At 52.3% G+C, this 141,227-nt stretch overlaps 3 protein-coding genes, 2 non-coding genes and 1 pseudogene across 5 annotated transcripts; 3 read left to right on the plus strand and 3 right to left on the minus strand.

The window, feature by feature from the left end:
• Window positions 1-2,739: 2,739 nt before the first annotated feature.
• GDPD5 (glycerophosphodiester phosphodiesterase domain containing 5) lies at window positions 2,740-92,939 on the plus strand. Its single transcript, XM_060018258.1, has 17 exons — window positions 2,740-3,487; window positions 37,636-37,718; window positions 49,589-49,765; window positions 63,248-63,351; window positions 67,144-67,237; window positions 67,855-67,914; window positions 77,209-77,307; window positions 77,615-77,708; window positions 78,084-78,229; window positions 82,096-82,178; window positions 83,298-83,448; window positions 84,002-84,220; window positions 84,868-85,025; window positions 85,266-85,413; window positions 86,654-86,736; window positions 89,567-89,679; window positions 92,429-92,939. The coding sequence occupies exons 3-17, from the start codon at window positions 49,649-49,651 to the stop codon at window positions 92,575-92,577; spliced, it is 1,818 nt and encodes a 605-aa protein (XP_059874241.1). The 5' UTR covers window positions 2,740-3,487; window positions 37,636-37,718; window positions 49,589-49,648; the 3' UTR covers window positions 92,578-92,939.
• LOC132430245 (protein SET-like) lies at window positions 46,550-47,855 on the plus strand (annotated as a pseudogene).
• A 5,911-nt stretch (window positions 92,940-98,850) lies between the features above and the next one.
• KLHL35 (kelch like family member 35) lies at window positions 98,851-108,495 on the plus strand. Its single transcript, XM_060018259.1, is given in 6 exon segments — window positions 98,851-99,884; window positions 100,942-101,126; window positions 101,639-101,757; window positions 102,401-102,589; window positions 104,012-104,200; window positions 105,125-108,495. Coding segments are annotated over 6 exon segments (1,905 nt in total). The 3' UTR covers window positions 105,314-108,495.
• A 5,051-nt stretch (window positions 108,496-113,546) lies between these two features.
• Window positions 113,547-118,356, minus strand: RPS3 (ribosomal protein S3). Its single transcript, XM_060018260.1, has 7 exons — window positions 118,291-118,356; window positions 116,958-117,088; window positions 116,588-116,681; window positions 116,038-116,132; window positions 114,687-114,874; window positions 114,072-114,268; window positions 113,547-113,619 (listed from the first exon to the last, which is right to left on the minus strand). Exons 1-6 carry the CDS (start codon window positions 118,318-118,320, stop codon window positions 114,075-114,077), a joined length of 732 nt encoding a protein of 243 aa, XP_059874243.1. The 5' UTR covers window positions 118,321-118,356; the 3' UTR covers window positions 113,547-113,619; window positions 114,072-114,074.
• Window positions 114,379-114,523, minus strand: LOC132430430 (small nucleolar RNA SNORD15). The gene has a single exon (XR_009520519.1). It is a non-coding gene; the product is annotated as a small nucleolar RNA SNORD15 (small nucleolar RNA).
• LOC132430431 (small nucleolar RNA SNORD15) lies at window positions 117,245-117,394 on the minus strand. The gene has a single exon (XR_009520520.1). It is a non-coding gene; the product is annotated as a small nucleolar RNA SNORD15 (small nucleolar RNA).
• Window positions 118,357-141,227: the final 22,871 nt, after the last annotated feature.

Raw genomic sequence — 141,227 nt, forward strand, 5'->3', positions numbered from 1 at the left:
CTGCAGGAGGGCCGCGTCTGCCTGCACCAAGCGCAGAGCCTGCACGTGGTGGGTGCACTGTAATGATTTGTTGGAAGCAGATCTCACAGGGTGTGAAGCCTTACGCAATTCGGTGGCCCTATTCAAGAAAAAGAAACGTGAAATTTTTAATGTAAATGTAGGCATGAAAGTGAATGTTCATTTGTACTGAGATTGAGAAGGAACCTGCAACAGAGCTGAAGCTGCAGAAGAAAGTAAGGTCAGAAGAATGTCAGGAGGGTGAAGGTTCTTGGAGCCCAGCACCAGGCTGACAAGGCTAGCATTTCCTGTCAGCCCCGAGGCGCAGGTTCAGAGCCGGCCTCTGAGCCCTCAATCACCCTCAGACAAGCTACCGTGACCGTGCCTCTGTCACACTTCATGAGCCTCTCTGGCCACAAAAAGGCCTGATTCTCCCGCGTCAGGAGACTTTCTCCCCCGGAAGGGTAGTCAGAGGGCAAATGTGGGCGTCTGAGAACTGTGTGCTGGTCACCTCCTGGTGACCTTGGGCACCTCTCTCCAGGGCCTCAAGGGTCACGGAGGGTCTGTTCTGAAAGCCTCCTTTTCATGCAGGCATTCTGCTCATCTGACCCGCTTTGGGGGCTCTGTGAGAGCCTCATTCATCTCCCAGTGCTGAGGTCTCACAAGGGCGCCAGGCTCTCTGCTGGTGATGGGTGGGGGGCGCATAACCACGGAGGTGCTCCTGGCCCAGTGGGTCCAACTAAACACGAAATACCTGATTACAGAGACTTCAAGCCGAGAGATGCCCAGACAGAGCACTGTCCATTCCCTGAGGTTCCCTCCTAAGCTAACGAACCCCTACTTCTGGCCCGAGTCTGCCCTGAGGGAAGACTCTCCTAATCCCCCCAGAATAGGCCAGGGGTCCCCAGAGGTGTTTTCAGACTCCATGCTTTCACACATGCTATTTCCTCTGCCAGGAAGACCCTTCCCTCCATCCTCTGAAGCCTGGTGCCTGCCCAGTTCTTGCCAAGTAGCAACATCTTTATTTCGCCCCAGAGGCTCAGAGGGGTTGAGTAACCTGTTCAAAGCCACATAGCTTTGCCCTAGAATGTTAGTGGTTGTTTTGTTGGCCACGCTGCGCGGCATGTAGGATCTTAGTTCCCCGACCAGGGATGGAACCTGCACCCCCTGCAGTGGAAACATGGAGTCTTTTTAAATTAATTAATTAATTAATTATTTTGTTTTTGGCTGTGTTGGGTCTTCGTTGCTGCGTGCGGGCTTTCTCTAGTTGCGGGGAGCGGGGGCTACTCCTTGTTGTGGTGCGCTGGTTTCTCATGGCGGTGGCTTCTCTTGTTGTGGAGCACGGGCTCTAGGCGCGTGGGCTTCAGTAGTTGTGGCACACGGGCTCAGTAGTTGTGGCTCGCGGGCTCTAGAGTGCAGGCTCAGTTGTGGCGCACGGGCCTAGTTGCTCTGCGGCATGTGAGGTCTTCCCGGCTAGGGCTCGAACCTGTGTCCCCTGCATTGGCAGGCAGATTCTTAACCACTGCGCCACCAGGGAAGCCCCTGGAAGCATGGAGTCTTAAACATTGGACCGCCAGGGAAGTCCCCTGACCTATAGATAGTGATAGTGATGAGTAGATGGCATCCTCTGCCAGCTGTATGGTCTTGGGAACATCATTTGGCCTCTCTCTGCTTTGGTGGCCTCATCAGTGAAATGGAGTACCTACTGCATAAGGTTGGTGGTGAGGCTTACAGATAACCTGTCCTCTGCGGCCTCCATTCTTTCGCTCCCCAGACCAATTAGTGGCTTTCACTTGGCCCCTGCAGGACATTCAACACTCATTCATTCATACATCAAAACCCTCCAAGACCAGCTCTGTGTCCCGCCCTGTGCTAGGTGCTTGGGACTCAGAGATAAATCAGACACAGCTCCAGCCCCAAGGCTGGGGGGGTGGGGGGCGAGGGACAGAAGTTCAGGGCAGAACTCAGTACTCTTGAGGGTGTGTGTGTGTGTGTGTGTGTCTGTGTGTGTGGTCCTCACACATCTCTGCTCTTAACTTATTTTTTAAAACTGACAACGACGCACCTCCCAGCGGATGGGCGCTGGAAAAGGCGAAATGTTGAAGGAAGATCCGCGCTTTATCTTCAGAAACTTGTTTTTCACCGCTTCCTGAAACCTGAATATTTCACTGCATCCAAGCTCGCCTCCTCGCGCTGAGCCCTATTAGCTGGGAAGGAGAAGGGTACTGTGAGGGTGTGTCCCACCAGTCCCGAGGGCTCCACTATCCCTGGGGACTCCACTACCCCGGATAACTCACCTAGCCTACATCCTAATCCTTTTCCCACCCCGACCCCTGTTCCTACCCCATGACTCCCCCACCCCAGGTCCCAGACAAACCAGCCCTCCCCACCTCTCCCTCCATCCGGGTCCCCAGGTTACCCTCTCCTCTCGCTCAGCTCTTTAAACCAACCTCCCCCTCCATTGTCCTCTCTCGGGCGGCACCTCTCCACTTCTGCCCCGCCCTCTCCGAGGTAGAGCCCACGTTCCGCAGACCTCCGCTCTTTTCCCACTCTCTGATTGGCTCCCGCTGACCAACGGCGCGGGACCGTGGGGAGGGGATCTGGAGCTCGCCCCGCCCCTTGCCGGTGGCCGGGGTGGGGCGGGGCCTCAGGATGACCCCGCCCTCACTCGGGCGGGGCCGCGCTGGCAGGCGCTCCGGCGCTGAGCGGCGGTACCTAGTCTCTGCTCGGCTCCGGCTCGACTGCAGCTCCTGTGGGGGTGGGCGGCGGGGATGACAGCGGCGGGGGTGGCAGCGGCTGCGGCGCGGGACTGAGCGAGCGGCTAGCGAGCCGGGGAAAGAGGAGGAAGTATAGCCGCGGCCCGGAGCTCTGGAGTCAGCTGCCGCGCCGAGGACCGCCCCATTTTGCAGAGCGAGCCGAATCCGAACCTAAGAAGACTTCCCCGCCGGGCTCCGCGCCTCCTCGCCGGCGCCCTGCCCTGCCCCGCCTGTCCCAGACCCGGGTTCCGCCGGGACGCTCCCTGCCCTGCGGTCCGGGGCGTGTGGCCGGGGCGCCCCGAGCCCCAGACCCTGATCCAGTGCACCGGCGAGGGACGCTCCTGGCCCACCATACGGCTCTAGGGTTAAGGGCTCATTCCCAGCCTTTCTATAGTGTGTGTTGGAGCCCCCAGCCCTCCGACCGCGGTTAAGGCGGGGTGCCCCCAGCCCCGTGACTGAGTGCAAAGCAGCCCGGACGCCACCAGACTCTGGTTGCCCGAAACCCGAACCTTCAGCTGCCTCCAATCCGGTGCTTCGGACCTGGGACCGTGCGAACATCCAGGAAACCCCGGCCCGGGTTCAGCGCCCCGTGAGGGGTCCAAGGCGGGCTGGATAGTCGGACTGAACCAGACTGGGCTGGTGCTTCGAGTCGAAGCTGCCACCTTCCTGCCGCCCCAGGCGAGAAGCTGAGCGCTTGCCCCCAAGAGAGCACGAGAGAGAGCCGAGAAGTGCAGGTGAGAGAGCCCCGGATGCCGGGCGGCCTCCGACCCCATCCCGGCAGCGCTGGGGCCACCTGCGGGTGTGCACTGGGTACTAGCTGCGGCTGGAACTGGCTAGGAGGGGGCGCGGGAAAGGGAGGAGGAAAAGGGAGAAAACGGGCACTTATTGAGCGCCCATTGTGTGCCGTTCCGCGCCCCACCCTTGCGCAAATGGCTCACTACTCCGTGTGATAGAAGGTGTTGTGTGCTGTTAGGAGCGCTTACAGATGGGGAAACTGAGGTTCAACGGGGTTGATTGACCCTGCTCTTTTTACTCTGGTGCTGAGACTGGGGAGGAGTGTTATGCTGGAGAGGGAAAGGAGCAGAGAATGGAGAGAGAAAGAAAGGAAGTGCAGAGCCGCATGGCAGGAGGTGGGGCGGGGGGGGGGGTCGAGGTGGGGGCCACTGGGGCATCGGAGAGCTGATCCTGAGGCTGGGACGTGGCTTCTCCTGGCCTCTTTCCCTCCCACTCCATTGTCATGTCACCTCCCAGGAAAGGTGACCCAGAGTTGAGGGCAGAAGTGGGAAGCTTCCCAGTTCCACAGCTTCCCTCTCTGACAGAGCAGCTGCCCCTGTACCCTGTGTGCCAGACTCCAGTGTCTCTAAGACGCTCCGGAGGTCCTGACACGCTGCTTATCTGATGGGAGAACACACTGTAGAGGTCCCTAGGTCACAGCCCATCAGAACTGCAGGAGATACGGCCCCTCAGCACTCACCCAGCTCACATCCTTCACATTAGTAAGGGGGACACTGAGGCCTGAGGACAGGGGGTGCCAATTGCTGAGGTCCTAAAGCAAGTGAGTAGTTGAGCCAGAAGTACACTTGAGAAAACCTTCCCAAACATCCTTCAAGGTGTCCCCTCCCCCTCCCAAGTTAGCATCTTCTGGGTGGCTGGCTGGGGTTTTCCCACCCCTGATGTGAGGTCTGGGTGACCCTGTATCAGGCTGTTGTGAGAATCTGTGTGCAAGGTGCTGGGGCCTGAGACAGACCAGCAGCCCCATAGCCTTTGGCCCCAACCTCAGGTCTGACCTCAGCCTCTCCTGGACAAGGGAACCTACAAGACACCTCTGGTCCAGGCGGGGAGCGGGTTGCACAGGGTCTCAGAGCTGGGGCTGCTAGGGCTGGGGGAACAGTCTGAGGGTCTGGATTCCCAGGCAGGGGCTTCTTCTGCTGCCCCCCTGGGGCTGTGCAGGGAGAGGCACGTTGTGAAAGAGTGCTTGGTATGGACCCTGTGGGCTCCTGTTCTGGGTGGGGAGGGGGAGGGGGAGGGGAAGTGGCCTAGGTAAGAACCCCGGTGGCCTTGGCCGGGACTGGTTAACCCCTGCTGTGCCCAGCTTCCTGGAGTCGGGGGGAATCCACCTTGGAAAGCCCCTGGGAGGTGGGGGAGGGTGGAGAGATCGGCTGGAGGCTGGAAGCTCGGTCCCTGGGGGTGGAGTGTTTGGAGGAACTGGAAGGGAAAGTGACTGAGGGGCTTGGGATTCTCCAGCCTCACCCCCACCATCCGTGGGGATTCAGATTCTCATAATAATCCCTGCATCTAAACAAAGCTGCTCTTTGATGAGATAATTTCACACCTGTGATCTCATTTCACGGTGGGGTGGAAAGGAGCTGGAACTTGGAGTGAGGCAGAACGGGGCTGGGGAGCCACCTGGGACCTTTTGCATGCATCCAGGGCTCCAAGCCTCACCTGTAAAATGGGGTCAAGGCAGGCTGTTTGTTACCTGCTCAGATAATGGAGACATCACATCCGGCACACTGTCAATTGCTGAAGAATTTTTGCTGTTTGCCAAGACTGGGCTTGTTCCTAATGGCTGCCTTGTGCGGGAAGCTGGGGGGCAGAGAGGTGAGACCTCCTGCGCAGGGCCTTGGAGATTGCTTCAGGAACTGAGTGCTGACTGCGTCCCAGGTGCCCTGGAAGCTACCCAGATGGAAAAGGCGTTGTGGTGACTAGCTCCCAATGGGGAGGGCTAAGCGGCACGGGCAGACGGCAGTGAGTCAGACAGACCAGGCGGCGTGAATCTGCTCTGATTCCTCCCACTGGCCATGTGGTGTTGGGCAAGTCACTTCACTCCTTTGAGCCCCAGCTGCTTCTCTGTAAATTAGAATTCCTCCCTTACAAGGTTGTTGTGAGCTTTAAATGAGATATAAATATACAGCACGTGGCCAGATAATTTATTTCCTTCCCTGTAAGAAAAGGAAGCTTGGATTTTGACCAGGAAATCCAGAGAAATTCTCAGACTTGCCTTGGTTTGGAATGGAGGCTACTGTTGCAGATTCGCAGACATGGGTTTGCTCAGCTGTATGGGTCAGGCTACCCTGTGCTACCTCCCTGGGCCCACAGCCCTCAGAAATCTGCTTGGGGACCCTGGCAAGGGGCTCTGGGTTCCGACCCCTCATCCCAGGGCTGCTGGCTTTCTTTGGGATTGTGGGGAGCGGGTGTTCATTCCCTCTGGCCTCCCTAGGCACAAAGGTGCGGTGAATAATTTATGGCTCGCCTCGCTGCGAGGCGGGCTTAGGGAAATTGTTTGCTGTGTGCTCAGCTGAGCTTCTGAGCCCCGCCAGAGGAGGCAGGTGGTTCCCGTCAGTGCTAGACAAAGTCTCAGATACGGGGGAAAGGGGCGACAGGAAGAAAGTGACCTAATATCAACCCCAGCTCTCTTACTGGGGGGCAAGGTGGACCCGCAGGAAACAGTGGAAACCAAGCTATAGATGAACCAGGCTCAAGCTGTGGGCCTCCGATTCCAAATGGGTCAGGAGGGGTGGCCCGGAGAGGCTCTTGGGGACTGGAGTAACCCAGAAGGCTTTATCAAGGAGAAAGGGGTCTGGGCTAAGACTAGAGGCAACTTGCCTTAGAGAGTAGGGGTCCCGACATCAGTTCAAGGTTGAATTCTGGCTGTGCCACTCACTCACTGTGAGACTGTGAGCAAGACACCTGACCCAGCCAGGCCTCTGCTCGCTCCTCTGTAAAATGAGGGTAGTTACGGGTGACTGTGAGGTCATATATGTAAAGCAGATGGCACGAAAGGTACTTAATGAAAGGGTGTTTCACTGTGAACGAGAACCGTGAGGTGGGCTAATGGTGGAGAAGGTGGGATGGTGTAATAAGCAGGGAGGTGGGGAGAACTCTGGGACGATGATGGTGGATCTGTGGGGTCAGAGAGGGGTGTGGAGAAGAGGGGTGGGTGAGTGACCAGACGGTGGAGGGCCTTGAATGCCAGACAGAATTCATATTGCAGAAAGCACCACGGGGCCCCCATTGAGAACCCTCTGTGACTCCTTCTTAGCAGTAAGATGGAGACCAGGCCTCTTTGTTGTGCATTCAAGGCCTTGCCCACTGCAGCCACTGCGTGGACCCCTGGGCATTGCTCACCACTGTCTCCTAAACACATCATGTGTGGTCCCTTTGTTTATGGGGCTTCTCCGCTCTGCTCACTTCCACATCAGTCAGGGCCTAATTCAGGTCATAAATCCCCCCAGAAACATTCCTGGATTACCCAACCCTCTGGTCACACCCTCTCTGAACCTTTAACTTCACAGTACTAGTAATAAACAATACCTACCATTGCATCACATGTTACAGTTTGTAAAATGCATCTACATACTCATTTAATAATATTGTGATGATGATACGAGCAATTGTTAATGCTCTTGAGAACTTATTCTGAGCCAGACACCGTGTTAAGTGTTTTACAGATCCTCTCATTCACAACTCTGGGTGGTAGCTGCTGCTACACCCTGGAAGACAGGGCTCAGAAAGGTACATTGTCTTGCCCAACGTCACACAGCTAGACAGTGGGGAGTGTCTAGAGCATACTACACAGGTAAAAAGAGCGTACTACGCAGGTAAAAAGAGCGTACTACACAGGTAAAAAGCCTGGAAATGAGCCTTCTTCTCAGGGCTAGGGAAGGACAGTGCTGGGTTGAGCAGAGGGCCTTGGGCTCTGCACTGGCTGACTGTGTGACTTGGGGTGAATCAGACCCATGCTGTGGTCCTGTTTCCCCGGGTCTGTGGTGAGGGGGATGGTGTCTGAGCTTCCAGAGGTCCAGCCTTCTGCAGTGTCCTTCGTGACCCTGGAAGGTAGGAGAGGAGACCACAGCCTCAGGGCCAGAGGATGTGGTGTGATGGGTGGCTGTGATTTTTGGCCCGGCCACTGTCTGGGCCAGCAGGCTCTGAAGTTAGCTGCTGCCTCCCCCGAAGGAGGGTGGCGGCCAGGGCTGCTGGCAGCATGGTCATTAGCTGGGCAGAGAAGACCCTGTGATTGGGAGCCGCCTGGGCCAGGCCAGGTTGGCAGGGCTGGAGGCAGGCCGGCCCTGGCCACGGTGGGGTCATTGGCAGGACAGCTGGCTGGACAGCTGCTTCTCCTCCCTTTGCAGCCTCCAGGGCAGTACCCGCGGGGCACCAGAGCTTTGTAGGCCAAGGCTTGCCCTTCTTCCTGTGGCGGTCATGGGAGTGCAGCAGTGAGGAATCTAGCCAGGCCTGAAGATGCCCTCCTTCCAGAAGCTTCCAGGACTCCTCCGCTACAGATCCACAGCCGTCACTCGCCTACTGTGGTCTGTGGGTTGGACTTGTGTAGATCTGCTTCCTTTGCCAGCCAGTCAGAAATAGATTCTCTGCCACCCCAGTTCTCCCCTTCGCCCCTCAGAGTGCCTAGCAGGGTGCCTGGCGCAAAGTGGCTGCCCCCACCCCTATCCAGGAGAGGCAATGCGATCTGCCCCTTGGGCAAGTCGCTCAACCTTTGTACCTCTGCCGCCTTCTCTGTAAAGTGGCACTGGCAACCACAGTGTTGTGAGGGTTAAATGAGACAATGGGCGGCAGGTGCCAGGCCTGACACAGAGGTGGGTACTCTGTCAGCGTGAGTCCCCTTGCCCATCCCTTCAGTAGCTTCGTGATCAAGTGACTCAGTAAGAAGCTGATGGAAGAGCCCATCCAGTGAGGCTGGGAGGGAGGATGTGCCAGGCAGCAAGGAGGGCTTCCCAGAGGAGGACACTTTGCCGCCTGGGGAGGACTCTGTCAGACGGGATTGGGAGAGCTGCCATTCCCACCGCCTTCCCAGTGAGCAGGCCCCAAGCTAAGTTCAAGGCAGGGAGCAGGACTGGGATGTCCAGGGACCTGGTTCTTCTCAGGCCTTAGCGGCAGGAATGACGCAGTTGGGAGGAGCCATCTGGGGTCCAGGTAGCAGATGCTGCAATGTGCTTGAAGATTCCTTCAAGGGAAGCAGTGTTCATTTGGTCTCCCTCTCCCCCTGCATACACACATGATTACGTATTACAAAACGTAACATGATGGGAGGTTTTGGTCTGTGGGGGAAATAGACATTCAACAAGTAAACACAGATACAAAACTTCCAAATTGTGAAGAGCGAGCTCCCAAGGCGGGGGCCGGTCCCATCGACATCTGTAGATGGTGGTAGAGGGCAATGCTCAGATCACAGCCCGAGTGCACACTTACTAGCCGTGTGACTTGGGCAAGTGATTTAACCTCTCTGGGCCTCAGTTTCCCCATCTGTAAAATGGGGACAGTTTTAGTTGTGGTGAGGATTAAATGCATTATACATGTAAAACACTCAGAAAAATACCCAGTGCATAATAAGCACTCAATGCATATTAGCTGTTGTTGCCTGTATCTCCTAGCAGAGTCTGAAAGAACAGGTGCTCAGGAAGTGCATATGGAATGAATCCCAGGCACAGGGCAGCTGCTCTGTGTAATGAATGAATGAACGACCTCATCAGGAGGGGAGAACGCAGAAGCAGTGACGACACTGAATGTGACAGAATGTGGCAGAGAAGGCCAGGGGCTGGGTTTGTCCAGTGCTGGGCAGGGAGGGAGTCAGGAAAGGCTTCCTGGAGGTGGTGCTCCTGGCGCTAAGTTGGAAAGTATCATTTAACACGCATGTGCGCACACGCACCCGGGCACCACTGTGAGGTCAGCACGAGGCATGAGGTCAGAGAGGAGTGGTTCCTGTCCAGGGTGGCCGGCTAGGAGGAGCGTCTGGGCAGACCCCACGTCTGCTGGACTCCACAGGCCTCCCTCTTCCCACCACCCCACGCTGTCTTGCCATCTGTGGTATTCTGCTGGAGGGCACAAGGAAGGCAGGTGGGAGGAAGTGTGGGCCGAGGTCTGAGAGTCCCAGCTCTTCCCAGGCCTGGAACCAAATCTCCTACAGAAAAGAATAAACAGGCCTCACTCGGAGTTCTTTTATCTTCTTGCTCCCAAACACGCCCACCGGCGGAGGTGGTCTTCCAGCATTAATCCTACAGCTGTTTAGCTTTTGAATGAGTGAACTCTACTAAAGAGGGAAAAAAAGGCCATGAAGAATTCGCCTCACCCTCCCACCCAGGAGGCTCAAAGGGAAAGTTTTCTTCCACTGACAAGGGAGCCAGGACCCCCCAAGTATCTTAAAGGAGTTCACCTCTGAAGTCAGGGTCCCCTCATGTTGCCTACACTCGGTGGTTGGTGGTGGGGCCCCGAGGACACGACCTCGGCCCTTACGTTTTGCCTGTTTTTTGCCCCTCTCGTAAATGGGTCAGAGTAACAAAGCCCTTCTTTCCTTCAAGAGGTGTGGGGTGGGAGAGGTTGTAGTGGGCATCTGGGCTCACGGCTCTCAAATTTGCTGCACGCGTTAGAATCATCTAGGGAACTTTTAAAAATTCGGGCAAGCCCGCGTGCCTAGAGCCTGTGCTCCACAACAAGAGAAGCCACCACAATGAGAAACCCGCGTGCAGCAAGGAAGACCCAATGCAGCCAAAAGTAAATAAATAAATTTATTAAAAGAAAAAATTGGGGCAAGACCCAGGCATCAATAGTTTTTAAAGCTTTGCAGGTGATGTCAAAGCACAGCCAAGATTCAGAGCCACCTGGCCACCTCCTACGGCATCCCCAGACTGTACTTGCACATCCCCAGGACAGGGAGCTCATTGCTTCCAGGCTGCTCCCTCCTCTGCGGTATTGCTCTCCCTGGAGAAACAGGGAAGTGGAAAGACTTTGCAATCCGATAAACCTGGGTTCCAACACCCCTCTGCTCTCTGCTTGGGTGTCTTCTCTGAGCCTCAGTGTCCTTGTCTGAAAACAGGAATAACAATAATCTCTCATAGAGACCAAATGAGGCCGTGCGCAGAAGGCACCGGTGGTGCAGTACCGGACACGTCGGCAGTGTGCAGTAGGAGGTCACGGACAGTGGCAGAGTCTGCTGGACTCAGACCCTGGACCCCCCTGCAGTGCTCTCTCTAGTGCCCCAACCACCTGAGGCTGGCGGGGGAAGGATCAACACCCAGTCTTGGGGCCCTTCCCATCCCCCTTCTCTCTAAGAGATAAGGCAGTAAGCATTTTGTCTTGCTTGGTTTTGTTTAAATGGCCAAAGAGTCAGGCTCCCCTTAACAATGAAGCCTTGTCTGGATCTGCTTGTTTGTCCAACTCGGACACCCAATTGCGCCACCCACTTGGGGCCCCCATCCCACCTGGGAGAACTGAAGAACGCCAGAGGGTTTTTTTCATCTTGGGGGAGGGTACTGGGGAGACACTGGAGGCCTCTGTGTGGCCCTCACCAATAATTGACCCCGTTTAAGTCAGCTGTCTCTGTTGAAAGCCAATCCAATAAAATTATTTCAAGGTAGCTACCAGGATGGGTTTTGGAGGCAGAGAAAGTTGAATTTGAGTCCTGGCTTTGTCACTTGCTGGAAATATGACCCTGGGAGAGTCATTTCAGCTTTCTGAGCGCCCGTTTCCTCTTCTGTAAAATGCACAAATAGGGCATACCTCCTTGGCCTCCTTGGGGGGGTTTTAAGAAGAGAATGAAGTACTTGGTGTGTAGTGCACAGTGCCTACCGTACAGTGAGCGCTCACGCTGGCCGTGGCTGTCCTCACCGAACTCTGCCTCCTGCCCCTCCCTTCATGGCCTGCTGGGCCAGGCCGGGCTGAGACAGTGGAGGCCTGCAGGCTTAGTGTGGGGCACCCCTGCAAACCGCGATTGTGTAATCATTTGTTCCATGCACATTCAGAGGAGGCTCTGAGGGCGAGAAGAAGACTGCAGAAAGGGGCCACTGGCGATAGTACCTGGTCTCCTCTGCTCTGGCCCCGCCAGAGAGGGTATATCAGCCCCGGGTGAGCTGCTCCGACAGTGGGGTGGAGCAAACCAACAAAGGGAGTGCAGCACCTGGGGGCAGTTACCTCCCAGAGCTGCAGTTGCCCTGGAGGAAGGTGTCAGCTGTATGGACAGAGGCTGTGGCCAAGGGACCCTGTTAACCCAGGAGACCTGGCAGGGGAATAAAACCTCCACTCTCTTTCCTCCTTCCTGCAGTCTCCCACTGGGGCTTCCCTCTGGGTGAACCTTCTGGAAGCCAACGACACATTAACTCAGGGCAGTCCGTTGAGATCAGCCTCTGGGGCCCCACGTAGAGGGGACTGGGCCCAGAGAGGCAAACGGAAGGCATTCCTCACTCTGTCAGTCAAAAGCCATGAGGTCCACTGGACTCACCCTCCTTGGGATGCAGTTTAAAGCTCATCTGTTGGTACTTGAGCTTATCCCTTGCAAAGGGGGTCTCAGCCCCCACCCCAGAGATGAACCAAAGCATCCCAACTGTCACATCCTCTCGGGGAGAGGAGTTCTGGGGGCACCCATCTTTCCAGAGGTGCCTTAGCACCCCTTTGAGATTGGTGCCCTGGCCCCTGGCCACCACGCCCACCACTTGGCCCAGCTCTGCCGCCACTGGTCCTCAGAGGACCTGGCTGTGAGTTTTTTCCAGCCTGTGTCTCTGTCCCTCTTTGTCTGGAAGCATGGAGTAGCAGTTAGAACGCAGGCTCTGAAACCAGACATTTTTCCTGAAATCCTGATTCTGCCATAATATGGCTGGGGAACTCAGCGATGTGGCCCTTAATCTCTCTGTGCCTGGGTTTCCTCATCTTTGGAATGGGAATAACAGAGAGTACCTCACAGGGTTGTTGTGAGGACTGATGAATGAATGAGCGGAAAGTGCTTAGGATGGTGCCTGGCGAGCAGGAAGTGCCTGGTAAATGACAGCTTTTACCATGATCACAAATCATACAGGGGGAGCCCAGAACCCACGGTGTGGCCAGACCTTTAATGCGAGGATGGGGACCGTCACCGCCTTCAGTCTAGACTCTGCCCCAGTGATGAGGCTGTGACAGTTCCCCACAGCCTGGCCCCATTATGGACACTCACCTGTCAGCTATCCACCCCTCCCCCCAGTCCTCTCCCGCAAACCATGTCCTGTGAGAAGTGGCTTCTCATTCTGTCAAGCCTCAGTGTCCCCATCTGTGAAAGAAAGCAGCTGGACAAGATGTCCCCAAGTTCTGCTGCCCAGTCTGTGCCGGGAGCTGGGAGGAAGAGGACACTGGTGTCGCTGCTCCGGAGGAGCCCTGAGGCCAGAGGGGCAGGGAGTGGTTGGGGCACAGGCCAGGTCTCTTCCTCACCGGGCAGGCCAGGCAGCTCCGAGCAGGAGACAAATGAAAAGAGAGGAGGTCAGATGAGAATGAGAGAAATCAGGGGGGGCTTCATGGAGAAGGGGGCATTTGAAATGAGTCTTGAAGGTAGGCTAGGAACTCTGCTGGCTCAGATTGGATGGGAAAGGCATCCTAGGATGGGGGAAGGGTGAGTATAAAGCATGGAGGTGTGGCCCTAGGGGCCGTGGCAAGCGAGCAGCAGCTGCACTCAAAGGCAGAGTGATGTGCTGGCGAAACACTTGGATTCTGGAATCAGGCAGTTGTGGGTTTGAATCATGGCTCGGTTTCTGATTGAATTATTTCTTATTCTTTGACTGTGGGCAAGTGGCTTGGCTGCTCTGACCCTCCGTTTCCCCAGCAGTAGAACAGGACCAAGCCCTCCAGGGCTGGGACAGTGACTCACAAAGTGCTGAGCGTGGCTGGAGGAGCCAGGCCTCCCCTCCACCCTGTTGCTGCAGAGCAGGCAGGGACCCCAGGGGCCCTCGTTGGTCCATGCCTCCTCCCCCAAATCAGGTGCAGGTAGCTTCCAGGGTGGCCTTGCTGGAGACAGCCTTACCTCCGGAGTGGGGCAAAGGCTGTGTACGGGGAGGTTGGTGTCAGGTGAGCTCAGGTGCACAATCAGACAGAAGATGTCAGGCCACATCGCATGGAAAGCATCGGCGAGGCCCCTGGGGCGTGGCGTCTTGGGGGCAGCAGGGCAGGCCTGGGACGCAGAGCCCTTTCCTTATAGCTGGCCACCACTGAGCACTCCCTCTTCTCCCTGGCGGGAATGCTCGTGGCATCTCTGACAGCTCAGCCCTGGGTGTCTGAGGAGGAGCGCTGAGATGCCCGTGGTGGGTGTGGTAGTGCCTTGATCTCAGAGGCCTTCCTGAGAAGGGAGGAGTGTGGGCTTCCGAGTCAGTCCTGGCTTTAAAGCCCAGCTCTACCTCTTTAGAGCAGAGCTTTGAAGACACTGCACGAGTCACTTAAACTTTCTGAGCCTCAGTTGCCCACCTAGAAAATAAGGACAGCCACACTTACCTTCCAGGTGTTTTGAAGCTAAAAGGACATGATGGATGAGATAGCATCTTGTATTCTACAAGCGACTCCATAACCACCTTCATCCTGCTCCCTTTCTCTGTGCACCGTTCATTTCTAATGCTGCCTAAGGAAGTTCTTTCTTGTGTCTAATTTAAATCCACTATGCTGCAATTGGAACCTCCTTCCTCTTGCTGAGGACTCTGCAGAAGCAGACTGAGCCCTTTCTCTATACAAATGTGCCCCATCAGTACCTGCAGTGAGCGAGGCAGGCAACAACAGAGCAACTGGGTGTTGGTTTTCACCTTGTGTCTTGGGGGCCCCCGCTGTCAATGGCCAAGGCCTCCTGACCAGCATGCCTTGGGGGTGGGTGCCTCATCTTGACTGTTTTCACTGTTCTTCCCCTCTGAGTCTTACCCATGCTCCAAAACTGGGACCCTGGGGCAGTGGAGAGAGCCCTGGGCTAGGCCTAGAAGGCCTGGGTCCCAGCACCCACTTGACTCCTGACTTGCTGTGTGGCCTGAAGCCAGTTAGCAACCTCTCTGGGCCACAGTAGGCCTGTGAGGATGTCTGTCCCCTGGGGCCCAGGTGTCTCCAGTAAAGATGAGTGCAGTTCATCTGAAGCCCCTTTTCCTCCCTCTCATGTACCTGGGCCCCAGCCACCCTGGGAAGCCAGCAGATTAGGGTCCTGCTGGTGCCGGAGGTGGTAGGAGCTGAGTCCACCCCTCGGGCCAGGGCTCCCAAGGGCAGGTGGCGAGTTTAACGTTAGATAGATGGGGGATTCCTGGTGGGTGAGATAGCGCCTGCCGCCTCAGCCAGGGATTTTGAGAGCCTGGATTTCCTGCGGCTCACCCAGTTAAACTCATCCAACCAAAGGTCAGTGATGTTTGTTGAGTCCCTCCTTGGAGTAGTCTTTCCCAGGTGAAGTCTCCTTTAATCCCCCACTCTGTGGGTGGGAAACCCAAGGCTCGGAGAGATTAGGCGACCAGCATGTCAGTAGGGCGAAGGAGCCTGGGGCTCTTGATTCTGCACAGCCCCCAGTGCCCCCGGGCCCAGCCATGCCCTCCGGGTCCTCAGCAGGGTGGAACACAAGGTGGTCAGGAGTGAGGCCGTTTCTGGTCTAGGAGGAGGCCCCATGGGCTGTGGGGGGTTAGCTGGGGCTCCTGGGACTGCCCTTTCCCTGGGAAGAAGTTGGCCAAGGAGGTGCAGGGCTCAGGAGCCCAGGCGTTCTGGGCTGTGGCCAGTTCTGAATGCCCCTGTGAACTATAGTGTGTGCTTTTGTGGAGGATCAAGACTGATTTCTTGTTGGTTCTGGACCCATGATAGTTTACCTTTTATAAAGCTCTTTGATATTCATGATGTCACCGAATCCTCCCGGCAATCTGTGAGAGGCGGTGTGGGACTTGTTTGGGAGGGCCGGAGAGGGTGAGCTTTGGAGTCAGACCAACCTGGGTTTAAATTCCAGCTCCCACCGCCTCTCTGCCTTCAGGCAGGTGAGTACCCAGCCGAGCCTCAGTGTGTTTATCTGTGAAAGGGACAATCGTACCCCCACGCCCCCCCCCCCCCCCCCCCCCCCCCCCGCCGCAACAAATACCGACAGCTGTCTCGCTGGTTGTGCACATTAGATAAGGTCTGTAAGCACTGGTCCAGTGCCTGGTGCAATATAGTTTTTGTGATTTTTTATCATCCACCCCACTTTCTGGATGGGAAGGTAGAAGCTCAGAGGAGGAAGGTGACTTGCCTGAGGTCACGTGGTGATTTAGCTTCATCCTCCAGACTTCCTGCCTGTGGCCTTTTTTCTCCAACACCTCCTTCTCTGTCCTCAAGTGACCCAACACCTCATGGATCTATCCAGGTCTTTAATGTGTGACACTGAAGAGGCCTTGTGTCCCATCCGCCCAGTGCCTAACAGCACTTGCCTGGCACACAGTAGGCACTTTAAAAATGTTTATCCTGTGCCTGAATATGTTGATGAGATGGTATAAAAATGTAAGAAGTATTTTTTCAGGCAGCTACGGCTTGTGTCCCTGAGGCTTCCTCTTGCTCCCTGTTCCCTTTAAAAACAACCCTTTAATAGTTTGGGTTGGAAATCTTTGTGAAAAGGAGTGATTGCTTCCTTTCCCTGCACGAGGCCCACGTGGTTAAAGTCCTGGGATGGGCCCTGTGAACACTGACTGAGCTGCTGGGAGAGCCGAGACCAGCTGGTCCCTGCACCCCGTGGCCCTGGGCTGCTCGCCTGTTCAGCAGCAGCTTCTGCCTTTGTAGGTTCCTGACTCTTCTCCCCCTGCACCTTCATTCTGCTGCCCACAGACCTGCCTCCAGCAGCCCGGCATCTCTTTTTCTTCCCCTCTTGCTCTTGTGTGTGTTTCCTAATTTGCTGCTTCTACCAGCTGGGGACTGAGAAATGGGACAATTGAGCTTATTAGAATTGGTTCATTGATTCATTCATTCATAACTATTCATCCAGCCATTGTTGACCCTGGGTCTTGCTAGGGATTCCATCCATCCATCCATCCATCCATCCATCCGTCCATCCTGATTGAGGACCTCTGCAGTGGCTTGTGATCAATCAAGACATGACCACACCCTCCTGGCAGCACATGCAGGGAAATCATGATGTACATAGCAAATGCCAGTACAGGACTTTACAGTTTATAATCTGCCTCTGCCTGCAGTACCACACTGCATTTTCACAACAGCCCTGAGAACGGCATTATCCCTGTTTTGCAGACAATGAAAGCAGAGCTCAGCAGGAGAAGGTCCCTTGCCTAGTGGCCAGCAGTGAACACAGAATTGCAATGGGAACTCAGGTCTCCAGGCTGGCCTGTTACCTCTTCCCTCCTCTGGGCTCCGTTTACAAGCCACGTGATGCCCCGTTCATTTACTGCTTCTGTCACAAAGGAGTGTTGTTAGTGGCTTGGGTGGGATCTTCTGCCTCTGGAATGGTCATCGCGGGGGAATATGGGCTTGCCTCAAACACCCTTTAGTGCACATACTTGTCCTGCAGTGGTCGTGGGCACACCATCTAGTCCACACTGCCCGGACTAGGGCTCTGGGGAGCCCTAGTTCCCTGGGATGGTTAGGGGTCCCAGGACGCATACAGATTTGGGAAATGCGAGGTCACATAAGTCAGAATGGGACTTCTCCCTTTAATGTGTTGATATGAATGAGGGATCCCCGGCAGGTGGCACGGGTGCCACCAGCCTTTCCCAAGCTTGTCTGAACATGCAGCTCCTTTGTCACAGAGCAGGGTCTAGGGCAGATAGCCTAGAGAAGATGCTGGGCAGAGCTGATCAGCGAACCCTCACTTTCCGATTTTGCACAGAAGCCTCCAGCTAGAGCTTGTTTCTTGCCCGGGGCAGCTCACCTTTTGAGAGAGGATCCCAGGGAGCACCATTTTGCCCCAGGAAAGAATTGGTAATAATGGCGGAGTTTCAGGCAGCAAGGGGAAGTGGAAAGCGGAGCTATTTTGATTCTTTCAGCCACCAAACGCGCATATCTCAGACATCTACTGTGTGCCAGGCACAGAGCCAGCGTTTGGAAATGCCAAGACGCGTCTGACTAAGAACCTTCCATTTCATTTCCCCGGGCACACTAAGGGTTTTTAAAGAAAGACAAATACTAGTCTTAAAAGGAAGAAGTGATTTTTTTTTCATTGTTCTGGGTCTTCGTGGCAGGTGAGTGGGTGACACAGTTACTTCAGTGGCTCTTTAGTCCCGGGTCCTGAGGGGTGTAAGGGAGATCGTACCAGGAGCAGTTACCCCGGGCAGGGAGTGCAGCTATTGTCAGGAGTGTGGGGAAGCTCAGAAGAGGGAGGGAGGGAAGCGGGGGGACGGAGCACTTCCGGTTCCATCAGCCTGAGCTGGGGGGTGAGGGAGCTGGGGTGAGGCTCTACACAGAAGAACAGAGGTTTACCTGGGGGTTGGAGGGGGTGGGCAGGCTCTGGCCAGCTGGGGAGGACACTCTTGGAAAAGGTACAAAGGTGTCAACAGGTGGGTTACACCTTCAGGGCACTGTGAGGAACCCGGGGTGATGGGGGCAAGAGGGAGGAAAGGGGGGACATTGGAGATGGGGCTGGAGAAGCTGGCTGGGGCAGCTCACGAGGGTCCGAACACCAGCTGAGTGGGTGCCTGCGTGACTGGGAGCACCTTGAGGGCCAGGCCATTCATCCCAGTGTCCCCAGCACCTGGCTGCTGCCTGGTAGGTTTATGGACTGACTGGACTCTTCCGCTCTGGGACCTTGGACAAGTCCTTCGCTGCTCTGGACCTTGAGTTCCTCGTGCTCATAGTCAGGCAAGGTCACCTAGCGTGTCCCCTCCAGCTCTGAAGGGCTCTCAGGAACTCTTGGCATGTGCGCATGGGAGGACCAGACTGTTTCTTCCCCAGCCTCGAGGTCTCCTGGGCTGCCCTAGCTGGGCAGGGGCAGAGGCTCCCTGGTTGGGGGGGTCAGACGTTTGCTGGGGCGGAGGTCAGGCTAGCTCTGCTGGAGGAATCTGCTCCTCATTCTCTCTCTCTTTCAGCAGTTAGCCTGCTGAGCTCAGGATGTCCTCACTGATGGCTCTTCGAAGGCCCCAGACTGGGTAGGGGAGGGGCGTTGAGCCAGGCTGGGGTTGAGGGTTGGGTGCATGAAGCAGCTTGCCGTAGGGCAGGAAGTTCTGCCGCTTCCTTCTGTGTGAAAATGGGTAAGTTACTTGAACTCTGAGCCTCAGTTTCCTCATCTGTAAAATGGGAACGATATTAACTCCCACACTGGGCTTTTGTGCCAATTCAATGAGATAAAATTTGTGAAGGCATATAGTAAACCAACCCCCCCCCCCCCCACAATCCTCTAGCCCTCTGGCCCACTCACTCCTTTCCCGGAAGTGCTCCCGGGTGGCCACGCACTCATCTCCGCGCGGGCTTCTGTTGGGTACACTTTATCCAGGCCAAAGCGATAGGAGCCCATGAATTATGTACACGGTGCACATGCAGGCCATGTGCGTGTTTGCACTCCTGTGTCTGTGTGCCTTCCAACTGGAGGAGAAATGGCGCTGCCCCTCCGGTCTCCTGAGCCCTGGGACCAGACACCACCCCTCCCCAGCTGTACCCCGGAGGCCTGCAGAGTGTTGGGTCTGGCTTCTGGGGAAGGGTGAGGGGCATATGTCAGGAACTCTCCCTCCCCACCTTGTCTGTTCTGCTCACAGGCTGGGTCCAACAGGGCTTGTCTTATACAGGGGACTCTGACCTATGTCCCTGGGGGCAGAACAAGACTGTCACCCTCCGTCCCTCCACTTCCCAGGAGGCATCAGTGGGAGCGACTCAGGTCTCTGGTGTGGATGCTGCTTTATTTCAGCAGGGCCTAGGGTACCCCCTCTGGGAGGCCCACAGCCTGTCACACAGAGTGTTTAGTCAAAGCCACCCTGCCCAGGATCGGGTGCAGGGCTGGGCTGTACCCAGCCTCCTTTCCCCAAGAGTTCTGAGGGTCCCTCTCAATGCCCTTGTCCCTAAGGGTCTCCCAGATGGTGTCTGGCCCCACCAGGGCTGGGGGTTGGAGGCAGACTGGGATCGGCTGGCCCCGGAGGTATCACGGATGCTCCCTTGGCCTCCGCTGGCATGGAGTTGGGGGCAGGGGGGGCAGGCAAGGAGCAGGATACTAGTAGAGTAGCAGCATAAACTTAAACGGTTTATTGAAGAGCCCAGTGAACATAAACATCTGTCCCCCTCTCCGACCTTAAAAAGCCCTGACACGGGGCTTCCCTGGTGGCGCAGTGGTTGAGAGTCCGCCTGCCGATGCAGGGGACACGGGTTCGTGCCCTGGTCCGGGAAGATCCCACATGCCATGGAGCGGCTGGACCCGTGAGCCATGGCCACTGAGCCTGTGCGTCCGGAGCCTGTGCGTCCGGAGCCTGTGCTCCGCAGCGGGAGAGGCCACAACAGTGAGAGGCCCATGTACCGCAAAAAAAAAAAGCCCTGACACACCTGGATTCCGGTCCCAGCTCCACCCCGTGCCCGTGCAACCTTGGATTTGTAACATGACCAGTCTGAGATTCAGCCTAGGCTGAAATTCACAAGGTTGGTGCAAGGTCAAATCAAACTACCCAGTGGGTAGGACACCTACTAGGGTGCTGGGCATGTAGTAGGCCACCTATTGGCAGAAAGGATTTAATTCCAGCCCAGAGCAAAGCAGTTGGGTTTTTAGATACCTGGCCTGTGATTTCTGTAAGCAGGAAAGAGGAAATTTCACTCAAGGCTCCGTGAAATGGTCAGCGCAGCTTAGATACATTCTCACGCTCATGAGCCCAGCACAGGAGGCTCTAGTTCGCCGGGGCATTCAGGAACTCGTCTCTGGGACCAGGCAGCCCAGCAACCCTGGGTGTGAGTCCGGATTCTGCGTGCTCGCCAGTGGCCTAGGGCGAGTCCCTGGTCTCCTTGTTCCTATAAAAGGACACCTAACCCTCAGGGTTGTGAGATTCGGATGAGAAATTACCTGTAAACTCTATGGGAAAACAAAAAGCACTACTGATGCATAGTGGGTGCTTGGGGGAGGGTGGCCTGGGGTGCGGGCCAGTGGCTCAGGAAGCCGAGACTGTTTGTTCCCCGTTCTGGTGACCAGCAGGCTCTGCGACAGCCAGCTCAGTGGCGCCTCATTTGCTTTGCTTAATGGGACAGCTGGTTAATTAACCTCTGAGTTTTCCTGACAAGTGCCCCTGTGAACTTCCCGACATGTGTCAGGGTCAGCCCTCTCCAGACCTTGTCACCCTTGTGCTCAGCTGGCCAGCCTTGGGCATGAGGCTGTGGCCCACCATCCCATCCCCTGATTCTCAGCTCATCCCTCAGATGACCCTGTGGAGCAGTTGCTGTGCTGGGGACCGAAGGAGCAGGAGACAGCTCTGCCCCAGGAGCCCGGATCTGGGTGGGCAGAAAGGGAGGATCCAGAGAAGGATCAGTGACAGGCACCTGGTCAGGGGATGGGAGACAGTCAGTGGGAACAGTTCTGCCTGGCTTGCTACCAATTCCCTGTGACCTTGAGCACCTGACCTTTCTCTCTCTGGACCTCAGTTTTGGATCTAAAAGAGGATGTTGGGAGAGGTGATCCCAGGAAGCTGTGGGCTAACACGAAGCAGTGTGAGGCGAGGAATGATCTCTGAAGCCAGCCAGGCCTGGAGTTCTCACCCTCCATGTCCCAGCCTTGACCTTGGACAGGTCCCCCAGCCTCTCCAAGCCTGTGTGACGGGGGTATGCTGGCCCTGCTAGCACAGGGCAGACACTGATAGTGGACGCCCTGCCCAGCACTGTCTGGTGAGGTGGGCCTCAGGGCAGCTTCAGCCTGTCCCCTCCTCCTTTCCCAGTGTCTCCAGCAGCACCCAGAAATTCCCCAAGAACTCTTGCCCGCAGCAGATCTGGGTGGCCAGGGAGCATTGCTGACCTCAGTGCTGAGTCCACCAGGGCTGTATGTGTCGCTCGTGCCAGGCGCCCCAGGGTAAGGATGGAGCTGAGGATCCTCTGCCTCTTAAACGGACGGGGATGTGCACACACCAGAGCCAGCCTCCGGTCTTCTTCGGTGTCTTGGAAACTTGATCCTTTAGAACCACAGAATCTTTCCCAAATCTTGGAAACATTGGATTATGGAACCTCAGAATCTTGGCCCTTTGAAACCAGGACTTTGAGAGTCAGAAGTGACCTTAGGAGTCCTCTGATCAGATCTCCAACCAGCCTTATGTAGTCCCTCTGCAGACCCCTTGGACACCCCAGGGTCGGGGGCTTACTCTGCAGCCCCCTCGTGCTGGCCTCGGGCTTCAGTCAGGTCACAAGGCCGCCCTCCGCCTCTTTGTGGTCATGATTGAGCCCCAGGCCCACACCCCCGCGGCTGGTAGCTCTGACAGGCAGCTGGGAGGGAGCTAGGGCTCTGCTCAGCTAAGAATAGAAGGCTTTGTGCCATTTAAGTAGCAACCTGATCATATCAGGCCTCCCAGCCAGGCCTCAGGGAGCTTATGAAGCAGGATCTGGGGTCACCGTGGGTCCTCCTAGGTGGTGGAGGGAGAGGGTGGGTGAAGGGTGCTGGGACAGCCGCCGGGCTTCCCTAGGACTTGTCTCCCATTTCCACATGATGATGATTTGACTTTTTCCATCAAGTAAAGCTCATTGCTCCTCCCTTCTCCTTCCTGGGGCTGGCTGGGAACATCACTCAGCGTTCCCCAGGAGTGCCAGGGAAAATCTCTTCTGGGAAGAATTCAAACAAACAAACCAGCCTCTGAGAGGAACAAACAGATCAATGAAAATGGCTTCATCTTCAAAGAGAGAGCCAATGATGGGGGCCATTTATTAAGCACCTACTGCATGCCAGACCTTGGGCTCAGAATTTTGTGCCCTTGCCTCCTCTAACCCTCACAGGGGAGGTGTCCTTATCCCCACAATGCAGACGAAGACACTGAGGCCCAGCTTGTGCTTGGCACAGCTGGGATCGAAACCAAGGACTGTCCTACCTTGCTCTTTCTGGGGACAAAGGGTTCCTGAGTCAGGGGAGAGGTGAGAGTGGGATTCTTGGAGAGAGCCCTGGGCACGGAGGACGCTGTCCCTCAGTGCAGTTGTGTTGCTCCAGTACTGGATTGGGAGGTTAGATTGTGATCCTGTCACAAACATAGTAGGTACAGGCCCCTGTTTGTAGAGTTGGAATGAACCCAAATCCCTTGGGTCTCAGATTCCTACTCTGAAGTGAGCAGAGGCTGCCTGGGGTGGGATCATGAGGCTGCAGCTTCTGATTCCTGGGCTTTTGACCAGGAGTGTCCTGGTCCCCCTGTCGGCAGGTCACTGGTGCCTCCCACCTCCCCTCCCCCTCAGAGATGATTCCCAGTGTGCGAATTGGAAGGAATTCCAGGTCACCTTCTGATTGTACAAGCGGGAGGACTGAGGCCCCAGAAGGACAGGGTCATGAAGTAAGTGGGCCTGAGAGCACATAGTAGGTGTTCAAGAAATCCCTTCTTCAATCCAGGCCGATGCTTGCTCCCCTGTGGGGTGCTGCCTCTGTGTGGAGATCTGGGGGGCCTGGGGTTGGCCGGGGGATGGAGTCAGCTGGATCCTGGCAGGCAGGGAGGCAAGGGCCAAAGGCCCGAGCCTCTGTCTGTAGTGCCTCAGACTCATCTATGCTTGCGCCGACCCTGCCCAACTTAAATGTCCCCTCTTCTGTGAAGCCAGCCCGGACTGTCCCCCATAAAACGTCTCCTAATCTCCCTCTCTACTCCAAGAGTGGGAATCTTTCTATAACTGTGGTATTTTTTTTTTAAAGCCACATAACATAAAATTTATCACCTTAATCATTTTTAAGAGTATAGTTGGTAGTCTTGATTATATTCACATTGTTGCACCACAGGTCTCAAGAACATTTTCATCTCAAACACCTGAAGCTCTGTGCCCGCTAAACAACAACTCCCCATCCTCCCACCAGACCTTGGCAACCGCCACTCTACTTTCCGTTTCTATGAATTTGACTCCTCTAAATACTTCATATAAGTGGAATCATGCGGTGTCTGTCTCTTTGTGATTGGCTTATTTCACTTGGCATCATGTCCTTATGGTTCATCGTGTTGTGGCACCTGATAAGATTTCCTTCGTTTTCAAGGCCGAATAACATTCCATCCTACGTATATACCACATTTTGTTTATCCATTTGTTCATCAGTAGATACTTGGGTTGCTTCTGTCTCTTGCTATTGTGGAAAGAGCGGAAGTTTTGAAGTTTAATGGGCCTGGGTCAGATCCTGGCTTCCAGCATCACTTGAGTGGCAGGTCTGGGTCCTTCGTCACTTGCTATTGTGCCTAATGAGGTTGCTGCTAGGATGCACGGAAAGGTGCCCGCACACGGCGAGCTCCCGGTGAGTGGTAGGGGGATTCATTCTTGTTACCACTTTCCTCCTAGGGTCAGATCCCTTTTGGGGTTTATAGGACCCACGTACTGAAGCTCACCTTGACCCTCATCCACCAGGGCAGCTCAGCATCTGATGAGTCTTAGAACAGTGTCACTGGAGATCACCTGGGACCAGAGAGGGTCAGGGACTCACCCAAGTTCACACAGCCAGTCCTTGGCCATGCTGGGATGAGACCAAGGTCTCCAGCCTCCCAGCCTGGGAACCTTCCCGCTGCAGGCTCCAGGATCCGCAGGCCTTGTTCTTAGGAGGGACTGGCTCTCCAGGGGATAATTCTGCAGCATGCAGGGCTGAGGGAGGCAGGGAACAGGGAGATGAGCATCTCAGGCTTATCTGTGAAAGGCAGAGGTGGGTGGCATCTGCCAGGCTCCTCTGATCACTGCCTTCTCCAGGTGACAAGGGGCTCGTGTCAGACTCATTTACATGGTTCGGGCTCATCTAAGGTCCTTGCCTTGCACCTGGGAGCTCACTCTGCTTTTTTTTCACACTCATTCAGCTGTTCCTTTGTTTATCCCTTCCCTGGTCATTTATTCAGCAACCGCTCCCTGAGGCCTGCTGTGGTCCTGGAGACCAATCAGACCTTGGAGGCATTTAGTATGGCATGGCAGTGAATAGTGTGGACTCTGGGGCTAAACTGCCTTGGCTCAAATCCTGGTTCTGCTGGTTACCAGCTCTGTGACCTTGGGCAAGTTGCTTAACCTCTCTGTGCCTCAGATTCTTCTTCTTTAAAGATGCGATAGTGATGTTCCGGTTACTGCTGTTACATAACAAATCACCTGGAAACTTAGTGACTTTATGCAAGAACAGTCACTTTAACCCCACGGTTTCTATAGGTCGGGATTTAAGATGGGCTCAGCTGAGCAGTTCTGACTCATGGTTACTCAAGTGGTCTCAGGGCTTTGTTTCTCTCTGCGAGCTCATCTGCGCTTCCCCACAGTATACATCACATTTGATGACCTGGCCTTGGAAGTCTCATAGTGTCACTTTAGCCATTAGTCCCAAGCCCTCCCAGATTCAAGTGCGGGGGTGGGGGGGGTGATAACATAGACCCCACCTCTCCATGGCAAGAGGGACAGAGTTATAAGGAGAGCATGTGGGATGGGAGATATTGCTGCAGATGTCTTTGGAAATACAATCTGCTGGAGTTGTAAGAGTTAGATGAATCAAAACACAGGAAATATCTAGAACAATGCCTAGGCATTGTAAATAAATGATAGCTATATATAGTCAAGGGTGATTTTGACCGTATGCAATTTACTTGTGGTGTGCTGACTTTAGGACCTGATTCCCACTATAGATGTCAGTTCATTAACCAGCAGCATTTCCCATTTGGGTACTGAGGGATCTATAGGAGGTCGACATTCCACACAGAGGGAACCAGCTGTGTAAAGGTTTGGAGCTGGAGGGTGGAGTCCCTGGGGCAGGGACTTAGCTCCGGTTGGCTGGGGCTCCCCTGTGTGGGAGGCCAGGAAGGTGAATGGAGGCCTAGTTGGGAAAAGCTTTGTATATGGGGTGTGTTTGCTCCTATAGGTCCCAGGGAGCCCTCGGCTGAAGTGTGAGGGGCTGGAGTGCTCCACTGGAGGAGCCACTTCTGAGGTGGAATCAGCAGGACTGGGGCAGGGGTGAGGGGTGTAGGGAGAGAGGACAGGAATGATGGGGCTCATACCAGGTGTTCGTCTGGGGCGTTTGCCTCAGCTTTGCATGTGCTGTGCGCATCCCCCTGGCTTGCTTTCCCACCCCTTCCAGTATATGGGATACTTTGCCATTTTTTCTCTGCTTTGATTAGCTCTCCTGCAGAGGGAGGTAGAAGGTTACCACCCTCTGGGGGGGGGGGGGTGACTGCCTTGGCAGCCAACCCTGGGGCAGCCGGCAGGGCCAGAGAACACCCAGTGGCCGCCTCCTCTGTCCCCACCCCATTGTGGAGAACAGCCCCTGCACCCCTCGTGGTCTCCCCTTCCAACAGCCCTCCTCCTCTGCAACCTTGCAAGGTCCAGATGGAACTGACGCCAGGGGTTGTGGTATCCAGCCCCCTGTCACATCACAGGTGGGGAAACTGAGGCCCAGTGACTCGCTCCACATCCCGCAGCAAGTTAATTAAGGAGCCCTCCTCGGGCCCTTCGTGTGGCTGCAGCCACGTGTGGTGGCGCACAGGACTCCTCCCCGCCAGGCCCTCCGCCCACCGCTCCCAGCCCCCCTCTAAGGCCACTGCTCCCTCCTGAGAGAGGTCATGGCTGGGAATATGGTTTCAAGGAAAGAAAAGAAAGTCTTAGCAGTTGTGTAGCCACCTCGTCACCTCGAGGCAAGTCACCTCGCCTCTCCGAGCCACAGTTTTCTCGTCTGTAAGAGGAGCGTGAGAACGCCGACCCCAGCAGGGCTGTCCTGAGGATCAGATGAACCCACGAGTGCTGAGTTGTTAGCTCTCTGATGCCGGTGCCGCACCTGGAAAGGGAATTGCCAAGGGTTACTCGGGACGGACATTTGAGCCATGATTTGGAGGCAGGGCAGGACTAGGGCTGGGAAAAGAGGGGATCTTGATCCTAAAAGCTCTGAGCTGTGACTGGGCTGGTGCAGCCCTTCCCTTGTATAATGTATGAGAAGGGGTCCAAGGGAAAGATTGGGGTGGGATCCAGGGAGCATCCCCCGTGCGGGCAGCCTCCTCCCCTAGCGCTGAGAGGAAGGGCGTGATGAAGGAGGGCTTCCTAGAGGAAGAGTTTGTGGAAACAGAGGGAAGGAAGGGCTGAGGCAGATAGAGGTCCTCCGGGGTCCGGCATTCCCCAGACCCTTGCTCTGCATCCATGAGATCAGCCCCGGCCAAACCAACCTTGACTCCTGGAGCCCATGATGCCCGGGGAGGCTGGTGCCCCGAAGGAGGCATGCTACTTCCGGGAAGCTGTGTCTGTGCGGGCCTGTCTGCACATCTGCACGTATTCCATGAGCCCGTGTGCTTGCACCGAGTAAGCATGAGTATTTGCCTGGGTCTGTCTGGGAGTGTGCGCTTGGTGTATTTTTGTATGTCTACGAATACACATTGCAGGCCCTGTGCGACATCTTGTAAAGGCAGACAGGTTAGAATGCCTCTAAAAGGGGACTAAGTGGTCATGTGTTTTAGCAGAACAAAGAGATAGCCCTTGCCCCAGGGGCCTGTGGGCTGTGGGGAGATCCAGACCTCACTGATGGGGCAAGTTCAGCAGAAAGACAATTCCCAGATTTGGGAAACCTCTCCTGGGGCCGCTCTGCGCTGAGCTCGGCCTGGGTGCCGGGACCCAGAGTCAGACCAGGCCCTGGCCATGCACTTCTGGAGCCAGGCTTTGGCCATCACATGTGCAGCCAAACACCAGCGTGGCTGCTGAACTAGGGCTGTACAGGGCACACGGAAACAGAAGAAGGCCGGCTTGAGTGCCAGGAGAGTCAAGGAGGGCTTCCTGCAAGAGGAGCCTGAGCAGAGGGACGTGAGGGACGTTTGGTGGGAGATGAGGGGACGGGGGGCGGGGAGAGCAGAGCAGGGCTTGTGTCCGGTGGGATTTGGGAGTGTGAGGAGGGGGGAGGTATGGAGGGTAAGTCTGGTCTTCCAGGCCTGGAAGACTGCGAGGATGGAGGCGCCTTGAGTTGGGAGAAAGGGGGAGGAACAGGTTCAGGGGAATGTGATGAGTTCCCACCTGGCCACTGTGGGTGTGAGGTCCCTGTTGCGGGGATGATCAGAGGGTCATTGGATACTTGGGCCTTGCGCTTGGTCCGGGCAGGGACGGGGTATCTGAAGCCACAGGAGTGGTGGTATCGCCCTAGAAGAATGTGCAGGGCGGGGCAGGAGGGAGGGGCTGGACTGGGCAGAGAGGGAAGCCAGCTAAGGCGCAGGGGGGCAGCCGGAGGAGGAGGCAACTGGTGTCCTGGAAGCCAGGGAAGGAGGACGTTTCCAGGAGGGCGAGGGCCAATGTGTCAGGGAGGAGTGAACCGTCCAGGCGGCTTTCTCACGTGGAGGGCATCGTTGATCTTGGTGGGAGCAGAGGGCAGTGGATTTAGAAACAGGTGGGAGGGAGGAAGTGGGGACGTGGGTGTCGATAAGTCTTTCAGAAATTTGGATGAGAAGGAAGGGGCGAAGGGAGTGCTAGCTGGAAAGGGGTGGAGGGGAATGAACTGGGAGATGCGCACCTATAAACACCTGCTATGGTCCTCTGCACCCCGGAGGGTTGGCTGCAGAGAGCAGGGGCAGGGGAGGTGCCGCCCTGAGTTCTGCCAGCTGCAGGGCCTCCATCCACACTGGGTGTGGGTGTGAGGATCGGGGGCCCCCACTTTTGACCTCCTAGGAGGCAGAAACCCCACAAACTCAGAGCACCCTCATAAACCAGGTTCCAGGTCAGTGGTTGAAGCTCGGGGCTGGCGGAGTTGGCCTCCCGTGGTTTTGTCTTCAGCGCTCACCAAGGGGACTTCATAGATGCTTCAGACCAGTAAGGCCTGGGAAGGTCAGGACATCAATTCACCTGCTCCCGAAGAGGCCATGACCATGCCTGGGCCAGCTCCCAGTTACTGGGAAGTTCTTCCTCTGGGTCTAGCCTGAGTCTTTCCTGCTGTGTGTTCCCTTCTGGTGAACTTGTTCAACCCTGCTCCGTGGAGCCAAGCTCATCAGCAGGCCGCTTTGAGTGGCGGCCAGTGTTTTTACAACTTGTTTTCGTGAAGTTGGTTTGAAGTCTCCCTGCATTCCCAGAATGTCAGACCCACCCTGATTCACAAGGATTGACCAAAACAGGATCTGAGCCAACGAGAGGAATCTAAGGACTTAGTCATCCCCCTTGGATCATCTACAGAGTCTCCTGCTTTCCTTCCAATTAAAAAAAAAAAAAAGAAAGAAAGAAAAAGAAAGATTAGCTCAGATGGCCAGGAGGGGATGGTATTTGAGATGTAAACAGGCTCCGATGATACTGGCGGTGGGCAAGAGGGGTCAGTGCTCAGGCTTTGTATGGGGCTGACCTCGATTCAAGTCTGTGTTCCGATGCCTGCCGCGTGGGGGTCTTTGACAACTTTGAGTCTCTGAGCCTCAATTTCCTCATCTCTGAAATGGGAAAACTAATGGCACTTAACCTCATAATTGTCTGAGGTTGGGGGATCTAGAAGCAGACACTGAAATAAGGATTCGTGTGAGAGTGACTTACTAAGAAGTTTTCCAGGGGGAAGAAAACTGCTAAGGGGGTAGGGAAAGTAGAACCAGAAAGAGGAGAAGCAAGAGTGTGACTTCAAGCCAAGCCCCTCGGAGGGGGTACTTGGCTTAGTCCCCAGAGCTGGCTGCCAGGGGCAAGGGTGCTGCAGCACTTAGACCTTGCCCAGGGGGTCCCTGGTAAAGGGGCCCTGGGCAACAGCCATGCCCACAGGCAAAGGGATTCAGGCAACCTGACGGCAGCTCACCCACACGCCCCTGCAGTTCTCGGCTTTTGGAAGGGACGGTGCAACCTGGAATGACTCAGAATGGAGAAGGGGTCCCAGGGGACGTGGGTGGAGCCAACAGAGGCAGAGTTCTCCAGGCGGAACCTGGCTCAGAGGAAGCACCGATTAAGTGTCAGCTCTGCCCACCTGTTAGAAAGGGGGTGCAGAATGGGTGCCCCAGGATCGTGTATGTAGTCAGCAGCAGACAGGACCTTCTGAGAGCTGCCCTGAGCCCCTATTGTTCCCCCAGCCCCAGGCTCTGGCACTGTCTCTCAGCTCCCAGAGGCAGAATCCCTCAGAGCTCCCCAGCCAGCGGACCTGGCCCCAGCCCTCAGGGTTCTTCCTGACTACTTGACGTCAGGCAGTCGATCCAGCCGTGCCAGAGCTGGTCTGATGCCCTGATATAGCCCCTTCCAGAGAAGTCTGCCTCTGTGCCACCCCACCTCCAGCCCTGCCTGCACCGCCTCGTGGGGATTAGTGACGGTCGGGAGGTGGCACAGGCCCATGGAAGCACCGAGCGCCACGGAGGAAACTGAGGCCCAGGGACCTATCCCCCACCTGAACTTATTTATTTTTGGCTGCGTTGGCTCTTCGTTGCTGCACATGGGCTTTCTCTAGTTGCGGCGAGCGGGAGGCTGCTCTTCGTTGCGGTGCGCAGGCTCATTGCGGTGGCTTCTCTTGTTGCGGAGCACGGGCTCTAGGCGCGCGGGCTTCAGTAGTTGTGGAGCGTGGGCTCAGCTCTACGGGGCTTCCTCCATAGAAAGTGCTCATGGAGCTCGTGCTGGTCAGCATGTCCCAGGAACAAATAAACAGAAGTTGTGCTTCCACGACTCTGACTATGATGACTTTAACTGGTGATGTCAGCCTGGGTTGGCCCTGATGGAACTTGTCCCAACCCCTCTCCTGCACCTTTGTTATCACAAGGGATGTCACCCTAATCTGGCCTCTCCACCCTGACCTCTGGGAGTCTAGCCCCGCAGAGCATGACAGGCCTGGGTTCTAGTCCAGACTCTGTCACCTGTTGTGTAACCTTGGTCAAGTCACCTGGCCTCTCTGAGCCTCTGCGACCCGTGTTTCTGACCGAAGTTTTATGTGCGCCCAGCTAAAATCAGATGATTTCAATGTGGTGTTAATCCCAGCTTGACTCATACTCCGAGAGGTAGAGTGATTTGCTTCTGTTCACATAGTGAAAGGGTGGAGGTGAGAGGGCCAGGACCCATTACCCCCACCCCCCTGTGACTGCTTATCTGAGCGCCTTACTCTTTACCAGCTCTGCTCTGGTCCCCACCAGCCTTAGTCTGATTCAGAACCTGAGCTAACCTCCCTGCAGTCAGGATGAACTGAGCCAGGTACCAGAGTGGTCAGTCACTGCTGTTTAGTCATTAGCTCCTCTGATCACCTACTGGGTAAGGGGTTGCATGCTCAGATGGGCAGGATCCTTCTTTCACTAGTCTTAATGTCTAGTCTGTTGCAAGGCTGAACCCTGTCCTGAAGCCTGGGGAATCTGCAGACCCTAGGGGTGAAGGTGGACATGAGGTAGGGGCCCCAGAGGAGGAGGTGGTCTGAAATATCTAGGGCCCCGCTCCACCCAGGAGCAGGCATGAGGGGCTGGCCAGGTGGTGGGTGCAGGGGAAACAAGTTTGCTCACTCCTGGGTATCTGTTGCTGCCTGGGCTAGGCTTTGATCTACCACCAAGGCCCTCCTGCACCCTTCCCCAAGCAGGATGCCTCCTTTGCTCACATGCCCTCTCCGCGTGTGTCTGTCTGTACCGTAGACTGTGGGCTCCTCCAGCAGGTCTGTCCACCCAGCCTCAGGCCTCCCCTGGCACACCGGAGAGCTCAGGAAATGTGTGTTGGTGATTGGATTTATGTCGTCTAGCCTGGCTTGGGAGTCAGACAAAGTATGAATCCTGGCTCTGCCACTTGCTTAGCTGTGCCCTTGAGCATGGGACCCAAACTCCCTGGAGCCTCCGCTTTGGCATCCGTAGAATGTACTGTAGTGGGAGGCTAAGAGGAGTAAGTGAGAAGACAGACAGGGAATGTCAGCCTCGTACAAGGCTGTGGCCAGCCCTCCTTAAATGGTGGACAGTGTCTTAGTAGATGGACTCCACGTGGGCCAGGCCGAGTAGGAAACACAAGAGATGAGGTGAGCCGCCATCACATGGTTCAGTACTTTACAGTTTCCAAAGCCCCATCAGGTCCTGCTCACTGGGTTATCCTGTTCATCCCATGAGGCATTCTGGGCTGGTTGCAGTATCCCCGTCTGACAAGTAAAGACCCTGACCCTAGAGGTGACACCGACCTGCCTTTCAGTGGCCAGGCCACACCCAGAACCCAGGTCTCCTGGCTCTCAGTCTCCAACACCACTACCCTGCCCCTTTCCAGAACCCAGGTTCTGGAAGCTCTTTGTGAAAGAGGCTGGGAAGGTGGCAGGCAGGGAATGTGGAGGTTTTTTTTTTATATATAAATTTATTTGTTTATTATTGGCTGCTTTGGGTCTTTGTTGCTGTGCGCGGGCTTCCTCTAGTTGCGGTGAGTGGGGGCTACTCTTCGTTGTGTATGGGCTTCAGTAGTTGCAGCGCGTGGACTCAACAGTTACGTCACATGGGCTCAGCAGTTGTGGCTCGTGGGCTCTAGAGTGCAGGCTCTGTGGTAGTGGCGCACGGGCTTAGTTGCTCCGTGGCACGTGGGATCTTCCCGGACCAGGGCTTGAACCCGTGTCCCCTGCACTGGCAGGCAGATTCTTAACCACTGTGCCACCAGGGAAGCCCAGAATGTGGAGATTTGTCAGCCCAGATGTCACGGGGCTGAGGGTGCATTCTGGTGGCTTTAGCCCAAAGGGGGTCACTGTGACCGGTAGGCCCAGGGTAAGGGGGCAGGAGGGGGTCATGGGTAGAGGTGGACAGAGTGAGGGTGCAGAGGAGGAGAAAACCAGTTGTGGGGGCCATGGACCATTCGCTCAGTCTGAGCCAATGGGGGCTACCAGCCCGGTGGACCAGAGGCTGCTGGGCCCTCCCATCCGGGTCCCTTTGCGGATGGTGCTGGAATGTAAGGGACTTCAAGGAACACCAGGTCTGTGGGAGAATCTGGCAGTCAAGTCATGGCCACTGCCCTTGAAGGGTATTCGCATCAGCTCTGGAAATAAGTCCCTCATCTAAGCATGAGGACTTTTCACGTGAGGAGCACTTTCTAAAAGGCAGACTCAGGAGGACAGGGCTGGCTCGACACCCAGCTGATCCTCAGCGAGGAGAGGCGACCTGCACGGGTGGCCTGGGCCCCACCAAAGGGAGCTGGTGGGCAGGGAGTCGGCAGACAGGCATGGCCCAAAATTTTCGGGGCCCAGGACAAAAATACAAACAGAGGCATGCAGTATATGTTTGTCAGATATTGGAAGGTTACAAAACAAACCAAGAAACTACTAAATAAGATAGTTTCATTTTCCCACCTTGTAAAGTTATGGTTTTATGTAACTGAAAGGGACAAAATATCAAGGAAGACAATTTAATTATTATTACACATCTGGGTGTTTTGTTGGTGGGCTGGTGGCATTTGGATGAGTAATAAGACATATTTCATAAAATATATTTTATTGTCTTCATTTTAGCAAGATGACTATAATTGTTATAATCAAGATTTTTCACATCATTTGGAAATTGTGTATGGATGGTTATAATCTAAGGGATCAAAAATAAAATGCAGTTGTATTTAGAGTGTATAGAATTTGAATATATTTCCATCAAAAATATAAATTGAATGTAAAGAAGGAAAATTTATATTTTCAAAAGTTGTTTTTATTCCTTGAAATTATCTAGGAAATTAAAACTATAGACATCATAATTAATGAATATCCAATTTTAAAATACCATTATTTAAATAGACATGATATAGTAATTCAAATTTTTAAAGATTTTATAAAAATTAAACTATTCATAGTTGTGATTAATGTCCATCTAGTTGCCAGTGTAAAGAATTAGTACCACATTTCATGGGACTTCCCTGGTGGTGCAGTGGTTAAGAATCCGCCTGCCAATGCAGGGGACATGGGTTTGAGCCCTGGTCTGGGAAGATCCCACATGCCACAGAGCAACTAAGCCTGTGCACCGCAACTACTGAGCCTGTGCTCTAGAGCCCACGAACCACAGCTACTGAGCCTGCGTGCCACAACTACTGAAGCCCGCATGCCTAGAGCCCATGCTCCACAACAAGAGAAGCCACCGCAATGAGAAGCCCAGGCACCGCAACAAAGAGTAGACCCGGTCGCCACAACTAGAGAAAGCCCATGCACAGCAACTAAGACCCAATGTAGCCAAAAAATAAATAAAATTTTAAAAAAAAAAGGGCTTCCCTGGTGGCGCAGTGGTTGAGAGTCCGCCTGCCATTGCAGGGGACACGGGTTCGTGCCCCGGTCTGGGAAGATCCCACATGCCGCGGAGCGGCTGGGCCCGTGAGCCATGGCTGCTGAGCCTGCGTGTCCGGAGCCTGTGCTCCGCAATGGGAGAGGCCACAACAGTGAGAGGCCCACGTACCGCAGAAAAAAAAAAAAAAAAAAAAAAAAGAATTAGTATCTCATTTCATGTTACATTAATCCAAGTAATATGAATTGTTAAATACTGTAAGATGTTCCTCAGCTGCCGTGTGCATTTATTGTGAATACCACACTAATTCATGAGTACTTTTAGAACCACAGATTGGAACAGGGAGAAAAGCCAAAAAAAAAAAAAAAAAAAAAGATGCTCAGCATTACTGGGAAGCGGATACTTTGTTATGTAAGAAGTTGTTGCTCTCTGAAAGGATTTGACAAGTTTAATTTGTCTGCCCCACAGAACATTCTTGCCACTTAGTGCCCTTCCTCCATCCCTCCCGTCCCCCCCCAGTAGCATCCTGTTTCCCTCCCTTTCCCACCCTTACCCCTGTCAGCCACTGTGCAACCCTCAGACCTTCATCTGGGCACAATCACCTTTTGTTCTTCAAACCCAAGAAATGAAGAGTTTCTTAGAGGCCTGAGCAGTGTTAGGGGAGCGGATTAGGCTTGTGGGTCCCACGGATGTTGTGTGACAGAAGCTCCTGTATGTTCTGCAATGTATTTATTTGTGAGTGTGTGTTTGTGATGTGTGGGGCTCAGGGCAGTAGCCCTTCTTCCCTGCACCTAAGCGTGTTTCAGGGGATGTCTTCTTGCCCATGAGATAGATGTCTATCCTGCGGCTAACGAGAGATAAACGACGGTGCTTACGCTAGAGCTGGAGCTTAAATCTAGGTATCGGCATACACTCATTCATCTCTTTCACATATGCTTTTGTTCATTTATTTAAAACCTATATTCACGTCCTCCAATCCTTTATTTCATCGTGGAATGCCAGGCTATAGCAGTCTTGTAGTGCGGCCCCGTGATCCTACAGACGAGGGAATTGAGGCTCAGAGAGGGGCACTGATGTACGTAAGATCACACAGCAGAGAAGCCCTCTGGCTGGGTTTCACAATGCAGACGATGGGTGTGGCTTTTGAGTTTCAGGTAGAATCTGAATATGTGTCGCTAGGTCCCAATCAGCTTCCCTTCCTTCACCAGACTCTGTCACCGAGGCACCTGCCCTGGGGAGCTCCTGGGGATGGGGGTCAGGGGTTCTGCCTGAAGAGCCACTTCCTGTTTGGGGCCAAGCACTTCCTTCAAGTGACTCATAAGCTCCCACTGGCCCCATCCTGGGAAGCCAAGGTGGGGATAGAGATGGGACCCGGCCGCATCCCGCCCTGCCTGGTACCCAGGCTGGGTGATCCTGAGACGGAACAGTGCCACAGACTGGATGTAAGAGCTGGGCAATGGAAGGAGGATGCTAGACTGTTCTCGCCCAGCCTGGCAGGCAGGGCTCTGAGAGTGCAGGGGAATTGGGGCCACGGTGGGCATGAGGGCAGCGTCCACATCCAGCCACTCCCACACACATCTGGTTTCTAGGGTAGCTGCTGCCCAGGTGGGGGCCGACAGCAGAGCTGGGTCCCCCTCAGGGGGAACTTGTGATGCTTTTTCTTCCTTGCAGGGCAGTGAGGTGTGATGGAAAGAGCAGTAGGCTGGGGGTCATGGACTTGAATTTCCGACACCAACTTTCTGGTGACCTTGTCAGTTCCCAGCCGCTCTCCGGGCTTCGGTATCCATGTCTGTCTAATGGCGGAGGGCTTGCTGGCTGTGACATGTGGCAAGTTATTATTACAGGATTTCCATTAAGAGATTTGTGTTTGAATTCTGGCTCTGCCACCTTGCTGAATGTGTCCATCTCTCAGAGACTCCATTAAAAAATTTGAAATAATCATCATCACTTTAAGCATTTTACATAATTTAATTCTCACATCAACCCTATGGGGTAGGTTTTATTATTATAATTATTGTTTTATACATAAGGAGATTGGGGCACAGAGAGGTTAAGTAACTTGCCCAAGGTCACACAGTAAGAGCCAAGATCCTAACTTAGGCAGTTTGACCCCAGTGTCCATGCCATTAACAACTATGTTCTTGCTACTCAAACTGTGGTCCCTGGACCTGCAGCAAGGTATCACCCAGGAGCTTGTAAAAAAATGTAGAATCTCAGACCCCAGCCTAGACCTACTGAGTTGGACTGCCTTTTAACAAGATCTCTAGGTGATTTGTTTGAGAAGCCCTGCTCTATTTATTTATTTTTTACATCTTTATTGGAGTATAATTGTTTTACAGTGGTGTGTTAGTTTCTGCTTTACAACAAAGTGAATCAGTCATACATACACATATGTTCCTATATCTCTTCCCTCTTGCGTCTCCCTCCCTCCCACCCTCCCTATCCCACCCCTCCAGGCGGTCACAAAGCACCGAGCTGATCTCCCTGTGCTATGCGGCTGCTTCCCACTAGCTATCTACCTTACGTTTGGTAGCGTATATATGTCCGTATATATGTCCATGCCTCTCTCTCGCTTTGTCACAGCTTACCCTTCCCCCTCCCCATATCCTCAAGTCCATTCTCTAGTAGGTCTGTGTCTTTATTCCTGTCTTACCCTTAGGTTCTTCATGACTTTTTTTTTCTTATATTCCATATATATGTGTTAGCATACGGTATTTGTCTTTCTCTTTCTGACTTACCTCACTCTGTATGACAGACTCTAGGTCTATCCACCTCATTACAAATAGCTCAATTTCGTTTCCTTTTATGGCTGAGTAACATTCCATTGTATACATGTGCCACATCTTCTTTATCCATTCATCCGATGATGGACACTTAGCCCTGCTCTATTTCTATTCCCTCTGTCACTTAGGCCTTAGGATCGTTGTGGGAGATGAAGAAAATAAGTGTTTCATAAACTGTAAAGTGCAGTGCATTCAGGGCTCTGTGAGAAACCTGGGGACTGCAAGTGGAGGGAGGCAGGGCTGGGGGTGCCCCAGGAGTCCATCTCTCAGTAGCTGGATGTCATTTCCAAGCTTCTGTGAGTCCACCTCTATCCCCCTCCCATCCAAGGCTGAGTCTTGTTTGTATTTCTTGCTGGTATGAGGCTCCAGGGCCCGATCAGATTGGAGAAGGTTCTTATGTCGGAATGGGATTGGGCTGGACACCAGGCCTGAGCCACCCCTGCCCTGGGTCCCACCCTGGCTCTGACTCTGACTCTCTGGGTGACATAGGCCCTGCCAGCCTCAGTGTCCCCTAGTAGGCAATGTGGCGACATCCTCCGCAGCCTGCAGTGCTGACCCAGCACCCCCTTCCCTCTCCCCCTCTCCCCTCTCCCCAAGGCCTGTCAGGACCATCTCTCCTCCCAGTTCCTGGGCAGGAGGGCTGCCCTGCCAGCTGTAGGAGCTGGTGATGGGGGAGGCGGGGCATGAGTCAGAAGTCAGCCACATAATTGCGGTGCCCCAGGTCCCTCCTCCAGCCCACCCGGCCCTCCCTCAGCGGCTGCTTCAGAACAGCTGGTCTGGTGTCTGCCTCCAAAGAAGCAGGTCCCTGGGCAGCAGGAACGGGCCTCTGCCTCCCAGGAGGCAGGCATAGCCCCAGGTTTCACCCCAGGGTGGCTGGGCCTTGGATCATGTTTCTGTGGGCCCTGGTGGGGCAGGAGTGGTTCAGACCGCGGGTTGTACTGGGTTTGGGTTTGGGGCTGGTTTGGGGGCGGCGTATGTGGAGGTGCTTGTGTGGGGTCTCATAGCACACGACTGGGTCACATACGTCTCCTCGGCTCTCCCACCGGCCTGGCGGCTTCCCGAGGGCAGGGACTAGATGTGACCCATCCCTGGTCCCCATACCAAGCGTGGGGTGGGCACAGGGTGGGGGCTCACTAAGGGCTGGGTGGGAGGGGAGAAGGCAGGATGGACTGATGTGTAATCTGACTGGGTTTGTCCCCTCAGCTCTCCCGCTGAAGTGACATCACCACCTCTGTGGACAGGACCCCCCAGGAGCCCAGCTCACAGCCACTGGTGCCTTCTTCCAGGTAAAGGAAAAAGCAAGGAAGGAGGTGGGGGGAAAGGAGTTAGAGGGAAGCTGCAGAGAGCAGCCCACTGGGTTCTAGAAAGATGTTCGCTCTCTCACGGGAGCCGTACTCTACAGTTCATGGGAGAAGGCAGAGGAAACAAGGATTATTTTTCCATTTTACAAGCAAGAAAAAACAAAAACAGAAACTCTGAGTAGAGTTGTCTCTTGCTTTCTCTAGTGGACTAGGTACTTATCTAAAGCACCTCACACATATTAGATCATTCAATCCTCACAACAGCCCATGAGGTTGGTGCTATTATTATCCCCACTTTATAGATAAGGAGACTGAGGTCTAGAGGCATTAAGGAACCTGCTCGGTTAGTAAGTGGGAGAACTAGGTTTCAAACTTGGCAGGCCGGCTCTGGGTTCACATTCCTAACCCCTATGATTTACTGCCTCTCTAGAGCCAGGCGTTAAACTAAGTTTCCTTGAACTTCAGTTTGGAGGTTTAATGGGCTCCCATTTCCAGGGGAGATTTGTATTTTAAGAGAGAATCCCAGAGTGAGTGATGCTTCAGCCAAAGGAATGAATGGTAAATGGTGGAATTAGAGGCCTTGAATCATGGACTGAGCATGAACCTTCAAGGTTTACTGGACCAGCCAGCCCCTGGGACTTTCTTCCTCAGCATTCAGGCAAGGTTGGTTTTTAGAAAGGAAACCTGGAAATCTGAAAGAGGGGAAGAGAAGCTGAGGCCCCAGGTTCTCAGACTTGCCCGAGTGGCAGGGCTGCTGCTCGTCACAGAGCACTGTGATGAAGAGAGATGCAAGTGGCAGTGAGAAAGTCAGTATTCTGTGCTACATCTGAGGTCATCTTGTACTAGACCTGGAACGGATAGCAGAGGTTTCAAAAAATTGTGGGAGAAAATACTTGAGAGCTTTTTTAGTAATTTAATTTTTCCTGTAAATAGGGAAAAGGCTAATAATTATTCAGAGGCAGAATTGGGAACAGGCTCCGAAGGGGCCCTGCAATTGGGTGGTTTAAGAGGCTCTGATGGGTTCTTTCTTTCCTTCCTTTGCACATTTAACCAGCTTTTCTGACTGACATATAAACGCGTGCCTCCTTGGTGCTGGCCCAGTGCAGGAACACAGGTCCCCCGTCCAGTGATTCCTCTAGCAGGGACGGGGCCTGGGGTATCGCGTGTCCCTATCACCTGCAGGGTCGCAGATACTGTGGCTCTTCAGAAAAGCTGGGCCAAATGGATCAGAAGTCTCCGCCTGGGGAAGCTCTCAGCCTGGTGGGCAAGGCAGCCACGGAAGCAGATAATTACTGTGCACAGAAGCCTATGATCATGTCTTAAGAGCTCTGCCTGGTGATTCGAGAACAAAGGGAAGAAGCAGTGGGCTTTTGCGGGGGGATCAGACCAAGCTTTGTCCAGGGTGCATTTGTTAAGATGGTTGGGATTTGGATTGGGGGGGTAGAGTGAGGGCTCTCGTGGCAGAGGGCCCAGCATGAGCAGAGGTACGGGGGAGGGGGGAGGTTGGGAGGTGCCATGTGCTCGGAGCACAGCCACGTGAGGAGGGCCAGGGGCAGGTGAGGCTAGACAGGTAGGTGTGAGGAGAAGGAAGCAGAGAGAGATTCCTAAAATGGCAAGACCTGCTTCTCCTCCCATCCCCAGGGCCTGCCTGGGAAGCCTGTTTGTCTAATAACTGCTGTTTTACATAAATAAATAACGTAAATCATTGCTCTCCGTTCCCTCAGGGGCTAAAAACTGGGCGGAGAGGAGTCTGCTCAGTGCATGTCTCTGCCGGACTCAGCTTCCTCCTCTCCTCCTCCTCTTCAGGGCCCCCTCCTTCCAGAGACCCAGGGAGAGGCAGCGGAAAAAGCCAGCCTGGTTCCTGTGCCTGGGAGGGGCTGGGGCGTCCACCAAGGGTGAGAGGATGGTGAAAGCCTCTCCCCTGACCAGGCCCCTGGCCTGGCCCTTTGCTCACTGCAGGGAGGACCTGTCAGTGCTGGTGGGCGGAGGGGGGGCTGGGGGCAGGCCCCTCCTCTTAGGAGGGCCTTCCTTCTGTACCCCTTTAAAGAGGGAACCGCTCGGCCCTCCAGGGAGGGAGGGGCCACTGTGCCGGGGACCCAGCACTAGAGGCTGTGCAGAGGATTTCTGCAGGGAGGGGAGGCTGGATGGAATAGCTCCAGGTCTTTCCTGGTGCTGACACTTGATGACTTTCATATTCTGGAATCCAGGGTTAGTTCTAAGATCCCTGTCGGATTGTGCCAGGATTCCATGATTATGAGAGCCCTGGGGGAGGGGATTCTAAGACTCTGGTTTAGAGAGTGTGAAGGCTGTTCCCAGTGAATGCTGAGCCCAAGCTCATAGCCCTGACCTGGGGAAAGAGAGATCCAAAGAGAGGTCCTCTCTGTGCCAAGAGAACCCAAGGGCCCTGGGCAGGGTCCTGAGCCTGATCCCCGTTCAGCCTATGGCCCCAAACATGCAGATCTGTCCCCCAAGGGCCTTAACGAAGGGTGCAGCTCAGCAAACGTGTCCTGCCCTCCACCAGCCTCAACCTCCTCGTCCATAAAATGGGGATCCGGTACTTACCCGTGGAGTCGGGGCCATGCTTCAGTGAGACGATGTGTGTGGAGGCTCCTTGTACACTGCAGAGCGCTGTGAGTGTGGCTGTAATTGTAGTTGCTGTTGCTGCGACGAGACTGTCTCCTTGAAAGGAAGGGCCACATCGGATTCTCGGTGAATCTCTCTCAGGTCCCAGCAGTGCCTGGCACACAGCAGAGGCGTCTTAAACATACACTGAATGAGTAGATCGGGTATGGAACAGATCATACCAGAGGCCACGGTTCCGAGGAAGCCAGCCCTTCCCGAAGGAGAAGCAGGAAGAATCAATCCTGTAGCCCTTCCTACAGGAGGCTACAATCAAGGGCTACAATCAATCCTGTGGCCCTTCCTACAGGAGGGCAGCCCGGAGGGACAGAAGGGGACCCGCGACCGGGGTGAAGCAAGCCTGCTGGGAGTTTCTCCAGAGGAAGAGCAATGAGAAGTCTTCTGGGACAGAAGTGTTGGGTAAACAGGAGGCCCTGGCACCACGGTGGAAAGAGGTTAACAATGACCCTGATTATGGCATGATTGATTCTTTGACAGCTCCTGTAGAGCCCCAGCCCAAGCCACTGAGTAGCTTTTCCCCCAAAGAATGAGCGGCCATGACGGGGCCACCGGCCCACCAGGCCTCCTTCCCGGCACCTCCTCCCCCAGCCTCTCCCCACCGGCAGCTGCCTCAGTGACAGACTTCCTTCCTCCCTACATCTGCCTGTCTTCTCTGCTGATTTCATTAGAATCTAGGGCTTTCTCTGAGGCCCAGAGAAGCGGAGTGCCTCGCTCAGGGCCACACGGTGAGATGTAGCAGCCCACATCTCTCAGCTTAAGCCATCTGATGAGCGGGAAATGTAGTGACTCTTTGAGCGTTCCTCAAAAGCTAAGCATAGGAGGCTGTGCTGGAGAGCAGTAGGGTGGGACGTGGGATCGGATGGTCTGGGAGTGGGAGGTCCCAGAATCAGCTCTGTCCCCGCATCTCCAGCCCCAGCTCTGGGGCCAGGGATTTGTTTTGTGGATTTGGGTTTGGTCGATTATTTGGAGAAACAGCCCAGCTGGCAAGCTGCCCCGGGGGTGCCCTGCTGGAAGGTCCCCAGAGGGCTGGGAGGCTACTGTTGGAGTAGACACCCCCATCACACCCAGATGGAACCCACCCGGGACTTAACTTGCTGCTGGAGCCCTCAGCCCTGGGAGAGGCCCTGCTCACCCTCCCTGCACCACGCTTTCCCTGTGCTGTCCCCTTACCTAGAGCCCCCTTCTTTCCCCCCTTGTGTTACAAATCCTCCCTTATTTCTGAGTTCTGTTGACATCCACCCTCTCCAGGAAGCCGCCCTGCAGTGCGGCTAGAGGAAGCACAGGAGTTTTGGGTCCAGAAGAGACCCTGACCCAGGCAGGGCTGAGTTCCTAGAGGAGGAGCTGCTGCGCTGAGATGAGCAGGAGTTTTCCAGGCCTCAAGGCGGTCAGAGGATCCCAGAGCTAAGGTGGTTTCACAGGCACACCTGCATTGGGAACAGGGGATGGGCATGCAGTGAGGAAGGACCACCGGGAGGCCCTGGTCTGGCTCCAGGGCCATGTTTCCTGAGCACTGTGGGAAGGAGTCCCCACAGCCCTGTGCCTTTTACTCCTTGGGTTTCACTCTAAGTCAAGTTTGGGGTCATTGTGAGTTATCCAGGCTGTGACTACCTATACCTTGGTCCCTGTCAAAGATGGTAGAGATACCTGGACAGGGGCAGAGCCCTGGCCTGGGGTTCAGGATGACCAGGCCTCTAACCTCGTCGCAGGCCTTCCTGCAGCTTTCAACCTCGTCTTGACTGCTCCAGTGGGCGGCGGGCTCCTGACTTCCAGCCATTGGTCCTGGGAATGGAGGGGGCTCTTCCCCGCCAGACCAGGCAACGACTGTGGGATTTGTCCTTCCATCCTCCTTGAGCAACCCCACCTCTGCTTATCTCCTGAGGATGGGGAGAGAGCAGGTGGATAAAGGGTTTTTAGAAGCTGAGCGCCGAAAAGGCCCTTGGAGGTCATCCGATGTTGTTCACACCATCCCATGATACAGACGGGAAAGCTGAGACCAGAGGCTTGTGGAGGTCACCCAGCCTGCTGGTGACTGAGCGCAGCCTCAGCCCACCAGCCCCGAGTCTGGGCTAGGGTTGAGTCCCAGTGAGGGCGGCCATGGCCAAGGAGACGGGCCCGGGGGGGGGCGGCGGGGGAGGAAGGGAGAGGGCGTGGTTCCACCTCCACATGTGCACCCTGCCCTGTTCCCTGGGCCCCGGGAAGGCTGCCGGAGGAGGTCAGGTCTCCGTCTCCCCCAGCCCTGCACCCACTGTATGTGGGGGGGTCCTTTTTCCTGCCCAGAGTTCTTGGTCACACTCCATGCCCCTGCTGCCAACCAAAATATTGAACTTGGCCCTTTGCGGTGCAGTTTTCAGTGACACATGCTACAGCTGTCATGGACACGGAAGGTGGTAGAAACGTGGGCAGCAGACAGACCCTCCGTCTAGGGCTGGTGCCATGGAAAGACTAGGCTTTAAGGCAGCCCTGGTTTCAAATCCTCTCTTCTCCATGGTTAGCTGTCTGGCCTCGGGTGAATCGTGTCATCTCTCAGGCCTAGATCTATTGATCCAGCTATCTATTGATCAATTGATATAGATATTTAAATTAAATACCTATGTATTTAATTAATAGATGATTTTTTTGGTGACAGTTTTAGAAAAATTGATCGGAAAATACAGAGTTCCTACATACTCTCCTTCCCCTACCCCATGGTTTTGCCTATTATTAACGTCTTATCTTAGGGGGGTACCCTTGCTATAATTGATGAGCCAGTGTTGCTACAATACTATTAACTGAAGTCCATAGTCTACATTAGGGTTCAGTCTTTGTGTTATATATTCTGTGGGGCTTGACAAATGTATAATGACACGTATCCATCATTACAGTATCATACAGAATAGTTTCACTGCCCGAAAAATCCCCTGTGCTCCCCACCTCCAACCCCTGGCCACCGCTGATCTTTTTACCACTTCTTGGTTTTACCTTTTCCAGAATGTCATATGGTGAAATCATACAGTATGCAGCCTTTTCCCATTGGCTTCTGTCACTTAGCAATATGCTTTTGAGGTCCCTTCGTGTATTTTTATGGCTTGATAGCTCATTTCTTTTTACGGCTGAGTAATATTCCATTGTCTGGATGGACCCCAGTTTGTTCCTCCATCCACCTGGGGCCCATATTTCTAACCTGTAAAAGAAGACTGTCAAACTCTACTTTGGACAGCTCTCATCGGGAGCTGACACAGGTGCGGCGCTCGGCATGCTGCCCCACAAGCTCCCACACCACCTTCTGTCACTAGCTTCCTTCACTTAGCATGATGTTTTCGGGAGTCATTCACGGTGTAGCACGTGTCAGTATTTTTTGCAGCCTTGGGTCCTTTTTGTGTCTTTCCATCTCGTGCCCATTCCTCAGAGAGGTAAAACAAGTCTCCAAGGTCACACACAGCAAGTCAGTTGAAGGAGACCAGGCTGCGATCCAGGCACTGACACCTGGCCTGAGACTCTTCCCACTCTCAAGAAAGAGAGCAGGCCTGGGGCCTGAGGCAGCGGGGTCTGGGGGCAGTGAGGGCCGGGCACCCTGCCAGTCAGGGGAGGGACGAGGAGCCGGGAAGTGGGTGAGGTGCGTTCCCAGGGTGTAAGGATGGGCGAGGCCCCTGGAGGTGTATGCCCACCCCCTGCATCCTTCGCCCACTCCACAGCGGACCTGCACTCCGTCTCCCTCCTGACTCCCTCCTGAAGCCCCTTCCCTGTGCAAACAGGAGGCTGTGGAAGTTCGGGGCAGGGACCAGGAATTCAGACAGAAAATGAGACTTTGGGCTGAGGAGGGCCCTCAAGCATCAGGCTAAGAGGTGAGGGCTTTCTCTTGTCCCAGAGCCAGCGGGGGGTCCAGGCTGAGGATTTCTTTGGAACCTGGCTGATATCAGCAGCTCTGGGAGGTGGCTTGGAGAAGTTAACTGATGCAGGTGATGCCATTAGCCCTGGCAGGAGGGGGCAGCTGGGGAGAATCTGGTCTCTGGGGGCTTGTCCTGACCGCTCAGGGTCTGGGCAGCGGGAACATCCGAGCCTTCTCGGAAGTGTGGTCCAGGACACCCCCAGGGCTGCCCCCCCTTGCTACCCCGTGCTGGCCACTGGGGAAGTCGGAGTAACTCAGGCTATCCCCTGGGGGAGCAGGCATGTCAGTGGTGCTCCCACAGGCTGCCCAGGAAGAAGGAGGGATGCCGGGAGCCCTCTAACCAAACCTGGGGCTCAGGGGAGGCTCCCCAGAGGAGGTAACATCTGAGCGGAGACTCGAAGGGTCAGGAGGTGTTAGCCAGATGAAGGGACAGCAGGTTCTGGAGTGCTGAGGCTAGAGGAGCCAGATCCTGGTCATTTGTCTGCTAAAAACTCCCTCTGACTGCAGGTGAGACCTTGGATTGGCAGGGCAAGGCCCACCGCAGGGATTCCCCATCCAGGGGAGAGGTGAGACTGGGCCACTGCCCTGGCAGTGGCCAAGGGTGTGCTGAGAAAAGGGTCTTGAGGGATGTTAGAGGCAGGCTGGGGGTGATGAGGCGGTCACTGTGCCCATGATGGGTCTGGGTGACCCTCCTGGAGACAGCAAGGAGCCGCTGGCTATCTTGATGGCCCCAGGAGAACATGCAGAGGAAAGAAAAGAGGTTTGCCTCTCAAAGATGCCCCTGCAGTTCTGAATAGTGTGAAAATTCATGGTGGGGATGTGGGGGGAGGGAAATAGTTCCAAGAGCCACAGTCAGCTGAGTCCCCGGCTGGAGGCCTGGTGCAGGCAGCTCTACTTCCCTCTTTTCCAGATTTGAAATGGAAATTCCATTCCTGGGTGGGTTGTAGTGCTCATTCATGGGGGTGGGGGAGCAGAGGACACATGGGAATCAGTCCCAGAGTCGGGGTGGGGGTGGGGGTCCTGGGAAAGGAATGGGAGGGCAGGGCCCCTGCCTGCAGAATGCCCACCTGCCGTGCCTCAGTCACTGCAGCCATGTGCCCTCCTGGCACCGCTGCCCCTCCCCCAGCCCCCAGTCATCTGACCTTTTTTGGAAGTCAAGACAAAAGCTGAAACCAAGGCTCAGGGAAGAGCCCTGAGTGGCTCTGGCTACAGGGCAAGTCATTGGCCAAGGGAGGGTGAATCGAGGGCCCTTTCTACATATTAGCTGCTTCCTCCCTTCCGGGGGAAGTAGGGGCAGGTGTTGTGGCCCACCTGACAGCAGAGAGCCTCATCTGGGGGTTCACAGGGTGAGACGTGGTCCCTGGCTGTGGACTCTGGCCTTCTACCTCCTCTGGAAGGCTGTGAATGTGGGAGTACATATGTGAGCACACACTCCTTCCATTTTTTTTTTTTTTGGCCACACTGTTCAGCTTGTGGGATCTTAGTTCCCAGCTTAGCGATCGAACCCAGGCCCTTGGCCGTGAAAGCGCCAAGTCCTAACCACTGGACCACCAGGGAATTCCCCACACACTCCTCCTAGAGAGGAGTAAAGCTGAGAGGATCCCCTACCTGCTGACCCCACTCCTGACCTCCCCAACCCCATGGGTGCTAAGCTGACTGCAGCAGCATCGCCATCCTATACCGTCCCCCAAGCCCTGGGCTCCACACGGCTCCGAGAGCCCCCAGCAGCGGCACCATGTCCACATGTCTCCGCAGGGAGCCACGGGCACAGAGGCTGCACCAGACGCTTCCCAGCAACTAGGAGGCTCCAGGTCGGTCAGTGTGCCCAGCAAGCTCCTAACGCGCCTCCGCACTCGGACAGGAGGCTGTCATCCCTGTGCTGAGGTTAGCGCTTGGAGAGCGGGGGGAGATAGGGGGTGTTAGGCAGAGGCCCTGAGCAAGGCCCAGACGTGGAAGTAGCTGGTGGGCCTGAAGCCCGGTGCCCCTATGGTGTGGCCTCTGGGGCGTTAGAGACGGGAGCTCATCCTACAGGCCTCAGCTCAGCACTGCCTCTGGGAAGCATGCCCAGACCCTCCCTGCACCTGTTAAGTGCCCACAGCACCCTTTCCCTTCTCACCCATATGCTGCACTTACAATACCGGTTCAGGGGCCATGGTGGCCCCGTGGTTGCAGGGTCAGTAGACTTTCCCTATAAAGGGCTGGGCAGTAAGTATTTTAGGCTTTCTGAGCCATATGGACTCTGTCGTAACTCTGCAGTTATCCTTAAAGCAGCCATAGACAATACATAAATGAGTGAGTGGGCCTGCGTCCAGTAAACCTTTATTTACAGACTCTGAAATTTGACTCACGTATAATTTTCACGGATCAAAACATATTTTTGTTTTGGTTTTTCCCCCCAACTACTTAAAAAATGTAAAAACCATTCTCCTCTTGTGGGCTGTATAAAAACACGTGGCTGGAGTTCTCAGAGCTCCTGGTACGAGCTTCTTCCCTTGGGTGGATTCTTGGCTCTTCTCCCAGCATGGCCCCCAAACACAAGTCTTCACTTCCACCCCAAGCAAAGAAACCGAAGAAACCGAGACTGACTCCTGCCTCCAGGCCAGAGGAAACGTCTGCTTCTCTGAACTTGCCGAAGGAAGAAAAAGAACAGCAAGAAGCAATTGAATATATTGATGAAGCGCAGAATGAAACAGACGGACTTAACGAACAAGCCAGGGAGGAGATTGTGAAAGTAGAACAGAAATATAACAAACTCCGCCCACCATTTTTTCAGTAGAGGTCGGCACTGATTGCCAAAATCCCAGATTTTGGGGTAACAGCATTTGTTAACCGTCCACAAGTGTCTGTACTCCTTGGGGAGTACTGCGTTATTTGCAGAGGTGCTGCATTATTTGACGAGAGTCGAAGTGACAGAATTTGAAGATCTTAAATCAGGTTACAGAATAGATTTTTATTTGGATGAAAACCCTTCGAAAATAAAGTTCTCTCCAAAGAATTTCATCTGAATGAGAGTGGTGATCCACCTTCAAAGTCCACTGAAATCAAAAGGAAATCCGGAAAGGATTTGACAAAATGTTCAAGTCAAACGTAGAATAAAGCCAGCAGGAAGAGACGGCATGAGGAACCAGAAAGCTTCTTCACCTGGTTTACTGACCATTCTGATGCTGGTGCAGATGAGTTAGGAGAGGTCATCAAAGATGATATTTGGGGCTTCCCTGGTTGCGCAGTGGTTGAGAGTCCGCCTGCCGATGCAGGGGACACGGGTTCGTGCCCCGGTCCGGGAAGATCCCACATGCCGCGGAGCGGCTGGGCCTGTGGGCCATGGCCGCTGAGCCTGCGCGTCCGGAGCCTGTGCTCCGCAACGGGAGAGGCCACAACAGTGAGAGGCCCGCGTACCGCAAAAAAAAAAAAAAAAAAAAATGATATTTTGGCCAAATCCATTATAGTACTACTTGATTCCGGACATGGATGATGAGGAAGCGGAAGGAGAAGAAGATGATGGTGATGATGAAGAGGAAGAAGGATTAGAAGATATTGATGAAGAAGGGGATGAGGATGAAGGTGATGAAGATGATGATGGGGAGGGAGGAGAGGAAGATGAAGGGGAAGATGACTAATGGAACACTGATGGATTCCAACCTTCCTTTTTAAATTTTCTCCAGTCCCTGGGAGCAAGTTACAGTCTTTTTTTCTCTTTTTTCTCCTCCTCTTGTGCTCAGTCGCCCTGTGTTTGAGGTCTCATTTCTCCTTTATACCATGGCTCACAACTTATTTTGGGGAGAAATACCTTGAGCAGAATTCAGTGGGAAAAGAATCTCTACCCCTTTCTGTTCCAAATTCATTTTTATCCCTTCCTGTCTCAAAAAACCTTTATGGAATCAACACCACCATGCTCTGTGGGAAAAAAAAAAAAAACCTTCTGCTCCCTTAGCTCTGCTGGAAGCTGGAGGGTGCTAGGCCCCTGTGTATTAGTGCATAGAATTCTAGCTTTTTCCCTCCTGTCTCTGTATATTGGGCTCAGAGATTACACTGTGTCTCTATGTGAATGTGGACAGTTAGCATTTACCAACATGCATCTGTCTACTTTCTCTTGTTTAAAAAAAGAAAAAAAAACTTAAAAAAATGAGGTTATAGAAGGTCAGCAAAGGTGGGTTTGAGACGTTTGGGTGGGTTAAGTGGGCATTTTGACAACATGGCTTCTCCTTTGGCATGTTTAATTGTGATGTTTAACGGACATCCTTGCAGTTTAAGAGGACACTTTTAAAATAAAGTTCTCTCCTAATGATGACTTGAGCCCTGCCACTCGATGGGAGAAGCAGCAGAACCTGTAGGATCTTATTTGCAATTGACATTCACTATTGTAATTTTGTTCCTGTTTATTTTTAAATTTTTGTTTCACTGCAAAGGGACGATGATGCTCAGTTTTAAACCTGAAAATTATACAAGTTGCTTTGTCACAATAAAACTAAATGTGTACACACACACACACACACACACACACACACAATATGTGGCTGGTTGGATCTGGCTGTGAGTTGTAGTTTGCCAACCCCTGGGTTAGAACAAGGAGCCAGACTGCCAGGCTCTGCTGTGTGACCTTTGACAAATGGCTAAACATTTCTGTGCTTCAGAATTCTCATCTGTAAAATGGGGATGATAATGATAACACTTGGAGAAAGTAAGATTGTACAACAGCTTTGGAAGACAGCTTTTGGCAGTTCTTCAAAAAGTCAAACATAGAGTTACCGTATGACCCAGCAATCCCATCCCAAAGTATTACTCAAGAGAAATGAAAATATACATTCCCACAAAAACTTGTTCACAGCAGAGTTATTCATAACAACCAAAAAGGGGTAACAACCCAAGTGTCTACCAACTGGTGAGTGGATCAAATGGTATAGCTATACAATCAGATAATTTTCAGTCATAATAAGAAATGCAGTACTGATTCACGCTATAACATGGATGAACCTTGAAAACATTAAGTGAAAAAAGCAAGACGCACAAGACCATATATCATATGATTCCATTTATGTGAAGTGTCCAGAATGGGCAAATCCGTGGAGACAGAAAGTAGGTTAGGTTGCTTGGGGCTGGGGGGTGGGAGTGGGGGAGTGACTGCTAATAGGTATGGGGATTTTTGTTGGATGATTAGGTCATGGGTGGGTGGCAGGGGACTGTCCTAGGGGACTTGCAAGGATGGGCCTCTGACTCCGAGAGAGACAAGGACCCACGGCAGGGCTCTGAGCAGAGGCTGACCCTCCCTGACCTAGACTACAGGGACACCTGCTGTGCTGGGGCCAGGTCCCCACCCCTCCCCTGCCTCACAGTACTTTGTTTCCTCCCCCAGGACCAGCCGGGGGCCTCCATGGGCTCCTGAGGGCCGGGCGCCAGGGCCGCGGGCGCGAGCATGGTGAGACACCAGCCCCTGCAGTACTATGAGCCGCAGCTCTGCCTCTCCTGCCTCACCGGCATCTACGGCTGCCGCTGGAAGCGCTACCAGCGCTCTCACGATGACACCACACCGGTGAGCTGTGCTGGGATGCGGCCAAAGGACCCAGGGAGCCCCAGGGCCTGGGGGAGGGGTCTCAGCTTTGACACCCTGCTGTGTGGCTCTGGACAGGCCAATGCCCTTTCTGGGTTTCAGTTTCTCCTTCTGTAAAATGGGCCTATGGAAATTCCCAAATCTACCTGACTAGGTGGGCAAGGAACATGGGTGTAGCCAGTTGTTGACTCCCCTCTGACAGTGTGGGGTGTGGGCTGCTCCAAGAGGGTGGGGTCCCCCAAGGTGAGTAGAAGTTCTCAGCTTCCTGGCAGATCCTGATGGGCAGGTAAGCAGACGGGTGGCTCTTCAAGGGGAGGGTGAAGAGCTGGGCCAGGCCATCCTGGAGCCTGGGAGCTGGCAGGGCCATGGCCTGGCACCAGGGCCCAATCACCTGAGCCACAAGCCTGCCAGGGCTGGCAGCAGGTGCTCAGCTGGATAAAGAAAGCCTCCCTTAGTGTCCGGCTCCCCAAGCCAAACCCCAGGCCACACTTCCGTCCCTGGGGCACCATCAGCCATTGGATCTAGTTTCTTCTCTGAAGGAACCCAATTCCTTCAGGAGGGAACAGAGAGAGAGATAAATGGTGTTTATCTAAAAGCTTTGCTGCCTGGAAAACAACTTTCTCCTCCCTCCTGCTTGTCTGAACAAAGAGGCCAGCCTCCAAATTCAGCCAGCCCCAACACGGGCTGGAGTGGCCGGGGCGGAGGTCAGAGGCCAAGCATCACCAGACTACATCTGGATGTGGAGGTTGGGGGAGCTTGTCCACCTCCCTGCCCTCCCTCTCTGCCTGTGCTGGTAGGGACAGAGGGACAGAGCACTCGACTGAGTCGGGAGCCTGTTCTCATGACCCCCAAATGGTAAGCAGCAGGTACCACCTGTGGGTACCTGGCCTGAGTCATTGCCGTGTACCCACTCTAGCACACAGGAGGCAACATGCCCAACTGAGGCAAGGGAGAGGAGGGACCTGCCCAGGGCAGCCTGTCCGTCCCATGTGCTGTGCTCCGAGCTCCATTCTCCCCTGAGGCAGCGGAAGGAAGTCAGCAGGGCCTCCACGTGTCGGGAGGGCAGGAGCTCGCGGTCCGCTGACACCCAGGTGTCTGTCTGTGTGCCGGGCGCTGAGCTGAGCACTGACACGTGGCCACCCCTGTTGCTCCCAAGCCCGTGAGCTAGATGTCATCGCCACCGCTTCACATGCGGAAACAGAAGCCAAGGACGTCCGTGACCAGGACAAGGTCACGCAGCTAGAGAGGGGCAGAGCTCGGATCTGGCCCTGCACGGTGTCCAGCGCTCTCGGTGGGGGTGGCATGGGAAGACTGCTGAGGCTGAGGAAGGGAGGAGAAGGATGGCTGAGCTCCCAAGCAGGAAGCCCTTAGCCGTCGGAAGAGACACTGGAGGAAGGCGGCTCTCTCCCAGGGCACCTCACACCTCTTGGTGGGCCCAGGGCCAGCCAGTTCCAGGCTGTGGAGTCAGGAAGTGATGGGTCTTGGCTGTGGCCCGCCCAGGGCCCAGGCTAGAGGAAGTGGTGGGTTGAGGCCAGTTTTGAGTTGACTGGGGGCCCAAGCGGCATAGGCTCTGCAAATGCCAAGGCCTGAGGTGCCAGGTATGGGGCAATGGCCGGAGGCTGCAGGCCACAGCCTGGGAGAGGCTGGGAGAGGAGAGAGGGTTTTGCAGCAACTCTGGGTGGCAGGGCCTCTGCAGAAAGGGCTGAGCTCACCTCAGGCAACCCGCACCTCGCAGCTGAGGATGAGCGGGCGGCCCACCCCGGCCCTTAACTCAGCTCCACTCCCGCTTCCTCTCCCACTTCCTGGGTTCCAGCCTCCGCGGGCTCACCCTTCTCTCCCTGGCTCTCCTCTCTTCTCTTTTCTCTCCCCAGTCCCTCCCCAGACAGCTGGGCCAGAACCGTGATGGGGGCTGGGCTCCTGGCCTGACACAGTGAAAGCAACAGCAATCTGGTGTCTCAAAGTCAGGGCTGGTGCAGAGAAGCTGCTCTGTAAATTTTGCTGAACAAATAGAGGCCCAGAGTGAGCTCTGGGAGCGCAGGTTGGGGAGTGAAAGGAGAGCCCCTCGGGCCTGGAGAGGCCTCGGCCAGGGGGAGCGGGCCCAGCTTTGGGCCTGTGCCTTTCCTCATCCCCACCTTCCCCTCCTCCTTTGGGCATCCCCTTACCCCTCCACCCCCCATGCCCCCACCAGGCACTGCCTCCGCTCAGGACCTCTTGGGGGAGCCTCTTGTGTCTCCCAAGTCAGGGAAGCCTAGGGTCAAGTTCTTCAGTGAAGCTGAACCCCTCTGGGCCTCTTCTGTGCAGTGAGGTGACACACAGGTGGTGAGTCACAGAAGCACTCATCCTCAGGCTGGGAACAAAGTGTGAGAGTAACAGTTAATGTTTATTGAGCACCTATTGTATGCGGGGAGCTTATGGCTTACAGGCATTGCCCTGTTGATTGTTCTAACACCCTGTTGGGGCATATTTAATTGTTATGCCCTGTTTATGGATGGGGAAATCAAGGCTTGAAGCCCCATCCGTGATAGATTTGCAGCAAGAGCGTCAGGAAGTTGGAGGCTGCCAGGAAGACAGGCGGGTTTTAAGTCTGGGTGTGTTTATTTATTTATTTATTTTAATTAATTAATTTTGGGGGTGGCATTGGGTCTTCGTTGCTGCGCGCGGGCTTTCTCTCGTTGCGGCGAGCTGGGGCTACTCTTCGTTGTGGTGCACGGGCTTCTCGTTGTGGTGGCTTCTCTTGTTGCGGAACATGGGCTCTAGGTGTGCGGGCTTCAGTAGTTGTGGCACGTGGGCTCAGTAGTTGTGGCGCACGGGCTTAGTTGCTCCGCGGCATGTGAGGTCTTCCTGGACCAGGTATCGAACCTGTGTCCCCATCATTGGCAGGCAGATTCTTAACCACTGAGCCACCAGGGAAGCCCCAAGTCTGGGTGTGTTTAAAGAAGAAAGGCAGGACGGGGAGGAGGACTTGGGAAGTTGCCTGACAGAGAGAAGAGCAGGGACCGGGAGCATTTGGGACAAGTTGGGGAATGGCTTGAATGCCAGGCTAGGCACCCTCAGTGCTTCACTGGTTAAGAGCTGGCCCCGCGGTACTGGACGGGGATCCTGGGGAGGGAAGAGGGGTGCAGGGAGCCTGGGAAGGAGCCCCCGCCCCGCTGCTCTCCATCCAGGTTGGCCTCCTTCCTTCCTGCCCCTCCCCGCCCCTCACATTCCCATCTCCTCCAACCCTCTGCTCACACTGTCCCCTCCCCCCAGGACACACACTTGACAAATAAGGAAACAGGAAACTGAGGACCAGAGGGATGAAATGACGTCCTCTCCTGCCCCCCAACACCGAGGAAGTGGAGGAGCCTGGCAGCAGAAGGCTGGCTCGCTCGACAGCTAGGAAGCGGAAGCAAAAGCTTTTTATAACTGGGGATAATTAATTGGTTGTTGTCTGTGACTCATTACTCTAATATTGCCAATTAAGGATGGGGCAGGACAGAAGGCGGCTCTCAGGCCATCCCCACAGGGGGCCCTGAAGACTCTGCATTTGTGGGAGGCAGCACAGTGTCAAAACCAGCTTCTTTGTAGCAGGAGGGATATAGGTCAGATGCCTGGAGGAACTTCCAGCCCGAGACGTTGAAGGAGACAGTCAACTCTCTCGCACTTCTATGGTATGTTTGCCTTTTGAAGGGTGTTTTAAGCTTCCTTTGACCCCCTCTGTCTTATGGACGGGGCTCCAGGAAGAGGAAGTGATTTATTCAAGCCTAGGAGTTGAAGGCACGGCTTGCACTGCGTCTGCTTGCACCCCCAGTCCCGTGCCCTCTCCCCCGTTCCACACCAAACAGTCTTGCCTGGGATGTGTTGGTTACTTACTCAATCAACAAACCTGTCCTGATACCTGCCCTGAGTCCAGGGGTCAAAGGTATATCAAACCTGGTTCCTCCCTCCCTTGAAGGGCTCCTAAGTGGGTGGGGAGCAGATCAGAACAGACCTCCAGACCACCCAGGGTGATCACTGCCGGGGCCCAGGGACACCGCAGGCAGGAAAGCTTGCCTGAGCTGCTGTCAGAGAAAGTTAGCACATCATGTCATGCCAGAGTGGGGAAGGTCGGGGAGCTGCATGTTACAAGAGTGTCTTGTGTTTGGGAACTGAAAGCGATTTGGCCCAGTGCAGCTCAGGTGTTAGGAGGGAGAGCGTGTGGCCAAGGGGACCTGAGCCAGAGGCTGTGCTGGGGAGCCTGCACTCCATCCTGGGAGGTGGGAGCCCAGTCGGACTCGGTCTGTGCAAGGACCACTCTGGTTCAATCACGGAGAATGCGCTGAGGGGCCTTGAGTGGAGGCGGGGATGGCAGGGAGCTAGACAAGAAAGGCTGAGGCCTCAACTAGGGGGAGGGGTCTGCAAAGAAGTAGCAAAGGGAGGGATTCTAGAGACGCCTAGACGGTGCATTCAGCAGACTGGCTGCAGAAGAGAATTTTGATGATGCCTCCCGTCATCCCAAGATTTCCACCTGGCTGGATGAGGCCATTCCTGGAGTCGGGAAACCATGCTGTGCCCAGGGGGTGTGTGAGAGGCCGCGCGGTCTCAGGAGTGTCCAGGAATGGCGCAGTGGGGGCGGGTGGAACACAGACAAAATACACCCCCCCACCCCACCATTGCCTACCTCTTTCGATGGGAGCACCTCCCACCATGGCAGGAAGACACCTGCTGCTGGGAAATCCATCAGCACTCCGTCACCCTTCACCCTCCACACAGCCATCCCGGGATAACCTGCCTCACCCGTTCACAGCACTGCCCTTCGCTCCGCTGTCCCTTCTGCCTGGAATGCCTTCTCTCTTGTCTCTGCCTCTCAAGGCTCATCGCAGATCTCTATTCCTCTAAGAAGTGTCCCCTTCAGACAAAAGAGTCAGGCCTCCTTCCCTGCCTCTCCCCTTCCCCTGGGCTCCCGCAGCATCTCAGGCCTGGGCTGCTCATGTGGGTCCTGACTTCCTGTTTCTCCCGCTGGACCGTGAGTGTGCTGAAGCCAGGGCCTGGCTCAGAGGAGGACCTCAGGCAAGGAGTGGGAGGAAGACCGAGCGGGTGACTTGAAGAGCAAGTGAGGAAGCCAGTGAGGGTGGGGAGGCTGGACCCGCGATGAGCTCCCGGGTGAGCACCCCAAGGAACATTGGGTGGTCCGGAGAGTAGGGGCGCATGTGCATTCCAGTGCCCCTGGCTGTGGCTGACAGGGAGGGGTGCTGACTCAGCCGAGGGACCTCCCAGGCCACCCTTGGAGGTGGGGTCAGGCTCTGCCAGTGGGAGGAGGAGGGGGTGAGTTTCCCAGCTGGCTCCCCACGTTCTTGTCCTATCGATAGCACGTGGGCCTGTGGCAGGGCTATGGGGCAGGGAAGAGTGGATCTCACTCAGGAACCAAGGTGGGCTCCCTGGAGGAAGCAGCCTTTGGAATGGGCTCCAGGGTGTGACTGGAGGCAGCCAGACGCACCTGGCCATTCCTGGCTAAGGGAGCTGCGGCCTGAACTCTACCCTGCCTCCTCCAGTGACTTAGTGTGTGGCCTTAGACAAGGCCAGACCCTTTCTGGGCCTCGGCTTGCTGTGGGTGAGGTGGAGGTACAAACCCACGCCCCAAGGGTCCAGTTAGATAACAGATACCAACGTGTCTCACGTCCTGAACAGGACAGACCACTGTTCCAACTTGGGGAAAACGTGTCCTCCCTACACACTTGCAAAGGGATGGCTGTTCCCTTCTCTGGTGCTTTGCGGGAGAGGGACCCAGCAGGTCAGAGAGGAGCCCTCTGAGCTTCAATTCTCCCACTGCTAAACTGGCGATGATAAGAGCCATTTTATCCTATAAACCTTGCAGGTTTGCCATGAGGATAAGAAAATGGGAGATGATATTATTGCATCCATGAGAGAGAGGAGAGGCTGGCAGAAGTTGTTGCAGCACAGGGAGCTAAGGATTTATTGCTGTAATAAAGCCAGGCCGTCGCTGGCTTTCGGGAACCCCCGCACCCCACCTCCTCCTCTCTGAACGGCACTGAGGGGGCCGGGCGTGGTCAGGCCACGCTCCCGGGAAGACGAATAAGCACTTGTTCATGCCCTCTGTGACCACCTTGCGTGTCTGCTTAGGGAGCATGTATGGGGCAGGAGGTGATGGGCGTCAGCAAGAGGCTGTGGCCACTCACCACCCTGTGGCCTTGGCCGGGCCCCCTGCAGGGCGCTGGGATAATCCCTCCTAAGGGCCCCCAGCTCTTCTGCTCACGTCTCCCCAAGGGCTGACGCAAGCCACAGGATGCTCGGGGAAGGACGGGGTGCTCCAGGCTGAGCCTGGCTTCATTCTCCTGCCTAATGAGCCACTCTGAGTGCACCCTGGCAGAAGCAAGGGCAGACAGAGGCCTAATTGCCCAGCTCCCTGTAGCCCAGAAAAATAAATCCAGCCTCTTAGGCTGTCAGGAGCTGGCTGGGGGCTGGGGATTTTAATCCTTTTCCCTACTCGGCCCTAATGCTGAGATCCATCTCAAACCTCCCTAGGCTGCCTCCTCCCCCAAATCTCCTGGGTCAGAGCCAGAGTAATCCCGCCTGGGCTGCCCAGCTCTCTCTTCAGGGAGCTCCACACACCGTTCCCAGCTGACATTCACCAGTCTCCCCGTTAGGAACTTGGCGAGGATGAAACAGGAGGACGATTAGAGGAGCCGGTGTGCCCGAGGTGCAGCCTGCAGGTGGACAGACTAGGCGGGGAGGCACCCCTCAATCGCTCTCCAGTCTCTGCAAGGCTGTGTGGTGCTGGGGGCACAGCTGGACTCTGGGGCCTCAAAGCAGAGCCGGGACCCCAGGAGTGGCACAGGGAGCTGAGCTCAGCCACGTGGAAGGAGCCGTGCCAGGCGGAGCCGGCACGCGGGGAAGGGCTGCCTTGGGACAGACTAGAAAACCTAGAAACAGCCCACACACATCTGAGAGCGTGCTGTGTGGTAGACAATCACGGAAATCATTGCAAATATCACAGACCGTACAGGGACAGCTGAAGTATCCATCTGGTGCAAGTAAAATTAGATCCCTGTCTCTTACCTCAAATCAAAAGAAATTCCAGATGGACGAAATGTATTTTTTTCTTTTTTTAAGCTTTTTTTTCTGTTTAGGAAGCACACATTTGTTGAGAAAATTCAAATAACTCGGAAAGATGTAAAGTCAAAGAAATTCTAATCTTCATGCTTTAGAGGAAAGGCTTTGAAACCTCTCTCCATACACGTATACACACATATGGAGCTATAGATAGGTAGGTGGATTACAGATTCGAGTGTAAACAAAGAGAAATTATCAGTGTAAATATGAATTAAATCTATAATCGTGGGCCACCTGCCCTAAACACGATACCAAAGGCAAAGACCCATAAAGGAAAAAGAGGTAGATCTGACCGCGTAAAAATGTAAATGTTTTAAACAAAAAGCATGAAAAACAAAATTAAAGTCAACTGATAAAATAAGAAAAAGTAGACAATCTATATGAAAGTTACTACTCTTACCTAGAGAAAGCGTTTATAAACCCCTAAGAAGCCAGTGGCCCAAACGAAAGCTGCCAGGCTCTGTGCCTTTGCACCACCTTCCACTCCCTCCCTCTGCCCTTACCTTGTCAGGTAATCCCATTCCAGCAAGCCCATTCCTTTCAGCTTTGCTGCCTCCAGAGAGCCCTGCAGACCACCCCTTCCCCCGTAACTGGCAGTGTGCTCCTCGACAGCCCTTGCTTGCCCCATTCGCCACACTCGTTTCTACGACTGGCGTTGCCTGCTGGCTGGTCAGTCTTCTGTGCAGGTTGCTCAGAGGAGAGTCCAAGCCTGATCCGTCTCCCAGTGTCCAGGGCTCAGCACGTGTGTGGAATGACTGGAAGAGAGTGGTGGCGCGGGTGTGGAGGGGAGATGCTGGAATTGAGTTTGGTGTGGGGTATGAAGTAGGGGTCTAATTATATATTTTTTTACCAAATGGATGTCCAGATGTCCCAGTACCATCTGTTGAATTCTCCATCCTTTCTGTATTAATTTACCTGGTATTAATCCTGTGTCCATCCTTCCAGGCCATTCCCTGTCTTTGGGTCTCAGTTTCTCCAGTTCTTAATTGGACCTTTAGAGGATGAGGCAAGATGATCTCTGAAATCTTTTCTAACTCTGAAACTCCAAGGTTCCCGCCCTGGCTCTGCCTGTGACTTGCTGTGTGACCTTGGGCAAGGCCTTGCCTCTCTGAGCCAGTTTCCTCCTCTGTCAGACAAGGATAATTACATGTCTTGCTTCTTGTTGCTTTGGGATGGTTGAAGCTGGAGGCACCCAGAGCTGGGTGTGAATTCTGGCTCCATCATTACGTTTGCCCTTTGTGACCCTGGGCAGCTCACTTCCCCTCTCTGAGCCCTGGTTTCCTCCGACTATTCCGTCTGCTTTGCAGAGCTGTGGAGAGGGCAAGATGTGAAGCAGCAGGTAGAGGGCTCTTAGGACTGCCCCACCCCCAACTCTGCGAAGTGCTCACACAGGGCTCTGTCCTCCGTGGCCAGCGATGTGGGATCTTCTTCCTTCAGCCTTGCCGGCTCCTAGGACTGCAGCCTGCAGAGCTGGGCCTGACCTCTGCATCCCCCCTGACCATGGCACCGACGCTGGGCTGGGAGGGGGCGATCCGCTTGGCTGTCTTCATCAGCTGGGGATATGTGATGTAGAGCAGGGGGCGGGGAAGACTTGATAAATGTCTTCACATAATTAAAGGACTGTCAGACACGAAATGATAATTATAGGAACTATCATGGATTTGGCAACTACGGCTTACATCTGTAATCCCATTTGAGCCTGGCAGTCCTCCTGTGAGGTAGAGGTGATGTCATCCGCAGGAACAGAGGAGGAAGCTGAGGCTTGAGGTCCCGAGTGATTGGCCCGCAGCCATGCGGCTAGTGGTAGAGGGCGGGGAATGAAAATCCAGCCCTTGATTGTATTCCCCCCACGCCCTGGTCATTTGACCCGTGTTCTTGCCCTTTTGCCGGACTTGTTCTCTGTGGTGTCAGAGAACCAGCTGCAGGGTGGCAGCCGAGGAGGCAGAAATCAGCTGCACCTCAGGCGGGGATGGAGGCAAGGACAACTTCTGACACCCTGCCGTTGCCAGATACTTCTGTCCAACACTGCCGTCCCCATTTTACAGAGCAGGAAGCCGGCACTCAGGGAGGATAAAGCAATGTCTTCTCCAAGGTCACCCATTTAGTAGGTGGCCAGTCACACCCAGCATTCCTGGACTCCCAAACGCAGCCTGCCTCTATCCGGCTGCTGTCTCAGAGGGAAGCATTTTCAGCCCAGAGGAGGGCCCGGCAGCACCCACAGGGGGAGTGCCCATCTCTGGAGCTGTGGGAGCAGAAGCAGGGCAAGCTCCTATCCTGGAGGACGCAGAGGCGGTCTCTGGCCCGGAGGACAGGCAGGGAACAGGAGTCCAGCGAGACAGCTCTGCCTCCGCCAGTGAACCTGAGGTCATGGGGGCACCAAGGGCAGGGAGGCGGCTCGCGCTCAGGGGCCGTCCTGACGCGGATTTCAGTCTCCAGGGTCAATTCGGGGGACCCAGGGGAGGTGCTCCAGGCCCCGGGGGGACCCCAGCAGTGTGAGCAGTGTCTGTGTGCGTTCTGGCCCAGGGCCGCGGTCTGGGGTGGGCAGGGGCCCACAGCAGGCAGCACACGTCCTGTGCGGGGCTGGGCTTTGTGGCTGCAGCGCTCTGTGACCCCGTGAGCCCCAGCTGCTAATAGGCTCTCTCTCCACACACACATTCTCCTCTAAATGCAGAAGGCTGGGGGTGGGACAGAGACAAGAGGGGTGAGGAGAAGACGTGACAGCCAACGGGAGACGGTGGGCAGGAGAAACTGGCATACGGTTGCCTGTGTGGGGTGGAGGGTCTCGTCTTCCTGGAGGATGGGGGCAAGAGTGGGAGGAGACGGGATGGGGCCGGGCCCTGGGATTCTCCGCCACAGTCACCCCTGTAACAGGGATGGAGCCCCCTGCCCCACCCGCAGCCAGGGCCCGTCCCCTTCCCCAGCTGCTCTCAGCCCTTCTTCCTTGCGCCTTGACCATCATCCTGCTCCCAGGCAGCTGCAAGACTGGAAGGAAGGGGCTGTGGTGTCACAATGGGAGCTCCTTCCCTTGGTTCCCTGGGGACCCCAGGCTTCGCCTGAGGATAAATCTGGGGTTGGGTGATGTCCTTGTCCACTGGTGGCCCTGAGACCTCCCTGCATCCCCACCACGTCCACACCTTCTGTTCCTCACACCATGTCTGAGCACCTCCTTGTGATCCGAGGGATGTGGGCCCAGGGTGCACAGAGATACCTCAGCCATCCCTGCCCTGAAGGAGTCCACAGCCCAGTGAACTGTCCGTCAGTGTGCACCTACTGTGTGCCGCTTGATGTATATCACCTCATTGAACATCAGCCCTCCACAGTAGGGGGTGTTATTCCCATTTTATAGGTGAGGAAACTGAGGCTCACAGGGGTTAAGTAACTCACCCAAGTGGCAGAGCCAGGTCTGTCTCCCTCTTGAGCCTGGGCTCTTTCCACCTCCACAATTCAGAATGTGATTGACAGTCAAGTTGATGGGTACCAAGAGTCTGTGCAGAAGCAGTTAAGAGAGGGAGGTCCTGGGACTTCCCTGGTGGTCCAGTGGTTAAGACTTCTACTTCCCTGTCATACTTCCACTGCAGCGGACATGGGTTCGATCCCTGGTAGGGGAACTAAGATCCCACATGCCACGTGGCATGGCCAAAAAAAAAAAAGAAAGAAAAGAAAAAAGAAAAGGACGTCTTGGGAGCTGGAGGGATGGGAGAGCTTCCTGAAGGAGAAGGCTTGGCCTAGGGTGTGGACTCCAGCAAGAGAGGATAAAGGACTCTCAGGAGGCCGAACTGGGTCTGCGATTAACGTGCCTGGGTCCCAGGGGGCAAGGGCGGGTTTTGCGAGAGCTGTGCGGGGCTGGTTCCCAAGGGGGCAGCAGAGGATCGCCTCCTGCCGGGGCACCTGTGTTCAACACCCCCCTCCACTTCTCCCCGACTTGCTCACCTTGTATACGTTGCTCAATCTCTGGCTCACCTCCACTCATCCATATTGAGCCTCTGACAAATTAGCAAAGAGCGCCCCTTCCCCAGGGATCTCGACTGTTATCTGCTCGCAAACTGTCATGACGAATAAGGACATCGCTGGTGGCCATGATGTGAGCGGCGCTTCTTGCTCAGCCATATGTGGTGGCCCTTCTCTGAGTCTTGGTGTCTTTGTTTGCTCTGAGTTGGGGATAAATACCCAGGCATTGTACAACTGTGGGAGGTGATGGAGGGCCAGTGGCTCCCCCATCCCTGCCAGCATGGCCGTGGCCTCACAGCCTGCATCTCTGGAGCAGGGCCAGGCAGGCTTGTTGGGGGGCGGAGCTGGCTCAGGCCCCTCTCCTGTAACACGCCCTGACAAGGACCATTAGTGCCATTTGGAGCCTCTTTGTCAGTGGAGCTGCTCCCCAGGCCACTTCCTCCCCCAGTTCCTGGCCTTCCCTCCCCTTTCTTCCAGCCCCTGCCATTCAGTTTTTTCCTCTGATTGTTCTTAGAGTGACCTGCCCCCTCCATCCCTACTGTGGATGGGGCCTCTTTATCCCCATGTACAGGCTCCCTGTGGCCGTGGGACCTCTGGCTTTCAGCTCCCAGGACTTTCATCCCTGGGTGGCCCCCAGCCCCGGCTCATGCCTGGCTCCAATAATGGGGTCCCTAGTTCTTTGTTGCGGTTCCCAGGGGTAGGGAGGGGCGGCAGCCCCTCATTCTTGCCCCGTCCTCCCTGCCCCACTCTTAGGATCCAGCCAAGTGAGGACCGTGGCCCTTAGTTCACAGGACCCCTGTGTGCTGTGGGCCCTCCCGACACCTGCGGTCTTTCTGGCCACCTGTCAGAATTGCCCTTGGGTCCTGCATCACACATCACCCTAGGACATTCCCCACCCTCCGGCACCTGTGGCGGGTTCTCTACCTGCCACTGTCCCTGCAGCTATTTCCCTGGTCCCATGGGACTCCATGCTGCTGGCCTGGGACAGGACCCATCATAGGCAGAGGCTTACCCCTCACCCGGGCCCTTCTCAGAACCTTGTCCTCTGGCCAGAGGCCTTGCACCTGCTGAGGCAGAGTGATCTCTGTGGACAGATGGCCACTCACCGCTGCTGGCTCGGGGTTCACAGAAGACCAAGGGCTCCTCTGTGGAGGTAGGGTGGTAAGCCCCGGTGAAGTCTCTCCTGGGTGGGCATACTCATGCCAGAGTAGGAGAGAGGATCTTTGCTCACCTGCCATCTCACTATCGAATCTTCCCTAAGTTGCCACCTACCCTGGGAATATGAAGACCACCCAGATCTTCAAGGTGCTTACAGTGTAGCAGGGGGGGACCGACATATAGAAGGACAGTTCTAGAACTGCAGGGTCTGTGCCTTAACCGACACGGGGGCAACAGTTATGGAAGCTCTGAGGAGATGGGGTCCACCCTGCTGGGAGGGGCAGGCCTCAGGGAGCAGGAGGGTTGCCCTGTGGACCAGAGTGGGGCTGCTTTCTAGATGGAGCCATCGGGATTAGAACCGCAGCTCCAAGCTGGCTGTCCGGTGCAGGAAGGATCAAAGAAGCCCGGACAGCTGCGGGGAGCCCGGCAAGGGGCCCGGGAAGTGGCTGGGTGAGAGATGCTGAGCTGCTCCAAGCCCTGCAGCCCTCCAGCCCCTCAAGGTGGAGGGTGGTCTTGGTTGTCTCCTGCACTGACTTCCCCTCAAGGGCTGTTGTTTGTACTGATGATCTCAGCAGTTTCCCAGAGAGCAGGATGTTCCAAGCTTGTTGTGCTTCTGAGATAAGGGGACGGATGAAAGCAGGGATGAGCCCAAGGGCCCAGCGGAAGTGCCTGCAGGCCTCTCGGGAAGCAGCAGAGGTGGCTGGCGGCAGCAGCCCCCCGCCCCCCCGCCAGGAGAGAGGGGCCACCCCTGCTGGGGGTTGTAGAACACCGCATTCCTTCAACTCTAGAGGCTGGGGCACTGCTCTTTAATCCTCTTCTAACTTGCTGTGTGACTTGGGCAAGTCACTTCACCTCTCTGGGCCTCAGTGTAGCAAGGGGCAGAGGTGAGGAAGAACACCTACTTTGCAGGCGTGTGTGAGGAGGGAAGGAGGTGAGGAATGTGACCCTCAGACTGCGGATCACCCTCCCAGTGTGAAGGCCTAGGCAGATATGGCCTTTGCTCCTGGAGACTGGTGCACACTGGAAGGGCCTCAGGCTGCAGCACAAGGGGCCCAGCTCTGGCTCCCCACTGTTTTGTGACTTGGGGCTCAGTGATGTTGGATAGGTCACATCCCTCTCTGAGCCTCAGGTCCCCACCCGTGTGAAGAGGGCAGTGATCCCTGCCTGGCAGCGGGGCTACAAAGGGGGAGGGGTGGGAGCATGCTGGGTGGATGTGGCCTGGGGCCATCCCTGCCCCACTTGACCCCTTTCCTCGTTTGGCCCCTCCAGTGGGAGCGCCTGTGGTTTCTGCTTCTCACCTTGACCTTCGGCCTCACGCTCACCTGGCTGTACTTCTGGTGGGAAGTCCACAACGACTACGATGAATTCAACTGGTGAGTGGGTATCAGGGGGCGGGGGCCTGGGGCCTGGTCATCCGGCGGCTGAGACGGGACGGGGCTTGGGTTTGAGTCTCTCTCCCGGGCTGACCCTCAGGGCTCTGCCACCACTGGCCACCAAATCTCTGTATAGCCTTGGGGGAACACAGTCCTCTGGAGAGAACAGAGGCTTAGCGAGGAGCTGAGACCTCCTCCCTCAGCGCTGCTGTCATGAAAATCCGAATGTAACATGGGGGCAGAGCTCAGCTGGGGGCTGGGACCTCTGACCCCTTTGTAGACAAGGACTCCAAGGCCCAAAGAGACCAAGGCCTCAGGAGAGAAGGTGGCCCCAGACCCCAGGCCTCCTAACTCCCTGAGCAGGGCCTTGGGCAGGGCTGGTAGGTGGTTCTAGGGAAGATCAGGGTCCTTTGTGGACAGCAGCCTCGGGTCCAAGGGCAGAGCTGAGGCTGGTACCCGGGTGCACGAGGGCACCTGTTTCTTCCTCACCCCCACCCCCGCTCCCCCATTGTCTGCCTTTGTTAAACAGTGAAAGGCACAGAGGAGGGGACGTTCCCTCGGTTCTAGTGGGAACTCCCCCATTGACAGGTGTGGAAACTGAGGCCCAAGTTCACACAACCAGTTGGGGGCAGAGTTGGGGCTTGGCAGCCAGTGCTCCCTGTCCATCCAGTGCTGCCTTTTCCTTTTGGTTAGAAGTTCAGGGGCTTCCCTGGTGGCGCAGTGGTTGAGAGTCCGCCTGCCAATGCAGGGGACACGGGTTCGAGCCCTGGTCCGGGAAGATCCCACATGCCACGGAGCAACTAAGCCTGTGCGCCACCACTACTGAGCCTGCGCTCTCGAACCTGCGAGCCGTGACTACTGAGCCTGCGTCCCACAACTACTGAAGCCCGCACACCTACAGCCCGTGCTCCGCAACAAGAGAAGCCACCACAGTGAGAAGCCCATGCACCACAATGAAGCAATAGCCCCCGCTCGCTACAACCAGAGAAAGCCCGCGTGCAGCAACGAAGACCCAACGCAGCCAAAAATAAATAAATAAATAAATTTAAAATAAATCAATCAAAAAGAAAGAAGTTCAGCTCAGTGTGACCATGGGCACATAAGTGTGAGTCCTCAGTAACTGACCTCATCAGGTCTTCTTGAGGATGAAATAAGATGATGGAAATGGGAGGGCTCCAAGCTCACCTAAACCTGAGGGCTGCTTCCTGGGAGGCTGAATCTCCAGCTGGTGGCCATTATGTTAGAATTTAGGATTTCTGGACTCTGGGTTTCTGAAGGGCTGTGGTTCTAGGATTTTGTGATAGTCCTAAGATGCGGTTCACGGAGCCTGAGCATCCACTCCCCTCTGCATGGCACTAGGCTGTGCTTCTGCTACTAATGAGCTCAATAAAGGACCGGCTGCCGTCCCGCTGCAGCCCAGCAAGATGAGCCGGAGCCCCAGCCGAGTCCCAGAGGTGACCCCTGGCCTTTATTAAATGCCATAAATCAATTACTCATCCTTCAGGTATCCAAAGCACAGGCACTGCTGTGGGCAAAAGGGAACATTCTCTGCTGGCCCTCGACTGTAGACCCTGGACACTTCTGCTGAACTGCAGGTGTGCTGCCCAGGTGATGGTCTACCCCCAACATGTACAGAAGGAGAAGCTAAGGCCCAGAGAGGGGTAGGACTCACCCAGGGCCACACAACCATTTGGTGCCAAATACACATACTGGGGACAGTTGAGGAGACTGAGGCTCAGAGAGGTTAAATAGCCTTTCCAACGTCACACAGCAAGATGCAGTCAGATCTGGGACAGAGACTTGAACCTTCCTGACTGTATCATGCTGTCCACGGAGATACCCCACTCTGCAGAGAGTGAGCTCCCTGTCACTGGGCAGCTCAAGCAGAGGACGGATGCCTGCCCTGTCGAGGAGGCTGCAGAGGGAAGGGCTGCCTGGGGCTTAGGGATGGCCTGAGGACCTGCAGCTCCCTCACCCTGTCACCTCAGTTTCTTGGAGTCGGTGCTGGGATTCAGGAGCCCCTGGCCTGGTCCTCAGGGTCTAGAGAGTCTCCGGGGATAGCTCATGAAGAAGAGAAGGTGACTGAGACCGAGGTGGTCAGGGCTAGACAGGGAAAGCCAGGAAGGGACCATCTGGGCTGTTGCCGTCCAGTGGGGGCTCCCTGCCAAAAGGGAGAGACAAGTGGAGCCAGAACACTTTGCAGGAGTAGTCGCCAGGCCCGGGGCCTGCCCTTCTTTGGGCCTCAGTTTCCCCAACAGATTTTCCACTGGGATCTGAGGGTGAGGGCCAGGGGAGGGCAGATGCCCCATAGTGTCCTCCTGGTGTCCCCTCCCAGCCCCCTGCCCAGGCCCAAGATGGCAGCAAGCCTGAAGCTGCCTGGCGCCGGCTCAGTTTCTCTGATGACGTGTGCCAGTTGCTGCCTTCTCTGAGCCTCAGTTTCCCCAATTGTACAGGGAGGATATGGGTGGTTCAGTCTTTCTGGAGAGCAACTAAGCAGCATCTATCAGGAACCTTAAAAAGTTCATTCCCTTTGGCCCTGTAATCCTATTTGTAGGAGTCTATCCTGAGGAAATAATTAATAATACAGAAAGGTATGTGCAAAAAAAAAAACTTAATTTATGATAGTGAATAATTGGAAACTATTAATTGTCGTTAGTAGGAAGTTGGCTTCATATGGTACATTAATTCCATAGGAGACCACGTGACTATTAAAAACCTCACATTTCCTCAGGATTTTAGTGACTTCAGTAAATGCTTGTGTTAATTAGAAGCAGAGAATTGAGTACTTACCATGTTCCTCACCTCACTTCATCCTCAGGAAACACTATGAAGGGCACTTTGTTATCCCCATCCTGTAGGTGAGGAAACTAAGGCTCAGGGAAGTCAGGTATTACATTTTATCAATCCTAAGACCTCATCTTTTCACATGTTAACGTTGAAATTGAGATGAATGTCACAATCAATGGCATCTTAGATTCAGGGGAGCCTGTCACCTCCACAGAGTCCTGCAAGCCAGGGGATTTGAATCTGCGTGTGCCTCCCTCCAACGCCTGAACTCTGACTGCTGTGCTGTACGCAGCGGGGTCCCGGCTTTGCTGTTTCCACAAATATATAAGCGGGGTTGGGGGGCGGGGCTTCCCTGGTGGCGCAGTGGTGAAGCATCCGCCTGCCAATGCAGGGGACACGCGTTCGAGCCCTGGTCCGGGAAGATCCCACATGCCGCGGAGCAACTAAGCCCGTGCACCACAACCACTGAGCCTGCGCTCTAGAGCACGCGAGCCACAACTACCGAGCCTGCGTGACACAGCTACTGAAGCCCGTGTGTCTAGAGCCCGTGTTCCGCAACAAGAGAAGCCACCGCAATGAGAAGCTGCGCACCACAATGAAGAGTAGCCCCTGCTCGCCGCAACTAGAGAAAGCCTGCGTGCAGCAACGAAGACACAATGCAGCCATAAATAAATAAATAAATAAACAAACATTTATAAAATAGCAGCCTTCTTAAAAATATATATATATATGTAAGCAGAGGGGGGAGCCCGCTGGAGGGAGTCAGCAAAGTTTCAGTGATGGTTACTTCTGTGCAGTAGAATCAAGGGGAACTGTCTTCTTGTTTATGCTTCTTGGCATGCCCAGGTGTCCCCCATGAGCCATCCAGAGGCTGACCTATGACCAGGGAGACAATGACCTCCTCACTGAGTGGGCAGGCTCATGAGAGCTGAGAGCTGGCCGGCCCGAGGGAGCGTCCTGGCTCCCTGGTGGAGGTGTGACCCTTGCCCCTTCTCCTCCTGGCAGGTACCTCTACAACCGCACGGGCTACTGGAGCGACTGGTCCGTGCCCATCCTCATGACCACAGCAGCCGCCTTCACTTACGTCGCAGGCCTCCAGGTACGTGGGGCTGTCTCAGAGGGCAGGTGGCCCTGAGCCCAGGGGAAGGGAGACCTGGCCTGCGCTGGGCTGACGGAGGGGCCCGCCCTGGTCTGAGGAGGGCAGCTGGCTTTTCTCCTGGCTGCTGGGGCTTGGTTCCTTCAAGCGGGGAGGTCCTCTCGCTTTGCCCCCTCCTGGCATGTTCTCCCCCGCCCCCATGGAGCATCCCGCTGGTAGGCCCCACTGCAGACTTCCTCTTCCAGGAACTCCCTCAGACTCAGGTTAGTCCCCAGGCTGGACTGGGGCATCCTGGGGGACAAGGCTGAAGTCTGCTTCAGAATCCCGGAGCCTGGAACTCCCAAAACATTAATTAGGCAGTCCAAGTGAAGCAGGGCCCAGTGACCTCTTGAGGGAAAAATCCTAGAGGAGAAGGAGCCTGGAGGCCTGGAATAATCTGGGAGGAGGCCAGGCTTGGGCTGGGTTGGGCAGGGCTGGGCATTCCCATCGCCTTCAGGGAGGTTTGCTGACTGGCTGAGCCGGGCCCAGAGAGCAGTGGGGAGCAGGGTGTCTGGGGAACAGGCAGAAACCTTCAGGTCACACCTGGTGCCTGACTCTAGCCCTGTGGGCCCCCTGTTCAGGTCCTGGCACTATGTCACATTGCCGTGGGGCAGCAGATGAACCTGCACTGGCTGCACAAGGTAAGGGCTGCCTCCTTGGGGGCCTAGGGAGGAGCGGGGAGGCTGGAGGCCGCAGCAGCAGAGGAAGAACCCGGACACATCTTCCCTCTCCTGCATCGTGATTATAATTGTTCTAGTAGCTAACACTGAGAACTCGCTGTGTGCCCAGCACTGTTCTCGCGGTCTAGACTGTATTAACTCATTTAACCCTCACAGCAGCCCTGTGACGTTAGGTACTGTTATGATCCCATTTTGCAGTTGGGAAAACTGAGGTACGAAGAGGTTAAGTAACTCACCCAAGGTCTCCCACTTAATAGGTGGAGGGTCCAGGATCTTAGCTCTGCAGCCGTGCACTCAACCAGCACAGGCCACAGCTCCGGCCCTCTGGCTGGCTCTGCCTTCGGTCTCACCCTCTCCTCCTCTTCAGTGAGCTCATTTTAAAACTCTGATCCAGTGATATTTCTCCCAATTTAAAGCCCTTCCCACCACTTCCATTGCTCCCAGGGTGATCCAAACTCCCCCACCCGGCATTAAGGCTCTGCGTGACTTGGCCCCAGCTGAGGTCTCCCAGCTGCTCTCATGGGACTGTCACCCTCAGCTTCTGCCACGTGACACATCTCAGGCCCTCCCGGCATGTCTGCCTCTTCTCTGCTTTACCCCTTCACTCCTCCCTTTCTCTCTCTTTTGGACCCTTCCTTGGTTCTCCTCCCCACCTACACAAGACTTCTCAGGCTCCCCCAGCACCCTCAGGCTCCCCTGCCACAGTCCTAACATCTCATTGTCCATTTCCATCTGGCTCCCTGACCCCAGCCCTGCCTGGTCTGGGAGCTCCGTGCAGGCCAGAACTGACTTTCCATCTCCATGTCCCTGGTGCCCCACGCAGGACTGGGCCCAAAGCAAAGAGGCTTCACACGTTCCAGAGCCTTGGCTCTCTTGCTTACTGTCGGTGGCACGCATGGCGCTGAATACACGTGGCTGATGCCTGCTCTTTCTGAGGGCCTAGCGGGCGCAGGGGTGGCACAGAGCTGACCAAGAGAGAGCCTCTCCCTCCCAGGAACACCTGGGCCTTGGAGGAAAGGACGGGCTACCTCTTTTCCTAGAGCCTGACTCAGAGTGAGCATGCCATTTAGGAAGGGGCAGAAATGTCCAGAAATAACCACGAGCCCATGAGATGGGTCCAGAGTGACTCTGAGGGGAAGCGCTCACTTCCAGCTAGAAAGATACGAAGCAGGAACCGGAAGAAGGACGTGGTGAGCTCCAGTTGGGCTTTGTGGAGCGGGAGGTGCCTGTGGGCCTCCAGGGGGGCCTCTGAGATCTGGAACTGAGGAGTTAGATCTGGGGAACTGAAATCTTGGAGGGATGAAGAAGAGTGAGCCACGGGACTTCCCTGGTGGTTCAGTGGGTAAGAATCCGCCTGCCAATGCATGCGACACAGGTTCGATCCCTGGTCCGGGAAGATCCCACATGCCACGGAGCAACTAAGCCCGTGCACCACAACCACTGAGCTTGCGCTCTAGAGCCCGCGAGCCACAACTACTGAAGCCCACGTGCCTAGAGCCCATGCACCGCAATGAAGAGTAGCCCCCACTCGCCAGAGAAAGCCCGCACACAGCAACAAAGACCCAACGCAGCCAAAAAAAAAAAATGCAGTGAGCTGCCTCTGGTCCCCTCCCACCTTCCTCCTGCTTCTCACTCTTTCCTAAGATCTCCTCTGGGCTTCTGAAGTCCCCTCTGTGAGGGACTTTCTTCTCCCAGCTACAAAGCTGACACTTTGAAAGAACTGCACCCGCTGGCACCCCAGGTGGGGCCGGCGCACACCGCAGCCACCTCCTCCAGGGCACGCCTGGCTCTCAGCAGGCCAGGGCGCACCTGCTTGATCCCAGTGGCGAGGTGTCCGGAGGCCCGAGCTAGCCAGGGCAGCAGATCAGTGCACGGAGTCTTCTCCTGGGGGAAGGGGGCTCAGGTTGCTTCATCTGCACTGGTGCCAGCTCCCAGGGTGCCAGTCCTGTCTCCCTCTCCCCTCTGATCCCTCCCAAGAGATGTCAGCACGAGGAAGGTCCTTCCTGGCGGAGATGGACCCACTGCACCTGGAGGGAAGGAGTTCCCTGGGGCTCAGTATTCAAACAGGGGCTGGAAATTCTACCCTTCTGTTTCCAAGATTCTATCATTTGATTCTAAGATTTTTATTATTTTTTTTGCAGTATGCGGGCCTCTCACTGTTGTGGCCTCTCCCGCCGCGGAGCACAGGCTCCAGACGCGCAGGCTCAGCGGCCATGGCTCACGGGCCCAGCCGCTCCGCGGCATGTGGGATCTTCCCGGACCAGGGCACGAACCTGCGTCCCCTGCATCGGCAGGCGGACTCCCAACCAGTGCGCCACCAGGGAAGCCCGATTCTAAGATTTTAAGAAATTCTTATTCTTTTTGGTTTTGTTTTAACCGACTTTTGACCATTAATACATTGACATGGTTCAAAATTACAAAGGTACAAAGAAGTAAAAAATGTAAATCTCCCTATTATCTTTCCAGAAATATTTTAAGTACATACAAATGTGTGTGTATGTGTGTGTGTGTGTATATATATATATGCACACATTTCCTTTTTCTTTAAACACAAGTAGTAGCCTATTATACCCTCTATTTTGCACCTTAAGAAAATAAAGTTGGGGTAGTATTTTTTTTTTATTGAAGTATAGTTGAGGTACAATACTATAGAAGTTACAGGTATACAATATAGTGATTCACAATTTTTTAAAATTTATTTTATTTTTATATTTATTTTTGGCTGCATTGGGTCTTCGTTGCTGTGTGCAGGCTTTCTCTAGTTGCCGGGAGCGGGGGCTACTCTTCGTTGCGGTGCGCGGGCTTCTCATGCAGTGTCTTCTCTTGTTGCGGAGCACGGGCTGTAGAGCGCAGGCTCAGTAGTTGTGGCACATGCATGGGCTTAGTTGCCCCGCGGCATGTGGGATCTTCCCGGACCAGGGCTCGAACGCGTGTCCCCTGCATTGGCAGGCGGATTCTTCACCACCGCGCCACCAGGGAAGCCCCTGATTCACAATTTGTGAAGGTTATGCTCCATTTATAGTTACTATAAAATATTGGCTACATTCCCTGTGTTGTACAATGTATCATCATAGCTTATTTTATACATAACAGTTTTATGAATAACAGTTAATCCCCTACTCCCATCATGCCCCTCCCCGTTCTCTCTCCCCACAGAAAATTCTTGGAGCTCCCTCCCCTTCAGTACAATAGGAGCCTTCCCATCGGTGTCCATCCCTTGCTCCTGTCCCACCATCTAATCCCTAGTTCCCTAATCTAGCCAGTCCCCTGTTGCTGGGCCTGATCAACATCCCATTTAACTTTCAGTTCCCTGGCAGCACAGTGTGGCAGTGACCTGTGTGGGGAATTGCTGGGTAACGAGTGTGTACTTTTGTAATTCGGATAGTTCCTGCCAAACTGCCTCCTTGCCAGGTGCCACCAATTCATGCTCCCTCAGTAATGTATGATTGTGCCTATAAAGTGTTCAGGGATTTCCTGGCTTTGCCAGTCCCAGTGGGTGAAAATGGTACCTCAGTGTAGTGTTTTCTTTTTTTTTTTTTATAAATTTATTTTATGTATTTTTTATTTTTGGCTGCGTTGGGTCTTTGTTGCTGCGCACGGGCTTTCTCGAGTTGCGGCGAGTGGGGGCCACTCTTCGTTGCGGTGCGCAGGCCCCTCACTGCTGTGCCTTCTCTTGTTGCGGAGCACGGGCTCTAGGCGCGTGGGCTTTAGTAGTTGTGGCTTGCAGACTCTAGAGCGCAGGCTCAGTAGTTGTGGCTCGTGGGCTCCAGAGCGCAGGCTCAGTAGTTGTGGCCCACGGGCTTAGTTGCTCCGTGGCATGTGGGATCTTCCCGGACCAGGGCGCGAACCCGTGTCCCCTGCATTGGCAGGTGGATTCCCAACCACTGCACCACCAGGGAAGCCCTAGTGTTTTCTTTTCATTAATTTTTATTGGAGCATAGTTGATTTACGGTGTTGTGTTAGTTTCTGCCGTACAGCAGAGTGAATCAGTCATACATATACATATATCCACTCTTAGATTCTTTTCCCATATAGGTCATTACAGAGTATTGAGTAGAGTTCCCTGTACTGTACAGTATGTTATTAGTTATCTATTTCATGTATGGTAGTGTGTATATGCCAATCCCAATCTCCCAATTTATCCCTCCCTACCTTCCCCCCTTGGTAACCATAAGTTTGTTTTCTACATCTGTGATGCTATTTTTGTTTTGTAAATAAGTTCATGTGTACCATTTTTTTAGATTCCACACATAAGCGGTATCATATGTCTGGCTTTCTCTTTCTGACTTACTTCACTCAGAGTGACAATCTCCAGGTCCATCCATGTCACTGCAAATGGCATTATTTCATTCTTTTTAATGGCTGAGTAATAATCCATTGTATATATGTACCACATCTTCTTTATCCATTCATCCGTCAGTGGGCGTTTAGGTTGCTTCCATGTCTTGGCTATTGTAAATAGTGCTGCAATGAACGTTGGGTTGCATGTATCTTTTCAAATTATGGTTTTCTCTGGATATACACCCAGGAGTGGGATTGCTGGATCATATGGTGACTATTTTTAGTTTTTTAAGAGATGTCCATACTGTGTATTTTTTTTTTTTTTTTTTTGGCTGTGTTGGGTCTTCGTTGCTGCACACAGGCTTTCTCTACTTGTGGCGAGCAGGGGCTACTCTTCGTTGCGGTGTGCGGGCTTCTCATTGCGGTGGCTTCTCTTGTTGCAGAACACGGGCTCTAGGCACACGGGCTACAGTAGTTGCAGCATGCGGGCTCAGTAGTTGTAGCTCACGGGCTCTAGAGTGCAGGCTCAGTAGTTGTGGTGCACGGGCTTAGTTGCTCTGCGGCATGTGGGATCTTCCCGGACCAGGGATCGAACCCGTGTCCCCTGCACCGGCAGGCGGATTCCTAACCATTGCGCCACCAGGGAAGTCCCAAACATTCATTCATCCATTCATCTGGCTGCGCCGGGTCTTAGTTGCAGCATGCAGGATCTAGTCCCCTGACCAGGGATCAAATCTGGGCCCCCTGCATTGGGAGCGCAGAGTCTTAACCACTGGACCACCAGGGAAGTCCCTCCATACTGTGTAGTTTTTTTTTTGTTTTTGTGGTATGCGGGCCTCTCACTGCTGTGGCCTCTCCCGTTGCGGAGCACAGGCTCTGGACGCGCAGGCTCAGCGGCCATGGCTCACGGGCCCAGCCGCTCCGCGGCACGTGGGATCCTCCTGGACCGGGGCATGAACCCACATCCCCTGCATCGGCAGGCGGACTCTCAACCACTGCGCCACCAGGGAAGCCCATACTGTGTAGTTTTAATTTGCATTTCCCTTATGATGAGTTAGGTTCAGCATCTTTCATCTGCTTAAATTGACATTTCCTTTTCTATAAACTGTCTCCTCATATCATTTGCCCTTTTTGCTGTGAGGTTTGCCTTTTGCTTATTAACTTGCAGGAGCTCTTTATAGATTTGGAAAATGAGGCCTTTGGCTGATGAACTGCAAATCATCCTTCCTAGTTGTCATTCATCTTTTGACTTTGCTTGCTGTATTTTTGCCACAGGAATTTTTTTATCCTTAAGGATTTTTTATGCTTAGGGATTCTGTCATCTCTTATGGCTCCTGGGTTTCGTGTCAGAAAAGTCTTTCCCACTCCAAGATTATAAAAAATTTCCCTGTGGTATCATTTGGTAATTATGTTCCTACTTTTTTTAACATTTAACTTTGTTGTCCTTTTGGAAGTTATTTTAGGGTACAATGTGATCTTACTTTGTGCTTTTCAGATGGCTTCTCAGTCCCAGCTCTCTGTTGAGTAATCTGTCCTTTCCACTCTAATTTGAGATGCCATTTTTATCATATACTAAATATTTTTATGTATTTAGATCTGTTTCTAAGCTTTTTATTTACTTTCATTTATCTCTCTGGTCCTATACCAGTACCATACTTAATGCTATATAGTTTTTTTGTTTTTGTTTTTGGTTTTTTTTGCGGTACGCGGGCCTCTCACTGTTGTGGCCTCTCCCGTTGCGGAGCACAGGGTCTGGATGCACCGGCTCAGCAGCCATGGCTCACGGGCCCAGCCGCTCCGCAGCATGTGGGATCCTCCCGGGCCGGAGCACGAACCCGTGTCCCCTGCATCGGCAGGCGGACTCTCAACCACTGCGCCACCAGGGAAGCCCCAATGCTGTATAGTTTTATGCTATGTTTTCATCACAATCTTTATTCTGAGAGTCTCCAGTTCCCCCTGAATCCTGAGGAGGGGAGGGCTGGAGGACAGAGGGCCTCTGGGCAGTGCGGGGAGGGAGCTGCTTGCGGCAGGCTGGGTACTGTGAGTGGATCTAGATGTCCACTTGGGGCCCTTCCCCCTCCTCCCCGGTCCTCCCAAAGCTCCTATTTCCCAGAAACCCCTCCCAGGTGAGCCTCCAGGAAAAGTCCAGGGATCCAGGACGTGAAGAAGAAGGTGGAAGGGTACTTGGGGGCTTTGAAGTAAATAGGAGGTGGTATCCCTGAGATACCCCCCCTCCTACCCCACCTACCACCCCAGCATCAGTTCAGGTGCCACTGCTGTGAGGGGCTTTGATCACAGCTCCCACCTCCCTAGGCCGTCCCCATCAGCACCCCCAGTGAATCCAGACTTCCTTCCAAACAACCGGCCCAGGCTCCACAGTTCTTCCTGGTGTCTAGCCTCTATCCCTCTAGTTGCGGTTTAGGAAGGCACATTCATCCTGCGTGTCAGGTACGGTGCCACAACCATCATTTATTGGGTTACATGTGAGGGGCTTTCCACACTGTATTTCATTTACTGCTTGAAATAATCCTGTTTATTTGATATTATGTCCACTTTAAAAAATTATTCCACTAACATTTAGTAAGCACTCATTATTTTGGTGCCAGCCATGGTGCTGAGCATTTCTCTTGCATTTTCTCATTTATCTTTCCAAATCCCTTTCAGGTAGGCGCTCAGTCTCCCAATTTCACAGCTCAGGAAACATGCTTTGAGAAGTTAACCACCCCCATTAGGCACAGTCACCGAGGGATGTGACATAAGTGGGTCCCTGAACCCTGGGCCAATCTGCCACTTAGACCACAGAACCCAGATTCCAGCTACCCCCGCCGACCTGTCGGCAGAGCTGGTTTCCAACTCCTCCGGGTCCCAGCACCCGGGCAAGGCTCACTGAATGAACGGACGTAGCTCCCGTATCCTCCACCCCTCCTGCTGTCAGTCACAAACCACAGTGCCTCCAGCACAGAAAACCCGAGACCGCTTTCTCAGAGGCTTCCCCTGGGCCTTCTGGGTGGGATGTATCCTTTCCAGTCAGACTTGAGGAAGGGTGGTAGAGCTGTTGGGAGCCAGCGCTGTTATCGTGGCTTAAGGACGGCGTGTGTGGGGAAATCCCACAGAACTTGACCACTGCAGTAATGCTGTGGAGCATAAGGTTGCCACTACAGCCACTGCAGGATTCAGAGAGGATAAAATTTTTCATTGCATTAGGATCCTTGGAAATCAGTTTTATTACAAGTATTTCCACTAGCAGTTAAATACTGTGATAAAATGCTCAGAGGTGACCCTTCAGAGATGCTTGCTATGGCCTGGAGGGCAGCAGGGGGCAGGGAGCCTGTGTGTTGGGGTGGGGGGGTTGGGAGGATGCTCAGGGATGGTTAGGACACTCATGGGCTCCCTCCACTGCAGTGTGACATCCCAGAAAGAGCACGACCTCCGAGACGGGCAGAATGGGGTTTGCTTCTGAATCTGCCCCCCTTCAAAGCTACGTGACCAAGCAAACCCTGAGGCTCTCTGAGCCCCATTTTCCTATGTGTAAAATGAAGACGGTAACATCTCAGCTGGGATTTTACGAGGATAAACATGAGCAAGCGGAGTGCCTCCCGCAGAGCCAGGCACACTTGGGCCCTCTATGCACCTTCGTGTCTCTCATTCCCGTGTCCTCTGGACCGGCACGTCACAGTCCGTAAGAGCTCCTATCCGTCTCAGCCTTATTACTGCTTCTTATTGGAACATTTGTTTCCAGGCTGATGGGCTGGAACGACAAACCTCCAAAGGCAAACTTAATCCCAGACGGGGATGAATCTTCCCTGCCTGGCAGGGAACGAAGATGGATCAGCCTCTGTCTCTGGCCTGACGAGCTAGAAACTCAATTTAGAGCTTGTTTGGTCGTTAGAGGGCTCTCACAATGCTGCTGCCTCCAGGAGAGACACTGTCAGAAGAAAAAGAAGGCGAGAGCCCTGCTGGCAAAGAGAGCAGCTGGGAGCAGGCAGTAGGAAGTCAGGAGGGCCGGATGTGGCGGTCTTGGCAGGCGCCTATGGAGAGGGGCTGCGGAAGGCTTCGGGGTAGAGGTGTGAGCTGAGTTTTACGAGGCAGGCCTGGCGGTGTGGAGAGCTTGGGCAGAGTGAGATCCAGGGCCCAAGGCAGGGACCCTGGGGGGTAACCAGAAACCAGGCATTACTTAGTTTGGGGGAGCGTCTTATGTTACATGACACACTTCAGATCCCATCTGTCCCCAGAGCTTTCCATCCCATGAAGGTTCCATCTGGTGTTCCGTCAGAGCTGTACTCCTCACTTCCTCTGGGAGGGCAGCTCCCATAACACATTAGAGGCTGGAAGCTAGGAGGCTGAGGCTGAGAGCAGGCCTTGGCAACGGGGCGTGTGTGGGGCAGACCCCTGCCTCACCTCTGCTCGCTGTAGCCTGAAGGCCAGGCTGGGTGTCAGCCTCCTGCGAGGGGGCCTGGCTCCTCAGCCTGCTGCCCTGCAACCTGGGCAGGTCCCCCTGTGCCCCATCTCCTGGGGAGCCTTGGTCTCCTCACCTGTCACGCTGGATGAAAGGTGGCTGGGCAAGGCCTGGGACGGGACCTGCTGGGCTCAGGGAGGCCCCCCATTTGCCGAGTGTATTCCCTCCTCACACCCTGAGCCCTGGGGCCATGCCCCACCTTAGCCCAGCTCCAGCCCACCTGTCTTCTCTCCACCCTCCCTTCTATTTCTCCCGCGGTCCCTTCTTCACTGGGTCCGCCTGCCCTCTCCTGCCTCTGCTCCTCTCACTGTCCTCTGCACGGCTGCCTCTGGCTTTCTTCCAGTGCCTGCCTCTGCCCTGCTCTGTCCGTCTCTTGTACTCTCTACTCTCCCCTTTCCGTCTCTCAGCCTCTCGCTCCGTCTCTCTACCTTTGCTCTCCCTCTCAGACACACTGGGGACCCTTGGGCCGATGGGGCTCTGACACTGCCCTGACCCTCTGGTGGCTCTTCCCCTTCCAGATGGGGCTGGTGGCCATCCTGGTGGCTACGGTGGTGGCCATGTCAGCTGTGGCCCAGCTGTGGGAGGACGAGTGGGAGGTGCTGCTTATCTCCCTGCAGGTGAGTGGGGGTGGGGACGGGGTGGCTGCTTCCCCAAGACCCTCAAAACAAGACAGTGCCTTTATGGTCACTCCCGTTTCTCTAGATCAAGGTCCAGAGGAAGTAGGGAGGGGTCCACACCACATAGCAACTCAGAGGCGGGGAGGGTGCTACAATCCGGGGTACCTGGACTCCCAGTTTCCTCCACTGAAAAATGGAGACACTTTCCTGCCCCGTGGATAGAGACAGGCCGTAAGGACGTTGGTAACCAGAGGGTCTGGGCACAGCTGGGAGCCAGCAGTCTCTCTTGTCCCTTCCTGCACACAAGGGCACAGCGCCATTCCTGCACATGGGGGCCCTGGTCGCCATCACTGCGCTCTCCTGGATCGTGGCAGGACAGTTTGCCCGCGCAGAGCGATCCTGTAAGTATGACTGGGCAGGACCTACCCTCCGTGTGCTCCACGTACCAAGGCCAGCTTGTCCTGCCCCCGCCTGGACGTTACCTAGGTAGCCTGGGGATATGGCGCGGCCCTTGCTCTCAGTGTGGGGAGTCCCGGTTCACAGTCCCGGCCTGCAGGTTCCACAGAGGTTGCAGCCTCGGCCTTGCGTGTTTCTTCCTCTGTGTCTCTACATGTGTGTGTGACTTAGAGGCCAGGTTCACCTTCCTAGCAAGAATGGGGGGGTCCTCTTGGTGCAGGGTCCCCTCAAAGCATCTGGGTCCTGACAAGTAGAGGGAGGAGGGGTCCAGCACACCCTGCCAAGCTGCCCGGGGCTCATGGTTGGGCCCATGTCTGCAGCCTCCCAGATGGCCATTCTCGGTACCTTCTTCACCGTGGTGTTTGCCCTCTACCTGGCCCCTCTCACCATCTCCTCTCCCTGCATCATGGAGAAAAAGGACCTGGGCCCCAAACCTGCCCTCATCGGCCACCGCGGGGCCCCCATGGTGAGTGCCACTTGTGGGCCCTAAAGACTGGGGTGAGGGGTGGGTGGAGCTGCCATTGCAGAGGGGAGACAGGCAAAAAACCTAAAACCTATCTCCTTGTAGGGAGGAGCTTGCAGGGAAATGTATATAATACACGTAATGTAATAATAGCCACAAGTTTTAGCCCTTTTTGGTGGTGGTGGTGTTGGGGGGTGGGCGTGGGAGGGGTTTAATGGAAAGGGTTGGTGAAAAGGCTGGAGAGTTTCAATGGCATCAAGTCCTGAAGAGCCCGAAGGCATCTGGTTTGAAAGATTTCACTTTCATCCTGAGGGCCCTGGAGAGATGCAGGAGGGTTTTAGGCCAGGCCCAGATACTGCCAGGTTGTAGGTTAGGAAGGCCCAGGAGAGAGAGAGTTGCTGGGTGTGGGGAGGGGAGCAGGGCCCAGGGGTTGGGACAAAGCAGCAGAAAAACCCTCCAGGCTGTGCAGGCAAGAGAGCTGGGTGCAGCTGCAAGCCCACTGCTAAAGGAAAACATTTGCACCGGGTGGGACGGAGAGTGGAAGGAGTCAGAGTCAGCACCTGCTCCTTCTCTCCACCCCTGTGACCCCGCAGTAGGCCTTCCCCTCGAGGGAGTATGCACCAGAGCCAGGCTTCCAGGCCCCGTGGCAGCTGTGGGAGGCAGGGCCTATTCTATCTCCTCTGTGCCTAGTTTGCTCATCTTGTCCCCTGGGATGATGGGAGTGTCTGCACCGTATGGCCACAGGAAGCAAGAGTTAGCATGTGTGATGTGCCCAGATATGAGTCTGGCTCACAGAAAGTAAGAGTTATGCTTTCCTGTTACCTCGGGCAAGCCCTCCTGCTTCTCTAGACTGGGTTTCCTGACCTACGAAAGCCTTGAACTTTGGTTCTCAACAGATGCAGTACCACTCATCACCACCAAGGGGCACTTGAGGGCTCTATGAGAGCTTTTCTTGGTTGTGGCAGTAGTTGGGAGTTCCATGGTATCCTTGAATTTCAGGGTAGTCTAGGGGGCCTCACGAAGTAAGCATTTAAAGGAGGCGTCACGTCGGACAGGGCTGCAAATCACCATTATTGTGCCCATTTCCTAGATAAGGCTTAGAGACCTGCGCCCCTGAGCTGGACCCTGGTGCCCTCCCATCACACCCCATGCTGCTCCTGGCACCTCCTGGAGGCAACCAGCTAGAAAGGCCATGGTTTTTGGAGTCAGAGGATCTGGATTTGGGGTCCAGTTTTGCCACATGCTGCCCGTGTGTCTGGCGAGTTGCTGGTCCCCTCCAGGCCTCCCTGCTGCTGGCTTTTGTAAGGATAAATTAGGAGGACAGCCTTCCAGGAGGCAGAGCCCCATATTATAGCTGCTTTTCTTTCCATGACCCGTATTACCCACCCCACCTGCTCTGGAGGCCACAGGACAAGAGGGTGGGGTGTGCTAAGGCAGGAAGCGGGGGCAAACGGAAGGAGTGGGGTGGCCCCATGTGGATTGTTGTTTTAGCAGAAAGATTTCAAACATTCACAGAAGGGGAATGAATAGTATAATGAATCCAACACCACCTTCACCATTTATCAACATTTTGCCATTCTTGTTTCATCTATCGCCCTGCTTTGTCTTTTTTGAAAGCAAATCCCAGGTATTGTATCATTTTATCCATGCTTACTTCAGGATGTATCTCTAATGCATAAAGACCTTAAAAACAGAACTACGCCACACTGCCACTATTACACCTAACCAAATTAATAATCATTCCTTAATACTCTCTAATACTGAATCAGTGTTCAGCTTTACTTTGTCTCAAAAATATCTCTTTATAATTGAGTTGTGAAAAATCAGAATCCAAACAGAGTCCGTGTGGTACAGCTGGCTGGGATGTCTTCTAAGTATCTTTTAGTCTATAATAATCTCCCTCCCTTTTTTTCCTCATATGCTGTTTATTTGTTGAAGAAACTGAGTCATTTGTCCTGTAGATTTTCTCCCATTGTGCATCTGGCTGATTGCATCCTGGTGGTGGCCCTTGAGGGGCTGGTGTGGGTGTCAGACACAAGTCCTCCCTGTGTCACTGTGAATGCATGAGTACCAGTGTCTACACCTGTATGTCTGCCTGTGGGAGGTTTTGACTCTGGGTCCACACATCTGTGTGTGGTAAGCCCAGGTGCTCATCCCTGTCTTGGAGATGGTATCTGTGTGCCCTGGACGGGGGTGTCCTTCCTATGTGGGTAGCCTGTGTGCATACTTTAATATTTGGTCAGACTGACTCCAAAGTTGGGCCTCTTAACCACAGTGGTCTACCACCATGAGTCTGTGACGACCACGCCCACACATGCACACTTCTGACAATACAGCCCTATCTGCCTTTAGGCCTGAGGCAGTAGCAACCCTCTTTCTTAAGGAGGCCAGCACCTAACACAGGGAGATCTGAGTTTTAAAAGCCTCCAGAAAAGAGATTTTGCCCCTCCCAAACACTTCCTCCTTCCCCCAAGGGTCTTCATGGCCCCTGCTACGCTCTTTGTGTCTACCCCCAGTCTACCTTCTGCCACGTGGGAGGGGGGCGTTGGTACCTCTCTGGTGGTCACTTGTGGGATGCCTGGCCACAGGGCATTTAGAGGTGACTGAGCAGGAACCCCACCGAGTCCACACCTGGACGCCTCTGTGGGGTCTCACCCAGCCCACTTGACCGGGAGACAAGGCAGCATATCCCCCAAGGCTGCTCTGCCCTGCAGAAAGGGGAAGAAAGGAACTCACATTTCAGAGACTGCTGACGTCTGTTACCTCAGCTATGAGCTTGGTAATATTAGTCCATTTTATAGCTAAAGAAACCGAGGTCCAGAGGGTGAGGTGTGATGGGCCCAGGTTGGTGACTGGGAAGGGGAATTGCTCCTTCTCAGCTTCAAAGCCCTTGCCATGCCAGGCCGCTTCCCAGACGAGGGGAGTGTGTTACATGCTGGGGAACAGCATGGCCGGAGGAAGAGAAGATGGGAATGAGCATGTCTTGGTGAGAATGGGATGAGCCATGGGAGCCCTTTCCACCCATCCCTCACTGCCAGAAGTCTTCCCTGTCTTGCATCCCGCACTGCACATGGTCCTAGCCCAATCCTTGGTATGGTGCTGACCCCTAGTGGCAGCAAAGGGCATGACAGGATCACCAGACCAAACAACTAGGGAGACTCGGAACCCCAACTCCCCCAACTGGAAGGATACTCAGAGAACAGTGTACATACACCGCCAAAGACCAGATGGGGAAACTGAGGCCCATAGGATAAAGAGATGCACCAAAGGTCACAAACCTAGTTAATGGCAGAGTCAGGCCTAGAACTAGGATTTTCTGATGTGTATGCTATAGGGTAACAGTTGTCATTTGTTAAGCACTTACTCTATATCAGGCAACGTGCTAGGGGCTTTTAATCCTTATAACAGTCTAGGAGATGGTCTTGTCATGTCTGTATAGATGAAGAAACCAGTCACCCCACTGAAACTCTGCCATGCTGTCTACCCTGTCCTCTCCCTTGGGGATCTCCACCTGGACTCAAGGTGTAACCAGGAGGAAACTTGGCATTCAGCCCAGCCCAAGACTGCATAGAGGCAGAAGACTGTAAAAAAGCCCTCCACCCCCGACATTTATATACATCAACACTAACCATCCCTGCTTCTCTCTCCCCACCACCAAAAAAATCTATGAGGTAGGCATGATTTAACAGATGAGGAAACGGAGCTTCAGAGAAGCTGTGTGGATGCCCAGGGCTCCACAGCTACTGCTTAGAGGAGTGGAATTAGAACCGGGTCTACCCCAGCCTCCCAACGTGGAAGAGTTTCTGTGGGTCGGGGAGCGGTGCTTGAGCTAAAGCTTGGCTCTCCCTCACCACCACCTTCCTCCCCAGCTGGCCCCAGAGCACACGCTGATGTCCTTCAGGAAGGCCCTAGAGCAGAAGCTGTACGGACTCCAGGCTGACGTCACCATCAGGTAAGCGTGGGGCTTGGGAGGACAGCACCTCTTTTCCTCCTCGATGCAACCACACCCGGGTTTCTGCTGGAGACACGTCTGGTCCCGGAGTCTTAGAGATGGGAGAGCGGAGGCGTGGATTATCCACTGCAGGGCAGGCACCATGTTTATGCAAATAGATTTTGTGCCATACTCCAGGATATAAAATAGAGAAAAAAACAGACACCTGATTCAAGCAGGGTGGAGGTAGGGACCTGGAGTCCTGCCACAGATCCACTTAATGGAAAGACTAGCTCTGTACGGCTCAGCAAAATGGAGCGCAAACACTCTGATGAGTGGAATCAGCAAGGTGCAGAGTGATACGTTCACGGTGATGTCAATTATACTTTTAAAGACCACATAAAAGTGATCTGTACAATTTCTACATGTAGATTGTAAGTATGCGTTTGTAAAAAGGGCAAGAAGTGTCCATACTGATCTGATAACATCATGTCTGAGAAGCGGAGGGGGGCAGGGTACTGGGTACCAGTACTGGGAGGGGTACCACGGTGTGAGGATACCATTCCCATTGTAGACATTATAGAATTGTGTGTTTATCAAAGCTTTCTAGCAGGTGGTAGAAAAATGCCTTGAGGAGGGGTAGCACAGGTGCCTTTTACTGTTCCACGCTAAGGCACCTTATGGGGCTACTGGCAGCCCCAGCAGAGTGGGGTAGACCGGGATGATACCAGGGTGGAACTTGTCAAAGGGGCCTGCATTTGCACTCTTCTCATTATGGCATCACGTGGACTGGGTTCTAAGCCAGGTTCCACCACTTACTGGCTGGTAGGCCTTGAGTTTGATACTTCTGTCTCCAGCCTCAGTTTCCCTATTATTAAATGAGATAGCCTCTACCTCCCAGGGCTGCTGAGAGAATACGCTCAGCCCTCCCTCCTCAGCAGTGCCCACCCCCATCTGACCCTCAGAGAGAGCCAAGGGATTCACTTACTGCCCACTGACTTCCCTGTGCAGACGGGGAACCTGAGGCCCAAAGAGGGGCAGAGCGGGCCTGGGTCCCTAGGTGGGCTGGTGTAAGTGGGTGGGGAGGAGCGGGCGAGGGACCTGGGTGGGCAGTGACTCCGCAGCCCCACCCTCCCACAGCCTGGACGGCGTGCCCTTCCTCATGCACGACGCCACCCTGCGCCGCACCACCAACGTGGAGGAGGAATTCCCGGAGCTCGCCCACAGGCCCGCCTCCATGCTCAACTGGACCCTGCTGCAGAGGCTCAACGCTGGCCAGTGGTTCCTGAAGGTCTGGCAGCACCCGTCCCAGTCCTAGGCATGGAAAGCATGGTCAGGGACTCCATGGTGAGGGCCAGGGGCAGCCCTCAGCTCAGGTGACCTTCACATGCTGAGCTTCCTTGACTCACAGCCAGGCTGGTTGGCGGCCTCCTTGGGCTCCTGCCACTGCAGCCCAGCTGTCATGGTTGTCACTACTTGTTCTGGTTCTGCCTCCCCTACCAGAAAAAGTTGATTTTGATTATAATAGTTAATAGCTAAAATTGTTAACACTGTAAAACTCTAGAGGAAGTTGGTTCTCTGGTCTGAAGTGCTACTGAGAGAAAAACGGACTGGGGTCTGGGATATGTTCCAAGCAAATCATTCTTTTGGCAAGCAGACTGGGATAGAGAGGTTATGGTTGGGTTCTCCTAGAGGTCCCAAAGGGCCCCAGCCTTCAATGTGCCTGACTTGCACACACCAGCCGACACTGGCAGTTCGGTCGTCTCCAAGTTCCATAGCCAGGAAGGCATGTGGAGGCCCCATAGGACTGGTGAGACAAACATGTGTGTCCCTGTCTCTGCCAGACGGACCCCTTCTGGACGGCCAGTTCCCTGTCACCGTCCGACCACAGGGAGGCCCAAAACCAGTCCATCTGCAGCCTAATGGAACTCTTGGAGCTGGCCAAGGGCAATGCCACGTTGCTGCTCAACCTGCGTGACCCGCCGCGGGAGCACCCCTACCGCGGCAGCTTCCTCAACGTCACGCTGGAGGCCGTGCTGCACTCCGGCTTCCCCCAGCACCAGGTGAGGCCCTGCAGCCCAGCCCCACCCAGCTCTGTCCCCAAGGAGCTGAGCTCCGCCCAGCCCTGCCCCACCCGCAGGGAGACCAGGCCTGCCTGGAGTCCCGCTCACGCAGTAAACTCACCGTGTCCCCTCTCCAGACCTTAGGGTTCCACATTTGTGAAATGAGGGTAGCATGCCCCACGCCTCCCTGACAGGGTCATCATGGGGCCAAGAGGGAAATAAGAAAAGCGTTTAAAATGTACAAAAGAAAAAAAAAATGTACAAAGGGCAGGAGCAGGGCCAGATTCTTCGGAACATGGTACTTCCATGAAGTGTTACCTACGTGATACCTGGGGATCAGAAAAATACGATTCCAACTATGAGAGCACACAAGACGCTGGTGGCCACATGCACAGTAGCTGACATTTGGGGCCTTATCGGTCTTGTCCTGACTAGGGTCTGGAGGGGGATCTTCCTGAGGTGTTGCCAAAGCAATTCCCAGCCATGGCTGGGACCAAGTCATCCCCCGGAGGTGGTTACTACCTGAAAGCTTTCACTGCGTGCCAGGTCCCGCCTCTTTTAACCCCTCCAGGTGCTCCACGAGGGACAGACACCCTAACCCCATTGTATAGAAGGGAAATCAGAGGCAGCTCCTCTCCTGCTTGCAGGTCCTGTGGCTGCCTAACAGGCAGAGGCCCTTCGTGCAGAAGGTGGCTCCTGGCTTCCAGCAGACATCGGGCTCCAAGGAGGCAGCTGCCAGCCTGCGGAGAGGCCACATCCAGCGGCTGAACCTGCGCTACACTCAGGTGTCCCGCCAGGAGCTCAGGTGCCCACCCCATCCTGCCCAGGCTCACCCAGAGGACTGGACACACAGGCTCAGGGTTCAAAGAGGAGAGGTTGAGAACATCAGGCAGACCTGGGTTTGTATGTGAGCTTGGCCCTCTGAGAGCGGAGTTTCCTTCCTCCAGGGACAGTTTTGAGGACGGCATGAGGTTGTGAAGGGCCATGCTTTACAGGCTTCCCACACTGGCCAAAGGGCCGACCAGCCTCTGTCCCTGCCCCACAGGGACTATGCATCCTGGAACCTGAGCGTGAACCTCTACACAGTCAATGCCCCGTGGCTCTTCTCCCTGCTGTGGTGCGCAGGGGTCCCGTCTGTCACCTCTGACAACTCCCACACCTTATCCCAGGTGCCCTCCCCCCTCTGGATCATGGTGAGTTGGGGATTGTTGGGGGTCCAGGGAGCTGCCTATGGCTTCCAGGGCTGGGGGGCAGGCTCCACACCCGGGCTCCCTCTAGTGAGGTCTCAGGGGTGGGGGGAGCACCTGAGGGGACAGGCTTGAGGCATGAAGAAGATTCTCCTGACCTCTGGGCCTGCACCAAGGTCTGGGGGGTAGGAGGAACCTTGGCCTGAGCCACATGGGGAAAAACACCAAAGGCTCTAGACAAATAAACAACTACTTGGGTTTTGGGGGGGTTTGGAGATTATTGTTTTGTTTTAAAGGAAGGGAAGTCATTGGGAAAAGAGGGCAACGAGGCAAAAATAGGGAACATTAAAATCTTCTCAGAGATTACAGCCAATAAAACCAGCTTTCAGTTGGTTGACCGACTGAGCACCTGAAGACAGGCCTGTGTTCCAGTCCCAGCTCTGCCAACCAGGGGGCTTGGGGAGCCCTTGACCTCCCTCCTGTGCTCCCACTGCCACTTCCCTGAGGTCATGAAAGGCAGATGGAGGGTCTCATTATGGCTAAGATGATGCCGTGTCAGTGAATCAGATCTAGGTTTTGGGTGGTTAGCTCCATCCCCGCCCATTGTCTTTTAAAACCTCTGAGGGCTCAGCTCGGACTGAGATGAAATAACTGACTGGCAGCAGTAGCTATGAGCACACTCTGATTCAGGCCACAGGAACTGACCAACAGCAAAAAGTGCCCTAGCCCACCTCCACAGTTTACCTGAGATCAAGGGGGTGTGAGGCCTGGCTGCTCTGCAGGCTTCACCCTGCTGGGCCCCTCTCTATGGCCCCCTGGAGGGGAAGCTCCCACACTCCGCACCCTACAATGACATGTACTCTTACATGCACATGGATGCCACATACCTCTTCACATACCCACCTGTGCACCTGCTTGTCACGTCACACCCTCTCATTCATCTATCTGTCTTTCATATTTTGGTTCTTGCATTAAGCCCCTTTAAGCACATAAATCCTCTAGGTTTAAAACACACCACCTCTACAGTGAACACTGCACAGATCTCTTTTATCCTACACACACACCCCACCCCAAACCCCAGGCCCACTCCTACAAAATATAATCTCAAGCCCCCAAGCCCCCTCCAGGTCCTCCTCTGCCCCTCCCTGATGGTGACGTGCGATTCTCCTGCCCATGGGCCCTTGGTCTGGAGCCCTGGTCTGGACCAGCCGTGACTGGAAGCTGGTTGTGGGCCATCTGTCCACAGCCCCCGGACGAGTACTGTCTCATGTGGGTCACCGCCGACCTGATCTCCTTCATCCTGATCGTTGGCATCTTCGTGCTCCAGAAGTGAGTAGGCCCTGACCACCTTCCGCGGCCCTCCCTGCCTGAGACGGGCCAGCTCCCGCCCCCAGCCAGGTGAACGCCCTCCTGAGCCCTGGGCCGGGAGATGTCCTCGCCAGACCACCCTGTTCAGGGGAGAAGGAGGCCTCCCTGTGGCCCCCAGCCCGTCCCCCTCAGCCAGAGCCCAGTGGCTTCTGGAATGAGCACCCAGCTGGGAGCCCAGAGCCAAGCTGGGCCAGGATGTGCTGTGTAGACTCTTTGGTGAGTTTCAGCTCCAGGGGGGGCTCCTCTCTAGGCTTGTCTCCCTGCCTGTCACCCAGGGCACAGGTTTCCACAGCACTCGGGCCGGGCTCAGACCTCCCCACCCACCCTCCAGGACGACAGCTGGGGGTGGTGGTCACAGTGGGAGTGGGTGGGTCCTGGGGAGGTTTTAGGGCCAGGCGGGGCCCCAACCCAGCCATGAAGTAGCAGGCTGGGTTTTACTCTTGACTGATGTTCTCTCTCTGTCCCATACTGCTCTGATCCGGCGCATGTCCCTCCTCTCTCTCCCCCCTCCCCACTCTCTGCTGCACTCTGGCATCTCACAGCTATCACTTGATCAGGTAATTCTGGTGTGGTCCTCCTCCTGTTCCTCTCTCTCCCTCCTCGCCGCCCCCTCTCCACCTCCCTCTGAAAGGCTGCCTCCTGAGGAGCCCTAGGCCCAGGTCACCCTCCCATACACCTCCCCTGCCTGAAGCCGCCTTCCCATCCTTGCTCTCGTCCTCTCCCTGCAGTCCTCCCTTCTCTCTCCCCACTTTGCCGTGTGTGTCCCTCTGCTCTCTCTCCCTCCCGCAGACAGGGAACCAGCATTTCCTTGCAGGTTGCTGACCTAGCCTCTCTCAGCACCAGAGCGTCTCCCTCTGGGGAGGGGCTCTGCTTGGGCCACCCCCCACAGCCTGGCACTTTGGGCAAGGCCTTCCCCAGTGCCCGGCGCACAGCCTACCAAGTTCTGTTTCTCCCTGCCACCTGTGGCCCTCCCACTCCCAGTTTGCCTTTCCCCTCGCTCACTCTGTTTATCTTTCTCTCCACCTCTCTTCTTTCTTTCACTTTCTGTCTCTGACTCCCACCCCACTGCTCTCCCCCCATGAGCACAGCCTCCCGTACTTTCCCCTGGGAAATACCCACAGTGGTTGAGCTTCCTGTCCTAGATGTACCTCACTGCAGAGACACGGGCCTGACACTTTCCTCCTGCGTTTAACGTTAATTTCCAAGATGAGACCTTGGTCTTGGGGGTGCAAGTTCCCTTTGGTCAGGTGCCTTGGGCCCTCCTAGGTCAGTCATCTTCACTGACCAACTTCTAGGAGGAGGAACTCTGTGCTCACTGACTGTGGGACTGAGCCCAGCAAAGGGCCATTTGCCTGGTCCCTCCACCATCCTCTCAGTCGGCAGATGTCCACATGTGCTGGCTGGTGCTGTGCTGGGCCTTCTTCCCCAGGGTGCTCCACCGACACGCTGGGCCACTCAAGATACAGCCAGGGCAGCATCATCGTCTTCCTGGGGGGTCAGGCAAGGCCTGATGGAGGAGAGGACCCTGGGGGAGAAGTTCATTTCCCTGTGGTCCTCATTCTTCCATTCATTCACTCAATGATACTTAGAGCACCCACCACACAGCAGGCATTGGGCTTGGTGCCAGGCACGCAGCGATAAATAAGAGACCCTATTGCTGTTCTCAGGGATGCATAAGAGACCCTATTGCTGTTCTCAGGGATGCGTAGGGCGGCCAGCCCAGCCAGAGGTTGCCTTCCCCCCTGCCTCCTGCTTTCCCCTTGTCTGTCTGCTCTGTTCATCCACCTGTCTGCCTGTCCATCTGTCTGTCCATTTCTGCTGTGCTGATCCCATCTGGAAACTGATCTCCCGTGGAGTCTGGGCTCCCTCCACCCACTCCAGCAGGGCGTCGGGCCCTGGGGGGTTGGGTTTTTGTTTCCAAGCTGATCCCCACTTCCCTGAGTGGGGTTGGGGGTCCGGTGAGTCCTTCTGTTTAGGTTGCAGGAAGAATCTAAGTTCAGAGGCCAGGGATTTGGGGCTAGTTCAGAGGAACTGTAACAGCAAGCACTGTGCCCTGAGCCGGACGAAGGAACCCAAGTCCTCCCGGCTCTGCCTGGTCCCTGCACGCCCTATGCAGCCCCACCTCTCAGCCCATTCAGTTTTGCTCCCACCTTGCCCCAGCCATTAAAGGGGTAATGCTCCAGCCTGTCCCTCTCCACTAGGGAATATGCACCCCACTCTTCCAGGGCTGTTGGAACAGAGCAGCAGCAGGCCCCTCCCCAAGTCACTCCAGCACCCTTGCCTTGTGATGCCATGAAGACAAGCTCCCCGCTGTCTCCCCTCCCCTCCCTGCTTTCCTTCACTTCCTCTCTGGGGTTCCTCACTGGCTTCACTCAGCCTGGTCCTGATGATGGAGCTGTAGGCGACATCAGCTGGGACTCCCCAAGATTGGTTTGCACTCCAGGGTGGGTCATCAGTCATGCCTGCTAAGCCCCCACCCCCAAATTTGTCCAGGTGTGTAACTGGGGGCACCTGACACATACCTAACCAACCCCTAACCATCCTCCTGGGCAAGGGGAGCGGATCTAGGGGTCTGGAGGTAAGAGGGCTGGAGAGCCCTGGCTGACAGTCAGCAGACTGATTCAGGCCCCAGCTCTGCCCTACTCTGGGCCTCAGTTTCCCCGTCTGTACAGTCGGACAAGAGTCCTGCTGGTCTCTCAGGCCAAATCCAGAGAGTCTGTGGAAGTGGGAAGGATCCCTTCTCCAAGGAAAGGTGGGGAAGGACCTGATGCCCACGGGGCCATCTCTGCAGGTGGCGCCTGGGTGGCATACGGAGCTACAACCCCGAGCAGATCATGCTGAGTGCCGCGGTGCACCGGACCAGCCGGGACGTCAGCATCATGAAGGAGAAGCTCATCTTTTCAGGTGTGCAGCTCCGCAGACAGGTTGAGTCAGGCTCTGGGCTCTGTCCTCTGCACCCCACATGTGCAGACGGGTGTGTGTGCACACATTTCACACACAGCACATACAGGTAGGGACACGGCACAGACATAAGTATACCCACCTAGCTTCACGCTCACACTGGTACAGGGGCACACATACACACACACACACGGAAATGCATACCCGTCCACATGCAGCCCTCAACTCCAGGTCCTGTGGCTCAGTGTCAGCCCCAGGGGTAGTGGGCAAGGGTGACATGCAGGGGTGGGGGCAGGGCTGGAGGCCCATCCTGCCATGCTGGTTCATACACAGACCCCACAAACGTTGATTCCACCCCTGCTTGCTGCCTGTTGACGTTCCCAGATTGATGGAGGAGGCAGCTGTATAAACAAATACATGGAAAGGTAGGTGTCACTGAGCTCTAATAGATGGGGGTGCTGAGCCAGAGTGGGGTACAAGGAGGAGAGAGGGGTTCAGAGTTCCCTGGGGCAGTGAGGAAGGCTTTGGGGCCCACTCTGTGAGGAGGTGATGTAGTTGAAATGGGAAGGAAGGGTAGGAGGGTGACGGGTTTGAGGTGAGGGCTGGGCGAGCAGAGGGAAGGAAGGGCATTCGAGGCAGGAACAGCATGTGTTCAGAGGTAGTGAGGGAGCACTCCTTGCCATGGCTCGAAGGCAGGGCCTCTGGCTGACTCACCCCAAGATGGCGCTGGGGAGGCACTTCGGCCTCAAGTGTGTGGTCAGGAGCTTGGGCTTTGTTCTGAAAGAAGAGGAGGGTAACAGACAGATTTGTCTTTGGTACAGTGGGGCTGTAACAAAGTACCACAAACTGGGTGGCTTAAAAACAGATGTATTGTCTCACAGTTCTGAAAGCTAAGAGTCCATCATCGAGGTGTCAGCAGGGCTGTGAGGGAAAGATCTGGTCCTGGCCTCTCCCGTTGCCTTGTAGATGCATCTCTGTGTCCGAAGTTCCCCTCTTTACAAGGACACCAGTCATTCTGGATTAGGGCCCACTCTAATGACCTCATATTAACTAATTACATCTGCAATGACCTTATTTCCAAAGAGGGTCACATTCTGAAGTGCTGGGGTTTAGGACTTCACTATACGAATTTGGAGGGAACACAATTCAATCTCTCTCTTTTTTTCTTTTTTTGTTGGCGCCACAGGGCTTGTGGGATCTTAGTTCCCTGACCGGGGATCGAACCCGTGCCCCCCTGCAGTGGAAGTGCAGAGTCCTAAACACTGAACTGCTAGGGAATTCCCCACAATTCAGTCTCTAACGAGTGTGGAGGGTGGGTTAGAAGGGGAAGCTGGAGGCAAGGAAACCAATAATTCAGATGGGAATTGTGGGAATGGAAACAGGAGAGGAGAGATTTGAGAGATATTTAGAAGCCAGATGGACCTAGATTCAAATCCCAGCTTATCCCCCGAGCTGTGTGAACAAGAGCATATTACCTAACCTCCCTCACCATCAGACTCCTCCTCTGTAAAATGGGCTAGCTCCCCCTCACAGAGTACCTGTGAGGGTTAGTGCCACGCCTGGCCCAGACGGGTGCTTGGTAAATGCTGCCCGAGTGAACCAGAGCCCAGTGGGGGGTGCTTGTGGGTTTAGTGGGGCTGGCTCCAGCGACTGTGTGAACATCCACTCATTTATTCACTCTTTTATTTAGCCCTTCCTTCAACAGACGCATGCCAGGCCCTGTGTTAGGTGCTGAGGATACACAGATTCTTGCCTTTGGGGTACTTAATTCCTCCTACCCTCGCTCAAAAACCCTCCTTCTCCTGGGAGCCTTCCCTGAGCACCAAAGCGGGGTTGGAGGGCTTCCCCCGGCCTCCCACAGCTCTCTGGCAACACTGGGGAGCTCCTGGAAGGAGGAGTCCCCAGGCTCCTGTACTGTGCCTGGCCCAGGGAAGTCAGGAGGGGCGGGTAGCATGAATGGCAGGCAGGAAGCCAGCACTTCGGCCTGTCAGGTTCTGCACCTCCCTGACCCCCGCCTCTCTGTAGGGACAAAGGCCATTCATTCACCTAGCACCTTCTCATCACTGGCCCTGAAGAGTCGCCGCAGGCCTCACCTGCTGCCCACTCCTGGTTGCGAGGTCTTCTCCAGGAACCCTCAGCCCCACCAAGGTGCTCTGAGTCCCCTTGGGGTGTGCTTAGCTCCCCTCAGCAGACCTTTTCTAAGCCTCTGCTGTGTGTCCAGGACTGTACCAGCCACTGGGGACACTGATGCCCAGACCTCATCCCTGTCCTTGAAGTACTCCAGCCGATGGGGGCCATAGATGGTGACATTACAGGTGGGGCAGGGGGAACAGGGTGGTCATGAGGAGGCCCCATCCCAGCCTGGGGGCAAAAACAGAAATGAGAAGAATTTAGCCAGATTTTAAGAAAAGGAAGTGTTATCGGGAGGTCATGCCCAGGAGACAGGCCAACATGTGCAAAGCCCTGAGGAGAGTAAACACATGCGTGCCAAGCTTAAGAGGGTGCAGATAGTTTTCTGTGGCTGGAAGGTGGAGTTCCAGGGAGAGGAGACTGAAGTGCGACCAGAGTGTTTGCAGAGACTGAGAAGGGCCTTGAATGCCAAGCTCAATAGCATACCTGAAACCCGAGGTTTCATTCCTCCTAGTGGCTGACCAGGAGTGGCTCCAGGCCACCCTTTCCCACCGCATCTGCCAGCTATCTATCCACTCCTCTCCTCCCTGCACTCACATTCTGCCTCCTTCTGGCCCAACAGAGATCAGCGATGGCATGGAGGTCTCCGATGAGCTCTCTGTATGTTCAGACAACAGTTATGACACATACGCCAACAGCACCACCTCCCCTACGGGCCCCCAAGGGAGCGGCAGCCGCGCCACGACCCTCACAGACCGGAGTGGGCGTTAGCTGAAGACCCGTCTGTCCAGCCTGTACCTCATGTGGAGACAGGGGAAGCCCACAGAGCTGGAAGAAGCACGCTCTGGGAGCTGGCTCCACAGTCTCCTTGTTGGCTCCAGCCCCTTGTCAGCCTCTCAGATGACCCTGCGGGCCTGGGGCTCCTTTTTCTGGGAAGTTTGGGGCTCGGGACCTGGTCCACTCTCTGAGGCCCTCCCTTGCATCCTGACCGGGAAGCTTTGAAGGGTCACTGGGCCATGCCGTGCCCCCTGCGGCAGTGGAGGACGTGGAGCCTGCGTGTGCCCACGTGTGTCTGTCCTCCTGTCTGTGCTGTGAGGAAACCACCTTCTCTGTGTTTCTCCTGCCTCAAGGGCCTGCGCTAGGCCTCTGCCCCAGCACGTCTGCTCTTCCATCAGTCTCAAAGCACAAGGAAGCTTGGCCCAGGAGCAACGCCTGCTACAGTGGTGGAGACACTCCTCTCCTGCCAGCCTCCTGCTGCCGCTGGCCCTGCCCCAGGAGAGGGTCCGAGCCATATCCCCTAGGAGCAGCTGGAGGTGGCAAGAGCAGGCTCGGGGCTGCCGGATCCACACCCAGGAGATCCACAGACTGACATGACCTCAGGTTCCCACGTCAGTGGCCAAGGGCAGGGGCCACCTGCGAAAAGTGTTATGGCATGGTCAGGGGTGGGTATGTGGCCAAGGAGGCCTTCAGCAGAGGAGCCTGAGGGGCCTCGGCCAAGATGATTAAAGCTGCCATCTTGACACTTGTCATATCTGAATTGTCAGTGGGAGGGTGGGGACAGAGCTTGCTGGGTTTGGGATTCGGGTCCCATGACTGAGGAAGAAGCATTCTCAGAAATGAATGGGAGAGTGGCAGGGTGGTGGAGCCCCTCCCCTGCATCACATGGCACTGGGGCTTCCTTAACAGCACTGGGCTTGGGGGCAAGTGTCCCCATGTTGTGGTGGAGGAGACAGTCTTGCAGAGGTAAAGTGACCATCCGGAGCCACACAGCTTAGAACTGGCAGAGCCAGAATCCCACTCAGGCTGTGTGCCTTCCGTAACCAGCTGGGAATGGTAAGGCAGATGGGGAGGGCTCCCTGGTCCGATGTAGGACTGGGCAGTGGGACGAGCAGGTCCCTTCGTGGCCACATGGAGGCTTTCTGAGATCCCTGGCCTATGGAGGGACAGGCCCTCAGCCAGGAGTTGCCTCTCCCCCATGGGGGAGGTTCAGCTTTGAAGAGGCCCATTCCCATTCCTGGCACAGTGGGGCACCTGGGCTGAAAGCCAAAATACAGCCCCTGGGACCACAGATGCCCCTGTCTTTCAGTCCTTGGACCTCTGCCCTCTGCCCTCCATGAGAAGGGATCTGTAAATCCCATCTTTGTCATAAAGTCTGCATGGTCTTGGGTGTGTCCTAGGGGAAAGGAGGGGACTGAACCCCAGTTTCATCCTACATTAAATAAACATGGTGCTTCCTGGGAGCCAAGGGATGTGTCTCTTCTCCAAACAGGGGCCTTCTGAATAGAATTCTTGGGGTCTGGAGCCTTCAGGGAGGAAAGGAAAAGAAACCCCTCCTAATGCTGGAACCCAGACTGGGCCCCCCACATTAACCTCTAGGACTGCCCCTCTGGGAACTATCGGGGGACTCACCCTCCTTTCCCCCTTTCAAACATCTGCCAAGTGCTCCCTTCCTGGGGCAGAGGTCAGCTCCCGGCTCTCCCTGGGCATGAAGAAATGTACGTGAAACCTGGACTGTCCGGACCAGCAGTGGGGCACACTGCCCTACCCAAATGCCCCAGTAACCTCCTCTCCAGTGTCTGGCAGGCCTGCCCAGGAAAACAGAACCAATCTTTCATGGTAGCCCCTCCCTGTCCAGTCAGTGCCCCTGGGTCCACTGGCTAGCATGTCCCAGGCTCCTGGCTGGCCACACTTGGGCAACTTGAGTCATCCTAGGGTCTTTCAGAAGCAGGGAGAAGGGGCTGGGAGTTCTGAGTGGAACAGCCTGTCGGCATCCCACTCTCACCAGGGCCCTACACTGTACCCCTCCACTCCCCAGTGCAGAGGCAGTCCAGCAGTCTCCCCTCACCCCAAACAATGGAAGGAGGATGGAGGCCATCCCCCAGCTAGGCCGATAGCTGAGCCCTTCACCCTCAGCTGAGCCCACAGCCTGTGGTCAACCCTGGCTCGTGTCCCTTGACCTGAGGAGTTACTGAGAAGGCCACCTTCCCAATGCCCTCCTCGTGACCTCTCCCTGTCTACTGAGGACAGCCTGACTGCCCTTAACAGGGAAACCAGAGACAGGGCCTCTCCCTTACTGCCATCTCCACAGACCCACTCCTTGCTTCCTCCCTTGGACCTTAGGGGGTAAGGCCTCTCCAGGCCGAGCCCAGCCTCCACCTTCGCCAGGGCCCTCCCTGAACCCTCAGCCCCTCTGTTCCAGGTATTTAGGTGCCCAAATCTCTCACATCCTTTAACATACAGCAATATATACAATCCCTTTTTAGGGGGAAGCAGGATACACCATTCCCTGGAACACAGTCGCCAGAGCAGACCCTCCCCCAGGCCTCAGGACACATGCTTGGCCGTCATCACAGTGACCCCTCCCATCACTTCTAAGCCTTGCCAGGGGCGGGGACGGGGCGGTTCCTGCAGGATCCCAGCCTCACCAAGTCCACCTGGCAGATGGCTTTCACTTACAAACCCCTCTTGAGTTCACAGCACCTCAGTAAGACAGGCAGAGCAGGAACTATGACTAGACTATTGCTCCTGCCAAGATGAATAGCTGGAGCTAAGGGGGACTTAGTGATCTGCCTGGAGCGGCACAGAGAATCCCGGCAGTACCAGTACCACCTCCCAGGTGCCCTGTGCCCATCCGGGCTCTCATCAAGGCATCCTCCTCCCAAACTGCTGCCCTCTTCCGTGAAAGCAGATTTCCTCACCTGCCCCACAGACACCAGGCCCTATGGCCCTTCGTAGAGGCAGCAAGTGAACAGACACCAGCCTATGGAGCTGCCTCCCTCTGGCTCCAGGCCAGCCCAGAGCTGCCTCGTTCTCTCCCCACGTCCACCAGGCTGGCCCAGCACCACCATGCCCACTTCACTGTGCTCCCTCCACGGTGGGTACATTGTCGAGGGAAAAACACCTCAGCCATACCATACCACAGACCCAGGACCACACGCTGTCCACACACACAGTCCACACGACACAGCCCGCCGGTGTACGCAGACAGACCCCTGTCACACACAGAAATGATCATAGAGAGATGCTGACACAAAGACAGGAACACACAATGCATATAACCAGATACACAAAGTCGCACAATGACACATCTGCTGTCAAGCAGGAACACAGAGCACAGAGTCACAGAGGCAGGAGGGATACCTAGACCTCTAAGCTGTGCAGTTACATTCTTAGGCACACCTACAGCTACTCAATCACACCCACCCCGATGCCACAGTCACCACGTCCCCATGCACTCCCACACGCACGTACAGGTACCCTGGAACGCCTGCATGCGCACACACACACCCTCACATCCATGTATCACTCAGGGGCACAACCAGCACCAGGTCACCCCCAATCCAGACACACGGATCCGAGTTGCACACACAGTCAATCCCACGCCTACTCCTGGGTCCTCCCTTCTCCCCCTCCCAGGGCTGATCCAAGAGTAGAACAAAAGCCCTGTGTCCCCTCCTCCCCTTCCCCCTTAACTCTCCTCTCCCCCTCCCCCCACCCCTCCCCCCACCCCCGTCAGCGTCCATCCCCTTTGTCCTCCTGCAGTTGAGCCTGAGCGGGAGTCCAGGCAGAGCGGCAGGGACATTGCGCCCAGGCTGTCAGGGGTGCAGGGCGGCAGGACAAACAGGAGTGGTCAGTGCACGAGCAGCAGCTGCAGAGAGCCTGGGAGAGGTCATGGCCAGGTAAGTGCCAGGTGCATCTGGGGACTTAGGATGCAGGACCCCCCTGGCTCTGTCATGTCTACAAGTCTGAGTGTGTGTTTGTGGGTGTATGTGTGACTGTGAAAAAGAAACAGGCTGGCATGTCAACTTCTAGGGGCTGGGTACCTCAGTCTGTGTCAGCACCCTTGGCCTGAGGTGCCTAGACTCTTAGCTGGGATAAGAGAAAACTAGATCAAGCCCTGCCTGGAAATCCCTACCTTTCATGTTCCAATGGGTTGTCCTTCGGCCCCCAGACTGGAAATCCCTAGGGTGGAAACTGGGTCTGATGTCCCAGTGTGTCCACAGTGCCCAGTGCAGGAGACAGCAGGAGAATGAATGAAAAAGTACTGGCGCACTCCCCAGGAGGGGACTCCCTCCCTCTCCCCTGGCAGCCCCTTGTGCCGGGACATCTCTGCAGAGAGAAGTCCCACCTGACGCTGATGAGACCTGCCCTCTTGGATGTCAGCTGAGAGTGGGCTGCCTCCTCAGCCAGTGGAAAAAAGAATGAAGGCAGCATGCTCCCATGACCCCTATCAACTCCTTCCGGTGGTCCTGCGCTGCTCCTTGGGATACACCCCAACCTTGGCAAGTGTGGCTGAGCCGCTAGGCATGCAGAGTCTACAGCCAGGTGGGTTCAGGGCCCAGCCCCTCTACTTGGGCAATGTAGTTAACTTCCTGGGACCCTGCCCATCAGGAAGCTCATTTCCTCTGATGCTAAGACAGGGGATTCACCACACTGGATGGCCCAGGCATAAACAGTGAAAGCCAGACTGACTCCTGGGCAAGATCTGACCTCCAGGGCAAAGCAGTCTCAGGGAAGGCAGAGCAGCTGGGATCAGGAGAATGGAGGGAGAAGCAAGGAGCAGAAAGCAGAGGTCTGCTCCCCTAGAGTAAGTTGCTACATAAAGGTGTGTACTCCTTGTCCCTGGAAGTATGCAAGCAGAAGCTATATGTTCATAATGGCCAAATCATAACCAATCCGTTACAGCCCTTCAGGCTACAGAACCCTTTCACAAACACCCCTCCTTTGATCCTCACAGCAACCTCTGAAGGGCAGGTTCCATCTATGTGATTGTTTCCTCATGACAAACTCAAAAAAGAAGAGGGGAAGAAGTCTAAAGAAACTCTTCAGGTTTGTGAGGGTCAAATGAAATTATGTACATAAAAGCAACTAACACATGTGGTGTGCTCCCTTCCTCTTGGGTAAAAACATGTAAGGAAACACTTGTTGAGTTTGTACTGTATACCTAGCACTTTTCATACATTCCATTTCACAGTCAACAAGTCACCACAACCATGTGAGAGAGGCATTATGACCGCATTTTAGATAAGGAACCTGAAGGGGAGTAACTTGAGCAGGTCACACAACGAGTCAGGGACACAGGCAGGATTAGCACCCGGATCAGTCCTTAGAGCCAGCTCTTTCCACTCCCCCACAGGGCTTCCTTGAGAACAGGAAACTTACGAAAAAGGTCAACTTCCCTCTCAGCCTGGGCTCTAACCTCATGTCCTCTTTCCCTCTGGGCCTCTGCACAGGCTGTTCTCTCAGCTGGAGACTTCCTCCCTCCACTCCCTTACCTTCACCTGGCTAATGCTACTTATCATTCTCAGTCTCCTAATGCTCTGTACTTCCCCATGGGACCCTGCCACACTGCGAGCTCCAGGAAGGCAGGGACTATGTCTTGTTCACTGACTGGCACAGAAAAGGCTCTCAATAAATACTAACTTAATGTATTCACTCGACCTATTATGGGCCAGATCCTGTACTCTTGGGGAGGAGCAGACATTAAATAGAATAATCAGGGTGTGGTCAACAGGGAGCACCTGTCGGAGATCCCAAGGAGAATGGACGGGGTGAGGAGATGGGGGTAGAGTTATACCCCCCGCACATACTGGATCTCTGTGGGGTCGATTGAATTCCTTGACCAAAGGCTACAGCTCCTGTCAGAGGGCCCTCCTTATACAGATATTTTGTGCAGGTTCCAATAATCTCCCAGCCCTCCGCCTTTAGACCTTGGGGAGGTAAAGTCTCCCTGCTATTGGTAGCCACGTGGCACTGCTCTATTCCTTGTGGGAGTCCCAAAACACTGTCTATGCTTTTGTAAATCCTTCCTTTATTAGAATCTCCTTAAGTTACCCCATCTGAGAGCATGCCATCTGTCTCCCGCCAATACTGATAGGAAAAAGCTTAGCACGTCTGAAGAACAGAAAGAGCAGTATGGCTGATTGGGTAAGTGGAGGAGGAGGTGGTACAGCTAAGACAGGGTCTAGACCTTCAGGTAGGCTGGGACTAGCTCATTGAGGCCATTAGGAATCTCGACGGGTGGACGGAAGGAAGAGTGGTTGCATGAATGAAAGCACACTAGTTAAGATAATGCGCGCCTGCCTGAGTAAACCAGTGAACCAACGGAAGGAATGGTGGGTGAGAGGCCTCCTGCCCTCTAACCGGGCCCCAGCCAGGTGGATTTGCCGATGACGCGGTCTGTGTTCTCTGCTCGGCAGGACGCTGGAGGGCCCGGTGCCGGAGGAGCCGGAGCTGGATTGGGGCTCCGAGGAGCCGTGCGCGGGGTCCTGCCACGCACAGCGCATCCTGCAGACCCTGAATGCGTATCGGCGGAGCGGCACCCTCACCGACGTGGTGCTACGTGCCGGCGGCCACGACTTCCCATGCCACCGCGCAGCGCTTAGCGCGGGCAGCACCTACTTCCGCAGCCTGTTCGCGGCTGGGCAGCCAGAGCGTGGCCTGGCTATGGTGCCCGTGGTACCTGAGGCGCCGGGCCCTGCCGGGACAGCGGTGGCGACGGCGCTGGCCGTGGTGCTCGACTACCTGTACGGAGCGGGCGTGCGGCTGCGCGCGGAGGACGAAGCGGCCGCGGTGCTGGCGCTGGCCGAGCGACTGGGCGTGGCAGGCCTGCGCGAGGCCTGCGCGCGCTTCCTCGAGGGTCGCCTGCGCGCCGCTAATAGCCTGGCGCTGCGTCGCGTGGCCGCTGCCTTCTCCCTCGCCTCTCTGGCCGAGCGCTGCGGCCGCGTGCTGCGCCAGGCCTTCGCCGAGGTGGCGCGCCACGCCGACTTCTTGGAGCTGACGCCCGACGAGGTGGCAGCGCTTCTGGCCGACCCAGCGCTGGGCGTGGCGCACGAGGAGGCCGTGTTCGAAGCGGCCATGCGCTGGGTGCGTCACGACCCGCCAGCCCGCCGCGGACAGCTGCGGCGCTTGCTGGAGCACGTGCGCCTGCCCTTGCTGGCGCCCGCCTATTTCCTGGAGAAGGTAGAGGCCGACGAGTTGTTGCAGGCCTGCGGTGAGTGCCGCCCGCTGCTGCTAGAGGCCCGTGCCTGCTTCATTCTGGGCCGCGAGACCGGCACACTGCGGGCCCGGCCGCGGAGGTACGCCCTGCCCCCTCCCTCCCAGCTGCCCCTTGCCTCCTGCCCTGCGTTATTTCCTATATTATTCCCTTGTTCAACCGCTCTCTCAGTCCGCCATCATCCTTTAATCCTATCACTTGATCATGCCTCTTGAATGAGACTGTCATACATACAACAGACATTTCATAGGCTTGGTGCTGGGTCCTTAAAGAGTTCACAGTCCAATGGGGGAAATGCAGGGATCTCACATCTCGTGCACATTCTGCCTCAGTGCGGACTCAGGAGTGATTTGGAAACACCCTTTACCCTCAGGGAGCACAGTCTAGTAAGGGGTATAAATAGGCAGGGCTTGGGGGAAAAAAAGAAAGGCTTATTCCCACCCCTGGAACACCAGACCAGAAGAATTTGGGTGGAGTAGTCAAGATGGTCTGTCACCCTCACAGGAATAAGGGACAGACTCTGTCTTACTCATCACTGTATCTCCAACAGTAAGCTCAGGGCCTGGTGCAAGATGTTCAATATTTGTCAAAGGAATTAGGTAGGAATTGGCTAAAGGGTTTGGAAATTCTGGTGGGGTCAGTGGGAGGGAGAATGATTTGCTGAAAGGGCGTGTAGCCTGGTTCAATGGATTTAGTGATTAGGGGATAAGTTTAGGAGATGGTTATAGGAGGAGGGACACAGCAAAATTAGTCCACGATGGAGGTCAGAAAAGGGTGAAGAGAATGAGTTAGTGGCACACCAACTTGGGCTTGAATTCCACCTCTGTCTCCTACAGCTACATGACTTTTGCAAGCCAAAGTCAGGATTAAACAAGGTGATTTTTCTAGGTAAGGGTAAGGACTCTGTAAAGATTCTTTTCTTGTAACTTAGAGGTCAGTAGAATGGGGTAAGGAGTAGTGCCCCTCTTCCCCTCAATAGCCAGAGGGGAGGCTGAAAGTGGCAGAGTCCAGCATGCGGAGGGTGGGGAGCAGAAGCGCACGGAAGGGCAGCAGGACCATATAGTGCAGTCCATGAGTGGGTGAAATAGGGCTGAAACACGTGTGTGGGTTAACCGGCATTGGGCTTGTCCCCACGCCAGATTCATGGACCTCGCTGAAGTGATCGTGGTCATCGGCGGTTGCGATCGCAAGGGGCTCCTTAAGCTGCCGTTCGCCGACGCCTACCATCCCGACAGCCGACGCTGGACCCCACTGCCCAGCGTGCCCGGCTTCGCGCGCTCAGAGTTCGCGACCTGCACTCTCCGCAATGACATCTACGTCTCTGGTGAGGGCGGAGCCAGACCTGCACTCTCCGCAATGACATCTACGTCTCTGGTGAGGGCGGAGCCATAGCCGGAGTCCCACAGAATTGGCTCATCACTTCCCCTGCGCCGCCCTCTGTTCTTCCCTCCAACCAGGCTATAGGAGCAGATCGGTCCTGATAACCTACAGTTACTGGCTGAGGTGGTACTGCAGAGCCAATCACCGGTGTGACTCCACCCTTGCAATGTTGACTTCAACTCAGATTAGTACTCATCACTTCTCTTTAGCCTAGCATGTGCTGTGCATTATGCTAAGTAGCTTACATTAGTTATTTAATTCCCATTACAACCCAATTTTATAGGGAAATTAAGAATTTCCCCTGTTGTCTTGACAGTGGCAAAGATCGGTTTGATACCAATGGATGGTGCCCGCCCTGAGATTCGAGCCCTAGAGGCTCAGAGAATAAAACACAGTCCCTGCTCCCCTGGGGATAGCAAGAGGGCCTGGGAACAACAGCTGCTTCTCTCTCCCTAGGAGGCCACATCAACAGCCGTGATGTGTGGATGTTTAGCTCCCATCTGCACACCTGGATCAAGGTGGCCTCACTGCACAAGGGCAGGTGGAGGCACAAGATGGCGGTCGTGCAGGGGCAGGTAGGGACACCTGGCAGCTGCTGCCTTGGGCTCAAGGTAGAGATCTATGGACTGACGGGGGGAAGTCCTTTACAATCCGCTCCCTGTAAGAAGGGATCTGAGGCCCCCAAAAGAAAAAAGGACTTGCCCAAAGTTGCATAATGATGCTAATGCTAATAATGATAGTAATTACTGTAATAGTACAGCCTAGTAGCAGGTGGTCAAGGGTGTGCGCTCTGGGGCCGACGAGCCTCGGTTTGAATCTTGACTCTGCCACTTAAGACCAAAAAGAAAAAGGAAAAAAAAAATCTGCCAATTATCTTTGCAAGCTACATCCCTAATGCAGAAATGCAAATAAAAGTGCTTCTTAGGATCACTTAAGTAAGGTGGTAAACCTTTAAGAAATTAGTAGGTATTTTTATTAAGCATCAACTTGGTGCCAGTTATTTTACAGATCTAATCTGTATTCAACACCCATCCTACAAACCAGTATCATCCGGTTAGTACAGGAAAATCTGCTAAGGGAGGTTCAATTATGGGGAGTCAGGACGCGGAGCCAGGAGCTGGGATGCGCCCCTGGTGGGATAGTTTCTCCACACACAGCCAGAGGCTGTGGGGCCGAGACGCAGACAGCCCTGACTCTTAGCGACCCCCTCATCCACAGCTGTTCGTGGTGGGCGGCTTCGACGGCCTGCGGCGCCTGTGCAGCGTAGAGCGCTATGACCCCTTCTCCAACACCTGGGCTGCTGCGGCCCCGCTCCTAGAGGCAGTGAGCTCAGCTGCCATGGCACCCTGCGCCGGTCGGCTCTACGTGATGGGGGGCGCCGGGCGGGACGGCGTCAACACCAACAAGGTGAGCTGGGAGAGGGCGGTGGAGGCCTGCTGTGTGCCTGGCGCAGAGCTGGGCCTTTCATGTCCTCGTCCACGCACTGAGGAGTCATCCCCATGTTTCAGGCAAGGAAATGAATTCAGAGATGACCCAAAGGTCACACAGTAGGTCTGGACCCGAATGCTTGGGCTGGTGCCATATGGGTTTCAGAGATCTAAAAAATTAAGTGAGGGCAAGGGTGGGACTAGTTAAAATGCTTTTCCTCCATTCCAAAATACAATACACTTGGGACTTCCCTGGCAGTCCAGTGGTTAAGACTCTGCACATCCACTGCAGGGGGCATGGATTCGATCCCTGGTCGGGGAACTAAGATCCCACATGCCACGTGGTGTGGCCAAAAAACAAAAAAAACAAAAAAAAAACACTCATTATTGAAAATTTAGAAAACAGAGAAATAGAAAAAAGAATCATCCATAATCTCACCACCTAAGGATAACTACTACCATTAATATTTGGTGCAATGCCTTCTAAGCTTCCTCTGAGTTGACTTTTGCTTTTGTTTTAGTTTTAGTAAAATTTTGTATTCTGTTTTTTCTTGTTCCAAGTATAAGCACTTTCTACATGCTTAGAAACTCTTCACAGCCATCATTTCAATGTCTGTGTAACAGTCAATGGAGTGGATGAATCACAGTCTACCAAATTTTCTATTGTACATTTAGGCTTTCTGTGAATAAAAACTGATCTTCGTTGTGGCAGCTCCCTCCCCACCCTGATGGCCTCACAGGCATGTGATCCTGAGATCTGACTCTTTCCCAAACTAGGATCTCTCACCCTCCTCATTCCCCCTCCACTCCCAGCACACCTTCCTGGGCTGGCTGGGGGAATGCCCTTTAGCACCTTCTTGTGCAGCACTGACATGAATAGGCCATTCTGGGGGTTTCTAAGGACACAACTGAGGAAGTAGGGAGTAAGGTGAGCAGGCAACTACAGGTAGGAACCCTCAGAAATTGTAGGCGTCATAAACACCTGTGAGCCTAGGAGGCCTGTGGACAGCTATAGAAATGGGGGCTGCGAGACATCCCAGCTGGAATCTGGTCATGACCTCAGCACACCAGGGAGGAAGAGGGTTGACAGTATATGCAGCCAGGAATGCATCTCCATGGGGGACCTGCTCTGAGAACCCATGCAGATGGTATCTCCACCTCCTGGGATACAGACCTCTTCCTGGACCTTGAAAGATGAAGAGGCTTTTGACAACGGGAGTCCAGGGGGAGGAGCTGGAATGTGGAACCAGACTGAGCACACGTGAGGGGAGACACACATGCTCAGGCCTGGTGGACATAGGCATATGTGTTGAATGAGTCCCCTTGACCGAGAGAGAGAGGAGGTGTGGGCAGCAGGGCAGTTGAGGGGCAAGGCTTCACCTCTGCCACTCCTTCCTCTCAGGTGCAGTGCTTTGACCCCAAGGAGGACCAGTGGAGCCTGCGGTCACCAGCGCCCTTCTCGCAGCGGTGTCTCGAGGCTGTTGCCCTGGAGGACACCATCTATGTGGTTGGGGGCCTCATGAGCAAAATCTTCACCTACAACCCTGGCATGGATGTCTGGGGGGAGGCAGCTGTCCTCCCCAGCCCTGTGGTAAGTGGAGGGGCCTGGGCACAGCCCTGGCACTGGTTCCATTTAGGAGTAAAAACGCACTTCTAAGGATCTGGTTCTCAGAGGTAGTGAGTCCTGTGTCTGACTCCATGCTAGGTGGTTTTACTAGGCGGTAGTTCTCTAGCTTTGTCCCACAGTGATATTCAGCCTTGGGCTTCAAAGATAAGGAGACTGGCCTTAGAGAGGTTGAGGCCACCAGTTAAAGCCATGTAAGGCAGAACCTAGAACCCCAGTCCCAAGTGCTATAGCTTTGGATGGGGGGCTTGGTCTCAATGACCCTGCAGTCTCTCCTGATCTGTAGGCCACCAGGTGGTAGCTTACTGTTGGAGGAGGGGGGAGAATGGAGAGGGGACTTGGTAAGTTTCCCTTGCCTCAGTGATATCAGAGAAGGGAGGTCTAGGCCCTGGACGCTCCACCCCTGCATTTCTTGCCTCCCGGCACTGTTCTGTTCCCTCTCCAAAGAGACTATATAGGAGTATGGATGGATTGGTGATCCCTGCCAGTTCTGACCTCCAGTGATTCTAAGAGCCTGAGATTTCTGGCTTCTCTGAGTCTGGTGGTAAATATTATGCTTACTGTATTTCAGGCACTATGTAAAATGCTTTACATGCTTAATCTCATTAACTGTTAAGGGAACCTTATGAAGAAGGTACTATTATTATTCTTACTTTGCAGATGAGGAAACTGAGGCCCAGAGAGGTGAAGTGACTTGTCTAAGGCCATTCATTTAGTAAGGGTCAAGCCAGAGCTTGAAGTCAGGTCCACCCAATTCTTACCTCTCTACCTTCCAGACTGCCTACTCATATTCTGTGGGTCAAGGTTTTGTTGTCTGGCCTGGCCAGCTAGGGACAGAGGGAGCTCCCGGCTGGACCCTATAGCTAATTGTCTTTCTGTCTGTCCACCCAGGAGAGCTGTGGCGTGACTGTGTGTGATGGGAAAGTCCACATCCTTGGCGGGCGGGATGATCATGGGGAAAGCACCGACAGGATCTTCACCTTTGACCCCAGCAGTGGGCAGGTGGAGGCCCAGCCATCCCTGCAGCGCTGCACCAGCTCCCATGGCTGCGTCACCATCGTCCAGAGCCTGGGCAGGTGACTCATACTTGAACCAGGAGGTGGGGAGGGGAGGGAGAACTCAGGTTCACCACTGCTCCCCTCATGGCAGCTCGGTGTAAACAGCCTCTTAGCTTACTGCCCCTTTTCTTGTAGAAATAAAACCTCCTTCAAAGGTTGGGTCTGTGTTCCAGCTCAAGCCTCCTTTGCCTGGAGAAGTAATGCCCAGTATCTGCTCCCTGCTTTGACTCTTTACAAAACACCTTCATATGTTATTACCTCATTTACCGTCATAATAGCAGCGTGGACATTTTAAAAAATTATGAAATATTTCATGCATAAAAAGAATATATTTTGTATAGTTTAAGAATTATAATAAAATAAATATGTGTTCCCACGACCTAGCTTAAGACATAGATCACTAGCTTAAGAAATGCCTTTGTAGGCCCCTCTATTTCCAAACCCATCCCTTCGCACGTTCCTCCCAAGAATTGTCACTATTCTTAAATTTCAGATTATCGGCACTTAAAAAAAAAACGTTTTAGTGAGCTAGTTACTAATATCTGTATTTTACAGAGAAGCAACTGATTTTAAAAGATAAGGAGACTCACCCAAGGCCACATACTTAGTAAGAGGCAGAATCTATGACTCATAGATTCCATGAAGCTTTAGAATCTATGAGACACTTCTGGCCAGGATGGTTCTCCCTTTCTAAACCACCCTCTCCAATTCAAACACCTATAGCAATGATAGATAAAATTAAAAGCCAGACAACTGAGGCACAGGCTTGTAAGCAAGCAAACATGTCTGAGGACCAGAAACAGAATTGTAAAACATAAGGCAGAAGCTCAAGCTTCTAAATTCAGATTCTGGGATAAAGGCTTTAAAACCAGGATGACAAACCAGGGTCACTGCTAGAAGCCTGGGGCAAGGTGGGGCTCCCCCGCTCATGAAAGAAGCTGAAACAAAACAGAACAGTTGTAGAACCCTGAGCAGCCTCGGGGGTCAAGACTCGCAGTAAACTGGAGGCCCCCGGTAGTGGGCACCAGAGCCACAGGCCTCTAAGACACCAATGAGCCCAGCTTTGCACCTGGATGTGTGAGATCCCCAACATCAACGTGGGGTACAAGCTCCTGATGCCATTATAAGCGCCTGGGTTGGTCTGGGGCTGAAGGGCAGCAACATAAAACTGCTGGGTCGGGAGGGGTGAACTCAGTAAAAGAGAGGGAACAAAGGACTGATGCCACAGACTCTGTGAATCAAGGCCCAGCGGTTCAGATTCTGTGCCTGTATTTCTGAGGCCCAGAGGAGCTAGCCAGGCCCCACCTGGGGCTCCCCTTATTTGCACTCAGATTGCCTTCTGAAGAGCTGTCATCTGCTCCTCCATCTCCTCCAGCACAGGGCCAGCACTAAGCCCCTAGCCATCTTCCAAAGCCCCAGGGCCCTGTCTGTGGGATCTCTCCAGCTGGGGCTGACCCATCACAGAGCAGCATAAAGGCCCGGGTCCCAGCTGAGCTCCTACCCTCCGATTATCCCAGATTAGGGAGCCTGTGACCATCTGGACACAGCTGATAATGGCAGAGGGGGAGGGGAGTGGAGTAGAGGCCCAGCCTCAGAGCCTTCCTGCTCCCACCCCATGCATAACACCCAGGACAAAGCAAAGGTGCTGTACTGCTTGCTTACCCAGGCGAAAGCCGGAGTGGAAAGGGTAGGGGCAAATCCAGGGCAAGCTCTCCCCAGAGACATGGGCATCTTACCCAGGCTCAGCACTTCTGTGTAGCCAGACAGATTGCCCAGTTTCCCCCATGATGGCCATTTGTGCCCCAGTGCTTGCTCATGCAAGTGCCAATGCCCTTCGCTGCTCTGTCTGCCTGGGCAGACCTGACACCATACACCCAAGAGCTGACCACTCCCTCCTTGTACCCCTTCCTTATCAGCCCTTCTTCCATCACCCGACATATGGCCAGGCCTTCGTGTGACATCTCTGGTCTCTCCTGACACACCCATAGGATGCCTCTTGAGGCAGGAAAGGTGTCACCTTCATCTCTGGGTCCTCCAGTGACTGGAACAAACCCTTCCACTGAATACCTTAAATCAAGGTTTCCTGGATTTCTATCTCATAATACCTGTGAGGTAGTTACTACTGCTCCCCTCCCCACCTCCCACCTCCGATTACAAATGAGTAAACAGACTCAAGAGTTGTGAAGTGACCTGCTAACTAAGGTCACAGGGCTGGTGAGTGGTGGCAGAGCCAGGATTCCAACTCGGGTCCAGCTATCTCCAAAGTCTGCTTCCTCCATGCAGCCTCTGCTAATCTGAGAAAATGGTGTGGGGCACAGCAAAGCAGTTGTTTAGAAGCAGGAGATAACATCATTTCCACGTGGGAAATTCCAGCTTGATAGGATACTGTCCCTGACCTTCTGGGCTTCCGACTTGATGAGACATGGTGCTTGTCCCTGGTGAGTGAGGCTCACAGGAACACAAGCAAAAGGCGACAGCCACGTGTCCTAATTACAAGGACTACTGGTTAGACCGAGACCATATACAGAGGATCCCTCTGGCTCCTAGTCCACTGCTCTCTGGCACCCCAGGCTGCCTGCTGAATGTGAACTGTTACCATTCAGTTCAGAGGGAAGCCAGACAAGTCCATGACCCCTTAGCCACACACGGGTTTGCCATCTTCTCACCGGCTGAGAACAGAGACAACTCTTGGTATGCAATCAGAAAACGATGAACCCAAATTTAATTTTTGAGTTTCTTTTTTGAGTAGATCTATTTGTAAAGATTGATATTTTATGACTGTAATTCTTTCTTAGCGGGCTTTCAAAGAACAAGGAGAACTTTACTTCTTACATAATAGAATAAAACTTTCTATTTTGTAATCACTATATGGACTTGTTGAATTCTTTTATAAGTCTGAAACATATCCATGCTGTATATGCTACCCACCCATTAGTACAGGAAAAAACATAGTATATGTAGAGTTCCCTACTATCTGCAGTTTTAGGTAACCCCTGAGGTCTTGGAACGTATCCGCTGCAAATAAGGGGGGACTACTGTATTAAGTTGTTCAAGAGGAAAGATTTCATCACATAATTCTTTGTGACAAAAACCTGGACTATCCCATTTTGCTCAAAGACAATGTGACAGTATGTATCTTTCATGATGACTATCCCCCCAAATTTACTTGGTAGTTTGTTACAGTTCATAGAGACAAGCTGAAGGCAGCTGTACATAAAGATGAGTGGAGAAAAACAGATGCTGTAGAAATTTTTAAAATTCATTGGTCATCTGAATTGACCTTTATAAATCTAAAAGTGAAAATGTTTTAAAATTATGAAGCAAAGAAAATGGCTATCCTCTCTTCAACAAAGTTATAAGCAACCAAATTTTTTTTTTTTTTTTTTTTTTTTGCGGTACGCGGGCCTCTCCCTGTTGTGGCCTCTCCCGTTGCGGAGCACAGGCTCCGGATGCACGGGCTCAGCGGCCATGGCTCACAGGCCCAGCCGCTCCGCGGCAATGTGGGATCTTCCCGGACCGGCGCACGAACCTGCGTCCCCCGCATCGGCAGGCGGACTCTCAACCACTGCGCCACCAGGGAAGCCCCAACCAAAATTTTTTAAGGCACTGCATGTTGACAAGCCAAGTGTAATACAAAACAAAACCAAAAAAGCCCCAGAAGCTAGAGCTTATTAGAGATGTATTTGAAATCTGGAATGAGCAGCTACAAGATAAATACCTTCACTTCATGGCAGCTGATAAACATTTCACTGCCTTCAAGTAACATTGCTCATTTGGGGTATATATCCTTCTAGACAATGAAAATGTGAAGTTGTTTGCTGTTATAACTCATATATGTATATGTATGTATACACATAGAAATATATGTATATATGACAGCTCTACAGAGATACAATTCACATACCATAAAATTCACCCATTTGAAGTTTACAATCCAGTGTTTTTAGTATATTGTTATGCTGTTAATACTTGCTAAATTTTAAATATTTTGGATACTTGTTAAAATTTATAATAAAATTTACTTTCACTATTCCTTTATTCTTACAGTGACTTAAAATATAAAAGGGGGGTGTTTATGGGCCCAGGTGGTAAATAGTGATGGCTATTTTTTCTGGTATATTAAGGGTAAAATCAGTGAGTAAAAGATCCATTTCCTCTGGTCCCCCTCCTGATGGGAAAGCAGCCCCCCTACAGTACCTATGCTCTCCCTTCCCCTCCCCCTGTAAAGCAAATACATTATTAAAGGTTACGGGAGCCCTACCCTCTCTCTAGGCAATTTTGGATTTTAATGGCTCCAGCTTCTCTGGTTCACCACACAAAGGACTGTCGGGTGCAAGCTCGTCATGGGGGCAGTCAATGGCTTGCCAGTGAGGGCAGGATGAACCCATCATAGCTGTCCTCACCAGAGGACAAAGGCCCAGCTGCACCTGGCCGGCTGAACTATTAGTGCAATACAGGACTGAGCAGCAGAAGTGTGGTTTCATTTGAATTTCAGAGCTACAGGTCTCCATCTTTTTTGTTGTTGTAGAAACAAGAGTTTGGGATAAGTTGTTGCCAATCTAGGATCTCATGTTACTTGTTCTCAAATGAGAAGTGGTAATCTCTCTGAGACAGTCTAAGTACAGCTGACCCATGAACAATATGGGTTTCAACTATACCAGTCCACTTATATGCGGATTTTTCTCAATGGTAAATACTATAGCACTAAACTACCCGGGGTTAGTTGAATCCACAGATGCTGAACAGCAGATATGGAGGAACCGCATATACAGAGTTGACTGTTAAGTCAGGGTCTGCACGCCTGATGCCCCCATTGTTAAGGGTCAAACTGTATTTTCCTAAGATGTATTGCATGGGTTAATCAACACTGCTATAAAATGAAGTTAGTAATGGAATCTGCCCATAACAGGGATGTTGGGAAGATTAAATGATACACCCACAGCAGGCTCAGGGCATATAATAATCTATAACAATAATCTCCTCACCATGGTCATGCTGCTTATCAAGTTATAAATGTAGCTTTGATTAGTAACAAATAGAGAAATGGCTTAATAGCCATTTCATAAAATAATGTCAAGATCTCATGTCTCTTAGGGAGAAAATAGTTAAGAAAAACTATCTTTAGAGACAGAAAATGTTGACTATCAACGATACCTAAATGTTTTCTTGGTCTGATGTTGACAGGCCTTACTGACATACAACAGCTTCATTTATACGTAGCCACACTGGAGCTCAGAAACAATCACTAAATGAAACACGGCACAGAAAAAGGCCATGTAAAATGGGGCTAGTGATACCTGCCCAGCTATGCCCACTTCCCTGTAGAAGCAGAAAGCATGGCCCCTGTGGTCAGGGCCCTTACAGTTAGGATGGGGAAGAATCCATTACCATGAAGTTAGCTATTAATGATTTCCAAGAGGATAGGTATGCTAAGTAGGTAGTAATAACAGCTAGCATTTACTGAGCACTTGCTATGAGCCAGGCACTGCTAAAAACATGCAGATGAACAGAGGCACAGGTATGTAACTGATGTGCCCATGCTTGTACTGCTAAAAGTTGTGGATTTAATTTTGAATCCAGACAGACTGACCTGAAGGCCTGGGCTTGTAACTTGTCTCCAGATGATATAAATGACACATAGTAGGGAAACATACTGATATTTAGATCTCCTTTAACTCCCATAACAGCCCTGTGAGGTAACTGAGGATCAGAAAAGTCCAAAGGCATCCTCTCAGTGAATGAGTGCTGGTGCCAGCATTTAAACCCAGATCTCTGATTGCAAAGCCCAGTTTCTCCCCACAACCCCTCGAGTCTCCTTTGTAAAGTGCTCTGCAAGGGAAAGGTATCCTCCACTCTCACTGTGCTGACACCCTCACAGCCTTTGCCTCATTTCCCAACTAGGAGTGGAGATTAGCTGACCTGGGGTGGGAGATGGGAGGGTATGCCAGCCCCAAGCCTCCACTCTGCTGTGGGTTATAGCAGCCTTTTCAACAGTGGTTTGCAAAACCAGATTGTCTGGGGGTGGAACCCATCTCCCTAAAATTAACCATCATCTGGACCCCACCAGTTCCTGTGCCTTTCCTGGTTCTACAGTGCTGTTGGTCTCCAACCTTGTTTGCCCTTTAGGCCTATTCCCACACTCTCCCATGCCAGCAGGTGTTCTTTCCTTGCCTGATGGGCAAGTGGTTCAATCAGCACCCAGCTTTTGAGGCCCCCATCACCAGCTGCCAGGAGTCCTAATGACCAGAACCTAATAACTCTTCAGAGCCTAACAATAATCTTTTGGTGAAGAGTCCATGGAAGGCTTCAGCACTTGCTTCCATGTTGCCAACAGCCATTATTCCCACCAGGCAGTCCCAAGGCCATTTCACAACATGGTCTTGGCTGACCAGCATCAACACCTTGCCTACTGAGGGGAGGGGCCACGGCATGAGTCTGGCCACAAGGTTAGACATCAGATGCACACCTGGAAACCTGAACCTCAAAGGAAGTGAAGCAAAGAAAAGGACGGCTGAAAAAATCATTCACTGGGAATCTCAGGGTGGTAGTGATGACATCCTCTAAGGTAGTTTGCACTTCTTGATGAGCTGTGATTATGGAATGCTCATGTCAGCGCTACATTACATCTTACGTGATTTTCTTAAGTAACTTAACACTTAATTTAACCCCTCCTCCACCTGAGTAATGGGTAGACAGAGGTGTTCACACTGATAATTCAAGCTGCATACTTGCACACTAATAATTTGCATACTTTTCTGCACATGTGTTACACTTCATGAGTTTACTTCTCCCTCCCCAAGCTACTTTGGTGCACCCTTCCTGTTACAGCACCACCTGGTGGTATGTTAACAGCACTACTGAATGACAGACTTGACCTCCAGTTTTAAGTTTGCAGAAAACTCACTAGGAAAATAAATTTAAAAGATCACCTGATCAAATATGCAAAGAACTGACTGGCAATGCCAGTACTAGACACTAAGATTCTAGATGACCAGGACTGTCTTAACCTGTTTCCAGCACCACTACTCCACAGGCACAGGCTCAAATTAGTTGAAATGGTTTCACTACCAACAGTCTCCTCATAAATGAACTACATCATAAGCCCAGAAATAAATACAGGAATAAATCAGCTTAGCTCAGTTCTCACGTTAACATTTTTCAGTAACCACCTCTCTCAGCCCTTTCCATAAAACTTTCTTTCGCTTGAGAAAGGGCTCATTCCTGGAAACGTGCCACTCCAGGGTAAGGGAAAGCACAGGGAAATGAAAAAATTTGTATTCAGGCTCTAGTTCCTAGCCACAAGATAAAACATTTACATGAACCCACTCCCTGGAACACAGTAAATGGTCATTAACACATGAGCTATTTCAGTGGTTGGAGAATTGTAAAGTATTTCTACTACTGAGACATGGTCTCAACTCCATTAACACTGACAAAAACAATGAGATGTTACTCTCTAGACAGTAGAAACATCCAAGGCTCTGTTAAAAGGGGACACACACACAGATAATGTCAGCGTGCCCTCAACATAATTCACTACCTCTAATTAATCTTGTAGGATTTTTATGCCAGCCTGTCCCTCACTAGTTTCACCTGAATAAGTGAAAAGCACCCAATTTCTAATAGATACATAACAGCAAACACCTTCAAAATATCACAGATAAAACTGTAGATAATTTAAATGTTCTTTATACTTTTCTAGAGTGTAATGGTTAAGAGAACAGGACATAGAAATGTAGATTCTAACCGCAGCTCTATAATGCTTAGGCAAACTTACTTCTGAGCATCAGGCTCTTTCTTCATCAGCAGCACAATCAAATTCCCTTTTAGAGATGTTGAGGATTAAATGAGAATGTATATACCTAGAAATGAACACCACCTAGAGCACAGCATAACCCAAAACGTAATGGTCATTACATTTTCTATGTGTAATAGAGAAAATGATCCTAAATACGTCCTTCTAAATCTCTAACCCTGAACTCCAGGTTGAGTCAATCAAGGTGCTGCCCTGTTAACAATCAGCCACCACCGTCACCAGATTTACTCCCCCACAAGGTATTTCCTTGGTTACTTCTGCTTGGGTCCTCCTGTTCCAGACCTCTCCTCACAAGTACAACTGAAACCAACAGGATTTTGAGGGAAAGCACACGAACACTGTTAACCAGACAGCCCTAAGAATCTATCAAGCAATGGTCTCATGGAGTGACATGACCATCAGTCTGAATACTGGATGTAGAGTCTAGTCAGGCCACAGGTCTTTTAAAAAGATTTTATTAAAGGTCTTTATAGAGCAACATCCAGACTCCAGATCCAGCGGCCAAGGAGACCCTGAAACCAAATAAAACAAATAAAGTACAATAAGAACAGAAAATACACCTGAATATCCGGTTCGCATGAAAATTAATACACAAAGAATGTCTAGAGACAACACAACAGGCGCTGGGCACAGGAGAGGCTTGTTGTTACTGTTTTAAGGGGGTTGCTTCAGAACAGCTAATTACTAGCAAGAGTGCCTTGAAAATTTTAAGGGAGGATAATAAAGAAAAACTCATTTACAACAGTGGGAAACGTAGGAATGTCTTAAAGAGACCAAAGGCACACACTCCTCCCAATAGCATACCATGTTAAATGAGTCCCTGGCTCCAACCTGTGTTCTCTCATGTAAAGCAAGTGTAATCCGATTTTTATCCACTAGGTGCTCTCACAGCGTGGGACACAAGTGTTAACAAGGACAACGGGATAGGGTCCTATTCTGCCCCCAGAGGGCCTTACAGACATACCTATTATGCTGTGGGTACCGGCTGAGGCATGGCAGGCGGCTCTGGCTTCCCACCCTTCTGTTCGGAGATGGGAGTGGTGGGCAGTATTTCATCTTTGGGTTCCACAATGCTCACGTGATCAGGCAGGGGCTTCTTAGGGCCAATCTTACCAGTTGGGTCCCAAGGCAGCATGATCTTTACCTTGATGCCCAGCACACCTAGAAGATGCCATAGTTAAGACCGAGCTATGGTTCCATCGCCCCCCACTACACAACGGGATGGAGCAGAAGGAAAACAGGAGGCTACTCAAGAAGCCCTGGGTCTGGTCCCTTCTCAGACAAATGCCTCTAATCAATCAATGAAGAGGACACTTTTGCAAAAGGAACCCATGCACAGCACCACAGAACGTGGCACTGACAAGGACCAAGAGCAGGATGTGCCCTTTCTGACTCGTCATCGTGTCATCACTGAAGGGTACACAAGTGGCCGAGACAAGGACAAACCAACTCTCTCCAACGAAGCTAAACAAAATTGCTCCACGACTCCCAGACAAATTCCCCAAACACTGAGGTGTGTATATAAAACCACGTCTACCCGTTTAAAAGCCCCTTGCCCCAAGCACTCCTGGCTGCTCACCCTGTCTGAGCAGCACGTGGCGCACGGCAGTATCAACATAGTAGTTAACAGGGTCCCCACTGTGGATCATCAGGCCATCCACAAACTTCATGGATTTAGCCCTCTGTCCTCGGAGCTTCCCCGACACCACGACCTCGCAGCCTTTGGCCCCACTCTCCATGATGAACCGCAGCACACCATAGCAGGCCCTTCGGGAGCGCAAGAGACAAATGGCCAGTTGTGTTATCACCAGACAGGATTGCTCAACCCCACCATGCTAAAGAAAAAACACTCATTAGCCTGCACTGACTACTTTCAATGTTCCTTTAATGGAGAATAAGTCTGACCAGAGCCTGACCCAAGAGCTAGAAACTTTCTTCCATTCCCATCACACCTAATCTTAGGGAATTCCTTAGGGAAACACACGAAGTTCCTTCTAACCAAGTGCTTTCCAACCTTGGCTGCACACTAGGAACGCCTCAAGGTTAAAATGAACCACTCTGGTGTGTGCAAAATTCACCTGGAGGGATTATGACGACAGACAGCTGGGCTGCACCCCCTATTTCCCAATTCAGTGAGCCCGGATTGGAGACTGAGAATTTATTTCTAACCAGTCCTCGGGTGATGGCAGTGATGCTGGCCCACGGACCAAACTTTTGCGAATCACTGTTCTAAGCGGCAGAGCTGGCGTTCAAACCAGGTGGGCAGTCTTCTGCACATCCTTGCCTACAGCACTGCCACCACGTCAACCTGTCTACAGCACAGCTCTAGCGTCCCTCCTCCGCTGAAAAACCTCCCAGGGCTCTGCGTTAAGTATTAACAAATTCCAGACACCCAGGCAAGGCATTTCCATTTACTCCACAAAGAGTGGAACTACTCAAAGAACTGCCAGCTGCAATATTACGAGCAGGCCCAGCGCTAGGGCGAATCTAACCACCTCATGTCCTTCACTCCTCATGTTACTATCTACATATACGGAAATCTGACTAGATTTTAAGCTCTCATCAGGGATGAGTCTTAGCTCTTTACAGTCCCCAGAGAATTAACAACACATAATGGATCTGAATGACTCCAAAAGGAACCCTAACCACTCCCCCGCACCACCCCGTTCTACTTTTGTTTTACTCCCAAAGCACACCCAGAATAGTTCTCCACCAGAGCACCCACCACTCTTTAAAAACTTGATTCTTTACAAGTCTTTCTTATTAGGCCGCCAGTTCAGTGACGACATGGATTAGCAACGTCTTATTGTTAAAACCCTCAGAGACTAGCTGAGCCTGTCACATAAAAAGAGTCCATTTACTAAATGAACAAAATGCTGATATTCTGACCCACAAAAGGACACAACCATTAAAAATCTCAGGACACTTACCTCCGCACAGCAAGGCCTCCTAGGAGTTTGTAACGCAGAGACTCTGCCTGGGCAATGGCACACAGACCTCTCGTGGCCACCTTTTCAGCATAAAGCTTTAAGAAGGAAACAAGGCACATCCTTGAATTTCTTACCTTTGCCACTGTTTTCAAATAAAAACCAGTACATCCATTATACAAGCATACACCATTTTATGTATCATTGTACTACCCAAGTACTAAAGCACTTCTAATGCCCACACCTAACACACACTCAGTGACATAGGCTGAACTATTCCTCATTGCCCTCCCACCCCTAGCTCTTTCTATGGCCACACCAAGGAGACCGATGGGGCATCCAATCCTTCATATGTATCATTACTATACCCAAGGTGAATGTAAAATCCTGCTAAGTGCTTATGAGAAGAACTTCAACAAAATACCAATCCATTTGTATTACTCACTGATCACAAATAACTTTTCAGGGTGATAATATGGGTTTTCAGAAGTACCATCCTAAAGAGCCATTTCCAGGTCCACAGTAACCTCTGGCATAAACCAGGACCACTCACCTCTACACTGCCCTCAGGGAAGCCAAACCTCTTCTGAACCACAGCAGTCAATTCCCGGATCCGCCGGCCCTTCTCACCAAGAACATTCTGGGTCCTGGGGAAAATAAAGAATGGCAATTCACAGCTCTCATAAAATTCCAGATGTGATTTTAAATCTTGCGCACGTGTGGTAGTAAAATCTCATTCATCTGACACAAGCCAAGTATAAATTTTGGATGACAAAAACTAGAGTTAATTTTTTTCTAAATGCAGCTTAAAAAAATTACATTCAGTAAGACTAAATTCATTGATTGTCCCCGTAAGTTTACAGAAAAGACCACCTTAGTACAGACGACAATTACAGGCGATGGCCAGAAAAACGAATTTTTACCTGGTAGCCAAGATAATGATTTCTGTCCTGGTTGGTGTAACTCGGACCTCAACTCCAGAGTACCCATCTTCAGCCAGCTCCCGAGTGAGAAACTCATTCAGTTCAGCTTTGAATATGCCGTCAGCAACAAACTAACCAAAAAGTAAATTCAAAATTAGGATGTGGGCGCAGGCTCACTTTTTCTAGCCCAGCCTTTCCGCCAATGCAACCCTCATCAAAACTCAACGCCTCTAACAAATGACCCATCATCGATTATTTTACCTTTGTTCCAGAAAAAACATGGCAACCCTTCTCAGACAAATGCCGCTAGGTCATCTTTTGGAAGTTACTTTGACTCAGGGCCCTTAAAACTGTGCCACAGAACGCAGCACAGGGTAGGAGCCACATGGACAAAGAGAACACCTCCAGTCAGACTCGTCATCTTCTCTTCACTGAAGGGTTTTAAAACTATCATTTATATGTACACATGCTAAACAAAAAACTGCTCTTAAATGGCACATTTAGAACTAATTCAGCACAGCAGGAACACTATGTTTGCAACCAGCAAAAAGAGCAGATAGTGACTTTAGTTAAGCAGTCTCACCTGTAGACACAACTGGGCCCATGAGAATCCCAGCCACCTTAATTATTGCCTTAATTATTCCCAGGTGTTTCACAAAGTCGGCAAATCCCAACTCACAAAAGCGTGTGGATTTCACCTTAACATAGATGTTATGCGTACACAAAATGGCAAATTGTCTAAAACCAAATGCACTTTACACACTTCTCTCCCATGGAAAAGCAAAGAATTAAACTCAAGGAAGCGTTTCCCCCAGGTCCCCCCTCCATTTCCCCAAAACTTTTCCTTGGCCCCAGCTGGAACAAGAAATTGTCAGTAACCTTCCCGACTGAGGTCTTTGGGGTCAGAAGGCTGCACCCCGACAGGACTAGTAAGAAGACAGGAAGAATACACTGCTACAGCCCTTTCCCAAAGCCACAGTTAAGATGAGGGAAATGGCTCATGCCCTCAAAACACCACACGTTCACTAATTTTATTGATTGACCAAGAAATGCTCACAAGCGCCTTCTCCGGGGGAGGAGGGGTCCCCGGTGCTCATCTCTGCTCTCCGCCCAGAACCGGCAGAAATCTCTCTCTCCCATCCCCACCATACTGCGCTCGCCCGGCTCGGGCCTGCGCTCTATCAACCGCCATCCGCGGCCCACGGGAATGCCACGCGGCCCAGTCACTGCCCGAGGCATGGCAGGGAGCCGCGGGGCTCGCGACGGCACCCAGAGAAACTCCTGACCCGCGCGGCTCCAAAGTTCCCTGCAACCGGGCCCCGGTGTGTCTCACCTTCCTCTTCTTGGATATCTGCACCGCCATCTTGCCGCCACGCGCCGCCGAAAGGAAAAGGAGGGGTTAGTGGGAGGAAGTGCGGATAAAGGGCGCGGTTCGACGACAAAGAATTGCGCGACGTCGACGCCTGTAGGCGCTCATGGGAAATGTAGTTTTTACTTTAGGAAGGAGGTAAAAGGAAAGAGAAGAGTAATGTAGACACCTATAGGAAGAAACAGGATCAGATCAATCGGAACTTAAAAACTACAAGGGGGTTTAGAGTCCAAAAAACGAGCAACGTCCGGCGCAGAGATGGAAATTACAGTTATAAGCTCACACAACAAATGCATGGAACCCTGGTCCCTACACTTTACGATGTAATGAAAATTGGCTGAAAGCCCTCAATGAAATTCATTGAGGCGCCTATCTCTTCCAATCTGTGTCCATTTCCTCTGTTCCAAATGATAATAATAATAGTATCTAATATGTATTAAATATTCTAAGGACTGTTTTTTCCCCCCTAAGGACTGTTTAATTCCCTTTATATTATTAACCCATTTACCTCTACCTCACTTTCATAGTCTGTTACAACTTGTAACAGAAGTCACAATAGTGGCTCACAATTCTTTTTCAATTAAAAAAATTTCCCCTCACATTTTATTACGAAAAATTTCAAGTGTACAGAAAAGTTGGAAGGACTGTACAGTGCACACCCATATATTCATCACCTAGGTGCTGCAATTAACATTTTTGCTATATTTGCTTTATCATATATTTATCCATCCCTCTATCCACACAACGATGCATCTTTTGATGCGTTTCAAAGCTACTTGCAGACATCAGCACACTTCACTCCTTAACACTTCACCAACAGTTTTTTTTCCAGCTTTATTGAGAAATACTTGACATACATCAATGTATAAGTTTAAGGCATACAACATAATGGCTTGATTTACATACATCATGAAGTGGCTTGTGGTAATCAAGAAATGATTACCACAAAAGGTTCAGCTAACATCCATCATCTCATATAGATACAAAAAAAAGAAAGAAAAAAATTTTCCTTGTGATGAACAGTTTTATTTTAAACCTGAATAGTTTGCCTCCATTTAAAAATCAGATTTCTCTATAAAACTATTCTAGGTTTTCTTAAAAATATAGAAAAGTCTAGCAAAATACTGGGCCCACATTTCCTCATAGCAGCACTCTCCTTCCCTCTTATATGGAAAAGCGTTTTTCAATGTGCCAAGGTCTCTGGCAGCTTCACTCACTTATTGTCTGGTCCTAGAAGCCATTTGAGCTTTTCCCCAGCGCTGAAACAACTCTGATGCTGAGCTCTGTCCTATAATCATGGAATTAACAGAGTTCTGGGGGGAGCTGTACAGAGGGACCAGGGAAGTTGGAAAGAATTGGATGAGCCAAAAAGACATTCTGTGGACCTGATGTACCTTGGTGATGGATTGAGGTTGAGGGGGAAATTGAGAATGACACCAGGAGTGGATGCTTAGTGACAACGCTCACTGAGGTAAGGAAATCAGGAACAAGCTTTTTTCTCCATGTGTCATCTCCCTCTGTCACTTCCTCTAGGATTGGGCCTCTCCTAGTTACTCCCATAACTATAACACTCATCTCACTGGGTTGGAATGGCCTGTCAATATATTTCTCCCACTAGACTGTAAGCTCCATAAGAGCTGAGACCAAGCCTGTTTTGTTCATTACATCCAGAGTCTAGGATATGGCCTGGCTCAGGCCCAGTGTCAATCAAAGTTTGATTATCAAGCAAATCAGTGCATGAATTCTAGATCAGTTTTTGGTTGTGTGGTTCATATGAATTTGCTTACAAGTGCCATGGCTTACTGGGTTGCCCACAAAACCGAGTTGCAGAGACTCACAGCTAAGGATCAGACAATGGCAAGTTCTTTCAGGTAAACGTCGCCACTGGAGTCTCCACAGTAGCTCGTCTGCTGCCCTTCCCCAATGACACAAGAGTATGCCTGCCTGGGTATTGTCCTCTGGTCCCAGGAGAAAGCCCATGAAGGAAACCTTTAGCTTTATCATAATGCCTTTCACTTTATCTAACTATTATTAAGAAGACATTATATTACTCAAAATAACGCTGTAAAAATAATAGTAGTCACAATACACTGAATTCTTTTTTTTTAATTTTTTTTTTTTTTGGTTGTGTTGGGTCTTTGTTGTGCGAGGGCTTTCTCTAGTTGAGGTGAGCGGAGTCTACTCTTCATTGTGGTGTGTGGGCTTCTCATTATGGTGGCTTCTCTTATTGCGGAGCACAGACTCTAGGCACATGGGCTCAGTAGTTGTGGCTCATGGGCTCAGTAGTTGTGGCGCATGGGCTTAGTTGCTCCACGGCATGTGGGATCTTCCCAGACCAGGGCTTGAACCCGTGTCCCCTGCATTGGCAGGCGGATTCTTTTTTTTTTTTTTAAACATCTTTATTGGAGTATAATTGCTTTACAATGGTGTGCTAGTTTCTGCTTTATAACAAAGTGAATCAGCTATACATACATCCCCATATATCCTCCCTCTTGCATCTCCCTCCCACGCTCCCTACCCCACCCCTCTGGCAGGCGGATTCTTAACCACTGTGCCGCTGGGGAAGTCCTGAATTCTTTTTTTGAAAAGAATATTTATTTATTTGGCTGCACTGGGTCTTCATTGCGGCACACTGCATCTTCGTTGCCGTGTGCAGGATCTTTGTTGCAGCATGCAGAGTCTTTAGTTGCGGCATGCGAACTCTTAGCTGCGACATGTGGGATCTAGTTCCCTGGCCAGGGATCGAACCCAGGCCCCCTGCATTGGGAACTCAGAGTCTTAGCCACTGGACCACCAGATAAGTCCCTACACTGAATTCTAATTAAAAGTTGGGACCGTGAGGGAATTCCCTGGTGGTCCAGTGGTTAGGACCCTGTGCTTTCTGTCAAGGGCCCAGGGTTCAATCCCTGGTCAGCTGTTCGGCATGGCGGGGTGGCGGAGGGCGGAAGATATCTGACTTTGGGACTTCCCTGGCAGTCCAGTGGTTAAGACTCCTCGCTTCCACTGCAGGGGGCGCAGGTTCAATCCCTGGTGGGGGAACTAAGATCCCGCAAGCTTCGCAGTGTGGCCAAAAAAAAAAGTTGGGACTGCGAGAATGACTTAATCCCTTCCTGGATATCCAAAATGTAAACAAGGTTTACTCAGTTTGGCCCTTCATGCCACAGGAGTGTACCTGGAACTATGAAGAGAGGGCCACATGTCTGTGAGTACCACCCAGGTCCTGTCCTGAAATTCCTAAAAATCAAAGGTGAGACTTGCCTGGTTGAATGAATATAGCCCACAGTTTTGGAGTACAGTTCAGTCACTTGAAGACCAGCACAGTGGAATCTCATAGAAAGCATTTAACACATGCCGATCCAACTAGAGGAGCTTGGCAAAAAAAGAAGAGAGAATTTAAATTGAGTGAGTTAAGGGACTTCCCTGGTGGTGCAGTGGTTAAGAATCCGCCTGCCAATGCAGGGGACATAGGTTCAAGCCCTGGTCCGGGAGGATCCCACATGCCGCAGAGCAACTAAGCCCGTGGGCCACAACTACTGGGCCTGCACTCTAGAGCCCGCCAGCCACAACTACTGAGCCCGCCAGCCACAACTATTGAGCCCGTGTGCCACAACTACTGAAGCCTGTGTGCCTAGAGCCCGTGCTCCACAGCAAAGAGAAGCCACCGCAGTGAGAAGCCTGCACACCACAACGAAGAGTAGCCCCTGCTCGCCGCAACTAGAGACAGCCCGCGCTCGCAGTAATGAAGACCCAGTGCAGCCAAAAATAAATAAATAAATAAATTTAAAAATAAATAAATAAATAAATTGAGTGAGTGAAGGTGGGTGTGTCTGCCTCCCGGCTCAGTGAGGTGGGAGGACAGAGGAGCCCTTCTGCTTAACCAGGCTCTATAGGTCTTCCTTCCCGAGGACCTCTCATGGGGTGAGCATCTAGCTGGGCTGAGTGTTCAACGGTTTATGTTTTTTTCCTACAAGACCTCTGAATAAGCCAACAACTTTTTCCAGTGTTCAACCGAAGAACCAGGGGTCTGTGCCAGTCCTAGAGGGAAAACTGGATTGACAGAGAGAGGGTAGGTACATCAGTCTCCACTAGACGAAGTGGTCCCCAACCTTTTTGGCACCAGGGACCAGTTTTATGGAAGACAATTTTTCCATGGACAGGATGCGGGGGGGAATGGTTCAGGCAGTAACGCGAGCGGTGGGGAGTGACAGATGAAGCTTCGCTCGTCCGCTGCCCAGCTCCTGCTGTGCGGCCCAGTTCAACAGGCTGCACACTGATACCGGTCCAGGGGTTGGGGACCCCTGCACTAGAGCACCTCTTAAGAGATTATTGTTTGAGGATAATATCGACTACATTTGGTCATCACTTCCTTTAGATAATAACGCCTCCAAGTGAGATATGATGATGCCATCACATTCTCAATGATTTGATTAAAGTTCATCAGTGACTCACTCTGGGCGTTGAATTGAGTCTGTGGATATCAAGAGAACAATACAATAGAATAAATTTTTAAAGAACTTTAATTAATTAATTAATTAATTTATTTATTGGCCTTGCTGCATGGCTTGTGGGATCTTATTTCCCCAACCAGGGATCGAACCTGGGCCCATGGCAGTGGAAGCACTGAGTCCTAACCACTGGATTGCCAGGAAATTCCCCAAGAATTTAAAAAGTTTATTGTCTTGTATCATTGCTAAAAGACTCACACTTCTGTTACCCCTACTTCCGATAAAAATAAGATCCAGTGTACAGAAGGGTGTGAGAAAGAGAGCATCCTCACCCTGTAGGTGGGGTGTAAACTGGGCTTCCTTTGGGAAGGCAGCTTAATGGTACCTACTCTAACTTAAGACAATTCCCTTTGGCCCAGCAAATATGTTTGTTTTTATCTACTCCAGAAAAACACACAAATGTAAATGAAAGTGGTGCAAGAATGTTTATTATGGTACTATTAGTAACAATGAAAACATAAATTAAAAACAACCTGAAAGCCCTGCAGTAGGGAAATGGTTATGGAATATTATGTAGTGATTAAAAGAGCACCAAGAAAAGAGCACCAAGAAATATCACTGTGACCAAACTTATTTTCAGAACAATATGGACTGTTTAATATTTATGTACAATAAACTAAAATGGATATGCATATAAACACATAGGAGGATCTATACCCAACCGATAGATAACTAAGCTTACTTGGGGAATTGCAGTAGTATTGGGGGAGCTTTAGGGGCAATTTACTTTATTGCTTGACTTTTCTTATAATAAAGTATTTTCATGTATCACTTGTGAAATTTATTTTTTTATTTTTTGGCCATGCCACACGTCATGCAGTACCTTCCCCGACCAGGGATCGAACCCGTACCCCCTGCATTGGGAGCGCGGAGTCTTAACCACTGGACCACCAGGGAAGTCCCACTTGTGAAATGTAAAATGAATAAAAATGGAAAAATATTCAAGGGCCGCATACAGATAGGATTTCTGATCACGTGGCCACTTGTGAAACAACGTGAATGTCCCAGCCTCCAACACCAAATCCCATAATCCTTTCTTCTGGAAGCTCAGGATAAAGAAGAGTTTATTCTCTTAATCAGACTGTAAATCTGTACTGTCCCATACGGCAGCCACTGGCCTCGCAGGGCTGCTGAACACTTGAAATGTGGCTGGTCTGAGTGGAAAAGGGCCATAAGTGTAAAATACACTCCAGATTTCAAAGTATAAAAAAAAAAAACGATTTTCATATTGGTTACATGGTGAAACAATAACAGTTTAGATATGTTGAGTTAAATAAAATATGCTATTATAGTTAAGCTCACCTGTTTCTTCTGCTTTTTTTTTTTATGTGGCTACTAGAAAATTTGGTTACATATATGGCTTCCACTAATGGCTCTTATATTTCCCTTTAATAGTGCTACTGTAATCCTTTCAACCACAGAAATCAATGATGTCTGTCCTCTCTGTTTCCATGAGGTTAGGCACAGTGATTGGCAGAGAGTAGGCACTTAGTAACTGTTCACAGACTTAATGAACAGAAGATTACAGTGGAGTGTTACATACCAATCTTGTTTACCTGTTTGCCTGGGGCGCTGGGAAACTCAGAACTGTTTCATGCTTGGTGGATCCCTGGGATCCCACCCTGGCTCAGATCAGCTCTAGACTGGAGCTAGGGTGGACGAGGCCCCTCAGGCAGAATTCAGTATTGTTCCTGGAGCCAGCAAAGTGAGACTGTCACAGCCCCCTCTTCCATATACACAAGCCCTTTTTCTTCTATAAACTGAGGTCCAACAAAGTCCAACAAATGAATAGAGCCAAACTCAGTGAGAACAACCATTTAACCTTGTTCAGGTTCTTCTGAGCAAACTTCCTGTGTATCACTGGATCCACACAGCGGCCTGGGATATGGATTTAAATTCCTGCCTTTGGGACCAGCCAAAACATCCTTCAGTTTGAATGATATTTTAGAGAAGCTCTGGGTTTTTCATTCAGCAAAAGTTTTCTAAGCATCTATTCAGTGTGGCATAGTGCTTAAGTTCACAGACTTGAGCCAGATGGCCTGGGTTCACATCCCTGGTCTGACTGTTTGCTAGCTATGTGACCTTGGTCAAGTGATCTCTGCATAATTTTCCTCATCTGTGAAATGGGATGGAAATAATAATTAACCCACCCCATAGAGTGGTGGTGAAATTAAATTAATTAATACAGGGAAAGTGCTTAACACATAGTAAAGCACCTGGAACATGTTACCGAAAGTGGAGGCCCAGCTGCTTGCACTGCTCAAAAGCCAATAAGGAGGCAAAGTTGGTGGAAATGAAAGTTTGCTTTATTTTGGAGGCTGGCAATCTTAGTGGGGGGAGGGCGGACTCCCATTCGAAGGCCGACTCCCCACCACTGACCATCAGTGGGCAAGAGCTTTCATAGACAGAGGGAGGGGGCTACATTCAGAAACAACACAGTCAGCTCTGAAAGTCATCTTGAAATTAGTCATGCAGTGGTCTGATCAGTGTCATCTTGATTGTTTTAAGTACAGTTAGTCTCTAGTTCCAGGGTCGGTTTGTTCCCATTTCTTTGAGGCCAAGTCTCAGAATTGTGGCAGTTTATGTCATGGATATAGTCTGGTCGTCATGTAGTTAACTTCTTCCACCTGGTGGGGCTTTCAGTATCTCTAAGACAGCTCACAGGATATGGCTAAGAATGCTAACTATAGCCCTTGAAGAGGAACTAAAGGACTATGCTTAATGACTGAACTATTATTATTTAGTCTTGTTGGACTGCTTTCCTTTGTTTCTGCATTTCCTCACTTCTCTGATTAAACTTATTCTTTGGCTAAAGTTTTTCCACAGACAAAAGGCAGGCTGAGGACATGGCGGGCTAGGACTGCTGCTCCGTTTCAGTAAGTGTTCAATTAGCATTAGTTACTATTACTTGGAACCACTGCCTATGTCAGGTCCTGGGGACATTGATGAATCTGACACTGCTCCTGCCCTCCAGGAACTCAGAGCTGGGGCTGGGGGCTGGGGATACAGACAAGTAAATAAGTGTGATAAGCATCATAGGTATCAAAATAGGGACAATAGGGCACTGAGGAGGGCAGGGTGTTGGAAAAGATGTCACAGAGCTCCAGTCCTTGAACTGAGGCTCACAGGATCCTCAAGTGGTTGCCAGACAGACAGACACATCAGGCAGAATGAATGGGAGCAAAAGAAGGACTCCCCCTGCCCCCACCATTATGAAAATAGTTTTCCTATTCAAAAAATAAAATACATTCATAAAAAGCATTGAAAAGATAGAGAAGCAAATAAAAACAGCACTCTTCTTGTTAAGCAGTGTAAACATTTCGGGATACATGTTTCCAGATGTCTTTCCAGGCAGTGAGATGCGCTGTGATGAATGGTGTGCACCTGCAATGTCACACAGATGGGGTCATCGCGGTGCACGGGTGCCATGAAGGATTCTGGTGTCCTACCAGGAGGGTGCCGAGGGAGTAGACAGCTTGTCAGAGGTGGGGCAGTGGGGAAATAATGAAGCCAGCTCAATCTGTTTCATATCCCAGTGCTACCACTTACAAGCTTTGTGATCTCAAGCAAGTCACTTAACGTTTCTGAGTCTCAGATTCTTCATCTGGAAAGTGGAGAAATGATCATTAACCTCATAGGATTTCTGTGATTGAATTAAATGGTGTCCTTATATTTTTATTATATTTTTTATAATTAATTAATTTATTTATTTATTGGCTGCATGGGTCTTCGTTGCTGTGCTCGGGCTTTCTCTAGCTGCGGTGAGTGAGGGCTACTCTTCGTTGCAGTGCACGGGCTTCTCATTGCGGTGGCTTTTCTTTGTTGCGGAGCACAGGCTCTAGGCACGTGAGCTACAGTAGTTGTGGCACATGGGCTCAGTAGTTGTGGCTCGTGGGCTCTAGAGCGCAGGCTCAGTAGTTGTGGTGCACGGGCTTAGTTGCTCTGCGGCATGTGGGATCTTCCCGGACCAGGGCTCAAACCCGTGTCCCCTGCATTGGCAGGCGGATTCTGAACCACTGCGCCACCAGGGAAGTCCCTAAATGGTGTCTTTAAAGCATTCATCATAGTGCCTAGCATGTGGAAAGTGTTCATTAAGTGGGACAGATTATCACTGCTTTTAAGGCAAATAAACAACTTGGCATTTAGGTTTATGCTAATCTTCAATGTTTTGGTTGGGGTGTCACCTTGCCAACACTAACACATGGGCCCACACCTCTACTCTTTGCAGAAGACCGTAACACACCAGTACCTTTCACACATACCAGGCACTATTTGCTATGTGGGGCAGAGAAATCTTTCTTTAAAGAAAGATGTGGGGAAAATTGGATAAGAGGTCAGGTTGCAGAAGCAGAAAGACATGGCCAAGGGAGAGAAAAAGGCCAAGGAGGTCCCAGCTCATCAGGCTTCTTGCAGGGGTTTGAGATCAGCCTCTGGTCTGGGGAGATGCGGCCTGACGACAGCTGTAACAGGGACCTGCCCAGGGCCAGTATGAGCTAGGAGGGAGAGGGCAAGGGGTAGGCAGGCAGGTAAAAAAGACCAGCTGGACCTTTCCTGAGTGGGTGTTACCAAGCCCAGCTCAAGGACGGGGAACACAGATGCAGTACCCAGAAAGAGTAAGTTTGTCCAGTTTGATTTTAGAACATGAAATTCCCTCTTTCCTAAACCGGCTCTCCCGAAGCTCTGCATATGTCGCCCTCTGGCGTTCACAACTGGCAAATACGGTGCCTTGTTCAACCTCTTTCCCAGAAAGGGGCGGGACTGCTGCTCTCCCCGAAGACGCTCCCCACCCCTTCAGCTGCCACTGGCCAAGTGGGCATCTTTGGCTAACCCCATGCAAAGGCCTGAGAATGTGGGACAAAACATAGCTGGGGAGGTGAGAGTCCTCCGCAGAAACAAGAGTCAGGAGGCTGGCTTAGCAGAATTTGACTAGCGGAGTCCACACATTAGGGCTGAATTTACCATGACTCCATTCAGGTGACTGGAGAACAGGAACAAGACGATAACAAGCCAGGACTACCAACTGCCTAGCTTCCTACCCAGAGCCAGGTCGTGTGAAGGGGCGGCTGGTCAGCTCGGAGACAAAGGGAGAGGACAAGAGCCAGGGGCTGGCATGCGGCCAACACGGGTATGACGGGGGCTGGCTGCCTCTTTCTTAACAGTGAGTGCTTTGGGTTTTTGTAGAGAAGCCATTAGAATCATCTAATCTTGTTCTCCAGACCCTGATTCCACAGGCTCAGAAGATTCAGAAGGGGTTCAGGCTCCAAGTAACCTCTGCTTAGCCTTGTGCGTCCCCAGAGAGTCATGGCCATGTTTAACCGGTGAATGTTGCAGGCCTCCACAGGGTCAACAAGCGCTGGGGAGCAATGGAACTCACCTCCACTGCTGGGGGGAATGCAAATTAGCACAACTGCCTTGGAAAGTTTGGTATCCTGAGGAATGTTGGTGGTGCATCCCCAGACCCCAGCAATTCCACTCCTGGGTAGACAGCCCAGAGCCCCGATCTTCAAATGTTTGTGCTCACATTCTCTCTACAAGAATTTAAAGGGTACGGTTTTCTTTTGTACATTCTAAGTTACGTAGAACTTTAACATAGGTAGAACTTTTCACCCTTAGTTTAAACAAACTTGAAAAGACTATGCTTTCCAGTATTATCGTAATGTCAACTCTGAGATAAAGCAGTTAGTCATTCTTTTAAATGTATCCCTAGGAATATAAATGCCACAGTGATTTGAACCCACAATTATCCACTTTAAAGGTAGGCGACAAGTTTTTCTTGACCAGTTGCACGTTATATATTGTTTCATTTTCTCCTTGAACTTATATTTCCATTCTGCACAGCCCTGGGAATATCTTCATGTACCCTGGAAAATCCAGAGTTCCCTGTGAAGTGGATCCATGACCTCTCTGCCATTCACTCTGAGTTAACTCGGGTTTGGCTCAGCTGAGTGATTTTCCAGGAAGATCCCAAACCAGCTGGGTGTTCTTCTAGCTCGGTGACCCGTTGAAATTTAGTTCCTTTCCATTACCCTTTGTTTGTTCAAGAAGAGTCTGAACCAGGGTCCTAGCATGCAGGGGCACAAGTGCTTCTAACGACAACACTCTTAAAAGATTGCTGCTTATGTAAACAACAGGGAATTTCACACACTAATAATTACATATATCAGAGCTTATAATGTACCAGGCACTGCTCTAAGTGCTTTATAAACATTATTGCCTGATAATCTTCACCATGCAGTTTCACCTATTTATCACACTATAACCCATTTTACCAAAAAAAGGAAAGTGTCTTCTAAGACCAAAAATCTATCCCCCTAAATAAAATTCCTTATGAATATCCAGGAATTTAAAGGATTAGGCAACCTCATTTTCCAGACGTTACTGATAATTTTCCACCAATAAGAAGCCACAGTTGGAGAGAAGTTAAGAGAAGTTGAAGATGTCTTCATTTTTTAATTGTAATGAGACCTATTGAGAAGAAAGTAACCAGGGACCAGAATGATTCTTAAATTCTTTCCTTAAAGAGACTTTGAATTAACTACAGTCAAAACAGGACACTAGATGAGTGAAATAAATGTTTTGGGACCACAAAGTGTTTCAGGATACCTAGTCCAGTACAGTCCCATCGCGAAGATGGGATGGCTGATGAAGAGCAGGACAGCTTGGAAGAGGGACCGCTAGAGGGCGGCAGAGCACAACGAGCCCGCACCGGTCACGGGAAAGCCAACCGCGTCCCTGATGTCGAGAGAAGCCAAACGAAAAAGCCTTGCGGGCCTGGGGCGTGGGGAGAGGGGGGCGGCGGTGGGGGAACTGACCGCCTATCCCACAGCTTCTCCTGAAGGACAAGGGAGGCAGGTGCCTGGAGGAAGGTTATGGACCAGCGGTGTCCAACAGAAATAACAACATGAGCCACTTACGTAATTTCAAGTTTTCTAGTAGCCACTTTATACAAGAAATAAAGAACAGGTGACATTAATTTTAACATTTTAAAATTTACCCACATATATCCAAAATGTTATTTCAACATTAATATAAAAATTAATCTAATTAATTTAATATAATAATATATTAATATATAAATTAATATAAAAATTATTGAGATCGCTTACTTTAAAAAATTTTGGTATTAAGTCTTTGAAAACCGGTGTGTATTTTCTATTCACTACAGCACTTCTCAGTTTGGACTAGCCATGTTTCAAGGGTTCAGTAGCCACTCGTGACTATAGATATTTAATTTCTTCCAGGTAAGTACCTCCTGCAGGACAAAGGCCTTATGAGGATTCCAGTAGCATCCTAGGGAAAAGGTCAGGGCCCAGCCTACAGTCTTGACCTACACCCCCAACCCCTCCCCCAAAACACCTCCCGTACAGGTTTCTGCCGGGCGCTGCTACCTCTCTGCTCATCTCTCAGGCCCCTCCTTGCTACATAGAGCTGCTTACTGAAACGCAGCTCAGCGTGTCAGGCCCCAGATTAGGAAATTTTCATGGCTCCTAGTGTCCCTTCTGCTCTCCTCTGGTCTGCGACCAGAGATGGTCAGTCTTGAAGAGGTTTGAGAGTTTAGATAGCTTACCTTCAATGACTGGGAAGATGATAACAGCAACGATTGGATTGTACATTCAGTTTCCCACTGAGAGAGGCAGACCCTCAGAGAGGTGAGGGCAGGCTCTGCTACCACTAAGCCTGGTGTGGATCCCAGCTGTAGTGGCCTTGGGCAAATGGCTTAAAGCTGTCTCTGTGCCTCAGTTTCCTTATCTGTAAAATAGGGGTAATAATAGTCCTTATCCAATAAGCATGTTGTCAGGATTAAATGAGATACTTAGTGCTTGGCACATAGGAAGAGCTAAATAAATATTAACTCTTAAAAATCAACTTTTGCATAACTGCATGTTAACCCTTTTAAACAATTATTATTTGGCAAAATACATAAACTGTCGAGAACTGCCAGCTGCTGTGTTGGACCTGGATTTGCTCTGATTAAACCTTTGTCTGTGGTGCCTGGATTGGGCTGTTATGACAGTACCTCCTGTCACCAGCCAAATGGATCCCATCATTATCAGTCTGCCAACTACAATTTTTAAACAACATAAAGAAAAAGTTTACCAATTAAAATACCTTTAAAAATAATTTAGTTATTTGCTAATAAATGGCTAATGCTTATTGAATACTTGCAAAGTGCCACGTGGGTTTTTGTTTTTTTTTTTAACGTGCTCTAATGCATTGAATTTCCACAATAACTTCATGAATTAGAGTCTATATTTTACAGATGAGGAGACAGGTCACACAAGTAGGAGGTGGCAGAAGTTAGATTCAAATCCAGACAGCCTGGCTCCAGAGTCAGCATGGGCCACCCTTTTCTACTTTTCACCAGCAAAATCTATTCCTTCAACCCTTAGGCCTTGTGTGAAGCTCTTTCCCCCAGCCCAGCCCCACCCCTGGCCTGTGTTCCCAGAGGTGCTTGGGTCAGACCGCCAGTCACCTGTCATGTGACATCGCCATGAGTTATGCTGGAATCTAGTTCCTCATACCAGCGTGTCAGCCTCCTGCCTGGTGACAAGGCCCAGGCCCAGGCCCAGGGTAGGGAGCTGGATAGGTTTGATTTCTGGCTCTGGAACCTACTTTGTGGGTGCCTTAAACAAAAAGCTTGATTTGCTGTGCCTCAAAGGTGTCATGAGTGCTTTTGGCCCTATGTGTAAAGTTCCTGACACATAGTAGATGTTTTATAAATCCTGGCTTCTTATCATCAAAGATAATAACTGTGCTATATTTTTCTCTGAATTAAAATGTAAGTTAGTTTCCTTACAACCATAAAATGGCATAATCAGTACATTGATATGGAAGGCAATTTGGTTACAACCTGAAATTCATTAAATACACTTGCCCTTTGACCCAGCAATTGCATTTCTAGGGAATTATATACAAATATATTCCCATATGTGAGAAATTATATATGCACAAGAAAGTCATTGTGAGAAAAGGTTGGGAGCCACCAAACTGTCAAACATTAGGAAACTGTTTAAACAAATTGTAATATATCCATCAGATGGGATATGATGAAATCACGAACAAGAATGACATGGCTCTATGTACAGTGGGAGGAACCACTTTCCAAAAAAAAAGAGCAAAGTGCAGAAGAGCGTGGAAAATGTTACAATTTGTATAAAAACTAAAAAGAAAGGCTATATGTGTAAGTACTTATATGTGGATTGAATATCTCTGGAAGGAAGTGCCAGAAACTAGGGGGCTGCAGAGCTGGGCTTCAGACGTGGGTAGGAAGCTGACTTTTCACTGACTACTCTTTTTGAATGTTGTATGATATGCATGTATATCAATTAAAATTTTAACTAAAAATAAAAGTGAACACCTGGGGCTTCTCTGGTGGCACAGTGGTTAAGAATCTGCCTGCCAATGCAGGGGACACGGGTTCAAGCCCTGGTCCGGGAAGATCCCACATGCCGCGGAGCAACTAAGCCCGTGCGCCACAACTACTGAACCTGCGTTCTAGAGCCCACAAGCCACAACTACTGAGCCCATGTGCCACAACTACTGAAGCCTGCGTGCCTAGAGCTCGTGCTCTGCAACAAGAGAAACCACCACAATGAGAAACCCATGCCCCGCAATGCAACTAGAGAAAGCCCGCGTGCAGCAACGAAGACCCAACACAACCAAAACTAAAAATAAATAAATAAATAAATGAAAAAAAGTGAACATCTGAAGATATTCAATCTCAGTCATAACATTTTTCCAAAAATGATATACAAATGGCAAACAGATATATGGAAATATGCTCAACATCACTAATCATTAGGGAAATGCAGATCAAAACCACAATGAGATATCACCGCACACCTGTCAAATGGCTATCACCAAAAAGACAACAATTAACAAGTGTTAGGGAGGATGTGGAGAAAAGGGAAGGCTCGTGTAAAGCTGGTGGGAATGTAAATTGGTACAGCCACTCCAGAAAACAGTTTGGAGGTTTCTCAAATAATTAAAAATAGAACTACCATACGATTCAGCAATCCACTTCTGGGTATATATCTGAAGGAAAGGAAAACACTCTCTCAAAGTGATATCTGTATGCCCAGGTTCATTGCAGCATTATTTACAAGCCAAGATAAAGAAATAACCTCAGTGTCTATCGATGGATGAATGGATAAAGAAGATATGTATATATATATATATATAAATTATCCAGTCATAAAAAAAGAAGGAAATTCTGCCATTTGTGACAACATAAATGAACTTTGAGGGCATTATGCTAAGTGAAATAAGCCAAACAGAGAAAGACCAGTTCTGTGTCATCTTACTTACATGTGAAATCTATAAAACAAAAACCCAAACTCACAGAAAGGTGGTTGCCAGAAGCTAGGGGGGTGGGAGAAATGGGGAGAGGTTGGTCAGAGGGTACAAACTTCCAGTTAGAAGATAAAGACGTGCAGGGGGGGTAATGTATAGTGTGGTGACTATAGTTAACAATTCTGTATTGTATACTTGAAAGTTGCTAAGAAAGTAGATCTTAAAAGTTCTCAACACACACACACATAAAAGTTACCTGCGTGAGGGGTGATGTGTTAACTAATCTTATTGTGGTAATCATTTTGCAATATATACAGTTGCCACATCATCATGTGGAATACCTTAAACTTACACAACGTCATATTTCAATTATATCTCAGTAAAGCTGGGAAAAAAACAGTTGTAATAAGGGACATGCAAATTAAAACAAGGTGGTTATACTTTTCATCCGTCAGATTGGCCAGCATTTTCAAGTCTGGTGTCAAGTGTTGGCTCACGCCGGTCCTGTAACACCTTGTTGGTGGCAGAGTAAGATGATACAGCTAACTTTATTATTTTTAAAAAATATTTATCTATTTATTTTGGTTGCACTGGGTCTTAGTTGCGGCACGTGGGCTCCTTAGTTGCAGCATGCGAACTCTTAGTTGCGGCATGCATGTGGGATCTAGTTCCCTGACTAGGGATCAAACCCAGGCCCCCTGCATTGGGAGCACGGAGTCTTAACCATTGCACCACCCAGGGAAGTCCTGCTACAGCTAACTTTAAAACAACCTGACTTCATCTAGTATTTGCCCTATGCTGGCACAACCCCATTTTCCAGGTCAGTTCAAAGCCAGAGGTAGAGCTGTGTCCCTACCCCAGCTCAACGTCAGCTCTTGGCAGCCGTTACCTCTGCGGGGCGCTGAGGCCAGACTAGAGATGCTGGCCGGAGGAGACAGGCCTCACTGTACTGTTTCCAACTTTTTTTTTAATCCAAGGAGAATGTATTCATGCATTAGTTGTATAATTAATTATAAGGTTTAAAAGTTAAAAATATTTTGAGGGACTTCCCTGGTGGCAGAATGGTTAAGAATCTGCCTGCCAAAGCAGGGGACATGGGTTCGATCCTTGGTCCGGGAAGATCCCACATGCTGTGGAGCAACTAAGCCCATGCAACACAACTACTGAGCCTGCGCTCTAGAGCCCACGAGCCACAACTACTGAGTCTGTGCATCTAGAGCCCATGCTCCACAACAAGAGAAGCCACTGCAATGAGAAGCCTGCACACCTCAATGAAGAGTAGCCCCTGCTCAATGCAACTAGAGAAAGCCCATGTGCAGCAACGAAGACCCAATGCAGCCAAAAATTTAAAAGATAAAATAAATAAATTTATTTTAAAAAATTTAAAAATATTTCGGCAACCCAATCCAAAAATGGGCAGAAGACCTAAATAGACATTTCTCCAAAGAAGATATACAGATTGCCAACAAACACGTGAAAGGATGCTCAACATCACTAATCATTAGAGAAATGCAAATCAAAACTACAATGAGGTATCACCTCCCACCAGTCAGAATGGCCATCGTCAAAAAATCTACAAACAGTAAAAGCTGGAGAGGGTGTGGAGAAAAGGGAACCCTCTCGCACTGCTGGTGGGAATGTGAATTGGTACAGCCACTATGGAGAACAGTATGGAGGTTCCTTAAAAAACTACAAATAGAACTACCATATGACCCAGCAATCCCACTACTGGGCATATACCCTAAAAAAAACATAATTCAAAAAGAGTCATATATCACAACGTTCATTGCAGCTCTATTTACAATAGCCCAGACATGGAAGCAACCTAAGTGTCCATCGACAGATGAATGGATAAAGAAGATGTGGCACATATATACAATGGAATATTACTCAGCCATAAAAAGAAACGAAATTGAGTTATTTGCAGTGAGGTGCATGGACCTAGAGTCTGTCATTCAGAGTGAAGTAAGTCAGAAAGAGAAAGACAAATACCGTATGCTAACACATATATATGGAATTTAAGAAAAAAAAATGTCATGAAGAACCTAGGGGTAAAACAGGGATAAAGACACAGACCTACTAGAGAATGGACTTGAGGATATGGGGAAGGAGAAGGGTAAGCTGGGACAAAGTGAGAGAGTGGCATGGACATATATACACTACCAAACGTAAGGTAGATAGCTAGTGGGAAGCAGCCACATAGCACAGGGAGATCAGCTCAGTGCTTTGTGACCACCTAGAGGGGTGGGATAGGGAGGGTGGGAGGGAGGGAGACGCAAGAAGGAAGAGATTTGGGGATATATGTATATGTATAACTGATTCACTTTGTTATACAGCAGAAACTAACACACCATTGTAAAGCAATTATACTCCAATAAAGATGTTTAAAAAATAAATAAATAAACTACTATATATAAATATAGATACTATATCTATTATCTAAAATAGATAATAAGGTCCTACTGCACAGCATAGGAACTATATTCAATGTCTTGTAATAAACTAGAATGGAAAAGAATATGAAAAAGAATATAGATAGATAAAACTGAAACACTTTGCTGTACACTAGAAACTAATACAACACTGTAAGTTACCTATACTTCAATTTAAAAAAGCACATTTGTTTGCTTAAATGATAAACCATGTGGTATAGCAAATAATGTCTTGAACTAGGAATTAGAAAACTTGAATTAATTCTCTCATGTCTCATCAGTTTTGTGATATTAGGCAAAACATGTAATTTTTTCGATCTCAGTTTCCTCACCTGTAAAAGTGGAAGAAAAACTGTTCTTACATGAATGTGAGGTAAAGCAAACAAGCTAATACATGAAAGTCTTCAGTAAAAAAAAAAAAAAAAAAAAAAAAAAATTTGGAATCCCACCAGTTGTGCAGCGCAGCCAGAAATAAAAGGCGACAAATATGTTACAAACATATTCTCAGGAAACGTGGGGGAAAAGAAAAATGAAACAGAGAGGAAGAAACATCTCGATTGCCTAAGGTGACCACTTTGACATTTTAGCCATTTTCCCTCCATTGTATTTTTTTCCTCATAGTTTACCCTTGAGCTATGTTGAGAAGGTACACAATTTTGTATTCTATTTTTCCCATAACTTTATAACTTGGCATTGGTTAACGTCTGTGGCAGGTCCATGAGTCTCTCTCCACATCTCTTAATGGCCTGAGGGAAGGAAAGCATGTGGGCAGGGGGTGGAGAGTGCTGTCTGCTCTGGGTCCCAGAGGGCCAGTTTCTCAGCCTCGGCAGTTCTGCCATTTTGGTGTGGATAATTCTGGGCTGTGAGGGACTGTCCTGTGCACTGTGGGATGTTGAGCAGCACGCCGGGTCACTGCCCACTAAATGCTGGTAGCACCCTTCTCCCTGCAGCTGTGACAACCCACAATGTCTCCTGACATTACCAACTGTCCCCTGGGGGGAGGGTTGCCAGGTTCAACTGAGAAGAAGAGAGGACAGCCAGTTAAATTTGAATCTGCATTTCAGATCAACAACAAATAATTTTTTAGTATAAGTGTGTCCTAGAGGACATAATGAATAGGGACACACTGAAAAATTATTCTGTCCGAACCTCAAATTTACCTGGGCAGCATGTATTTTATCTGGCAACCTAGGGGTGGGGTGAAGGGATCGTCCTCTGTTGAGCTCCTGCTTTAGGGTATCAGACATAAAGGAACAGGCAGAGGAAATCCTTGCTCACGAGGCTTACGATCTCATCTCAGATCTCACAGCAGGAGGCGGCACTCACATGTGCCACTACCGCGCCTCGGGTGCTGGCGGGGCCCTTCATCTCCTGGTCTGCTTCTCCCTCCTCCTCCGGCTCAAGCCACTCCCCCCAAGAGTCTCCCTGGCCTATTTACACTCTGTCCCCAAGAAAGCAGAAGTCACTGAAACCCAAAGAACAACACTGAGTCTCTAGTTGCCAAGTGTAAAGGGCTGGTAGCCTCTTGGGGCTCGAAACTGCCAAGGAGGCACATCTGGGCTCTGGGATTGCTTTGAGGGCAGGTTCACGGGGACTCCCTAACTCCCAGCTTGGGGACCCTGGGAGTGGGCCCACTGGGCCTGGTAGGGGTCCGTGGGAGAGGGGGCAAGTTCAGAACCTAGAGGCAGTGGGTGAGACTGCCCGCTCATTTGATAAAGTTCATTTATTGAGCGCTCACTGTGTGTCAGGCGCTGTACTAGGTGCTGGGGAGGTGTCAGCCCTCAGGCCGAGCTGGTCCCTGCCCAGGTGGGCAGGTGTGGAAGGTGCGGGCAGGGAGTATGGTCAGCATTGTCAGGAGAGGGCATCCAGAGGCCAGCCTGACTGGTCTGGGGACAGTGAGGTGATCAGCGGGTGGTGAGTCCAGCTCTGGACATAGGCAGAGTCCAAGACTCTGGAGACATTTGGGGCAAATGTCCAAGGAGCAGAAGAACCATGGCTCTGGGCACAAATGTGAGCAGAAGCCCTGGTGGGGTGTGGGGTAGCCAGAGTTTTAAGAGAGAGAGTCGGGTGAGGACAGAGCCTGGGAACCTCCCTGTTTAGAGGCAGTGAGGGAGACTTAGAAGAGATGGTCAGAGAGGTAGGTAGGGGTTGACATCGTCGGGAGGGCCGGGGGAAAAGAGAGTTCCCAGGAAGGAGTGGTCGAGAGCAAGCAGCACAGCTGAGAGGGCAGGTGGCCTGAAGACAAGGATGGAGGGCATTGAGGCCACTCGCCAGCACAGTTCTGGGCATCACACTTTAGGACAAACATTCACCAGCGCAGAAGATCCAGAGGTGACCAGGTGTCTCTCAGGGGAATGTTTGAATGAACTGGGGCTGCCAGCATGAGAAAGGAGTCTCCCAGGCCTGAGAGTCCCCCATAGACACAGCCCCTCAGACTCGGAGCACCTGGGGTGGCAATGCTGATTCACCCTCTGCCCCTGGCTCACTCTGCTCCAGCCCAGCTGGCCTCCTTGCTGTTCCTTGGATGCCAGACTGGCTCCCACCTCAGGGCCTTTGTACCTGCTGTTGCCTTTGCCTGGAACACTTCCTCAATACATCCTCATCTCCTTTAGGTTTTTTTAAAAAATATTTATTTATTTTAATTATTTATTTGGCTGCGTCGGGTCTTAGTTGCAGCATGTGGGTTTTTTTTTTGCGGCACACAGGCTTCTCTCTAGCTGTGGCACGTGGGCTAAGTTGCCCTGTGGCATGTGGGATCTTAGTTCCCCGACCAGGGATCGAACCGGTGTCTGCTGCATTAGAAGGCAGATTCTCAACCACTGGACCACCAGGGAAGTCTCTCCTTTAGGTTTTTACTCAAATGCTATCTTCTCTGTTAGGTCTTTCCTGGCAATCAATTTAAAACAGCAGCACCCCCTCCCAACATAACCTAGTCCCTTCCCTACTTAATTTTTCTCCATAACACATCTATCATCATCTTATAATACCTATATTGAAGTTTTAAAATGTTTATTTTGATTTGAGTGGATAATATATTTACGTGGTTCAAGATTCAAAGTTGTGTCCAGTCTTTTGCTATTACAAATATCTCTGCCATGAATAAACTTGTGCCTGCATCATTTTATTGTATAGATGAAGCTCTAGGCTAAAGTCCCATAAGTGGGATTACTGGGTTAAGGGGTAAATGCATTTATAGCTCACTTATTAATTTTTTTTTTCTGCTCTCATGGCTAGAATAAGCTCCATGACAGGACAGGAATTTTTTTTTTTTTTTTGCGGTACGTGGGCCTCTGCCTGTTGTGGCCTCTCCCGTTGCGGAGCACAGGTTCCGGACGCGCAGGCTCAGCGGCCATGGCTCACGGGCCCAGCTGCTCCGCGGCATGTGGGATCTTCCCGGACCAGGGCACGAACCCGTGTCCCCTGCGTCGGCAGGCGGACTCTCAACCACTGTGCCACCAGGGAAGCCCAGGACAGGAATTTTTAAACTTTTGTTCATTGCTGTATCCCCAGTGCTTCAAACAAGGCTCGGCACATAGTAGACGCTCAATAAATACGTGTTGAGTGAGTGAATGAACCCATTCCTGGAAGCCTGAAGATACACTCCTGACAGCCGTTCTAGAGTCGGCCTCCTTCCCGACCTCAGGGCTGTGGATTCTTGGAGAGACTTGGACACAGTACAGTGTCCTCACCAGTCCCACACCCCCTCCAGAAAGTGAAAGCCTTTCCTCAGCAGATACAGCAATGCTGTACTAATGCTGGTTGTTCTCTCCTCTGCTTCCCCTGCTTTACCCAGGAAGGCTTTTAAAAATATGTCTACTAATATTTGCAAATGAATCAACGGACAAAGAATTAATCTCCAAAATATACAAACAGCTCATGCAGCTCAGTGTCAAAAAAACAAACAACCCAATCAAGAAATGGGCAGAAGACCTAAATAGACATTTCTCCAAAGAAGATATACAGATGGCCAAGAAGCACATGAAAAGATGCTCAATATCACTAATTATTAGTGAAATGTAAATCAAAACTACAATGAGGTATGACCTCACACCGGTCAAAATGTCCATCATCAAAAAACCTACAAACAATAAATGCTGGAGAGGGTGTGGAGAAAAGAGGACCCTCCTACACTGTTGGTGGGAATGTAAATTGATATAGCCACTATGGAGAACAGTATGGAGGTTCCTTAAAAAACTAAAAATAGGATTACCATATGACCCAGCAATCCCACTACTGGGCATATACCCAGAGAAAACCATAATTCAAAAAGACACACGCACCCCAACGTTCACTGCAGCACTATTTACAATAGCCAGGTCATGGAAGCAACCTAAATGCCCATCGACAGATGAATGGATAAAGAAGATGTGGTACATATATACAATGGAATATTACTCAGCCATAAAAGGAAAGAAATTGGGTCATTTGTAGAGACATGGATGGACCTGGAGACTGTCATACAGAGTGAAGTAAGTCAGAAGGAGTAAAACAGATATTGTGTATTAACATATATGTATGGAATCTAGAAAAATGGTACAGATGAACCAGTTTGCAAAGCAAAGTAGAGACACGGACGTAGAGCGCAAACATATGGACACCAAGGGGGGAAAGTGGGGGTGGGATGAACTGGGAGATTGGGATTGACATATATACAGTACCTTATATAAAATGGATAACTAATGAGAACTTGCTGTACAGTAGAAACTAACACAATATTGTAAAACAACTATACCTCAATTAAAGAAAAATGTCGGGCTTCCCTGGTGGCGCAGTGGTTAAGAATCCACCTGCCGATGCAGGGAACACAGGTTCGAGCCCCGGTCCGGGAAGATCCCACATGCTGTGGAGCAACTAAGCCCATTCACCACAACTACTGGGCCCGCGTGCTACAACTACTGAGCCCGCACACCACAGCTACTGAAGCCCGTGTGCCTAGAGCCGGTGCTCTGCGACAAGAGAAGCCACCGCAATGAAGAGTAGCCCCCACTCACCATAACTAGAGAAAGCCCATGTGCAGCAACGAACAGCCATTGCAGCCAAAAACAATAAATTTTAAAAAAAGAAAAAAAAAGAACATGGTGAAAATTGTAGCTGCCGGCAGGTCTCATCATTCCTGGGGAGAGAGCACCCAGAAGATCTCCTTGTGGGCAGGGACTCAGGTTCTGGCATGTTCAAGACATCCACTACCCCTACCCTCCAGATTAGCAGGTTAATGTTTGAGTCCCCCAGACTTCTAGGGCAACGGTGAAGAAGTTGACTGTGATAATTCCCCGATTTCTCTCACCTGTCAAAAGGACCGCTTTTGTTAGTTGGCTTCACGTTTCCAGGAGTGTCTGTTGATATTTGTCTGAGTCAACCGTTTAACTGCAGGAAACTTGGCCATTCTGATTCCCTCTGGGCCCCTTGAGGATGCCCCAGGTCCCATGAGGACATCTCCTGTTGGCTTCCAGTTTCCATGGGAGTGGGAAGAAAGAAGAGGTTAAAATATGCAGCCAGACTGACCTGGGTTCACACTCTGGCCTGGCAACTGAGTAGCTGTGAGGTCTTGGGAAACTAAGGTCAAAGCTCCCTTCATCTTGTGTTCCAGCCCTGCCTATTTTTCTTGCCCCTCCTATAAGCAACCACCCTGATAAAGAGGAGGGAAAGGGTAAAGTCCAGAACCTACGACCCA

Source organism: Delphinus delphis, chromosome 8 (genome assembly GCF_949987515.2).
Source record: "Delphinus delphis chromosome 8, mDelDel1.2, whole genome shotgun sequence".
Taxonomy (NCBI): Eukaryota; Metazoa; Chordata; class Mammalia; order Artiodactyla; family Delphinidae; genus Delphinus; species Delphinus delphis.

Coding starts and splice junctions, on each gene's coding strand:
- GDPD5 (XM_060018258.1), top strand. CDS start 49,649: ATGGTGAGACACCAGCCCCTGCAGTACTATGAGCCGCAGCTCTGCCTC. Junction 63,352..67,143: donor GACTACGATGAATTCAACTG/GTGAGTGGGTAT, acceptor TCCTCCTGGCAG/GTACCTCTACAACCGCACGG. Junction 86,737..89,566: donor GGCATCTTCGTGCTCCAGAA/GTGAGTAGGCCC, acceptor CCATCTCTGCAG/GTGGCGCCTGGGTGGCATAC.
- RPS3 (XM_060018260.1), bottom strand. CDS start 118,320: ATGGCGGTGCAGATATCCAAGAAGAGGAAG. Junction 116,682..116,957: donor ATCATTATCTTGGCTACCAG/GTAAAAATTCGT, acceptor TATTTTCCCCAG/GACCCAGAATGTTCTTGGTG. Junction 116,133..116,587: donor TCCCTGAGGGCAGTGTAGAG/GTGAGTGGTCCT, acceptor TCCTTCTTAAAG/CTTTATGCTGAAAAGGTGGC.